Source organism: Scyliorhinus torazame, chromosome 13 (genome assembly GCF_047496885.1).
Source record: "Scyliorhinus torazame isolate Kashiwa2021f chromosome 13, sScyTor2.1, whole genome shotgun sequence".
NCBI lineage: Eukaryota > Metazoa > Chordata > Chondrichthyes > Carcharhiniformes > Scyliorhinidae > Scyliorhinus > Scyliorhinus torazame.
Window position 1 is genome coordinate 80,904,733 of NC_092719.1, and position 142,606 is coordinate 81,047,338.

General features: G+C 45.1%; 1 protein-coding gene across 1 annotated transcript; it reads left to right on the top strand.

Moving 5' to 3' along the window:
* The first annotated feature begins 30,128 nt into the window (after positions 1-30,128).
* Positions 30,129-121,457, top strand: LOC140388146 (diphosphoinositol polyphosphate phosphohydrolase 3-beta-like). Its single transcript, XM_072471865.1, has 5 exons — positions 30,129-30,455; positions 89,998-90,108; positions 99,218-99,262; positions 108,123-108,207; positions 119,345-121,457. The coding sequence occupies exons 1-5, from the start codon at positions 30,357-30,359 to the stop codon at positions 119,548-119,550; spliced, it is 546 nt and encodes a 181-aa protein (XP_072327966.1). The 5' UTR covers positions 30,129-30,356; the 3' UTR covers positions 119,551-121,457.
* Positions 121,458-142,606: the final 21,149 nt, after the last annotated feature.

The window sequence follows — 142,606 nt, forward strand, 5'->3', positions numbered from 1 at the left end:
CTACTCCCCTTCTTGAACAAGGGGACAACATTTGCTATCCTCCAGTCTTCTGGCACTATTCCTGTAGACAAAGATGACTTAAAGCTCAAAGCCAAAGGCTCAGCAATCTCCTCCCTAGCTTCCCAGAGAATCCTAGGATAAATCCCATCCGGCCCAGGGGACTTATTTATTTTCCCACTTTCCAGAATTGCTAACACCTCCTCCTTATGAACCTCAAGCCCTTCTAGTCTAGTAGCCTGAATCTCAGTATTCTCCTCGACAACATTGTCCTTTTCCTGTGTGAATACTGACGAAAAATATTCATTTAGCACCTCTCCTGTCTCCTCGGACTCCAAGCACAACTTCCCACTACTGTCCTTGACTGGCCCTACTCTTACCCTAGTCATTTTTTTCTTCCTGACATATCTATAGAAAGCTTTAGGGTTATCCTTGATCCTACCTGCCAAAGACTTCTCATGTCCCCTCCTGGCTCTTCTTAGCTCTCTCTTTAGGTCCTTCTTAGCTAACTTGTAACTCTCGAGCGCCCTAACTGAACCTTCATGTCTCATCTTTACATAAGCCTCCTTCTTCCTCTTGACAAGTGTTTCGACTGCTTTAGTAAACCACGGTTCCCTTGCTCGACCACTTCCTCCCTGCCTGACAGGTACATACTTATCAAGGACACGCAGTAGCTGTTCCTTGAACAAGCTCCACATTTCCATTGTGCCCATCCCCTGCAGTTTCCCTCTCCATCCGATGCATCCTAAGTCTTGCCTTATCGCATCATAATTGCCTTTCCCCCAGATATAACTCTTGCCCTGCGGTATATACCTATCCCTTTCCATCACTAAAGTAAACTTAATTGAATTGTGGTCACTAACACCAAAGTGCTCACCTACCTCCAAATCTAACACCTGTCCTGGTTCATTACCCAGTACCAAATCCAATATGGCCTCGCCTCTCGTTGGCCTATCTACATACTATGTCAGGAAACCCTCCTGCACACATTGGACAAAAACAGACCCATCTAAAGTACTCAAACTATAGCGTTTCCAGTCAATATTTGGAAAGTTAAAGTCCCCCATAACAACTACCGTTGCTTCGCTCCTATCCAGAATCATCTTTGCAATCCTTTCCTCTACATCTCTGGAACTTTTTGGAAGCCTATAGAAAACCCCTAACAGGGTGACCTCCCCTTTCCTGTTTCTAACCTCAGCCCATACTACCTCAGTAGACGAGTCCTCATCAAATGTCCTTTCTGCCACCGTAATACTGTCCTTGACTAACAATGCCACCCCCCCCCCCCTTTTTTACCACCTTCCATGAGCTTACTGAAATATCTAAACCCCGGCACCTGCAACAACCATTCCTGTCCCTGCTCTATCGATGTCTCCGAAATGGCCACAACATCGAAGACCCAGGTACCAACCCATGCTCGACACGGCATCCCGCTCACGGTTATGTCGGACAATGGCCCCTGCTTCGCCAGCCAAGAATGGTCCAACTTTGCCAAGCGGTACAATTTTGCCCATGTGACGTCCAGTCCCCAGTACCCCCAATCCAACGCCAAAGCAGAGAAGTACATATCGGCAAACGGCTCCTATGCAAGGCTGCCGATGCTGGGTCTGATTTCTACCTTGCCTTGCTAGCCTATCGCTCCGCCCCACTGTCCACTGGCCTGTCGCCAGCCCAGTTACTCATGAGTCGCACCCTGAGGACGACGGTGCCGTCCATCCATGTCCCAGACGTCGACCACGTTCCGGTCCTTCACCGGATGCAGCTGTCTCGTGCACAGCACAAGACGGCTCATGACTCCCGTGCAGCTGATCTCCCTGCTCTGGCTCCAGATGACAACGTCCGCGTCCATCTTCCAGATGGTGGCTGGTCTGCAACCGCTGTGGTTCTTCGGCAGGTGGTCCCCCCGTTCGTTCCTGGTTCGTCTACCAGATGGCTCTATTCTGCGCCGCAATCGACGCGCCCTTCGTCCCGTTCCACGCTCGCCACCTGATCCTCCAGTGTCACCTCGCCCTCCTACTGACCCTGCCACGTACTAGGCAGAGCTCCCTGTCGCTCTGCCTCCCCCTGACTTTGACGCAGTCCAGCCCGCTCCTGAACCGGCGGCTCTCAACCCACCCTTGAGGCGGTCAACCAGAATTCGGCGTCCACCTCAGAGATTAAATTTATGAACTTTTTGAATTTATGGACTCTCTGAACTGTTTTGTTGCTTTGTTTGAACATTTCCCTGGTTTGTATATAGTGTTGATCTCGTTACTCTTGTTGCATACTGCTTCTCTGCACCAGGCACCTTCCCATGTCAATAGCTTAGTTCTCATGTACGTAGTCCTGTAAATATGTCTTCGTACCCCACATGTAGTTAGGAACATTCTCACCACACATTATTTATGGCCACACACATACATTTTTTTTATAAAAGGGGGGGATGTCATAATATACACCAGTAAATCATGGTGCAGACACACACATTGATGGACACACAGCAAGACCAATCAACACACACAACACCGCAGCCAATCACCAGTTAGAGCACACTCACTATATAGACAGAGGGCATCAAGAGTTCCTGCTCATTCAGGATGCAGCCTCTCAGAAGGACAGAGCTTACAGCTTACAGCACAGATCTTCACCATGTGCTGAGTGCATAGACTGGTTAGGACAGGCATAGGTCTTTAGTTTAATCTTTTTTTTTTTTTTTTTAAATTTTTATTAAAGGTTTTCATAAAATATCAATAACAAAATGAGAAAAAAAAAAAGAACCCAACAGGGTTAAGTACAAAACACAATCTAGAAAAGCAACCCCCCATACCCCCCCCCCTGTACATAAATAATAAATTAACATTAACACCCCGACTTAACACAACAGGTATATACACCCCCTCAGTGTAAATAACAAAAACAATAATAAAGTAAACACCCCCCCCCCCCCCCCCCACGAGCTGCTGCTGACTATGACCAATGTCTATCGTTCTGCCAGAAAGTCTAAGAACGGTTGCCACCGCCTAAAGAACCCTTGTACCGACCCTCTCAAGGCGAATTTCACCCTCTCCAATTTAATGAACCCTGCCATATCGCTGATCCAGGATTCCACGCTTGGGGGCCTCGCATCTTTCCACTGAAGGAGAATCCTGCGCCGGGCTACCAGGGACGCAAAGGCCAGAATTCTGGACTCTTTCGCCTCCTGTACTCCCGGCTCCTCTGCCACCCCAAATATTGCGAGCCCCCAGCCCGGTTTGACCCTGGATCCTACCACCCTCGACACCGTCCTCGCTACGCCCTTCCAAAATTCCTCCAGCGCTGGGCATGCCCAGAACATATGTGTGTGATTTGCTGGGCTCCCTGAGCTCCTAACACACCTGTCCTCACCCCCAAAAAACCGGCTCATCCTTGTCCCGGTCATGTGTGCCCTGTGCAGCACCTTAAACTGTATGAGGCTGAGCCTCGCGCACGATGAGGATGAGTTCACCCTCCCTAGGGCATCTGCCCACATCCCTTCCTCAATCTCCTCTCCCAACCCCTCCTCCCACTTACCTTTTACCTCCACCACCGAGGCCTCCTCCTCCTCCTGCATCACCTGGTAAGTTTCCAAGATCTTCCCCACTCCCCCCCCCCCCCCCCCCCCCCCGAGAGCACCCTGTCCTGTACTGTGTGTGGCAGTCGCTGTGGGAATTCCACCACCTGCCGTCTGGCAAACGCCCTTACCTGTAAGTACCTGAATGTGTTCCCCGGGGGGAGCCCATACTTCTCCTCCAGCTCACCCAGGCTCGCGAACTTCCCGTCCACAAACAGGTCCCCCAACTTTCGTATCCCTGCCCTGTGCCACCCCGAAAACCCTCCACCTGTTCTTCCTGGGGCGAACCGGTGGTTCCCCCGTGATGGGGTCCCCACCGAGACCCCAACTTCCCCCCTGTGCCGCCTCCACTGCCCCCAAATTTTGAGGGCAGCCACCACCACCGGGCTCGTGGTATACCTCATTGGAGGGAGCGGAAGCGGCACCGTTGCCAGCGCCCCCAGACTCTTACCCACACAAGACGCCGTCTCCAGCCTCTTCCATGCAGCCCCCTCCCCCTCCATCACCCACTTGCGCACCATCGTCACATTGGCGGTCTTTAGTTTAATCTAACATCGTGTTAACCCACAGTGAAAGTATGTTCAACAGTTTCTAACTTAATAAAATAGTGTTGTACTATTTTAAGTATTGGTGGCCTGTATGTGTTCCACGGATCCACGGATCAGTGGCGAGTTGGGGGGTTTCTTTGTATTTTGTTTGGGTTTTAAGGGGGGACTGGGTGTAAAAGGAAGAGATGGAGGGGTGGTATGGGGAACAGTGGCATTCGTGTATAGTTTGCTGTTGCTATTGTTGTTTGCTTATTTTTGTTCTATATATATTTGAAAATACCTCCAATAAAATATATTTTTTTAAACTTTAGAAGTGTTTTTTGGACATTTTGACACATCCCAAAGTTTTGAAAGGTGTGATTGCATTGTTGGTTGATTGTGTACATAACTGAGAGCACTTCCTCTAAAAACAGGATATCTACTAACCCTCTCCGATTACTTCTGCTGTGGAACTTTTGCAGTTCTGCTTTTCAGACGTAAAGTAGTAGTTTCTCCTCACTAGCGGCAGTCACCATCATTGCCTTAATCCTTCCATTTTGATTGATTTAAGGACTTAAGTTGGGATATGGCTGGATATTGTGTGTTGGATAAAATGAAGGGAAATATCTCGCACAGCTCACCTCTACAGGTAGTCAAATAAACCAGAAATACCACACGTAATATTCCAGACATTTGTTCCAAATTTTGGGAAAATTTGCATGGTGATGTAATCTGAATGTGCACTTGATGTTTATTGTGGCTTCTGCATTGGAATCCTAATTTTCTTTTAATTCATTCACAGGATGCGGGTGTCACTGGTAAGGCCAGCATTTATTGCCCACTCCTAATGGCCCTTGAGAAGGTAGCTGTTATAACCTGCCTGCTTACCACTGGCTGGGGACTAATGGCAGCACCAATTGTACCTGTAATGAAGCCAGATGCCACAGTTCGCTTGTGTGCATAGCCTGGATAGAAAATCGGCAAGGGATTCTCCAGGGGTCCTCTCAGCGGTATTAAACCGGTAACGCTGGACTATCGTGGATGGGGTTGGGTTAAAATGTTGCCCCACTATATTCATAAGTTCATCAAACGTTTTGGTGTCCGGCGCAGCTGGGTACGTAAGGCTCCTAATCACCCCAAACGTATGCGGGCCGCAGGCGGTGAGCAATATGACCACCTGGCGCTCGTTTTCGGTGATATTGTTTGCCCGGAAATAGTAACGCGTCCGTTGTGTGTACTGGTTCCAGCTTTCCAGCGCAGCATCAAAACATCCAAACGTCCGTACAGAGGCATGGTATAATAGAAAACAACTTCCAACCTGTATCCAACAAAAATCCAGGGAGGTGGCTTCAGCAGTGTAGACAGCTATTCACTTTAACCTTCGTCGCCAGTTTTGTAAGGGCCACGAAGAATCCAGCACGAGTTTTAAGGATACAAAGTAATAACATTTATTTACACTAACATATATACATAACAGTAGCAGTAACTTCCCTTGCTACATACTCCTTCCTGCTGGTTCCTGAACTGGCCAGCTTTATTTATACTAGGAGTTTACTAGTGGTTACTCCGCCCCCCTCATTGGGGAAGCTCATACTCCCACAGGATTGTGGGATAGTCATTAGTCCCCAGCCAATGGTAAGTAGGCAGGTTATAACAATGACTTTACAAAGATGAGGTTAAAGGGAGGTTTTTTTCACTCAAATGGTACATGTGTTCTGGAATAAAGCACAGGAAAGGCCTATGAGGTGGAAAGTGGAAACAAAAGATAATGAAATAGTCTCCTGAGGAGAGAAACGGATTGATGGGTACAGTGAGGGAAATACGATTGAAATATTGACGAGGAAAGGCCTCAATGAGCTTTGTGCTCCTTAATGCAGTGGGATTGTGGGAGTGAAGTTTGAGTTTGAGGATTTTATGGAGTTCAGTTCAGATTCAGGAGTAGATGAGTGAGGATTTTGGGGAGAGTTTGGGGAGGGAGTGAAGGAGGCAGGAGGGATGAGGATAAGGATTTTGAGGAGTTGGTGGAGGGAGTGAGGGAGTATTTGGGGGTGGGAGGTTTTTGGGAGATTGGGGTGCGATTCTCCAGCCTCGTTACGCACTCGCTCAAGCGTAACGAGGTCGGTGAATACCGGGAGAGGGCAAAAATGGGAACCGCGTCAAACAGTTTCCGATGCAACTGGCCCGCTGCCCTGGGAGAAATCGGTATTGTGCCGTAGCGTGGCAAGAAACCAATTATCACCACTTAAGCCCTATTTCCATACTATTAACGAGAGCTACCCCACATCCAACGGCCTCCCGTCATTCAACGGCCTCCCCAGCAACTGCTCACACTGGCGTTGATTAGTACTCCTTTTCAAAAACAGGATCCTGGTGGAAGGGGAGCAGAGGAGGTGAGCAGCCATCTTTGTTCACAGACAAAGAGCCCGGGGCACTGGGCTTGCCACCCCAGTGCTCGGTGGGGGGGACCCTCTGCAAGGGGTGGGCCGCCATGGGGGGGGGGGGGGGGGGGGGGGGGGGCGGTGCTGGGGAGATGGGCAAAGGGTCTTGGGGATCATCCTGCTTTGCAGAAGGAAGTGACAGAGGCATCATAATGGTTTTGCAAAAAGGTGTTTAATGTGCTGTACAAACCCCACTCCCGATGGTGCCCCCCCCCCCCCCCCCCCCCCCCCCCCCAACCTCTCTTAGTGGTCCTTCAAGTGCTTGGCCCTCCTAGCTCTACACTGCATCTTGGTGTTGCCTCAGGATGCACATCAGAAGTGGAGGCAGCCAGTTACTTCCCTCATCCTGTGGCCTTTGCTGCCCCTGGCAGGTGTCCTCTGCGGGCTCTGGGACCGGAGGGCCCCGGCTCACTTGTCGGCGGCACATGCACAGCGGTGCCGCCCTGTCCCGTGTGCTGACTGCGAGATGTGACCTCATTATGAGGGGTGCAACTCGGGGGAGCTGGTGGCCACTATTGCCATTCCATGGGATGGATCCAGCTTGGCAACTGGGGTTGTGCCCATAGGGCCCTGGGGTTCACCTAGGGATGGAGGGGCAGCTGGTTCGAGCCCCGGCTGCCCCTGCATCATCTGGCTCTGCCAGCCCTCGCTGCTCCCCAATGTCTGCACCATTGTGTCGACCTCAGCGACTGGGAAAAGCTCCGCAGCGCCTCAGCCATGCCCATCTGAGAGCGGACATGTCCCGCAGAACCTCATCAAGGTTGGCCTGGTACAGCGAGTCAGACATTCTGCCAAGATTCTCAGCCATGGCTGTCACCGAATGCATGACACCTTGGACACCTTCACTCATGGTGCCGACGTCATGCACCAGGCTCTCCACTGCGGTCGCCACCCTAGTGGTGTTGGCCTCGGTGCCACGCATTGCCGGCGATATCTCCTGTGCCTGTTGCCTCTGGGACTCCTCCAAGCGCCCATGGGTCTGCTGGAGTGTCACTGCCATCTCCCTTTGAACGCCCAGGTTGGTCCCTATCGTCTCCATCTGCTCCGGGTAACTCTGTTCCACAGGCTCAGCATCAGTCTGGGACCCAGCTGGGCCCTGGGATCCAGCAGCCCTCCGATTGCTGTCTCACCTGGGGGTTCCTGCCTCCACCTGATGTGCATCATCAGCGGTGTGGTGCTCACCAGATTGTGCCCCAGGAGTCTGTCCACTAACATTTCCCACCAAGGTGTGTGTATCGGCGCTGGTGCGGGATGGGATGACACTGTGCCTCGACTACGGTAGCATCCTCGGAGCTCTCCTCCGATGTGTTCTCCTCAGAGTCAGGAGAGAGCGCTGCCCGGGATGGGCTGGCGTCATCAGCTGGTGGATCTGCAGGAGAATGGACACGTGGTCAGTGGGAAGGAGGGTCAGTCAGTCAGTAAGGCAATAACAACAAATTTGACAGGTCTTCCGGGTGGAGCCGGGTGGTTCCTCACCTCTGCAACGTCCGCCAGCCTCCGCGTGACTGACCGATCTATCCTCGCCACACCAGTCACCTCCAGGGCCCGTTCCTCGAAGGAGGTGAGGAATCTTATGTCTGGCACCGCTCTGCCGGTCTGGAAGAGTTTTTCCTGAGACACATAGAGGACATCATTAGCCACATGAGTGGTTCACAGTGGTGGAAGAGGGGGTGTGAAGGTGGGGTTGAAGGGGGCGGGAGGGGGGGGGGGGGAGGGCTATGGGTTCCATGGGGAGTTGGGGGGGTGCTCCCTTGGGGGGGGGGGGCCTTGCTGTCTACTCACTCGTGCTGCCCGGTGTAGGTCATTCACGTTCTTCCTGCACTGCTGGTCAGTCCTCCTGGTCATACTCCTCGAGCTGGCAGCTGCCATCACCGCTGCCTTGTGGCTCACCCTCCAGGACCCTCGGGGGAACAGGACATCCCTCCTGCCCTCCACCGCGTTTAGCAGCCTCCCCAGGTTAGCGTCCCCGAATCTTGGGGCTGGTCTCCTCGGTGCCATTGTTGCGAGCTGACTGGGGTTGACTGAGCAAGTGCGGCTTAAGTGCTGCTCGTCCGTGTTAGGTGGAGGACTGACAAGCGCAGTCCCGGCAAATAAGCTGGCGAGGTTTCATTTGCGGCGAGAAGCCCATGAGTTCTCAATTAAGTGGACCAATTAACATTGAATTGCAATGCCGGCCGAGCGGGTCCGAGCGCCGGGAAGCTCATGACAATTCCCCCTTGCTCCCACTTAAAAATCTTTCTGGAGAATTGTGCCCTGAGAATATTGAGGAGTTGGGGATGGAGAGACAGGAGGGGAGGGGGAGAAGGAGGAAAGGGTATTGAGGGAGTGAATATTTTGGGTATTTTGAGGAGCTGGGGCGGGGGAGAAGGAGGAGATAGGAAAGTGAGGGGCTTGGGGAGTTTGAGGATTTTGAAGAGTTTGAGAATGTGTGAGGAAAGATGGGGATTTCGGGCGAGGACTTTGATCATATCGAAGAGTTTGGGAGTGGACAATGAAGGAGGGAATTTGGGGGAAATGAGGGTTATGGGAGTTGTGGGACTGAGGATTTTGAGGAGCTGTGTGAGGGAAGAGGGTCAGGACAGTGAGGATGTGGAGGAATTTAGAATCATAGAAGAATCACAGAATCACTACAATGAAGGATGCCATTCAACCCATCGAGTCTGCACCAACCCTCTGAAAGAGCCCCCACACTACCTCCATTACGCAGAAACTCCACCTAACTTTTTGGACACCAGGGGAAATTTAGCACGGCCAATCCACCTAAGAATTGGACAAGGGGTGAGGGAGGGGGGTTGGGGGTTGAGGGTTTTCAGGAGTTGGGAGGGGCTTAAGGGAATACGAATGCTGAGGAGCTGGGGAAGGGAGCGAGATTAGGGGGGGTTGGGGGAGTGAAGATTTTGAGGAGGTGTTTGAGGCGTTGGGGAAGGGTTTAGTTTGGGGGAGTGAGGAATGATTCTGAGAAGCTGGGGTAGAAGTTTGGGGGAAAGAGGAGTTTGAGGATTTGAGGAGCTGCAGGAGGGTTTTGGGTGTGAGGCGTTTGAGGATTTTATGGGGAGGGAGGAGTTTGAGGAGGCCTTTAGGGGAGTGAGGAATTTGAGAATTTTGAGGTACTTATAAGGAGTTTAGGGAAAGTGAGGAATTTGAGGCTTTTGAGGAACTGGGAGGGGTTTGGAGGTGTGATGAGTTTTAGGATTTTATGGGGAGTGAGGAGTTTGAGGATTTTGAGGAGATGTGTGAGGGGTTTGGGGGAATTAGGAGTTTGAGTATTTGAGGTGAGGAATTTGAGGATTTTGAGGCATGTGAGGAGTTTAAAGATTTTGAGGGCTGTGGGGAGCTTGTGGGGTTGGGGAGGGGTTAAGGAGGATTGAGGAGTTTGAGGATTTCGAGGGGTTAAGGATTTTGAGAAGCTTGTGGACTGCTTTTGGGGGGGGAAGAGGAGTTTGAGCAGCGGGGGAGAGGTTTAGATTAGCCGAGTGAGATTTTGAACGGAGTGAGGTGTTCCAGGTTTTGAGAGGAGTGAGGAGTTTGTGGAGATTGAGGAGTTTGAGGGGAGCGAAGAGTATAGGATTTTGAAGTGAGTAAGGAGTTTGAAGAGAGTGATATGTTTGAGGATTTTGAGGGGAGTGAGGAGTTTGAGGGGAGTGAGTTTAAACATTTTGAGGGGAATGAGGATTGTGAAGGGAGTGATGAGCTTCAGGGAGTGAAGGGTTTGGAGCAGTATGATGTTTGAGGAGTTTGGGTGGGGTTTGGGGGAGTGAGGGGTTTGGGGAGAGTGAGGAGTTTGAGGATTATGAGGAGCTGGGGAGGGGTTGGAGGAGTGAAGTGTTTTAGGATGAGGACCTGTGGAGGGGTTTGAGGAGTGAGGATTATGAGCAGAGTGAGGATTTTGAGGGGAGTGTGTAGTTTGAGGTTTTCAGGGGAGTGAGGTGTTTGAGGAACTGGGGTAGGGGTTTAGAGGGATGATGAGTTTGAGGAGTTTGAGGGGAGTAAGGGTTTTGAGGGGAGTGAGGAGTTTGATGGGAGTGAAGAGTTTGATGGGAGTGAGGAGTTTGAGGGGAGTGAGGGTTTTGAGAGGAGTGAAGGTTTTGAGAGGAGTGAGGAGATTGAGGTGAGTGAGGAGTTTGAGGATTTTGAGGGGAGCGAGGGGTTTGACGGAGTGAGAATTTTGAGGGAGGACAGTGATGAGCTTGTGGAGTTTGAGGGGAGTGAGGATTTTGAGGGGAGTGAGGTGTGTGAGGATCTGGGGTTTAGGGAGAGTGTGGAGTATGGGGATTTTAAGGGGTGTGAGGATTTTGAGGACAGTGATGAGGTTGATGAGTTTGAGGGGAGTGAGGAGTTTGAAGGGAGTGAGGAGTTTGAAGGGAGTGAGGAGTTTGAAGGGAGTGAGGAGTTTGAAGGGAGTGAGGAGTTTGAGGGGAGTGAGGAGTTTGAGGGGAGTGAGGATTCTGAGTGGCGTGAGGAGTTTGGAGAGTTTGAGGGGACTGAGGGGAGTGAGGAGTTTGAGGGGAGTGAGGAGTTTGGGGAGTTTGAGAGGAGTGAGGATTTTGAGGGGTGTGAGGAGTTTGGGTAGTTTGAGGGGAGTAAAGATTTTGTGGGAGTGAGGAGTTTGAATGGAGTGAGGAGTTTGAGGGGAGTGAGGAGTTTGAGGGGAGTGAGGAGTTTGAGGGGAGTGAGGAGTTTGAGGGGAGTGAGGAGTTTGAGGGGAGTGAGGAGTTTGGGGGGTTTGAGGGGAGTGAGTATTTTGGGGGGTTTGAGGGGAGTGAGGTGTCTGAGGAGCCGGGGAGGGGAGTGAGGAGTTTGAGGGGAGTGAAGAGTTTGAGGGGAGTGAGGAGTTTGAGGGGAGTGAGAAGTTTGAGGGGAGTGTGGAGTTTGGAAGTTTGAGGGGAGTGAGGATTTTGAAGGGAGTGAGGAGTTTGAGGGGAGTGAGGAGTTTGAGCGGAGTGATGAGTTTGTGGACTTTGAGGGGAGTGAGGATATTAAGGGGAGTGAGAAGTTTGAGGGGAGTGATGAGTGTGGAGTTTGAGGGGAGTGAAGATTTTGTGGAGTTTGAGGGGAGTGAGAAGTTTGAGGGGAGTGAGGAGTTTGAGGGGAGTGAGGAGTTTGAGGGGAGTGAGGAGTTTGAGGAGAGTGAGGAGTTTGAGGAGAGTGAGGAGTTTGAGGAGAGTGAGGAGTTTGAGGAGAGTGAGGAGGTTGAGGGGAGTGAGGAGTTTGAGGGGAGTGAGGAGTTTGAGGGGAGTGAGGAGTTTGAGGGGAGTGAGGGTTTGAGAGGAGTGAAGGTTTTGAGAGGAGTGAGGAGTTTGAGGTGAGTGAGGAGTTTGAGGATTTTGAGGGGAGCGAGGAGTTTGACGGAGTGAAAATTTTAAGGGAGGACAGTGATGAGCTTGAGGAGTTTGAGGGGAGTGAGGATTTTGAGGGGAGTGAGGAGTTTGAGGGGAGTGGAGTGTGGAGTTTGAGGGGAGTGAGGAATTTGAGGGGAGTGAGGAGTTTGAGGGGAGTGGAGTGTGGAGTTTGAGGGGAGTGAGGAGTTTGAGGGGAGTGAGGGTTTTGAGAGTAGTGAAGGTTTTGAGAGGAGTGAGGAGTTTGAGGTGAGTGAGGAGTTTGAGGATTTTGAGGGGAGCGAGGAGTTTGACGGAGTAGAGAATTTTGAGGGAGGACAGTGATGAGCTTGTGGAGTTTGAGGGGAGTGAGGATTTTGAGGGGAGTGAGGTGTGTGAGGATCTGGGGTTTAGGGGGAGTGTGGAGTATGGGGATTTTAAGGGGTGTGAGGATTTTGAGGACAGTGATGAGGTTGATGAGTTTGATGGGAGAGAGGGTTTTGAGGGGAGTGAGGAGTTTGAAGGGAGTGAGGAGTTTGAAGGGAGTGAGGAGTTTGAAGGGAGTGAGGAGTTTGAAGGGAGTGAGGAGTTTGAAGGGAGTGAGGAGTTTGAAGGGAGTGAGGAGTTTGAAGGGAGTGAGGAGTTTGAAGGGAGTGAGGAGTTTGAGGGGAGTGAGGAGTTTGAGGGGAGTGAGGAGTTTGAGGGGAGTGAGGAGTTTGAGGGGAGTGAGGAGTTTGAGGGGAGTGAGGAGTTTGAGGGGAGTGAGGAGTTTGGGGAGTTTGAGGGGACTGAGTATTTTGAGGGGAGTGAGAAGTTTGGGAGTTTGAGGGGAGTGAGGATTTTGTTGGAAGTGGGGAGTTTGAGGGGAGTAAACATTTTGTGGGAGTGAGGAGTTTGAGTGGAGTGAGGAGTTTAAGGGGAGTGAGGAGTTTGAGGGGAGTGTGGAGTTTGGAAGTTTGAGGGGAGTGAGGATTTTGGGGGGTTTGAGGGGAGTGAGGTGGCTGAGGAGCTGGGGAGGGGAGTGAGGAGTTTGAGGGGAGTGAGGAGTTTGAGGGGAGTGAGGAGTATGAGGGGAGTGAGGAGTTTGAGGGGAGTGTGGAGTTTGGAAGTTTGAGGGGAGTGAGGATTTTGAAGGAAGTGAGGAGTTTGAGGGGAGTGAGGAGTTTGAGCGGAGTGATGAGTTTGTGGACTTTGAGGGGAGTGTGGATATTAAGGGGAGTGAGAAGTTTGAGGGAAGTGAGAAGTTTGAGGGGAGTGATGAGTGTGGAGTTTGAGGGGAGTGAAGATTTTGTGGAGTTTGAGGGAAGTTAAGAGTGAAGTTTGAGGGGAGTGAGAAGTTTGAGGGGAGTGAGGAGTTTGAGGGGAGTGAGGAGTTTGAGGGGAGTGAGGAGTTTGAGGGGAGTGAGGAGTTGGAGGGGAGTGAGGAGTTGGAGGGGAGTGAGGAGTTGGAGGGGAGTGAGGAGTTTGAGGGGAGTGAGGAGTTTGAGGGGAGTGAAGGTATTGAGAGGAGTGAGGAGTTTGAGGTGAGTGAGGAGTTTGAGGATTTTGAGGGGAGCGAGGGTTTTGACGGAGTGAGAATTTTGAGGGAGGACAGTGATGAGCTTGAGGAGTTTGAGGGGAGTGAGGATTTTAAGGGGAGTGAGGAGTTTGAGGGGAGTGAGCAGTTTGAGGGGAATGATGAGTTTGGGGAGTTTCAGGGGAGTGAGGAGTTTGAGGGGAGTGAGGAGTTTGAGGGGAGTGTGGAGTTTGGAAGTTTGAGGGGAGTGAGGATTTTGAAGGGAGTGAGGAGTTTGAGGGGAGTGAGGAGTTTGAGCGGAGTGATGAGTGTGGAGTTTGAGGGGAGTGAAGATTTTGTGGAGTTTGAGGGGAGTTAGGAGTGTGAAGTTGGAGGAGAGTGAGGAGTTTGAGGGGAGTGAGGAGTTTGAGGGGAGTGAGGAGTTTGAGGGGAGTGAGGAGTTTGAGGGGAGTGATGAGTGTGGAGTTTGAGGGGAGTGAAGATTTTGTGGTGTTTGAGGGGAGTTAGGAGTGTGAAGTTGGAGGAGAGTAAGGAGTGTGAAGTTGGAGGAGAGTGAGGAGTTTGAGGGGAGTGAGGAGTTTGAGGGGAGTGAGGAGTTTGAGGGGAGTGAGGAGTTTGAGGGGAGTGAGGAGTTTGAGGGGAGTGAGGAGTTTGAGGGGAGTGAGGAGTGTGGAGTTTGAGGGGAGTGAGGAGTTTGAGGGGAGTGAGGATTCTGAGGGACGTGAGGTGTTTGAGGAGTTTGAGGGGAGTGAGGAGTTTGGGGAGTTTGAGGGGACTGAGGATTTTGAGGGGAGTGTGGAGTTTGGGAGTTTGAGGGGAGTGAGGATTTTGTGGGAAGTGGGGAGTTTGAAGGGAGTGAGATGTTTGGGGAGTTTGAGAGGATTGAGGATTTTGAGGCGAGTGAGGAGTTTGAGGGGAGTGTGGAGTTTGGAAGTTTGAGGGGAGTGAGGATTTTGAAGAGAGTGAGGAGTTTGAGGGGAGTGAGGAGTTTGAGCGGAGTGATGAGTGTGGAGTTTGAGGGGAGTGAGGAGTTTGAGGGGAGTGAGGAGTTTGAGGGGAGTGAGGAGTTTGAGGGGAGTGAGGAGTTTGAGGGAGTGAGGAGTTTGAGGGGAGTGGAGTGTGGAGTTTGAGGGGAGTGAGGAGATTGAGGGGAGTAAGGAGTTTGAGGGGAATGATGAGTTTGGGGAGTTTCAGGGGAGTGAGGATTTAGGGGGGTTTGAGGGGAGTGAGGAGTTTGAGGGGAGTGTGGAGTGTGGAAGTTTGAGGGGAGTGAGGATTTTGAAGGGAGTGAGGAGTTTCAGGGGAGTGAGGAGTTTGAGCAGAGTGATGAGTGTGGAGTTTGAGGGGAGTGAAGATTTTGTGGAGTTTGAGGGGAGTGTGGAAGTTTGAGGGGAATGAGGCTTTTGAAGGGAGTGAGGAGTTGGAGGGGAGTGAGGAGATTGAGGGGAGTGAGGAGTTTGAGGGGAGTAATGAGTGTGGAGTTTGAGGGGAGTGAAGATTTTGTGGAGTTTGAGGGGAGTTAGGAGTGTGAAGTTGGAGGAGAGTGAGGTGTTTGAGGGGAGTGAGGAGTTTGAGGGGAGTGAGGAGTTTGAGGGGAGTGAGGAGTTTGAGGGGAGTGAGGAGTGGGGAGTTTGAGGGGAGTGGGGAGTTTGAGGGGAGTGAGGAGTTTGAGGGGAGTGAGGAGTTTGAGGATTTTGAGGGGAGCGAGGAGTTTGACGGAGTAGAGAATTTTGAGGGAGGACAGTGATGAGCTTGTGGAGTTTGAGGGGAGTGAGGATTTTGAGGGGAGTGAGGTGTGTGAGGATCTGGGGTTTAGGGGGAGTGTGGAGTATGGGGATTTTAAGGGGTGTGAGGATTTTGAGGACAGTGATGAGGTTGATGAGTTTGATGGGAGAGAGGGTTTTGAGGGGAGTGAGGAGTTTGAAGGGAGTGAGGAGTTTGAAGGGAGTGAGGAGTTTGAAGGGAGTGAGGAGTTTGAAGGGAGTGAGGAGTTTGAAGGGAGTGAGGAGTTTGAAGGGAGTGAGGAGTTTGAAGGGAGTGAGGAGTTTGAAGGGAGTGAGGAGTTTGAAGGGAGTGAGGAGTTTGAAGGGAGTGAGGAGTTTGAGGGGAGTGAGGAGTTTGAGGGGAGTGAGGAGTTTGAGGGGAGTGAGGAGTTTGAGGGGAGTGAGGAGTTTGGGGAGTTTGAGGGGACTGAGTATTTTGAGGGGAGTGAGAAGTTTGGGAGTTTGAGGGGAGTGAGGATTTTGTGGGAAGTGGGGAGTTTGAGGGGAGTAAACATTTTGTGGGAGTGAGGAGTTTGAGTGGAGTGAGTAGTTTAAGGGGAGTGAGGAGTTTGAGGGGAGTGTGGAGTTTGGAAGTTTGAGGGGAGTGTGGATTTTGGGGGGTTTGAGGGGAGTGAGGTGGCTGAGGAGCTGGGGAGGGGAGTGAGGAGTTTGAGGGGAGTGAGGAGTTTGAGGGGAGTGAGGAGTTTGAGGGGAGTGAGGAGTATGAGGGGAGTGAGGAGTTTGAGGGGAGTGTGGAGTTTGGAAGTTTGAGGGGAGTGAGGATTTTGAAGGGAGTGAGGAGTTTGAGGGGAGTGAGGAGTTTGAGCGGAGTGATGAGTTTGTGGACTTTGAGGGGAGTGTGGATATTAAGGGGAGTGAGAAGTTTGAGGGAAGTGAGAAGTTTGAGGGAAGTGAGAAGTTTGAGGGGAGTGAGGAGTTTGAGGGGAGTGAGGAGTTGGAGGGGAGTGAGGAGTTGGAGGGGAGTGAGGAGTTTGAGGGGAGTGAGGAGTTTGAGGGGAGTGAAGGTATTGAGAGGAGTGAGGAGTTTGAGGTGAGTGAGGAGTTTGAGGATTTTGAGGGGAGCGAGGATTTTGACGGAGTGAGAATTTTGAGGGAGGACAGTGATGAGCTTGAGGAGATTGAGGGGAGTGAGGATTTTAAGGGGAGTGAGGAGTTTGAGGGGAGTGGAGTGTGGAGTTTGAGGGGAGTGAGGAGTTTGAGGGGAGTGAGCAGTTTGAGGGGAATGATGAGTTTGGGGAGTTTCAGGGGAGTGAGGAGTTTGAGGGGAGTGAGGAGTTTGAGGGGAGTGTGGAGTTTGGAAGTTTGAGGGGAGTGAGGATTTTGAAGGGAGTGAGGAGTTTGAGGGGAGTGAGGAGTTTGAGCGGAGTGATGAGTGTGGAGTTTGAGGGGAGTGAAGATTTTGTGGAGTTTGAGGGGAGTTAGGAGTGTGAAGTTGGAGGAGAGTGAGGAGTTTGAGGGGAGTGAGGAGTTTGAGGGGAGTGAGGAGTTTGAGGGGAGTGATGAGTGTGGAGTTTGAGGGGAGTGAAGATTTTGTGGTGTTTGAGGGGAGTTAGGAGTGAGGAGTTTGAGGGGAGTGAGGAGTTTGAGGGGAGTGAGGAGTTTGAGGGGAGTGAGGAGTTTGAGGGGAGTGAGGAGTTTGAGGGGAGTGAGGAGTTTGAGGGGAGTGAGGAGTTTGAGGGAGTGAGGAGTTTGAGGGGAGTGGAGTGTGGAGTTTGAGGGGAGTGAAGGTATTGAGAGGAGTGAGGAGTTTGAGGTGAGTGAGGAGTTTGAGGATTTTGAGGGGAGCGAGGGTTTTGACGGAGTGAGAATTTTGAGGGAGGACAGTGATGAGCTTGAGGAGTTTGAGGGGAGTGAGGATTTTAAGGGGAGTGAGGAGTTTGAGGGGAGTGAGCAGTTTGAGGGGAATGATGAGTTTGGGGAGTTTCAGGGGAGTGAGGAGTTTGAGGGGAGTGAGGAGTTTGAGGGGAGTGTGGAGTTTGGAAGTTTGAGGGGAGTGAGGATTTTGAAGGGAGTGAGGAGTTTGAGGGGAGTGAGGAGTTTGAGCGGAGTGAAGATTTTGTGGAGTTTGAGGGGAGTTAGGAGTGTGAAGTTGGAGGAGAGTGAGGAGTTTGAGGGGAGTGAGGAGTTTGAGGGGAGTGAGGAGTTTGAGGGGAGTGAGGAGTTTGAGGGGAGTGAGGAGTTTGAGGGGAGTGATGAGTGTGGAGTTTGAGGGGAGTGAAGATTTTGTGGTGTTTGAGGGGAGTTAGGAGTGTGAAGTTGGAGGAGAGTAAGGAGTGTGAAGTTGGAGGAGAGTGAGGAGTTTGAGGGGAGTGAGGAGTTTGAGGGGAGTGAGGAGTTTGAGGGGAGTGAGGAGTTTGAGGGGAGTGAGGAGTTTGAGGGGAGTGAGGAGTGTGGAGTTTGAGGGGAGTGAGGAGTTTGAGGGGAGTGAGGATTCTGAGGGACGTGAGGTGTTTGAGGAGTTTGAGGGGAGTGAGGAGTTTGGGGAGTTTGAGGGGACTGAGGATTTTGAGGGGAGTGTGGAGTTTGGGAGTTTGAGGGGAGTGAGGATTTTGTGGGAAGTGGGGAGTTTGAAGGGAGTGAGATGTTTGGGGAGTTTGAGAGGATTGAGGATTTTGAGGCGAGTGAGGAGTTTGAGGGGAGTGTGGAGTTTGGAAGTTTGAGGGGAGTGAGGATTTTGAAGAGAGTGAGGAGTTTGAGGGGAGTGAGGAGTTTGAGCGGAGTGATGAGTGTGGAGTTTGAGGGGAGTGAGGAGTTTGAGGGGAGTGAGGAGTTTGAGGGGAGTGAGGAGTTTGAGGGGAGTGAGGAGTTTGAGGGAGTGAGGAGTTTGAGGGGAGTGGAGTGTGGAGTTTGAGGGGAGTGAGGAGATTGAGGGGAGTAAGGAGTTTGAGGGGAATGATGAGTTTGGGGAGTTTCAGGGGAGTGAGGATTTAGGGGGGTTTGAGGGGAGTGAGGAGTTTGAGGGGAGTGTGGAGTGTGGAAGTTTGAGGGGAGTGAGGATTTTGAAGGGAGTGAGGAGTTTCAGGGGAGTGAGGAGTTTGAGCAGAGTGATGAGTGTGGAGTTTGAGGGGAGTGAAGATTTTGTGGAGTTTGAGGGGAGTGTGGAAGTTTGAGGGGAATGAGGCTTTTGAAGGGAGTGAGGAGTTGGAGGGGAGTGAGGAGATTGAGGGGAGTGAGGAGTTTGAGGGGAGTAATGAGTGTGGAGTTTGAGGGGAGTGAAGATTTTGTGGAGTTTGAGGGGAGTTAGGAGTGTGAAGTTGGAGGAGAGTGAGGTGTTTGAGGGGAGTGAGGAGTTTGAGGGGAGTGAGGAGTTTGAGGGGAGTGAGGAGTTTGAGGGGAGTGAGGAGTGGGGAGTTTGAGGGGAGTGGGGAGTTTGAGGGGAGTGAGGAGTTTGAGGGGAGTGAGGAGTTTGAGGATTTTGAGGGGAGCGAGGAGTTTGACGGAGTAGAGAATTTTGAGGGAGGACAGTGATGAGCTTGTGGAGTTTGAGGGGAGTGAGGATTTTGAGGGGAGTGAGGTGTGTGAGGATCTGGGGTTTAGGGGGAGTGTGGAGTATGGGGATTTTAAGGGGTGTGAGGATTTTGAGGACAGTGATGAGGTTGATGAGTTTGATGGGAGAGAGGGTTTTGAGGGGAGTGAGGAGTTTGAAGGGAGTGAGGAGTTTGAAGGGAGTGAGGAGTTTGAAGGGAGTGAGGAGTTTGAAGGGAGTGAGGAGTTTGAAGGGAGTGAGGAGTTTGAAGGGAGTGAGGAGTTTGAAGGGAGTGAGGAGTTTGAAGGGAGTGAGGAGTTTGAAGGGAGTGAGGAGTTTGAAGGGAGTGAGGAGTTTGAAGGGAGTGAGGAGTTTGAAGGGAGTGAGGAGTTTGAGGGGAGTGAGGAGTTTGAGGGGAGTGAGGAGTTTGAGGGGAGTGAGGAGTTTGAGGGGAGTGAGGAGTTTGGGGAGTTTGAGGGGACTGAGTATTTTGAGGGGAGTGAGAAGTTTGGGAGTTTGAGGGGAGTGAGGATTTTGTGGGAAGTGGGGAGTTTGAGGGGAGTAAACATTTTGTGGGAGTGAGGAGTTTGAGTGGAGTGAGTAGTTTAAGGGGAGTGAGGAGTTTGAGGGGAGTGTGGAGTTTGGAAGTTTGAGGGGAGTGTGGATTTTGGGGGGTTTGAGGGGAGTGAGGTGGCTGAGGAGCTGGGGAGGGGAGTGAGGAGTTTGAGGGGAGTGAGGAGTTTGAGGGGAGTGAGGAGTTTGAGGGGAGTGAGGAGTATGAGGGGAGTGAGGAGTTTGAGGGGAGTGTGGAGTTTGGAAGTTTGAGGGGAGTGAGGATTTTGAAGGGAGTGAGGAGTTTGAGGGGAGTGAGGAGTTTGAGCGGAGTGATGAGTTTGTGGACTTTGAGGGGAGTGTGGATATTAAGGGGAGTGAGAAGTTTGAGGGAAGTGAGAAGTTTGAGGGAAGTGAGAAGTTTGAGGGGAGTGAGGAGTTTGAGGGGAGTGAGGAGTTGGAGGGGAGTGAGGAGTTGGAGGGGAGTGAGGAGTTTGAGGGGAGTGAGGAGTTTGAGGGGAGTGAAGGTATTGAGAGGAGTGAGGAGTTTGAGGTGAGTGAGGAGTTTGAGGATTTTGAGGGGAGCGAGGATTTTGACGGAGTGAGAATTTTGAGGGAGGACAGTGATGAGCTTGAGGAGATTGAGGGGAGTGAGGATTTTAAGGGGAGTGAGGAGTTTGAGGGGAGTGGAGTGTGGAGTTTGAGGGGAGTGAGGAGTTTGAGGGGAGTGAGCAGTTTGAGGGGAATGATGAGTTTGGGGAGTTTCAGGGGAGTGAGGAGTTTGAGGGGAGTGAGGAGTTTGAGGGGAGTGTGGAGTTTGGAAGTTTGAGGGGAGTGAGGATTTTGAAGGGAGTGAGGAGTTTGAGGGGAGTGAGGAGTTTGAGCGGAGTGATGAGTGTGGAGTTTGAGGGGAGTGAAGATTTTGTGGAGTTTGAGGGGAGTTAGGAGTGTGAAGTTGGAGGAGAGTGAGGAGTTTGAGGGGAGTGAGGAGTTTGAGGGGAGTGAGGAGTTTGAGGGGAGTGATGAGTGTGGAGTTTGAGGGGAGTGAAGATTTTGTGGTGTTTGAGGGGAGTTAGGAGTGAGGAGTTTGAGGGGAGTGAGGAGTTTGAGGGGAGTGAGGAGTTTGAGGGGAGTGAGGAGTTTGAGGGGAGTGAGGAGTTTGAGGGGAGTGAGGAGTTTGAGGGGAGTGAGGAGTGAGGCGTTTGAGGGGAGTGAGGCGTTTGAGGGGAGTGAGGAGTTTGAGGGGAGTGAGGATTCTGAGGGACGTGAGGTGTTTGGAGAGTTTGTGAGGAGTTTGAGGGGAGTGAGGAGTTTGAGGGGAGTGAGGAGTTTGAGGGGAGTGAGGAGTTTGGGGAGTTTGAGGGGACTGAGGATTTTGAGGGGAGTGTGGAGTTTGGGAGTTTGAGGGGAGTGAGGATTTTGTGGGAAGTGGGGAGTTTGAAGGGAGTGAGATGTTTGGGGAGTTTGAGAGGATTGAGGATTTTGAGGCGAGTGAGGAGTTTGAGGGGAGTGTGGAGTTTGGAAGTTTGAGGGGAGTGAGGATTTTGAAGAGAGTGAGGAGTTTGAGGGGAGTGAGGAGTTTGAGCGGAGTGATGAGTGTGGAGTTTGAGGGGAGTGAGGAGTTTGAGGGGAGTGAGGAGTTTGAGGGGAGTGAGGAGTTTGAGGGAGTGAGGAGTTTGAGGGGAGTGGAGTGTGGAGTTTGAGGGGAGTGAGGAGATTGAGGAGAGTGAGGAGTTTGAGGGGAATGATGAGTTTGGGGAGTTTCAGGGGAGTGAGGATTTAGGGGGGTTTGAGGGGAGTGTGGAGTTTGGAAGTTTGAGGGGAGTGAGGATTTTGAAGGGAGTGAGGAGTTTCAGGGGAGTGAGGAGTTTGAGCAGAGTGATGAGTGTGGAGTTTGAGGGGAGTGAAGATTTTGTGGAGTTTGAGGGGAGTGTGGAAGTTTGAGGGGAATGAGGCTTTTGAAGGGAGTGAGGAGTTGGAGGGGAGTGAGGAGATTGAGGGGAGTGAGGAGTTTGAGGGGAGTAATGAGTGTGGAGTTTGAGGGGAGTGAAGATTTTGTGGAGTTTGAGGGGAGTTAGGAGTGTGAAGTTGGAGGAGAGTGAGGTGTTTGAGGGGAGCGAGGAGTTTGAGGGGAGTGAGGAGTTTGAGGGGAGTGAGGAGTTTGAGGGGAGTGAGGAGTTTGAGGGGAGTGAGGAGTTTGAGGGGAGTGAGGAATGTGGAGTTTGAGGGGAGTGGGGAGTTTGAGGGGAGTGGGGAGTTTGAGGGGAGTGAGGAGTTTGAGGGGAGTGAGGATTCTGAGGGACGTGAGTAGTTTGGAGAGTTTGAGGGGACTGAGGGGAGTGACGAGTTTGAGGGGAATGAGGAGTTTGGGGAGTTGGAGGCGACTGAGGATTTTGAGGGGAGTGTGGAGTTTGGGAGTTTGAGGCGAGTGAGGAGTTTGAGGGGAGTGTGGAGTTTGGAAGTTTGAGGGGAGTGAGGAGTTTGAGGGGAGTGAGGAGTTTGAGGGGAGTGAGGAGTTTGAGGGGAGTGAGGAGTTTGAGCGGAGTGATGAGATTGTGGAGTTTGAGGGGAGTGAGGATATTAAGGGGAGTGAGAAGTGTGAGGGGATGAGAAGTTTGCGGGGAGTGATGAGTGTGGAGTTTGAGGGGAGTGTGGAGTTTGAGGGGAGTGGGGAGTTTGAGGGGAGTGAGCAGTTTGAGGGGAGTGAGGAGTTGGAGGGGAGTGAGGAGTTGGAGGGGAGTGAGGAGTTGGAGGGGAGTGAGGAGTTGGAGGGGAGTGAGGAGTTGGAGGGGAGTGAGGAGTTTGAGGGGAGTGAGGAGTTTGAGGGGAGTGAGGAGTTTGAGGGGAGTGAGGAGTTTGAGGGGAGTGAGGGTTTGAGAGGAGTGAAGGTTTTGAGAGGAGTGAGGAGTTTGAGGTGAGTGAGGAGTTTGAGGATTTTGAGGGGAGCGAGGAGTTTGGGTAGTTTGAGGGGAGTAAAGATTTTGTGGGAGTGAGGAGTTTGAGGGGAGTGAGGAGTTTGAGGGGAGTGAGGAGTTTGTGGGGAGTGAGGAGTTTGAGGGGAGTGAGGAGTTTGAGGGGAGTGAGGAGTTTGGGGGGATTGAGGGGAGTGTAAATTTTGGGGGGTTTGAGGGGAGTGAGGTGTCTGAGGAGCTGGGGAGGGGAGTGAGGAGTTTGAGGGGAGTGAGGAGTTTGAGGGGAGTGAGGAGTTTGAGGGGAGTGTGGAGTTTGTAAGTTTGAGGGGAGTGAGGATTTTGAAGGGAGTGAGGAGTTTGAGGGGAGTGAGGATTTTGAGGTGAGTGAGGAGTTTGAGGGGAGTATGGATTTTGAGGGGTGTGAGGAGTTTGGGTAGTTTGAAGGGAGTAAAGATTTTGTGGGAGTGAGGAGTTTGAGTGGAGTGAGGAGTTTGAGGGGAATGAGGAGTTTGAGGGGAGTGAGGAGTTTGGGGGCTTTGAGGGGAGTGAGAATTTTGGGGGGTTTGAGGGGAGTGAGGTGGCTGAGGAGCTGGGGAGGGGAGTGAGGAGTTTGAGGGGAGTGAGGAGTTTGAGGGGAGTGAGGAGTTTGAGGGGAGTGTGGAGTTTGGAAGTTTGAGGGGAGTGAGGATTTTGAAGGGAGTGAGGAGTTTGAGGGGAGTGAGGAGTTTGAGGGGAGTGAGGAGTTTGAGCGGAGTGATGAGTTTGAGCAGAGTGATGAGTTTGTGGACTTTGAGGGCAGTGAGGATATTAAGGCGAGTGAGAAGTTTGAGGGGCGTGAAGATTTTGTGGAGTTTGAGGGGAGTTAAGAGTGTGAAGTTTGAGGGGAGTGAGAAGTTTGAGGGGAGTGAGAAGTTTGAGGGGAGTGAGGAGTTTGAGGGGAGTGAGGAGTTTGAGGGGAGTGAGGAGTTTGAGGGGAGTGAGGAGTTTGAGGGGAGTGAGGAGTTTGAGGGGAGTGAGGAGTTGGAGGGGAGTGAGGAGTTGGAGGGGAGTGAGGAGTTTGAGGGGAGTGAGGGATTGAGAGGAGTGAAGGTTTTAAGAGGAGTGAGGAGTTTGAGGTGAGTGAGGAGTTTAAGGATTTTGAGGGGAGCGAGGAGTTTGACGGAGTGAGAATTTTGAGGGAGGACAGTGATGAGCTTGAGGAGTTTGAGGGGAGTGAGGATTTTGAGTGGAGTGAGGAGTTTGAGGGGAGTGGAGTGTGGAGTTTGAGGGGAGTGAGGAGATTGAGGGGAGTGAGGAGTATGAGGGGAATGATGAGTTTGGGGAGTTTCAGGGGAGTGAGGAGTTTGAGGGGAGTGAGGAGTTTGAGGGGAGTCGAGTGTGGAGTTTGAGGGGAGTGAGGAGATTGAGGGGAGTGAGGAGTTTGAGGGGAATGATGAGTTTGGGGAGTTTCAGTGGAGTGAGGATTTAGGGGGGTTTGAGGGGAGTGTGGAGCTTGGGAGTTTGAGGGGAGTGAGGATTTTGTGGGAAGTGGGGAGTTTGAAGGGAGTGAGGTGTTTGGGGAGTTTGAGAGGAGTGACGATTTTGAGGGGAGTGAGGAGTTTGAGCGGAGTGATGAGTGTGGAGTTTGAGGGGAGTGAAGATTTTGTGGAGTTTGAGGGGAGTTAGGAGTGTGAAGTTGGAGGAGAGTGAGGAGTTTGAGGGGAGTGAGGAGTTTGAGGGGAGTGAGGAGTTTGAGGGGAGTGAGGAGTTTGGGGAGTTTCAGGGGACTGAGGAGTTTGAGGGGAGTGAGGAGTTTGTGCGGAGTGATGAGTTTGTGGACTTTGAGGGGAGTGAGGATATTAAGGGGAGTGAGAAGTTTGAGGGGAGTGAGAAGTTTGAGGGGAGTGATGAGTGTGTAGTTTGAGGGGAGTGAAGATTTTGTGGAGTTTGAGGGGAGTTAAGAGTGTGAAGTTTGAGGGGAGTGAGAAGTTTGAGGGGAGTGAGGAGTTTGAGGGGAGTGAGAAGTTTGAGGAGAGTGAGGAGTTTGAGGTGAGTGAGGAGTTTGAGGATTTTGAGGGGAGCGAGGAGTTTGACGGAGTGAAAATTTTGAGGGAGGACAGTGATGAGCTTGAGGAGTTTGAGGGGAGTGATGATTTTGAGGGGAGTGAGGAGTTTGAGGGGAGTGGAGTGTGCAGTTTGAGGAGAGTGAGGAGTTTGAGGGGAGTGAGGAGTTTGAGGGGAATAATGAGTTTGGAGAGTTTCAGGGGAGTGAGGAGTTTGAGGGGAGTGAGGAGTTTGAGGGGAGTGGAGTGTGGAGTTTGAGGGAAGTGAGGAGTTTGAGGGGAGTGAGGGTTTTGAGAGGAGTGAAGGTTTTGAGAGGAGTGAGGAGTTTGAGGTGAGTGAGGATTTTGAGGATTTTGAGGGGAGCGAGGAGTTTGACGGAGTGAGAATATTGAGGGAGGACAGTGATGAGCTTGTGGAGTTTGAGTGGAGTGAGGATTTTGAGGGGAGTGAGGTGCGTGAGGATCTGGGGTTTAGGGGGAGTGTGGAGTATGGGAATTTTAAGGGGTGTGAGGATTTTGAGGACAGTGATGAGGTTGATGAGTTTGAGGGGAGTGAGGAGTTTGAGGGGAGTGAGGAGTTTGAGGGGAGTGAGGAGTTTGAGGGGAGTGAGGAGTGTGGAGTTTGAGGGGAGTGGGGAGTTTGAGGGGAGTGAGGATTCTGAGGGACGTGAGGAGTTTGGAGAGTTTGAGGGGACTGAGGAGTTTGAGGGGAGTGAGGAGTTTGGGGAGTTTGAGGGGAGTGAGGATTTTGTGGGAAGTGGAGAGTTTGAAGGGAGTGAGGTGTTTGGGGAGTTTGAGAGGAGTGAGGATTTTGAGGGGAGTGAGGAGTTTGAGGGGAGTGTGGAGTATGGAAGTTTGAGGGGAGTGAGGATTTTGAGGTGAGTGAGGGGTTTGAGGATTTTGAGGGGCGCGAGGAGTTTGGAGTGAGAATTTTGAGGGAGGACAGTGATGAGCTTGAGGAGTTTGAGGGGAGTGAGGATATTGAGGGGAGTGAGGTGTGTGTGGATCTGGGGAGGGGTTTAGCTGGAGTGTGGAGTGGGGATTTTAAGGGGAGTGAGGATTTTGAGGACAGTGATGAGGTTGAGGAGTTTGAGGGGAGTGAGGATTTTGAGGGGAGTGAGGAGTTTGAAGGGAGTGAGGAGTTTGAGGGGAGTGAAGATTTTAAGGGAAGTGAGGAGTTTGAGGGGAGTGAGGATTTTGAGGGGAGTGAGGAGTGTAGAGGGTTTGAGGGGACTGAGGAGTTTGAGGGGAGTGAGGATATTGAGGGGAGTGCGGAGTGTGAGGAGTTGTGGAGTTTGAGGGGAGTGCGGAGTGTGAGGTGTTGTGGAGTTTGAGGGGAGTGCGGAGTGTGAGGAGTTGTGGAGTTTGAGGGGAGTGCGGAGTGTGAGGAGTTGTGAAGTTTGGGGGGAGTGCGGAGTGTGAGGAGTTGTGGAGTTTGACGGGAGTGCGGAGTGTGAGGAGTTGTGGAGTTTGAGGGGAGTGCGGAGTGTGAGGAGTTGTGGAGTTTGAGGGGAGTGCGGAGTGTGAGGAGTTGTGGAGTTTGAGGGGAGTGCGGAGTGTGAGGAGTTGTGGAATTTGACGGGAGTGCGGAGTGTGAGGAGTTGTGGAGTTTGAGGGGAGTGCGGAGTGTGAGGAGTTGTGGAGTTTGAGGAGTGTGAGGAGTTGTGGAGTTTGAGGGGAGTGCGGAGTGAGGAGTTGTGAAGTTTGGGGGAGTGCAGAGTGAGGAGTTTGAGGGGAGTGAGGAGTTGTGAAGTTTGGGGGAGTGCGGAGTGTGAGGAGTGAGGAGTTTGAGGGGAGGGCGGAGTGTGAGGAGTTGTGGAGTTTGAGGGGAGTGCGGAGAGTGAGGAGTTGTGGAGTTTGAGGGGAGTGCGGAGTGTGAGGAATTGTGGAGTTTGAGGGGAGTGCGGAGTGAGGAGTTGTGAAGTTTGGGGGGAGTGCGGAGTGTGAGGAGTGAGGAGTTTGAGGGGAGGGCGGAGTGTGAGGAGTTGTGGAGTTTGAGGGGAGTGCGGAGAGTGAGGAGTTGTGGAGTTTGAGGGGAGTGCGGAGTGTGAGGAGTTGTGGAGTTTGAGGGGAGTGCGGAGTGTGAGGAGTTGTGGAGTTTGAGGGGAGTGCGGAGTGTGAGGAGTTGTGGAGTTTGAGGGGAGTGCGGAGTGTGGAATTTGAAGGGAGCGCGGAGTGTGAGGAGTTGTGGAGTTTGAGGGGAGTGCGGGGTGTGGAGTTTGAAGGGAGTGCGTAGTGTGAGGAGTTGTGGAGTTTGAGGGGAGTTCGGAGTGTGAGGAGTTGTGGAGTTTGAGGGGAGTGCGGAGTGTGAGGAGTTGTAGAGTTTGAGGGGAGTGCGGAGTGTGAGGAGTTGTGGAGTTTGAGTGGAGTGCGGAGTGTGGAGTTTGAGGGGAGTGCGGAGTGCGGAGTGTGAGGAGTTGTGGAGTTTGAGGGGAGAGCGGAGTGTGAGGAGTTGTGGAGTTTGAGGGGAGTGCGGAGTGTGGAGTTTGAGGGGAGTGCGGAGTGCGGAGTGTGAGGAGTTGTGGAGTTTGAGGGGAGTGCGGAGTGTGAGGAGTTTGAGGGGAGTGCGGAGTGTGAGGAGTTTGAGGGGAGTGCGGAGTGTGAGGAGTTGTGGAGTTTGAGGGGAGTGCGGAGTGTGAGGAGTTGTGGAGTTTGAGGGGAGTGCGGAGAGTGAGGAGTTTGAGGGGAGTGATGATTTTGAGGGGAGTGAGGAGTTTGAGGGGAGTGGAGTGTGCAGTTTGAGGAGAGTGAGGAGTTTGAGGGGAGTGAGGAGTTTGAGGGGAATAATGAGTTTGGAGAGTTTCAGGGGAGTGAGGAGTTTGAGGGGAGTGAGGAGTTTGAGGGGAGTGGAGTGTGGAGTTTGAGGGAAGTGAGGAGTTTGAGGGGAGTGAGGGTTTTGAGAGGAGTGAAGGTTTTGAGAGGAGTGAGGAGTTTGAGGTGAGTGAGGATTTTGAGGATTTTGAGGGGAGCGAGGAGTTTGACGGAGTGAGAATATTGAGGGAGGACAGTGATGAGCTTGTGGAGTTTGAGTGGAGTGAGGATTTTGAGGGGAGTGAGGTGCGTGAGGATCTGGGGTTTAGGGGGAGTGTGGAGTATGGGAATTTTAAGGGGTGTGAGGATTTTGAGGACAGTGATGAGGTTGATGAGTTTGAGGGGAGTGAGGAGTTTGAGGGGAGTGAGGAGTTTGAGGGGAGTGAGGAGTTTGAGGGGAGTGAGGAGTGTGGAGTTTGAGGGGAGTGGGGAGTTTGAGGGGAGTGAGGATTCTGAGGGACGTGAGGAGTTTGGAGAGTTTGAGGGGACTGAGGAGTTTGAGGGGAGTGAGGAGTTTGGGGAGTTTGAGGGGAGTGAGGATTTTGTGGGAAGTGGAGAGTTTGAAGGGAGTGAGGTGTTTGGGGAGTTTGAGAGGAGTGAGGATTTTGAGGGGAGTGAGGAGTTTGAGGGGAGTGTGGAGTATGGAAGTTTGAGGGGAGTGAGGATTTTGAGGTGAGTGAGTGGTTTGAGGATTTTGAGGGGCGCGAGGAGTTTGGAGTGAGAATTTTGAGGGAGGACAGTGATGAGCTTGAGGAGTTTGAGGGGAGTGAGGATATTGAGGGGAGTGAGGTGTGTGTGGATCTGGGGAGGGGTTTAGCTGGAGTGTGGAGTGGGGATTTTAAGGGGAGTGAGGATTTTGAGGACAGTGATGAGGTTGAGGAGTTTGAGGGGAGTGAGGATTTTGAGGGGAGTGAGGAGTTTGAAGGGAGTGAGGAGTTTGAGGGGAGTGAAGATTTTAAGGGAAGTGAGGAGTTTGAGGGGAGTGAGGATTTTGAGGGGAGTGAGGAGTGTAGAGGGTTTGAGGGGACTGAGGAGTTTGAGGGGAGTGAGGATATTGAGGGGAGTGCGGAGTGTGAGGAGTTGTGGAGTTTGAGGGGAGTGCGGAGTGTGAGGTGTTGTGGAGTTTGAGGGGAGTGCGGAGTGTGAGGAGTTGTGGAGTTTGAGGGGAGTGCGGAGTGTGAGGAGTTGTGAAGTTTGGGGGGAGTGCGGAGTGTGAGGAGTTGTGGAGTTTGACGGGAGTGCGGAGTGTGAGGAGTTGTGGAGTTTGAGGGGAGTGCGGAGTGTGAGGAGTTGTGGAGTTTGAGGGGAGTGCGGAGTGTGAGGAGTTGTGGAGTTTGAGGGGAGTGCGGAGTGTGAGGAGTTGTGGAGTTTGACGGGAGTGCGGAGTGTGAGGAGTTGTGGAGTTTGAGGGGAGTGCGGAGTGTGAGGAGTTGTGGAGTTTGAGGAGTGTGAGGAGTTGTGGAGTTTGAGGGGAGTGCGGAGTGAGGAGTTGTGAAGTTTGGGGGAGTGCAGAGTGAGGAGTTTGAGGGGAGTGAGGAGTTGTGAAGTTTGGGGGAGTGCGGAGTGTGAGGAGTGAGGAGTTTGAGGGGAGGGCGGAGTGTGAGGAGTTGTGGAGTTTGAGGGGAGTGCGGAGAGTGAGGAGTTGTGGAGTTTGAGGGGAGTGCGGAGTGTGAGGAATTGTGGAGTTTGAGGGGAGTGCGGAGTGAGGAGTTGTGAAGTTTGGGGGGAGTGCGGAGTGTGAGGAGTGAGGAGTTTGAGGGGAGGGCGGAGTGTGAGGAGTTGTGGAGTTTGAGGGGAGTGCGGAGAGTGAGGAGTTGTGGAGTTTGAGGGGAGTGCGGAGTGTGAGGAGTTGTGGAGTTTGAGGGGAGTGCGGAGTGTGAGGAGTTGTGGAGTTTGAGGGGAGTGCGGAGTGTGAGGAGTTGTGGAGTTTGAGGGGAGTGCGGAGTGTGGAGTTTGAAGGGAGCGCGGAGTGTGAGGAGTTGTGGAGTTTGAGGGGAGTGCGGGGTGTGGAGTTTGAAGGGAGTGCGTAGTGTGAGGAGTTGTGGAGTTTGAGGGGAGTTCGGAGTGTGAGGAGTTGTGGAGTTTGAGGGGAGTGCGGAGTGTGAGGAGTTGTAGAGTTTGAGGGGAGTGCGGAGTGTGAGGAGTTGTGGAGTTTGAGGGGAGTGCGGAGTGTGGAGTTTGAGGGGAGTGCGGAGTGCGGAGTGTGAGGAGTTGTGGAGTTTGAGGGGAGTGCGGAGTGTGAGGAGTTTGAGGGGAGTGCGGAGTGTGAGGAGTTTGAGGGGAGTGCGGAGTGTGAGGAGTTGTGGAGTTTGAGGGGAGTGCGGAGTGTGAGGAGTTGTGGAGTTTGAGGGGAGTGCGGAGAGTGAGGAGTTTGAGGGGAGTGCGGAGTGTGAGGAGTTGTGAAGTTTGAGGGGAGTGCGGAGAGTGAGGAGTTGTGGAGTTTGAGGGGAATGCGGAGTGTGAGGAGTTGTGGAGTTTGAGGGGAGTGCAGAGTGAGGAGTTGTGAAGTTTGGGGGAGTGCAGAGTGAGGAGTTTGAGGGGAGTAAGGAGTTGTGAAGTTTGGGGGAGTGCGGAGTGTGAGGAGTTTGAGGGGAGTGCGGAGTGTGAGGAGTGAGGAGTTTGAGGGGAGTGCGGAGTGTGAGGAGTTGTGGAGTTTGAGGGGAGTGCGGAGTGTGGAGTTTGAAGGGAGTGCGGAGTGTGAGGAGTTGTGGAGTTTGAGGGGAGTGCGGAGTGTGAAGGGAGTGCGGAGTGTGAGGAGTTGTGGAGTTTGAGGGGAGTGCGGAGTGTGAAGGGAGTGCGGAGTGTGAGGAGTGAGGAGTTTGAGGGGAGTGCGGAGTGTGAGGAGTTGTGGAGTTTGAGGGGAGTGCGGAGTGTGGAGTTTGAAGGGAGTGCGGAGTGTGAGGAGTTGTGGAGTTTGAGGGGAGTGCGGAGTGTGAAGGGAGTGCGGAGTGTGAGGAGTTGGGGAGTTCGGAGTGTGAGGAGTTGTGGAGTTTGAGGGGAGTGCGGAGTGTGAGGAGTTGTGGAGTTTGAGGGGAGTGCGGAGTTTGAGGGGAGTGCGGAGTGCGGAGTTTGAGGGGAGTGCGGAGTTTGAGGGGAGTGCGGAGTGTGGAGTTTGAGGGGAGTGCGGAGTTTGAGGGGAGTGAGGTGTCTGAGGAGCAGGGGGAGGGGAAGAACTCAATTTCCCAGAGGGCGCCGCGCATGCGCCCTCCGGCCCCGGCGTTCAAGATGGCGGCAGCGTGCGGACTGAATGCGGCTCCATTTAAATAGGAGAAGCCGGCGGAGCAGCAGAGGAGGGTGCGAGAGAGTGGATGGAAAGCACTGACCGCCTCTGCTGAGAAATATATTAGTTATATATATTTTATCGGCCCGGCTTTTCTCTCTTCCCCCCGCGGTTTGTTGGCGGCGGTGGCCCGCCCGCCCCGAGCCAGATGATGAAGATTAAGCACAACCAGACACGCACCTACGATGGCGAGGGCTACAAGAAGCGGGCGGCGTGTCTCTGCTTCAAGACCGAGTGTGAGGAGGAGGTGAGCGTTTCCCGCCTTGTTGAGTCGCTTCACCGGCCGTTTGAGGTGGGGGTGGACCCCGTCCGCCACTCTTCTCCACCCCCCCCTTCCCTCTGAGCCGCTCGGTGGTTCCCCCTTTACCCGACCCCCTCTTGTTTACTTCCTCCATTCCCACCCTCTCCCTTCCCCATCCCTTCCTTCCCCAGTCACTCTCCAATTCAGCCTGGTAGCCAGCCATTTGCTTAAAGAGCGTCTTTAATACAAAGTACAGAAGCCAACCCGTTCTCCTCTGGCCTGCCTCTGATCTCTCGCTCTTTTCTCACACTTGTTACAAGCAATTTAAGTTAGACTTGGATCTTTAGTCTTCAGCAGCATCTCTTCTCTCTCCCCCACCACTGAATGGTACTTTTTGATGCCTCTCTCTGCTCCTCCCCTGCCCTATTCTGACAGCCTGTTGCCCTCTGAACAATGGGTTCCTACTGATAGACCCGCCAGTCACTGGAGCTGAGGATTCTCTTGTTGTAAATTGACTACGTCTGGTTAAATGGTTCATAGAACATCCAGAGACTAGTCTGTTATTCATGTGTGAAAAGATCTTCAGGTTGGAGGATAGTGCACTCGTTATTTTTTAGTAAATTTCTTTTGGGAAGCAGCATCCGAGCGACGTTGCTGTCTTGAGTGGCATCCGACGTGTACCGTGTGTATAAGCGCTCCAAGTGGCTGCCATCGATAATGTTGGTTTGTCAGAAAGCATCGGCGACAGTAACGTGTGTGAAGCTATTATAATAGGCAAGTTGATTCTCCTAACTGCGTCATTTAAAGAGAACTGCCACGGTCAGGTTATTTCACCGCAGGTGCTTCTTGGATACTGGGGTAGGAGCAAGGAACAAATAATCATTTTTCTTCGCCCGCCCAATGAAAGTAGTATGATTGAAAATGAGACGAAAGGAGACTTGTCAGTTTGTGTGTCTCTGATCTTTGAGACACCTAGAAAATGAGAAATCTCCTTCTTGCGAATACTGACTCTGGTACTTATCAAGATTTCGCACCATTGGATTCCAGTCTTAGCTGGTACCAAGCCTTTAACTTGGCTGGGAGTGCTGGACTTGGACTTCAGAAGCTAGGTGATTGATTTCCCCATTGATGTCAGCAGATTAAATCTGTCTTGAGGTCGACATTCGGGGAAGGTGACAGTTTGTGAAGTAAAACTATATCAATGTGAACTTTACTTGGAAATAATCATACATGGCATTTCTTGTGTTCTGTGCATGTCGTCATGTTTTCTAAACAATTATGGTTCGTTATTGATAGCTGGTTGTTAATTGAAGCTTATTGAGCACATGATCCAAGTAATCACTTTGCCTTATTTTTGAATGTCAAAAGGCAGTAACTGTGGGTAGCGCACTTTTGAGTGCAAGAGTTCATGTTAAAGCATTATTGGTAAGTTACGCAGTGACCCTTGTGGCTGGCTCATTTATCTTGGCAGGGGGTTGGGTGGGATCTGGCTCCCATATGGTTTTGAGGTGTTGTGCCTAAAGTCAATGTGTCAGCTTCAAAACCGTTGGATACATATTTCCCCTGGAGGTGCATATATGTTGGAGACTGAGGTGCCTGCAAACGTGTGAGCAGTTGGACTCTGAAGAATTGCTGGAAAGAGTCACTGCTGTTTTACATGAATGGCAGCACCTAGTGGTGTGTATTTTATGCATGGGTGTTCGAGGAGTACAAAGTGTATTGTCTGTTTAGTAAAACTTCCTGTCAGTTGACCTCGTTGCCATCAGGTTAGTTTAATCATGTAAAGTTATGAAGTTTCACAATGTTTGCTCTGTAATAGTAAAATATAAGATTTTGGGACATGTTCCTTGGGCATTTTATAAATCATAGAATCATAGAAGTTTACAGCATGGAAACAGGCCCTTCTGCCCAACCAGTCCATGCCGCCCAGTTTTTACCATTAAGCTAGTCCCAGTTGCCCGCACTTGGCCCATAACCCATAAAATGGTGTATAAACCTTTAGTTGTGACTCACCCAGGAAAGCTTCTAGCTCTTCTGAAGGAGTAATATTGAAGCTGGAATTAAGGAGATATGGAAACATGGATTATTACTGTAATAAACAGATTCCTGTAAAACACAGCTTTTAAAAAAATATTTTATTAAGGTATTTGAAAACTTTTATAACAGTAACATAAACAATGACATCAACATGGTCAAATAAACATCCCCCCCCCCCCCCCCCCCCCCAAACCCAACTCTCTCTCTCGCACCTCAGCCATACAACAACAATCCCCCCCCCCCCTTTTGGAATACTGCATCTGCTATCATTTTAATTTTCCCTGAAAAAGTCGACAAATGGCTGCCACCTCCGGGAGAACCCTAACATTGACCCTCTTAAGGCAAACTTTATTTTCTTGAGACTGAGAAACCAGCCATGTCACTAATCCAGGTCTCTACACTCGGTCGGTGGGGGGGCGGGCTTCGAGTCTTTCGCCCCCTGAACTCCCGGATCTTCTGACACTCCAAAGATCGCTACCTCCCGACTCGGCACCACCCGTGATTTTAGTACCGTGGACATTGCCTTAGCAAAATCCTGCCAAAACCCTCTAAGCTTCGGGCATGCCCAAAACATGTGGACATGATTTGCTGGGCTTCCCGTGCACCTCGTACACCTATCCTCAACCCCGAAGAACTTACTCATCCTGGCCACTGTCATGTGTGCCCGGTGGACTACCGGCTAAGCCTGGCGCATGATGAGGAGGTATTAACCCTGCTTGGGGCATCCGCCCAAAGACCAGCCTCTATCTCTCCTCCTAGCTCGTCCTCCCACTTGCCCTTAAGCTCCTCCACCGGAGATTCCTCCGCCTCCGAAAGCTCCTGGTAAATATCCGATACCTTCCCCTCTTCCACCCAGGTACTGGAAACTACTCTCCTGTATCCCCCGAGGCGGCAGCAGCGGAAAGGCCGGCACCTGTTTTCTCAGGAAGTCTCGCACCTGCAAATACCTAAAACCATTCCCTGCTGGCAATTTTAATTTATCCTCCAAAGCTTTCAAACTGGGAAAGCTCCCATCTATAAATAGATCCCCCATCCTTCCAATTCCTGCCCTCTCCCAACTCAAACTTCTTACAGAATTCCACCGGGTGGCCGTCAGGCTCCAGGGCCTTGCCCGACTGCATGCCCTCCAGCCCCTTGATTATTTCCTCAAATTCAATTGGGGCTCCCAGCCCCTCCACCAGGTCCTCCTCCACCCTCTGGAACCTCAACTGATCCAGAAATTGCCTCATCCCCTCCACCCCCGCCAGGGGTTCCGACTCATATAATTTACTGTAAATGTCCTGAAACACCTCGTTCACCCCCGCTGGTTCCAGAACAGTATTCCCGTCTCTACTCTTTACTTTATTTATCTCCCTGGCCGCCTCTCTTTTCCTGAGCTGGTGCGCCAACATTAGAACATAGAACGATACAGCGCAGTACAGACCCTTCGGCCCACGATGTTGCACCGACATGGGAAGTCAAAAAACAAAAGCCATCTAACCTACACTATGCCATTATCATCCATATGCTTATCCAATAAACTTTTAAATGCCCTTTATGTTGGCAAGTTCACTACTGTTGCAGGGAGGGCATTCCATGGCCTCACCACTCTTTGCGTAAAGAACCTACCTCTGACCTCTGTCTTATATCTATTACCCCTCAGTTTAAAGCTATGTCCCCTCGTGCCAGCCATTTCCATCCGCGGGAGAAGGCTCTCACTGTCCACCCTATCTAACCCCCTGATCATTTTGTATGCCTCTATTAAGTCTCCTCTTAACCTTCTTCTCTCCAACGAAAACAACCTCAAGTCCATCAGCCTTTCCTCATAAGATTTTCCCTCCATACCAGGCAACATCCTGGTAACTCTCCTCTGCACCCGCTCCAAAGCTTCCACGTCCTTCCTATAATGCGTTGACCAGAACAGTACGCAATACTCCAAATGCGGCCGTACCAGAGTTTTGTACAGCTGCAACATGACCTCATGACTCCGGAACTCAATCCCTCTACCAATAAAGGCCAACACTCCATAGGCCTTCTTCACAACCCTATCAACCTGGGTGGCAACTTTCAGGGATCTATGTACGTGGACACCTAGATCCCTCTGCTCATCCACACTTCCAAGAACTTTACCATTAGCCAAATATTCCGCATTCCTGTTATTCCTTCCAAAGTGAATCACCTCACACTTCTCTACATTAAACTCCATTTACCACCTCTCAGCCCAGCTCTGCAGCTTATCTATGTCCCTCTGTAACCTGCTACATCCTTCCGCACTGTCGACAACACCACCGACTTTAGTGCCGTCTGCAAATTTACTCACCCACCCTTCTGCGCCCTCCCCTAGGTCATAGATAAAAATGACAAACAGCAACCGCCCCAGAACAGATCCTTGTGGTACGCCACTTGTAACTGAACTCTATTCTGAACATTTCCCATCAACCACCACCCTCTGTCTTCTTTCAGCTAGCCAATTTCTGATCCACATCTCTAAATCACCCTCAATCCCCAGCCTCCGTATTTTCTGCAATAGCCTACCGTGGGGAACCTTATCAAACGCTTTACTGAAATCCATATACACCACATCAACTGCTCTACCCTCGTCTACCTGTTCAGTCACCTTCTCAAAGAACTCTATAAGGTTTGTGAGGCATGACCTACCCTTCACAAAGCCATGCTGACTATCCCTAATCATATTATTCCTATCTAGATGATTATAAATCTTGTCTCTTATAATCCCCTCCAAGATTTTACCCACAACAGACGTGAGGCTCACCGGTCTATAGTTGCCGGGGTTGTCTCTACTCCCCTTCTTGAACAAAGGGACCACATTTGCTATCCTCCAGTCCTCTGGCACTATTCCTGTAGCCAATGATGACATAAAAATCAAAGCCAAAGGCCCAGCAATCTCTTCCCTGGCTTCCCAGAGAATCCTAGGATAAATCCCATCAGGCCCTGGGGACTTATCTATTTTCAGCCTGTCCAGAATTGCCAACACCTCTTCCCTACGTACCTCAATGCCATCTATTCTAATAGCCTGGGTCTCAGCGTTCTCCTCCACAACATTATCTTTTTCCTGAGTGAATACTGACGAAAAATATTCATTTAGTATCTCGCCTATCTCTTCAGACTCCACACACAACTTCCCATCCCTGTCCTTGACTGGCCCTACTCTTACCCTAGTCATTCTTTTATTCCTGACATACCTATAGAAAGCTTTTGGGTTTTCCTTGATCCTACCTGCCAAATACTTCTCATGTCCCCTCCTTGCTCGTCTTAGCTCGCCTTTTCCCGTACTCGTAGATGCCCACCCCCTCCTCCTTGCCCTTCCCAACTGTTATACTGCTTTCCCTGTGGTCAACAGCCCAAACTTCACCTGTAACCTCCGCGGCTCCCTCAGTAGCCCCCGCGTCCGGGGCCTCCGAGTATCCCCTGTCCACCTGGAGTATCCCCTCCACTAATTTATCCCACTCAGCCCGTTCCACCTTTTCTCTGTGGGCCCGTATGGAGATTAATTCCCCTCTGATCGCAGGTGAGAGTGATGCCCACTGTGGTTGATAAGCCAGTGGAAAATCAGACAACTGATGTTGAAGGACGAATATCCTGGGATTTTTCCGGATTGTGCAGTAACAAGGTCGCAAAGTCACAGGTTAAGATGAGGAGAAATCAAAGAGTGAAGATGATGTTGAAGTGCAATTATCATAAACGATTTTTGATCAGATGGTTGAACAAGAACAGGTGGAGGATGAGGCGGATATTTTTAGTTCGGGAAAATTGGCTGAGTTACAACAGAAAGATAAAGGAATAAAACGCATGTATCAGGAAGCAAATACGGAAGGGGGATCTGAGTGTATACCAGAGTGTTATTACCGTGAAAGTGATGTCTTGATAAGAAAATGGAGACCTTTACATATGCAGGTGGATGAAAAGTGGGCAGAAGTTCATCAAGTAGTATTGCCGGTAGGGTATAGAAAGGAGGTGTTGTGAGTTGCACATGAGGTACCAGTGCGACGTCATTTGGGAATAAGGAAAACTCAAGCTAAAATACAAAAACATTTTTATTGGCCTGGACTACATAAAGATGTAGTTAAATTTTGTCAATCATGTCACACATGTCAAGTGATAGGGAAACCTCCAGCAGCAATAAAACAAGCGCCTTTAATACCCATTCCAGCATTTGAGGAACCTTTTTTACAAGGGTCCTAATTGATGGCGTAGGACCGTTTCTGAAAACGAAAAGTGGGAATCAATGTCTTTTGACGATAATGGATGTGTCTCCTAGGTTTCCAGAGGCCATTCCTGTACGTAATATTACAGCTAAAAAGATTGTGGAGGAGTTACTTAAATTCTATACTCGATATGGACTACCCACAGAAATAGAATCTGATCAAGGATCAAATTTTACCTCTAGGTTATTCAAAGAAGTTATGGATAGCTTGTGAATAAAACAATTCAAATCAACTGCATACCATCCAGAATCGCAGGGAGAGTTAGAAAGGTGGCATCAGACATTAAAGACAATGTTGAGGGCTTATTGTCAAGATTATCCAGAGGATTGGGATAAAGGAATTCCATTTGTACTGTTTGCAATTACGGATGCACCTGATGAGTCAACCAAATTTAGTCCTTTTGAACTAATTTTTGGTCATGAGGTAAGAGGACCACTTAAATTGATGAAGTAAAAATTGGTGAGTGAGAAATCGAAAATTTCATTATTGGATTACGTGTCAAATTTTAGGGAACGATTAAATAGAGCAGGTGAATTGGCGAGACAACATTTAAAAGTTGCACAAAATGTGGTGAAATGGGTCGCGGACAAGAAATCCAAAGTTCGTAGTTTTGCCAGTGGAGATAAAGTTTTAGTGTTGTTACCAGTGGTAGGTGAGCCTTTAAAAGTTAGATTTTGTGGACCTTATCAGATTGAAAGGAAAGTAAGTGAGGTGAATTATGTGGTAAAAACACCAGATAGAAGGAAGACTCACTGAGTGTGTCATGTGAATATGCTTAAAAGGTACTTTGAAAGGGAAGGAGAGAAAAAGGAGGCGGTTTTAATGATTCTAACTCAAAGTGACGAAGCAAATCCAGATGACTGTGAATTTGACATACCTCAAGTTAAATTGGGAAAACGAGATTGTTCTTTAAAAATTAGGATAAATTGTTGAGTTACCTTCCAGGGAAAAAACAAACTGACCTGAAAGAGTTATTGATATCACATGGGCATGTTTGTGGAAATAAATTGGGAAGTACTAAAATGGCTATACATGATGTAGATGTGGGAAATGCTGTTCCAATCAAACAACATCCATATAGACTTAACCCTTTACAATTGGCACAGGTTAACAAAGAGATTGAGAGTATGCTTAAAAATGGCATTATTGAAGTGGGTTGCAGCCAATGGAGCTCACCCATAGTGATGGTACCTAAACCAGACGGTACCCAACGGTTGTGTGTGGACTATAGAAAGGTTAATGTAGTTACAAGAACGGACTCTTATCCTATCCCACCTTTTGGAGGATTGCATTGAGAAAGTGGGACAATCCGCTTTTATTTCCAAACAGGATTTACTTAGTGGTTACTGGCAGGTACCTTTTATCCAAAAGGGCGAAGGAAATTTCAGCTTTTGTAACTCCAGATGGTATATACAATTCAAAGTTATGCCATCTGGCATGAAAAATACCCCAGCCGCATTTCAACTGTTAACTAACAAAGTTGTTTCAGGATTACCCAATTGTGCGGTATATATCGACGATCTGGTAATTTTCAGCCAGACATGGAAAGAACATTTAAAACATCTGATGGAGTTATTCGATCGCCTTCAGGAGGTGGGTATGGTGGTAAACCTGGCCAAAAATGAATTTTGAAAAGCCCAAATCACTTTCCTTGGCCATACAATCGGACAGGATCGAATGGTCACACGGCATGTGAAACCCAACAGTTATTGAGGAGTTTCCGATACACTCAAGACGAAGGGAAATGATGCGATTTCTTGGCATGAGTGGATTTGATCAAGCATTTGTGCAAGGGTTTTGTTCCATGATTGCTCCACTGACGGACTTGCTCAAGAAGCGTAACAAATTCCAGTGGACAGCGGAGTTTCAACAGGCATTTGACGGCCTGAAAGCTGTGATAACCAATGCTCCTGTGTTGGAGAATTACAAGGGACGATGATCAGATTGAACTGAAGTATCTGACTTTAAAGAGAAATGCCGAGGCATAGAGAAATGGATGGATTGTGCAGAGACCTTCTTGTTCAAAGAGACTGTCAATCGAGAAGGATTTCAGTTGGAGGAAGAAGAACGAAAATGGACTATATTATTATATCTGATTGCGTGTGTTGCTTTTTGAAATGAAAAAGTACATTTACTGTGTGCATTTCTTAAAGGATAGTGAAAAATGAAACCATCTTGAAGTTGATGGTTTATTTTTTTTTCTTGGGGGGGGGGGGGGGGGGGGGGGGGTGGCGTCCTTCTCCCTGACCAACTTCTCAAACATCTTTGCCAAGTATTTTAAGAAATGGGTGTTTAAGAAATGTGTGTTTATCAGTGATGTCAGAGTGGGTGAAGCTGGGCTGTCTGTCAGCTTTTTTACTTTTGTTTTAGGCTGTTTGCTGCAGGGTGTGTTTAGTTTTGTTTTCCGTGTTGGAGCTGAAGCCAGACAGCAGGTGTACTGTTGATCTCTCTGCCATGAAAAGACTATCTCTTGATCATTTGGTGAATTCAGAATTATAAATGTTTTCAGTAGTGAATGTAAATCTAATGTGCTTCTGGTAAAAGTTGTTTTAAGTCTTTGGATGTTAAAAGGAAAGCTTAAAGGATTACTTAGTGTTGTATTTTTGGGGGGTTGTATTTGAATTAATGGTTGCTAAGATGTTCACTGTATATTTCAAAAAGGTTACCTTGAGTTCATAGAATAAACATTGTTTTGCTTTTAAAAATACTTTTCCATTTCTGTTATACAACACTGTAGAGTGGGCCGTGTGCTCCCCATCCCACAATCTATTAAAAGTTGTGGGTCAGATGAACTCCAGACACACTTTGGGGTTCTCTAACCCTGGCCCATAACAAATAACACCAAAACTGTACACCAACCCATTCTTTCTCAAAGTCGGTCGCCTCCCCTGGTGTATTGAAATCTTCTTTGTTCTTGAACGTGACCCATAGTTTTGCTGGGTACAGCATCCCGAATCGAACTTTGCTCCTAAAAATTGCCACCTTTGCCTTGTTAAAGCCCGTTCGACACTTGGCCAAGTCGGCCCCAATGTCCTGGTAATATGCATGCGGGGTGACCCTCCCAGCTACAGTCTCGCATGGACTTCGCCCACCTCAGAATCCGCTCCTTCTCCAAGTACTTGTGCAATGGAATGATTACCACTGGTGGTTGATCCTCGGCTTCTGCCGCAGCAACTGGCAGGCCCAATCCACCTCCTGGGGCTTTTCGAAGATCCTCCTCCCTGACCAGCTTCCCAAACATCTTTGCCAAGTATTCAGTGGCGCTCATACCTTCGACTCCCTCCGACAGTCCAACTATCAGTCACCTGGATCAATTCTCCTGGTCGTCCACCCTGGCCTCAACTTTGTGTGCCTCCTCCTCCAAAATTGATATGGAGATGCTGGCGTTGGACTGGGGTGAGCACAGTGAGAAGTCTTACAGCACCAGGTTAAAGTCCAAGAGGTTAGACCTGTTGGACTTTAACCTGGTGTTGTAAGACTTTTCACTGTCTTCCAACATTGTTATCTCTGCTTCCAGAGACATGATCTTGTCGCTGTAAGAAGAGAGCTAGCGTTTTGAGTCTCGATGACTTAATGTTGCCTGTGTCTTCACTCAGCACCCCTGTGTTCATGGAGCTACACCAATCAACGGCGCAAGTTTAAAAATTCTCAGGAGGGGTTCAGGTGTGAGGTGCTCTGGAGGGTGATCGCCTCCACCTCGTGTGCGAGGTTGGGGCTGAGACAGCTGAAGGTGGTATATAGAGCACACCTTACAAGGGCGAGGATGAGCCTGCTCTTTGAGTGGGTAGAAGATGTGTGTGAACGTTGCGGGGGGGAGGGGGGGTGCAAACCTCATTCATATGTTTTGGTCCTGTCCAAAGCTGGAGGATTACTGGAAGAAGGTTTTTAGGGTTATCTCTAAAGTGGTGCACATGAAATTCGACCCGGACGGCCATATTCAGGGTGTCGGACCAGCCGGGGTTGGAAAAAGGGTGCAGAGGCAGATGTAGCCTTCGCCTCATGGATCGCACAAAGGCGGATCCTGTTAGGGTGGAGAGGTGTCCACCCTGTGCGCTGGTGTGGCAGGAGAACTGCTGGAATTCTTGACTCTTGAGAAGGTCAAATTTGAACTGAGGGGAAGGATGGAGGGGATCTACAATTCATGGGCGTTATTCATTATGCACTTTCGAGAATTGGATTACATCGAACGTTAGTGGGGCTGGGAGGGTTGGGTGGAGAAGGACTGTATGTGTTCATAGTGACTACGGGTGATTCCTGATTACTTTTTGTCATTTTTTTTTTATGTTAACATGCGGATTAATATTTGGGGGGTTTGGTGGGAGGATGGGATCGTTGTTATTGATATGGGGATTAACATTGCATTTGTTACTGATTGTTGTTTATCGTTGGGTGTATTGTTCATTGTTGGGTGTAAATTTGGGAAAAAATGTGAAAAAGGAGAATAAAAATATTTTTTAATAAGTTTAAAATTCTCATTTTTGATTTCAAATCTCTGTGGACTCTTCTCACCCCACCTCTTGTCTCCTCCAACCCCACAATCCTTTGTGCTCATCAAGTTGTGGTGTTAAGGATCCTCAATTTTAATTATTCCACCATTAGTGCTTGTCTTCAGCCACCGTCCGCCTCCTTCCTCAACTCAAAAAGTTTCTAATTTTGTTTTATTGCACTGTCAAGCGTCTTGCTCAGAAGTACTATGTAAATAAATTGCAGTTGACGTAAATATATCTGCAGCCATATTTCCAGCTAAATTAAAATCCACCAAGTGTCCATTTTTGTTGAGAGCCAGATTCAAAGTTATAACATTGGGAAAAGATGGCAAATTAATAACAAATAAGCCAACCTAATTCCACTGCCGAACACCATCACTGCATGAAAATCACGATTTGTCACACTGATGCCACTCAAATTTCTTTCCCAGAACATCAAAACTGGAGCTCTATCTCCCATTGGCTTTTAAAAGCTATGCACAATTGTGACTTGATCATTTCTTTTTTTTAAAATTTAAAATACCCAATTATTTATTTTTTTTCCAATTAAGGGGCAATTTAGTGTGGCCAATCCACTTAACCTGCACATCTTTGGGTTGTGGGGGTGAAACCCACGCAGACATGGGGAGAATATGCAAACTCCACACGGACAGTGACCCAGGGCCGGGATTCGAACCTGGGTCCTCAGCGCCGCAGTCCCAGTTCTACCCACTGTGCCACATGCCGCCCTGACTTGATCATTTCTTGTTCACTTATCTATTCTACATCAGCTCCAAAGTACCCTATTATGCACCTTTTTCCTTCTCGCTTTGCATCAGTAGAAGATGCCGGAGACAAAACATGGAATTGCTGCTTCTCACGCCGGCATATTTTGATGCAAAATGATCCAGCCAAGTGCCAGAATAAAGGGCCTGGAATGCAAAACCAACCAATGCTCACTAGAAATTGAAGTTGATTACTTAAACTATCTGGAAGAAAGATAGCAATCTGTTAACTGCAACACCCTGTATTAGATTTCAATGACAAATAAAACATTGGATTACTGCAGGCCATTAAGACATAACCAACAGTCTACGTTTTTCCAGAAAACTTGACTAAATTCAATATTACTAAAGCAAGAGAACTGCAGTGTTTCTCAAGGGCATGTATTTATGCAGGTGACTCTAATAGCAGCGTTTGGCTACCTCAAATAAAAACAACATGCTAATAGGCCAGAATTTACTGTTTGTTACACTTGCCCTTGCCTGTTTAATTTCCATCAGCTCTTGTCCAGCAAGTTACTGTTGATGAGCTATTTAAACAGTGCAGGACCCTTTACAGGATATCTGGCACCTGTGCAAGTAGGCCAAGCAATTGTGACTCCCCTTTAATTAGATCAAAGAATTGGAAAAAACTGAACCAAGTCAACATGAAAATAAGGCATGTAATGGTTAATCAAGTACAGAAAGCAAAATGATGAAGGAAAGAGAAAGTGAAAATATTTACACTTCAAGCTTCAACAATTGTGAGCAAAAGAACAAGATTCCACATTTGTTTAAAAAAAAAGCAAGTGTTGGAGGTTTTCTGGCAGTAATTACAACATAAATGTTTGTGGTTTCTATCGTGCAAGTATAGGAGAACTTCGCAATGTTCAATAGATTTGAGTGGGGAATCCGAAAGCAAGTAGCCTATAGAGAGGCAGACCTTCGACTACAACTTCCGGTTTTTCATGCTGATTTCGCCTGAATTTGCTGTCCATTTGGTGCATACAAGCAAGCTGTTAGTCTCATTGTCCACTGCAGCAGGGTCACCATCATGCCCAAGGACATCCTGGCTTGGTGCATCTGGGGAGAGTGGGCCTGAGCACTGGCCCTGCTCTGCTAAAGCTAAAAAATATTCCAAGAGTGCATTCTGGCCTCTGGTGAGCAGAGGGCAGAAGGCAAGCTGAAAGAACCATCTTATTGCACAAACAGCAATATACAGCAAATCACAACTCCATCTTGGATTTACCACTCATTAATCCGATATCATGCTATACCCACTGTGATAGCCCTCATGGAGAATCACTTCTTCCCATGAGGCTCGTGGAGTAAAAGCTCCCATGGTAACGGGTGGCGGCAACAGAGTTTTGTGGAGTCAGAAACATTAGCTCTCCTCTCCACCGATTCTGTCAGACCTGCTGAGATTGTCCAATATTTTCTGTTTTCGTTTCAGATTCCAGCATCTGCAGTAATTTGCAGAGTTTTGTATGACCAGTTTACAAAAATGTAGAATGTGGGCCAGGAATGTGTTGGAATTGTTAAGTCTAGCGATTAACAAAGGAATGAAGGTTTCAGCTGCAGCAAAGTGGAGGTAGGGGTAAAGTGGGGTGACATATTTGAGATTGTAATGTGTGGTCTTCTCATCATGGTAGGAATATGATGTTGGAAGCTCATCTCTGTCAAATATGACAAAATATTTTATATAGCACTTTTCAAGAGCACTGGACACCTCTTGTGCTCTACAGTCATTGAACTAGTTTTGAAATGCAGTTACTGTTGTAGGCAAAGTGGCAATAATTTGTGCACAGTAAGCTCCCACAAAGAAGCCCGAATAATGTGTTTTTTGTGTTGATTCAGGGATAATATATGCCAGGTCACTGGAAGTAACTCCTCTGCTCTTTGAAATATTGCCATGGGACCTTTCGCATCCACCTGAGCTGGCAAATGAGGTCTCGGCATCTCATCCAAAAGAATTGGAATTTTTCATATCATACTCGTAATTTTGACAGTGTAGCGCGCTCTCTACTGCAAATGGAATGTTGGCTTTTAAGTTTCTTGTGCTGAACACAACTGATGCTGATGTGTCAGTAATACAACACCAAGGTTTCGAGCTGTCTGATTCAGTCTTGAACAATTGCCAAGGAAAGGGATGGAGCTGGAGCTAGAGTTATGGAGTTTAGAGCAGGAACCAACTTTCTGTTTTTAATTGGAGGAAATTTCTGCTTATTCAGTACTAAATGTTGGTGAAGCAGTTTGATTTGAACAAAAAAAAAGTACAGCACAGGAACAGGCCCTTCGGCCCTCCAAGCCTGTGCCGACCATGCTGCCCGCCTAAACTAAAATCTTCTACATTTCCGGGGTCCGTATCCCTCTATTCCCATCCTATTCATGTATTTGTCAAGATGCCCCTTAAATGTCACTATCATCCCTACTTCCACCACCTCCTCCGGCAGTGTAAAAAAATTTTTTTTTTAAACTTGCCTCGTACATCGACTCTAAATCTATGCCCTCTAGTAATTGACCCCTCTACCCTGGGAAAAAGTCTCTGACTATCCACCCTATCTATGCCCCTCATAATTATGTAGACCTCTATCAGGTCGCCTCTCAACCTCTTGTTCCAGTGAGAACAAACCGAGTTTATTCAACCTCTCCTCATAGCTAGTGCCCTCCATACCAGGCAACATTCTGGCAAATGTTTTCTGCACCCTATCTAAAGCCTCCACATCCTTCTGATAGTGTGGCAACCAGAATTTGGTTACAGTGCAGTAGAGTGCTGCACATGTGCTCTAGGAATGGTGGAGGAGAGGCGGGTGAATTATGCAGTAAAGGTGTACAGTTTGCCTAGCGACTCCCCAGACAGAAAGGTGTGACTTATGAACATTTGGTTGGGGAACACTCTTATTTACGTCACTTTTTATTACGTATTGTACATTGCTGAAGAGTGTCCTGTGTAGAGTATGTTGGTATCTGATAAATGAAATAAGGTTAATACCAACTTGGAATTTTTCATGTCATAGCCTATACCACTTGTTGATGCAGAAGGAAGGTTCTAGAATAATACAGAGAAGATGGTCCGAGAAGAAATGTGTTTTGTACTAAAGAATTTAAAATTCAAGACTACCATTTAAACCATGAGCTTAACTGATTAATTCTGTAATAATGACACAGCACTTTTGCCCAGATCATTGGAAGATTTTCACAGTCCTGTTATAATGTGCATCATTGGAAGATTTTCACAGTTCTGTTATATAATGTGCAAAAAATCAAACGTGTGAGTGAGAAGTCATTACTCTTGTTTGGCAAGTGCAGAATGCTCAGCTGACAAAAATTAAGTCAGTTGAAAGGGTCACCATAACCCAAAGATGAAGGGGCTGCACTGTAGTTACTCGTTGTTTCTCCTCCTTATGGTGTATTTTGTTCCCACCTCCAATCAATGAGTTTTCCAGTTGGTGTGCATAATTCATTATCTCCATGCTGTTGGACTGACTACCAGATTTCTCTCCCAGTAATGATGCTCAATTATGGGGGGAAAAAAGTAAAACTCGCTGCGGGGACTGAAGGGGACTGGATTTCCCACCATCTCATGGGGGCAATGTAGAAGGAGATTAAAAACATGCTATGAAAAGGGAGAGGTTCTCATTTCCCTTATATTGTTGTGTACTTAGCTGAACAGGTGTCTATGTGTAGTACTAACTTTGAACGCTGCATGCCCAGTTGCCACCATTAATTTGAAAAATGAGAGGAGATAGTATTCTGGAATCTCCATTGATGGGAACCAAGGGATACAGCCCCCGGATGCACAGCCGGTTTTAGTTTAGACCAACATCATTATTGGCACAGGCTTGAAGGGCCTGCTCCTGTGCTCTACTGTTCTTTGTTCTTTACAATCACAATGGGTGGACCAAAGGAGTGGGAAGATGTTATTTATAGGCCACCTGGGAAAGCTAGATGGGCCTAAATGTTGGGGGCGGGGGGCAATTGAAACTTGCAAAGAAACTAGAAACACTTGTTTCATTGGCTTCAGTCCTTTGGAAAAGTCTGTGTAGTGAATTATTTCTGATATCTACATGTAAATTGCCACATACAGTTTGTGACAGATTATTTCAAGAATAACTTTGCATAAATGAAAGCTGGCTTTTAAACTATGGTTGCTCCAAGTAAAATTACATTGGGTGTGTATTTGATGCTTAGTGGAGCAATGACCACAGTAGAAGGGGGCAAAATGTTGAGATGCTGAATGGAGATTTTGAAAAAGTAAGTATTGGGTTGGGCAGTGATGTCAGGATTCCTACCGCTATCTTGAACTAGGTGAATTGGTCATAAATGTGCTTCATATAATGATACATGGGTGTAGGTGAAGACCGAGGAGTTGGTTTGAAATTACATGGCGAGCCTTCACCTTAAATGAACTGGTGCCGTTTGAAATTACATGGCGAGCCTTCACCTTAAATGAACTGGTGCCAATGTTCTCAGATTAAATTGAGCAGTAGAGGAGAATATAAACTATATGGAGTTCAAGAATTTAAAAACAATATAGGGTGGAGAAAATTGAGCATTCCGAGAGAAGTTTAATGATAAAATTGAAACTAGGAGATTGAGCGGGTTAGTGAAATGGGAAGGGATAGCATTCTGGAGATCTCTATAATAAATCCAAATGCGTGAAACAAAGGAGTTGGGAAGATGTCATTTATAAGGATCAAAATGGGGGGGGTCCAATTGCAACCTGCAAAGCACTTGTGAAGCAAATTGCTACTCGCTAAAAATGTATTCCAGATAATTTTCCTAAAGAAAACATGGAACAGTTGATATATCAATGGGCTGTAAGCTCCGAAATAGTGTCCTGGTAGAATGGGGCATCCTGGGAATAGTAGCCATTTTTTGGAATTTGTTACTGGAGCAACAAAAGATTGAGTTGTACAAGGCCAATTATAGAGCAATAAGTAATGAATTAATCAACAGTGGGAAAGATTTATGGTCAATCTGTTCAAAAAGTTAATCGAAAGGGTAGCATGTGGTGCAGTGGTTAGCACTGGGACTGCAGCGCTGAGGACCCGGGTTCGAATCCCAGCCCTGGGTTACTGTCCGTGTTGAGTTTGCACATTCTCCCAGTGTCTGCGTGGGTTTCACCCCCACAACAAAGATGTGCAGGTTTGGCGGATTGGCCATGCTAAATTGCCCCTTAATTGGAAAAAAAATAATAATTGGATACTCTAAATTTATTTTTAAAAACGTTAATAGTATATGGGGTGTTGTGGTAAGGGCTTATATTTGATGTCCGAGCTTAAAATGGAGACATGGGATCATACAACAGATGGAGACTAGGTATTGGTGGGATGGGGCAGGGACTTATCGCTGGAGTAATATTTTATGTACATCAGGAAAATGAATTGAAGGAATAGATGGGTCTTTTTTTAACATTGTTTGTGGGGTGAGTGAGACCGGCAAGGCTAGCATTTGTTGCTTATCCCATGGGCGGCACAGTGGTTAGCACTGCTGCCTCACAACGCCAGGGTCCCAGGTTCAATTCTGCCCTTTGGTAACTGTCTGTGTGGAGTTTGCATGTTCTCCATGTCTGCGTCGGTTTCCTCCGGGTGCTCCAGTTTCCTCCCACAGTCCGAAGATGTGCAGTTCAGGTGGATTGGCCATGATTTTAAAAATTGTCCCTTCGTGTCCAAAGATGTGTGGGTGGGGTTACGGGGATAGGATGGGTAAGTGGGCTTGGCAGGGTGGTCTTTCAGAGGGTCAGTGCAGATTTGGTGGGCTGAATGGCCTCCTACACTGTATGGATTCTGGATTCTATAATTCTATCACTCCTAATTGTCCTTGAGAAAATGAAGAGCCATATTTGACTTTTGCAGTCCATCTCGTGTAGGCTCTACAGTGCTATGACTTTTCTGTAGCAAATTAGCACAACTGAATGGCTTCCAATGCCATGTCAGAATGCAGTAAGAGTCAACCGGATTGCTTTGGACCTGGAGTCACATGTGGGCCAGACCAGGGTAAGCACGGCAGATTTATTTCCCCAAAGAACATTAGTGAGCCAGATGGGTTTTTACAACGATCTGATAGTTCCATGCCATCAGTCCCGACACTAGCTTCTTTAGTTCTGAATTTATCAATTTATTATTACCACTCTCCCACCATTCCCCAGGTAGAGAGCACCTTTTTGTTTTGCTATTGTAAGATGAGCGATGCAGGGGAGAAAATATACCAGGAAGAGAGATTAGTGAAAGGGCAAAATTTCTAGGGCTTGGTATAACATGCAGAATTTGTGATGAGTGGCCACATACCATTGTGTCCAGAGACCTATTTAGGCCCAGTATTTATAAAAAATAAATAAGTACGGACAGGGTGCATTGCTTAAAATCCCAGATTGTTGGATTACAGAGCTAATACGTCAGTGCCGTCCCAACGGTCTATTGAATATCGGTGGGGAAAACTGTTGGCCATCGGAGGCAGAATAGGTGAGCATTTGAAAAAGCGTGATGGTCGGCAAGGGTCATCTTAGTTTGAGCGATTGATCATGTGTAACTTATTAAAATGGTCAGCAACACGAGAATGTGCAGCAGGACGAACCTGGCATTTAAACACTGGGTAATTGAGAGTTTAGAGTGAATTTAAAAGAACTCCAAGCACCATCTGAAGAACAGGGAAATGGACAATGACTTAGTAAATGTGCAGACCTTGAGAAATGGTGGGGGATGTTTGTGGCCGTGTTTGAGGAGCTGTTCGTCGCAGGGGGAGGGGGGGGAATGAAAACGGAAAAAATCTGTACAGACTGTACAGTTGAATGTTGGGAAGTATTGTTTCCTGGGGTGTTTATTTGCTGTAACCTGTTTTGATACATGTTTGTAATAAAATACATTTTTTTAAAAACAAGGTAAATGTGCAGATCAGGTTTTTATAATTCTAGTTCTCCGGTTTGTTTCCTCATAGTCTGAGTCTGTGGTTTTTAATAACTGAATGCTATTGGAGCTGATTCTCTGCATTGACTGAATAGTCTGTTTTATAGTTTTCTGTGATTTTTGTGATTTGATTTTAATTTATCAAACTTGGTGTCTATTGAACACAATCACCGATTTTTATAGAATCCCTACAGTGCAGAAGGAAGCCATTCAGTCCATCTGTTCTGCACTGGTCCCTGTTCCGATAAGGTACCGTACCTAGGCCCTATCCCTGCAACCCACCTAACCTGGACACAAAGGGGCAATTTAGCATTGCCAATTCACCTAACATGCACATCTTTGCATTTTCTTATCAATGTACTTTGTTTTCATGTTGGCCTACAACACACCAGATGTACCAGGTTGAAGATTAGAACTTATTTATTCACATTTGGGATAGTAACAGAAAAGCAGATGGGTGTCTTGGATTTTATTTGAGTTTGGCAGCAGTGTGGTGGGGGATCGGAGGTTCACAACACCATGAATTCCACTTGAGTTGAGGGGTACTGTGACCTGTCAGGACTAGAGAGCGAGTTTCTGGGTAGGACACTTGCTGGGGTTTAGAGCACTGCAATGATTGGAGGGACTTCATGTTAGTAGGGGAGGGCAACCTTGAGTGGTTGGATTGTAAGAAGTACCAGGGTATACTTTTGCCGAGGGGCACTGGAGGAAAGGATAGTCTCTTGCATGCAAAGATCCTTGGGTATAGGACCATGAAGGGATGGATAAAGAAAAGGCCCTTGGGAGCAGTTGTGTGGGAAATAGTGGAGTAACTTATGCTAATTTCACAAACCGCATTGGTAGGGAGCAAGAAACAACAGACTTGAGAAGTTATAGCTCGTGAAATAAAAGGAACAGTAGCAATGTGGATGAAAATTTGGCATAATAAAAAGCAGAGAGCAATGGTCAATGGATGTTTTTTGGGTTGCTGAATGGTTTGTTGTGGTGTTCTCCTGCTGTCGGCATTGGGACCCTTGCGTTTAGAAACCTAGAAAATAGGAGCAGGCCATTTGGCCCTTCAAGCCTGCTCTGCCATTCATTATGCTCATGGCAGCTGTTCCTGCCTCTCCTTACACCCCCACCCCCCACCGCCAAACAACCTTTGATCCCTTTAGCCCCAAGGGTTATATCTAACCCCTTCTTGAAAACATACAATGTTTAGGCCTCAACTACTTTGGGGTCGAGAATTCTATAGACTCGCCACTCTTCGGTGAAGAAATGTTTCCTCATCTCAGCCCTAAATAGTCTACCCCATATCCTCAGACGGACCCATGATTCTGGACTCCTTTTGATGTATATTAATGATCTAGATCTTGGTGTGCAGGAGGCAGTTTCACAAGTTTGCAGATGATACAGAACTTGGAAGTATTGTAAACTGAAGAGCATGGTGTAAAACCTCAGAAGGACATGAACAAGTTGGTGGAGTGGGCAGATAGGTGGCAGATGATGTTCAATGCTGAGAAGTGTGAGGTGGTGCATTTTTGTAGGAAGAACATAGAGAGACGATATAAAATGAGGTGTAAAAGTCTTTGGGTGCAGGAGCAGAGAGACCTGGGTGAATATGTGCACAGAGCATTGAAAGTGGCAGTTAATAAAGCATAGAGCATTCTTGAGCTTGGGGGCATGGAATACAGGAGCAAGGAGGTTATGCTGAACTTGTACAAGACGCTAGTTTGACTTCAGCCGGATTATTGTGTCTCGGTCTGGGTGTTACACTATAGGAAGGATGTGAACACATTTGAAGATAGTGCAGAAGAGATTTGCAAGATAGTTCCAGGAATGAGAAACTTCAGTTATGAAGAGAAATTGGCGAGGTTGGATCTGTTCTGAGAGTAGATTTGATAGATGTTCAAAATCTTAGGGGGCTGGACAGATGGGGAGAAATTGTTCCCCCCAGAACAAGATGGGGGCAGCACAATAGCATTGTGGATAGCATAATTGCTTCACAGCTCCAGGGTCCCAGGTTCGATTCCGGCTTGGGTCACTGTGCGGAGTCTGCACATCCCGTGTGTGCGTGGGTTTCCTCCGGGTGCTCCGGTTTCCTCCCACAGCCCAAAGATGTGCAGGTTAGGTGGATTGGCCATGATAAATTGCCCTGAGTGTCCAAAATTGCCCTTCGTGTTGGGTGGGGTTACTGGGTTATGGGGATAGGGTGGAGGTGTTGACCTTGGGTAGGGTGCTCTTTCCAAGAGCCAGTGCAGACTCGATGGGCTGAATGGCCTCCTTCTGCACTGTAAATTCTATGATAATCTATGAAAGAGGGCACCGTTTTTGTTTTGAGGTAATTTGCAAAAAAAGCAAATACGATGAGGGGAAAAAATATTTTCTTACGACAAGAGTGATTTGGGTCTGGAATGCACTGCCTGGTAGTGTGGTGCAGGCAAGATCAATTGAGGCATTCAGGAAGATATAGGTGGATATTTGAGTAGAAACAATAGGAGTATGGGGGTTAAAGTAGGAGAATGGCACTAAGTTATAGTGTTCATTTGGTGAGCTGATGCAGACCCAAAAGGCCAAATGGTCTCCTGCACCATAATTCTATGAGCAGCTCAAATAATCTCTTTCAGCTGCTCCTAGTCTAATTCTTGATTTTCCACAACCCTTTGTGTGAGGAAATGCATTTTGCTTCTGTGTTTTAAAATGATGTCGCCCTGTTTTGAGGAAATAGCTTCTCTGTAGCTATTGAACCTATTTATTTTAAACACCTTGATTTGATTGCCCTTGTCCCTCCCAAGCCCCAGACTAATCTTTTGTATTCAAAGGAATATGAGCCAAGTTTAATGTCTTGATATTCTGGCAAAACTGCTTGTGCCCTGTTCAAAATCCTTTTAAACTGTGCAGAAGGCAACTATTAGACTCAGTGACTACTCTAGACCAACCAAAGCGGTTCCACATCACTGCTGCACAATGTTTGTAGTTCGGCTGCAATTGTTGCCAAGCCATGAGGTTTTTGGACTTCTAAAGCTGAATGAATTTGAGGCACTGTGGAAACAGTGGGTGTTGGTTGCCTATCAATGACTTGACCAAGCACAGGGTTAAACCAGTCAAACCGCTTGCTGGGTCTGATTTGCATTGTTCTGAAACGGTTGCTAGTTGTAAATGGCCAATATGTTTAACAAGGGACTGATCTAAGCGTAGAAAAATGAGCAGGTGTCAGCCATTCGGCCCTTTGAACCTGCTCTGCCATTCATTATGATCATTGCTGGTCATGCAAAGTAACCTGTTCCCACTTTTCTCCCATATTCTTTGATTCCTTTAGCCCCAAGAGCTATATCTAACTCCTTCTTGAAAACATACAATGTTTTGGCTTCAACTTCTTTCTGTGGTAGCAAATTTCACAGGCTCACCACTCTCTCTGGGGGAAGAAATTTCTCATCTCAGACCTAAATGGTTTACCTTGTATCATTAGTTGGTGACCTCTGGTTCTGGACTCCCCTGCCATTGGGAACTTCCTTCCTGCATCTATCCTGTCTAGTCATTGAGAGGTTAGAACTTGAGGTTTCTATTGAGACCCCCCCCCCCCCCTCATTCTTCTGAACTCCAGTGAATACTATCCTAACCTAACCGATTCAATCTCTCCTCGTATGTTAGCCCTGCCATCCCAGGAATCAGTCTGGTAAACGTTTGCTACACTGCCTCTATAGCAAGAACATCTCATAAGGAGACCAAAACTACACTAATTTCAGATGTGGTCTTAGCAAGGCCCTGTATAATTGCAGTAAGCCATCCCTGCTTCTGTACTCTAAACCTCTCGCTATGAAGTCCAAAATATCACAATCATCGAGTCTGCACTGGCACATTAAAAACACCTGACCTGCCTACCTAATCCCATTTGCCAGCATTTGGCCCATAACCTTGAATATCATGACATGCCAAGTACTCATCTAGGTACTTTTTAAAGGATATGAAGCAACCTGCCTCTACCACCCTCCCAGACAGTGCATTCCAGACTGTCACCACCCTCTGGGTAAAAAGGGTTTTCCTCTCATCCTCCCTAAACTTCCTGCCCCTCACCTTGAACGTGTGCCCCCTCGTGACTGACCCTTCAACTAAGGGTACAGGGCTAAATCGCTGACTTTGAAAGCAGGCCAGCAGCACGGTTCAATTCTCGTACCAGCCTCCCCGAACAGGCGCTGGGATGTGGCGACTAGGGGCTTTTCATAGTACTTCATTTGAAGCCTACTTGTGACGATAAGCGATTTTCTTTTCTTTTCATTTCATTTTCAACTGCTCCCTATCCCTGTCCATGCTCCTCATAATCTTGTTCACCTCGATCAGGTCACCCCTCGGTTGTTCGCTGGAGCCTATCCAACCTCTTCATGTTCCATCCCAGACAACATCTTAGTGAATCGCCTCTGCACCCCCTCCAGTGCAATCACATCCTTCCTATAATGTGACGACCAGAATTGCACACAGTACTCCAGCTGTGGCCTCACCAAAATTCTATACAACTCCAACATGATCTCCCTGCTTTTGTAATCTATGCCTCGATTAATAAAGGCAAATGTCCCATATGGCTTTTTCACCACCCTATTAACCTGCCCTATTGCCTTCAGAGATCTATGGACAAACACTCCAAGGTTCCTTGGAACTTCCCAGTGCCATGCCATTCATTGAATACTTACTTGTCAAATTACTCCTTCTAAGTGTATCATCTCTCACTTTTCAGGGCTAAATTCTATCTGCCCATTTGATCATCATTTTTTAAAAATAAATTTGGAGTGCCCAATTCATTTTTTCCAATTAAGGGATAATTTAGCGTGGCCAATCCACCTACCCTGCGCATCTTTCGGTTGTGGGGTAAAACCCATGCAAACACGGGAAGAATGTGGGCAGCACGGTAGCCTAGTGGTTAGCACAATTGCTTCACCGCTTCAGTGTCCCAGGTTCGATTCCTGGCCTGTGCAGTGTCTGCACGTTCTCCCCGTGTGTGTGTGGGTTTCCTCCGGGCGCTTCCTCCCACAGTCCAAAGATGTGCAGGTTATGTGGATTGGCCATGCTAAATTGCCCTTAGTGTTGGGTGGGGTTACTGGGTTATGGGGATAGGGTAGAGGTGTGGGCTTGGGTAGGATGGTCTTTCCAAGAGCTGGTGCAGACTCTATGGGCCGAATGGCCTCCACTGTAAAGTCTATGATTCTAATGTGCAAACTCCACATGAACAGTGACCCAGAGCCGGGATCGAACCTGGGACCTCGGTGCTGTGAGACAGCAGTGCTAACTACTGTGCCACCATGCTGCCCCCATTTGACCATCCTATCTATATCTTCTGTAACCTAAGGCACTCAGCCTCACTGTTAACCACCCGGCCAATCTGTGTTATCCGCAAACTTACTGATCCTACCCCTCCACACTGTCATCTATGTTGTTTTATATAAATGACAAATAATAGGGGACACAACACCGATCCCTGTGGTATGCCACTGGACACTGGCTTCCAGTCACTAAAGCAGCCGCCTGTCATCGCCCTCTGTCCTCTACAGCTAAGCCAATTTTGAATCAACCACATCAAATTGCCCTGTATCCCACATGCATTTGTCTTCTTTATAAATTTCCCATATGAGACCTTGTTAAAGGCTTTATTGAAACCCATATAAACTACAGGAACTTCGCAACACACCTGGTCATACCCTTAAATTCAATCAAATCTGTTGGTCATGATTGGATTGGATTGGATTTGTTTATTGCCACGTGTACCGAGGTACAGTGAAAAGTATTTTTTTGCGAGCAGCTCAACAGATCATTAAATACATGGGAAGAAAAGGGAATAAAAGAAAATACATAATAGGGCAACACAACATATACAATGTAACTACATAAGCACTGGCATCGGTTGAAGCATACAGGGTGTAGTGTTAATGAGGTCAGTCCATAAGAGGGTCATTTAGGAGTCTGGTGACAGTGGGGAAGAGCTGTTTTTGAGTCTGTTCGTGCGTGTTCTCAGACTTCTGTATCTCCTGCCCGATGGAAGAAGTTGGAAGAGTGAGTAAGTGATCTCCCTCTGACAAAGCCATGCTGACAGTCTCCGGTCAAACCGTGCTTTACCAAGTGTAGATAGATCCTCTCCTTCAAAATTTTCTCCCAATAGTTTCCTTATCACTGACTCACTGGTCTGTAGTTCCCTGGCTTATCTCTACAACCTTTCTTAAATAGTGGGACCACATTAGCTGGCACCTCCCCGGTTGTCAGAGAGTAATTTAAAAGATTTTGGTCAGAGCCCCTGCAATCTCCTCCCTCGCCTCCCACAGGAGCCTAAGAGACGATTCATCCGGACCTGGAAATTTTTCACTTTTAAGCCTACTATTACATCCAATACCTTGTCATTGCCATTCCCTGTGTCAATTTGCTCAAGAACCTCAGTCTCTCTCCCCGAGTTCCATAGCTACCACCTCATTCTCTTGGGTGAAGATAGATGTGACTTATTAGTTCACCCTATCAGTGTCCTCTGGCTCCACCCACGGATTGCCCCCTTGGTCCCTAATGGGCCCTACTCTTTCCCTGGTTACCCTCTTCCCATTGATATATTTATAGAATTTCTTGGAATTTTCTCTACTTTTACCAGCCAGTGTTTTCTCGTATCCCCTCTGTTCTCTCCTAATTGTGTTCTTAAGCTTCAACCAGCACTTTCTGTGTTCCGCTAATGCCTCTGCTGATTTGCTCCCTGTACTTGCTAAAAGCCCTCTTTTCCTTCTCCTTGTACCTTGAATATCTCTGGTCACCCATGGTTCTCTGGGCTTGTTCCCTCTAGGATAATAGGAAGGACTGACATGTTTGGCCTGTAGCCTCTCCATTTCTTTTTCGAATGCCCCCACTGCTCTTCGGTAGATTTCCCCACAAGTACCTCTTTGCAGTCTTCCTTGGCCTTTACTAAAATCCGCCCCCCCCCCCCCCCACCATGATATACTGGTGTATATTGTGACACTAATATAACTACCCTATTTTTATTTTTGCATACCTATTTGCTCCTCTATTTCCTGGAGTTTATAATAAACACCTAGCAATGTGTCTGTCCCTTTTTTATTCCTAAACTCTCCCACAAAGCTTAATATGATGCTCCCTCCAAGATATCATCTCTCCTTACTGCAGTAACTGACTCCTTAACTAATGCAATGCCTCCTCCTCCTTTTTACCCCCTCCTTTGTCTTGCTTGAAGGACACCCAGGTCTCATTGCACATTTATCTCTCTCAATCTATAGCCATTCAGAAAATGGCTGATATTCCAAATATTCTCCAAACGATGCTCTTGTTATATGGCATTTTGCTGAGATTTCCTGTACCAGAACCAAAATTACTGCAATGTTGTTACTGCAGGCTTGATCTCGACAGTATTGATGCAAAACTCCTTTTGGAGGTTGTCCATATTGCAAGCCTTCTCCAGGTACCGCAGCTACTGAGAGGCCCTTTCTTGATCTGTCCATTTAAAGTTCGCTGGTATCAGAGATCCCTTCCAGTTGCTGGTGGGAAAGATTGCACAATAATTATTATATGCATGATAAATTATTGTGCATGGGTTTGAGGGTACATTGAGCTGAGCTATCCTGCTCCATGGTGGTGCAGTGAGTGTACAAGATAACTTTTGTGATTGCTAATAATCGGTATTACATTTTATGCTTGCATTCGACAATTGTAATTCAGTTTTATTTCTGATCCTTTCCAACTCAGCACTGTTTGGATGCTTGTTTTCTGTAACACTACTCTAAATATAATTGATTTTTAAGAAACTAATTGAAGCTTGAACAACAGCAATTACACATTTAACACTTGCAATATTAAATGGAGCAGGTGGTGCAAGCCTGTGTGTGCTTGTACTATGTTACAGGTTCCCACATTGCTTGTATGGAAAGCAAACGGGTCAGCATACCTGCACGAGCCATGCTAAATGCAATCTTTTTGTGGTTGCTAATTACAAAATACCCCTTATCTAAATATGATGTTGAGAGTTCATAAAATCTAGTCATAAAGGAGTAACTATTAGAGTGGGAAGCTTAAGAAATCCAGTTACACCCAGAATGTGCTGTCTGAAAAATACCTTGGAAACAATCAGCCCCAAGGAGATGTCAACATTGAGTGACACCTAGGACTTTGACATTCTAACTTTTATTGGTCTCCGTGCTCACTGGGTTTGGGTGTGGCCGAAGAGAGTTCTTTGGCCCCTGAAAGCACATACACAGGCATTCTTAATGTATATGCCAAAATATTGCGCACAAACTGGTAGATAAAGGTGCATGACGCACCTAATGAGTTAACTGTCCTTTCCTCCACTTGAGCAATTGTGAATAGGCTACAATTCTCTGGGGTGAGGAGGTGGTGTGTTCTTTTGGTCATAAATTGGCACATGACAACAGTGATTCAAAATATTGGAATTTGGGTAACTTTTTTTATATTGTACCCTATTCCATTCATGTAAATTGTACCCAATTCCAGTCATTTAAACGTACTGACTTGCTTGTGGTATTGGTATAGTGGATCTATTTAAATAAAACAATTTGAGCTTTCGGTCCCAAATTAATTAATTTACTTCATGTTTCACCTCCAATTATGTTTCACCTCAAAACAGCAAGACACAATCAACATTCAAGCTTGGGCTGATGTGCAGCTCTGAACTCGTACACCAGCTTGAAATATTAACTGTTTCTCCACAGATGCTGCCAGACCTGAGTCTTTCCAGCGTTTTTTGTTTTTATTCCAGTGATGTAAATGTTAACTTTAGTTTGCTTCAGAGACTTGTGTACCAGATTCAAATTACAGGTTAAGAATATATTTCAACTGTTCGCAGAGTATTCTTTAAATAGGATATTTGATCTGGAGCCATTGGATGATTCACTTGCCACAAGTGATTTCTGGTCAGTGCCTTGATTTTGGGGTAGAGCTCATTCCATCAATTGTACCCTAGATAGTGTTTACAATATAAACTATTTCCAGTGATTTCACAGTGAAGCTCACCATGGCTCCCAGCCATGCCATGCATTCTCAATTACAATGTCCTCTTTAAGTGCTTGTCATGTCATATAATTTGAAATTTTGGAGGCCCTTTTATTTAGCTTGCTTTCATAATCTAAACCATAAACCACTTGATCTGCAACTTTAAATAACACCGAATAACCAATATTTCTGCTGAAATCTGTACCGCTAATCAAAACTCCCTGTGCCCTCTGTTTTAATTACAAAGTTTAATTCTATGACTAACGCTATGTATGATATTTTCTTTTGAAATGTGAGGGGTTTATGGTTGCGCTAACATCAGTTGCAAACTTTAGTTAAATGTTCAAATGCTCAATGCACTAAAGTTGAAATGAGTAGCTTACATCTCCAATTTGGTATAATCTGGGCAGCTTCTAAACCTATACCTGGCTTATTTTGCTTGTGGTATTGGTTTTATAGGGTATCGTGAACAAAATGGGGTTTTGGTCCCAAATTAATAGTTTACTTGAATGCTTCACCTCAAAGTAGCAAGACCTGAGCAACATTCAAGTTTGGGCTTGTATGGGACATGAAAGTTATTTGCCAGTGTTAGCCAATGACCATCTTGAACATGAATAGAACCACTTTCCCCTTGTCATTCAACAACATTGCAATTGCTTCTGATCTTGAAACATTAACTCTTTTGCTCTGCACAGATACTCCATGACCTGAGTGTTTCCACCATTTTCTATTTGTATTTCTGACTTCTGTCATTTGTTTTTGTAAAATTATAGCATGTGATGATGGTTTGAGATTCACTCTTTGCTTAGTTTTCAATTTAGATTGCTGTGGCGATTGAAGTAGAGGCAAAATGCATAATTCCAAATCATTTAAAAGGTCTGCATTTTTTTGATTTGGTACCTTGAACTATATATTCTATTGGAAGGGTTAAGTAACAGCAATAATGCCATGCACAATACCTACTTGAGTCAGCAGTGGTGACATGCATTGAACTTTATACCCATGATGCTACAAATTGATGCAGTTCAGCCAATGGCTTGAAGTCCATTCTGCACCACAAGTGAGGTTGCAATGGCTGATCTCCTGTATCTGTGATCTCCTGTATCTGAATTGATGTCAACTTGTATTTGATATAATTCAGTGTAGATCTGAATTGAATTAACATTTACAGCTCAGATAGTGTTTTATTTCTTCTGGCATGTATTAAGAAATGCTCCACTTTCTCAGACTATTTCTAAGTTGACCAGTTCAGGACACAGCTCTTGTGTATGTGCTTGTGAGCATGTTTCTGAAGAATCTGGCACCCAAATGTGTGATTCATAGCCTGCAGAATAACTAAAAGTGTTTCCTGATGTGATTTGCACTCTGTGGAGCTATTGATTCCTGACCCATTCTACAGCTGATGTCAACGCTTACTGTTTTCATGTTTGTTGTTGAATATTGTGCATTTATTGCTCTTCTCTCATCATTCTGTCACTGCGATGGTTGGCTGTCTCACTGAGCCAATGTTGCCCCTGGAATGATGGTCTTTCCACAATGGTGTTAGGTAGGAAATTGAATATTAACTAGGAACAATGAGGGAATGTCTACATACAGCCAAGTTTGTGACTTGGATGTGACCGTGCCCATATAAAAAGAGTTGGTATTTGTCTTTTTGTGTCAGGGCATCATTGCTTCTTCATACCCTTTTGAAGTGCAGTTAACCAGTATACAGAGACACTCCATAAACAGACTAGATTTTATTTGATAATTAAGGGGCAATACTATCTCTCTTCAGGGCATTCAATATAGAATCTAGATATTCAAATAGTGGCCAAGTATTAAACATATTTTTTAAACCAAATTAAATTTTCAAGTTTATTAGATCAACTCGTGGATCTTTCACTCTAAACTAAATGCATATATGTGTCTGAAGTGTTCCCATTTCAACAAACACTGGGATAGAGTTTTCTGTGACATGACCGTGAATTAATTTATGGGTAACAATTCCATACATTCCTATACTTTAATGGCCAATTTTAATATTTTTGTACTAATGTAAACAATTATCAAAGTAACAGCCACAAAATTGGAAGAGTAAAAGCTTGCATTTATCTGGTACCTTTCACAACTATAGGATGTTCCAAAGTACATTATTGGTTGTAAAGCACTTTTGACGAGCCATTACTATTGTTATCTGGGAAATTTCAACCGCTAATTGCCGCACATCTAGCTCCCACAAACAAGACCAGACCGGATAATATATGTTTGTGATTTCATTTTTAAAAATAAATTTAAATTCATTTTTTCCAGTTGAGGGCAATCTAGTGTGGCCAATCCACCTACCCTGCAGATCTTTGGGTTGTGGGGGCAAAACCCATGCAAACACTGGGAGAATGTGCCAACTGCACACGGACAGTGACCCAGAACCAGGATCGAATCTGGGACCTCAGCTCCATGAGGCAGCAATGCTAACCACGGTGCCATTTTTCTCTCTCTCTCTCTCTCTCTCTCTCTCTCTCTCTCTCTCTCTCTCTCTCTCTCTCTCTCTCTCTCTCTCTCTCTCTCTCTCTCTCTCTCTCTCTCTCTCTCTCTCTCTCTCTCTCTCTTTCTCCCCCCCCCCCCCCCCCGTGATTTATTTTTTCATTGAACGATAAATATTTGCAAAGGCTCCAGTGAGAACTCGCCTGCTCTTTGGAACAGCAATGCTGAAGGTACCATTGGAGCCTTGCTTTAATGTCCCAGTCAAAAGACAGCATCTAGGACTGCAGCACCCCCTCAGTACCAACGGTCAGCCCAGTTATGGGTTTTGAACACAACCTTCAACTGAAGAGAGTGCCACCAACAGTCGAGACAGGGTGGCTTTTGATATTTATTTTGATGTTTGCATGTGATTGTCTGTCTAGAGCTTTTTAACTCAACTAGGTTCTACATCATTAAACTGCAACAATTACTTGCATTTATATAGCACCTTTTTATTATAGTAAAGCATACCAAGCAGCTTTTCAGGAACATTATCAAATTGTTTAGAATGATGGAAATGTTTTGTGTGAGCACGTGTGTGTCCCCCGGCTAAAGGAAATATGCCGTCATTTGTGTTTCTCCTCTTACAGACAGAACTGACTAGAGTTTAGAAAGTAAATGGCTTCAGGCAGAATGTTGGTTTATTTTCTAAAGAGTACCATAGAATCCCTACAGTGAAGGATCAACTCAGCACCGACCCTCTAAAAGACCGCCCTACCTTACCTACACATTCCTGGACACTAAGGGGCAATTTAGCATTGTCAATCCACCTAACCTGCACATCTTTGAACCCAATAGTAATGGCACTTATCCTTCTGGCCCTTTTTTACTTATGGCACCTCTGGTATTTGAGCATTGGATACAGGGTAACTGTTCAGTCTTCGTGTTTAATGTGTTAGATTAAGATGTGGGTTTCCAACTGCTGTCTCCATTGCTGAAACTCCAGAGGTTAGGAGTTGGCCTCTTGAGGTCGCCGGATTTGTTGGCTCTGACTGCGATGCTGCTATTTGTTGTCTTGCTAGAATGTTACCTTTTGTAAACTAATACACGTTGGTGGGAAAAAAAGTTCAGAAAACACCAGGTGAGGAGGAGGGTAAATGGTATTTGCTTCGCTTCAAATCAAATTAACCAAGTGAAATGCTTCAGTCCACCACTCCCATGTGTCATTTCATACATGGATGAACTCGAGTGTGTGGTCCCTTCCTAATTGTGCCCCACACTCATTCTCAAACTCCTGTTTGTGCTACTTGTCAGGTCTGCTATGGCACATGGATCCTGTGGGTAGTAGGCTTATCATGTGAAAGTGTGTTATTTTGCGTGACGTGCGTTGAATTTGGAATTTTCTATTGTTATGGGCCAGGGTTCAGAGAACCCCAAAGTGCATCATGGAGTTCACCTGACCCACAACTTTTAATAGATTGTGGTATGGGGAGCACACGGCCCACTCTGCAGGTGTGGTACAGCAGAAATGGAAGAGTGTTTTTGCTTTCAAAAATAATGTTTATTCTATTCCCTCAAGTTAACCTTTTTAAAACATACAGTGAACATCTTAGCAACCATTAATTCAAATACAACCCCCAAAGAATGCAAAACTAAGTAATCCTTTAAGCTTTCCTTTTAATATCCATAAGACTTAAAACACCTTTTACCAGAAGCACATCAAGTTAAAGTCACTGCTGTTATTAGTTTTAAATCTGCCAGTAACCATTAAGTAAATCCAGTTTGGAAATAAAAGCTGATTGTCCCACTTTCTCAATGCAATCCTCCAAACGTGGGACAGGATAAGAGAACGTTCTTGTAACTACATTAACCTTTCTATAGTCCACACACCACCGTTGGGTACCGTCTGGTTTTGGTACCATCACTTGGGTGAGCTCCATTGGCTGCAACCCACTTCAATTATGCCATTTTAAAGCATACTCTCAAACTCTTTGTTAACCTGTGCCAATTTTAAAGGGTTAAGTCTGTATGGATGTTATTTGATTGGAACAGCATTTCCCACATCTACATCATGTATAGCCATTTTAGTACTTCCCAATTTAGCTCTACAAACTTGCCCAAGTGATATCAATAACTCTTTCAGGTCAGTTTGTTTTTCCTCTGGAAGGTAACTCAACAATTTATCCCTATTTTTTAAGAATATCCACATTTTCCAATTCAATTTGGGGTATGTCAAATTCACAGTCATCTGGATTTGCTTCGTCACTTTGAGTTAGAATCATTAAAACCTCCTTTTTTTTCTCCTTCCCTTTCAAAGTGCCTTTTAAGCATATTCACATGACACACTCGGTGAGTCTTCCTTCTATCTGGTGTTTTTAACCACATAATTCGCCTCACTTAATTTCCTTTCAATCTGATGAGGTCCACAAAACCTAGCTTTTAAAGGCACACCTACCACTGGTAACAACACTAAATTATCTCCACTGGCAAAACTATGAACTTTGGATTTCTTGTCCGCTACCCGTTTCATCACATTTTGTGCAACTTTTAAATGTTGTCTAGCCAATTAACCTGCTCTATTTAATCGTTCCCTGAAATTTGACACGTAATCCAATAACGTAATTTCTGATTTCTCACTTACCAATTTTTCCTTAATCAATTTAAGTGGTCCTCTTACCTCATGACCAAAAATTAGTTCAAAAGGACTAAATTTGGTTGACTCATTAGGTGCATCCGTAATTGCAAACAGTACAAATGGAATTCCTTTATCCCAATCCTCTGGATAATCTTGACAATAAGCCCTCAATATTGTCTTTAATGTCTGATGCCACCTTTCTAACCTTGCCACCTGCGATTCTGGATGGTACGCAGTTGAATTAACTTGTTTTATTCCTAAGTTATCCATAACTTCTTTGAATAACCTCGAGGTAAAATTTGATCCTTGATCCGATTGTATTTCTGTGGGTGGTCCATATCTAGTAAAGAATTTAAGTAATTCCTCCACAATCTTTTTAGCTGTAATATTACATACTGGAATGGCCTCTGGATACCTAGTAGACACATCCATTATCATCAAAATATATTGATTCCCACTTTGTTTCAGGAAGCGGTCCTACGCAATCAATTAGGACCCTTGTAAAAGGTTCCTCAAATGTTGGAATGGGTATTCAGGGTGCTGGTTTTATCACTGCTTGAGGTTTCCCTATCACTTGACATGTGTGACATGATTGACAAAATTTGATTGACAAAATTTAACTACATCTTTATGTAGTCCAGGCCAATAAAAATGTTTTTGGACTTTAGCTCGAGTTTTTTTAAAATTCCCAAATGACCTCCCACTGGTAGCTCATGTGCAACTCGCAACACCTCCTTTCTCTACCCTACCGGCAATACTACTTGATGAACTTCTGCCCGCTTTTCATCCGCCTGCATATGTAAAGGTCTCCACTTTCTCATCAAGACATTACTTTTATGGCAATAACACTCTGGTATCCACTCAGATTCCTCTTCTGTGTATGCTTTCTGATGCATCAGTTTTATTTCTACATCTTTCTGTTGTAACTCCGCCAATTTTCCTTAACTAAAAATATCCACCTCATCCTCCACCTGCTCTTGTTCTTTTTCAACCATCTGACCAAAAATCGTTTCTTATAATTGCACTTCAACTTCATCTTCACTCTTTGATTTCTCCTCTTGTCTTAACCTGTGAATTTGGGACCTTGCTACTACACATTCTGGAAAAATCCTGGGATATTCGTCCTTCAACACTTCTGTTGTCTGATTCTCCACTGGTGTATCAAAACAGTAGGCATCACTCCCAGCTGTATCATTACCCAAGATAAACTGTATTCCTGGACAAGATAGTTTCTCTATTACTCCTACTCCAACCTTACCGTATATAATTGAACATTACTCCTCTCACCCTGAATTCCACATATTAACACCTTTTCTGGCAACATTCTTTCCAAACTACATAACTCCTCATCTCTTACCATTAAAGATTGACTAGCTCCCGTATCTCTTAAAATTGTGACTTCTTTACCTGCTCGTCCTGATACACATGAGTAAACTTTACCCACACAAGTAAATTCTTGAGATCTGGCACCTTATTAATCACCTCTTGTTCAGGCTGTACAATCTTTTGCACCTCCCATCGCTTCACTTGGGCTTTCCTTTACCACTTTAACAAACCCCACTGTCTTATCCTGTTTTACCACATCAGCCTTCCCAGTGCTTTTCTTCAACCACCAATACTGTGATTTTACATGGCCTAGTTTATTACAGTGAAAACATTTGAATTTTTTCATTTCTTTTCCACCCTCCTGAATTTCTTTTTTAATCTGAGGTACACTCTCCTTATTACCTCCCATCAGATCACCTTTACCTTTTACTATTTGAGTATTTCTCATGTCCCCAGCTTCTATCCCTCACAGGCTGAAACTGATGTCGGAAACCAAGCTTTGATTTATGAACTAATTTATAATCATCTGCCATTTCTGCTGCTAACCTCTCAGTTTTAACCCTCTGCTCTTCCACATGAATTCTCACCCCATCAGGAATTGAATTTTTAAACTCCTAAAAGTATAATTTCTGAGAGCTTCATAAGTTTGATCTATTTTCAAGCCCTATCAAAATTAGTCTGTTTGATCCTTTCAAACTCCATGTATGTTTGACAAAATTCTTTCCTTAAATTTCTAAACCTTTGTCTGTAGGCTTCAGGCACTAGTTCATATGCACCTAAGTTGGATTTTTTTCAACTCCTCAGAAGTCCCAGATACCTCCTCGGTAGTGATGCAAACACTTCACAAGCCCTACCTACCAGCTTTGTTTGAATCAGTAATACCCGCATGTCCTGTGGCCATTTCATTTGTTCAGCCAACTTCTCAAATGAGATGAAAAAGGCTTCTACCTCTTTCTCATCAAATCTTGGCAATGCTTGGACATATTTAAATAGATTCCCACCAAACCTTCGACTTTGACGCTCTTTCTCACTATCCTCATCACTATCATCCAAATGTACATTTCCCTTTACGTCTGCCAATTTGAACTGACTGTCATGTTTCATGGCCATTTTCTGAAGTTCAAACTCTCTCTCTTTATCTTTTTCCCTGATCTGTACCTCCCTTTCTCTTTCTTTTTGTTCTGCTCGGGCTATTCTTTCTGTTTTTCTTTCTTTTCTCTCTTTTTCCTCTCTCTCTCTTTCGTATTCAAGCTGCTTTAATTCTTTCTCATGTTTCATTTGTTTAATTTGTAACTGAATTTTTGCCATTTCCAATGAGTCAAACTGTATCTCAGGCAACTTTAAATGCTTAGCCACCCCCATAATTACCTCATCTTTTTGCATTTTGTCAGGTAATGTTAACTGCAATGGTTTTGCCAAATCTAACTGTCTGCTTTTAGTCTCTGTCCGCAAGGTACTGCATGTGAACGTTTCCACCCCGAAAAATATCAGAGCCTCTGAAAGAGCCATTGTCCATAACACACTCCTTACTATACCGAAATACCACACCTGAAAAGCAACCACAATATGCTCACCCCTCACTGTCTTCAAGTTCTCAAAGCCAATCCAATAGATAGATTTTATTCCCCTCGAGCCCCCAATTTGTTATGGGCCAGTGTTTAGAGAACCCCAAAGTGTGTCTGGAGTTCACCTGACCCACAACTTTTAATAGATTGTGGAATGGGGAGCACACTGCCCACTCTACAGGTGTGGTGGAGCAGAAATGGAAAACTATTTTTTAAAGGAAAACAATGTTTATTCTATGAACAAGTTAACCTTTTTAAAACATAGTGAACATCTTGGCAACCATTAATTCAAATATAACCCGCAAAGAATACAACACCTAAGTAATCCTTTAAGCTTTCCTTTTAACATCCATAAGACTTAAAACACCTTTTACCAGAAGCACATCAGGTTAAAGTCACTACTGTTATTAGTTTTAAATCACCAAAGGATCGATTTACAGTCTTTAGTTTACAGGGAGAGAGAGACCCGTACACCTTCTGGCTGTGACTGCAGCTATCCAGCTCTGATAACTAAACTATAAAACACCCTGCAGCAAACAGCCTAAAACGAAAGTAAAAAGCTGACCGATAACCCAGCTCCACCCACTCTGACATCACTGCAGTAATAAACACCCATTTCTTAAAAGTACTCTCACTACAGATAATTATATTCACACCCATTTATAAACACCGATTTCTTAAAGCTGCTCTCACATGACACTATAGTCCACACAGCTGTTCGTGCAGACATAGTAAATGACCTTATCAACTCTGGACTTCCTGGGTAAGAAGCAGCGCAAGGTTCTGTTCTTGAATTTCTTGTTTTTGTTTCCTAAAATGCGGTTGTGAGTTTTAGATATAGATAGAAACCGGTTTGGTGCATTTGCTCAGATTTCACTGGAGGGTAGCCATTTGGACGAGGTTGGGACATGACTGCCAATCCCTTTAAAACCATAAACCAGAATGAGTCAGTGTTCAGAAGAGGAAATAATTGTGGGGGCGCTGCATAGCAGATGGTTCAATAAAACTATAAGTCTTTATCTGGATGTTTTGTTGATTGGATCATAAGGGCTGTATCATAAGGGCAGAACCTATGACTCACCAAGCATATTGCATTTTATCAAAGGCTGTCTCACCTGGGTGGTGATTCTAGTGCAACTTTGAACAGGCGGGCCATACTATTCTATGATGTGGAGATGCCGGCGTTGGACTGGGGTGAGCACAGTACGAAGTCTTACAACACCAGGTTAAAGTCTAACAGGTTTGTTTCGATGTCACTAGCTTTCGGAGCGCTGCTCCTTCCTCAGGTGAATGAAGAGGTCTGTTCCAGAAACACATATATAGACAAATTCAAAGATGCCAAACAATGCTAGGAATGCGAGCATTAGCAGGTGATTAAATCTTTACAGATCCAGTGATGGGGTAACCCCAGGTTAAAGAGGTGTGAATTGTCTCAAGCCAGGACAGTTGGTAGGATTTCGCAGGCCAGATGGTGGGGGGTGAATGTAATGTGACATGAATCCCAAGTCCCGGTTGAGGCCGCACTCGTGTGCGGAACTTGGCTATAAGTTTCTGCTCGGCGATTCTGCGTTGTCGCGGGTCCTGAAGGCCGCCTTGGAGAACGCTTACCCGGAGATCAGAGGCTGAATGCCTGTGCGGCCTCAACCGGGACCTGGGATTCATGTCGCATTACATTCATCCCCCACCATCTGGCCTGGGAAATCCTACCAACTGTCCTGGCTTGGTACAATTCACACCTCTTTAACCTGGGGTTACCCCATCACTGGATCTGTAGAGATTTAATCACCTGCTAATGGTCGCATTCCTAGCATTGTTTGGCATCTTTGAATTTGTCTATATATGTGTTTCTGGAACAGACCTCTTCATTCACCTGAGGAAGGAGCAGCGCTCCGAAAGCTAGTGACATCGAAACAAACCTGTTGGACTTTATCCTGGTGTTGTAAGACTTCGTACTATACTATTCTATGTAACACAACCACCAACAGAAAGTTTGATATGGCATGTGTATCAGTGACATGAGTGGCAGGCAGGTCTGTGTAGATAGTTGTCATGGACAACTCAACTAGTTCAATTATATCCTCATTTTAAGAGGCTATTGAACATGTTGAATGTATATACACGGGTGTCAGTGCTTATACGGATTGAAGGTTTGTTGCCATTGATGCGTAACCAGAAACTGGTCCTTTATGGTTTGACTGGTTTTGAAGCTGCAGTATGCTGTGTATACAATGCTTATTAACTATGCTACTCCGTGGTTTCAATACCTGCAAGGATTGTTAGTTCTAGTTGGTGTTCTTTTATTCATTTACAGGATGTTGACATCACTAACTAGGCCAGCATTTATTGTCTATCCCTAATTGCCTTTGTGATGGTGATGGTGAGCTGCCGCCTTGAACTGCTGCAAGCCCATGAGGTGTAGGTACGCCCATACGCCCGCAGTGCTGTTAGGAAGAGAGTTCCAGGATTTGGACCAGCAACAGTGAAGGAACGGCGATATATTTCCAAGACACAATAGTGAATGACTTGGAGGGGAACTTTGCAGGTGGTGGTGTTTCCATGTATCTACTGTGCTGATCCTTTTCTAGATGGTGGTGGTTGTGGGTTTGGAAGGTGCATCCTGAGGAGCCTTGGAGAGTTCCTGCAGTGCAACTTGTAGATGGTGCATACTGCTGTCACTGTTTGTTTGGTGGTGGAGGGAGTGAATGTTTGTGGAAGAGATGCCAATCAAGTGGGTGTCTTTGCCCTGGATCGTGTCAAACATCAAACTGCACTCATCCAGGAAAGTGGGGAGTATTCCATTACCCCCGCCTTCCCTTACTACATGGACCCTAACCTCTTGAGCTGCTTGTGAAGCCACAGTATTTATATAGCTAGGTCCAGTTCAGTTCCTGGTCAATGGTAACCCCCCAGGATGTTGGGATTCAGTGGTTAATGGGGGATTCAGTGATGGTAATGCCATTGAATGTGAAGGGATTGTTAAAATCTTGTTGGGGATCTCATTGCCTGGCACTTGTGTTGCGCCGCGAATATTACTTGTCATGTGTTCAATCCAAGCCTGGAGATTGCTGCATTTGGACATCCAATGCCTCGGTCGGTATCTGAGGAATCGTAAATGGTGCTGAACATTGGCAATCATCAGTGAACATCCCCATTTCTGAACTTGTGATGGAAGGAAGCTAATTTATGAAGCAGCTGAAGGTGGTTGGGCCTAGGTCACTACCCTGAGGAGCTCCTGCAGTGATGTCCTGGAACTGAGATGATTGACCTCCAACAACCACAGCCGATCATGGCTCCAAGCTGTGGAATGTTTTCCACCAGATTCCCATGACTCCTGTTTTGCTAGGGCTTCCTGATGCCATCTCCGTCAACTACCGCTTTAATGTCCAGGGCAGTCATTCTCTCTCCTCACCTCCAGAATTCATCTATTTTCTCCATGTTTGAATAAAAGCTGTAAGGAGGTCAGGAGCAGAGTTACCTGGTGGAACTCAAACTAAGTGCCTATGAACAGCTTATTACTGAGCGAATACTGCTTGATAGCACTGTTGATGATGTTTCAACACCCTTGGCTACTGCACTGTCAATTCCAGCCCCACGTGCCCTGCAATTAACCAATAATTCTGATTAAAAATACCCAAAGTCTTTGGCCCTTGGCTGCCCAATAATTACAGTCACCGAGTTTGTACTGATTATTTATACTAAGAAGTATCATGAAATATGCAGTAAATAAAACTGATTAATGACATGACTTCCAACTGCCTCCACCCTGTACCCACAGACAAGCACATAGCAGTGGAAAGGGGTTTAAAAAAAAAAAATGAGGGTGAAGGTTAGTATTTGCTTCTGATGGTGATTTTTCTGCCACACTTTTTCTTCACAACAAGCTTGCAGATTAAGTCAAAAGCAAATGACTGTGGGTGCTTGAATCTGAAACAAAAACAAAATACTGGATAATCTCAGCTGGCCTGACGGCATATGTAGAGAGAAAAGAGAGCTAATGTTTCGAGCCTGGATGACTTTGTTGAAGCTAGAGAACTGGGAATGGGGTCACATTTGTACTGTAGTGGGGGGTGTGGAGGAATGGGGCTAGATGGGGAGCCAGCGATAGCCAACCGCTCCACGTCCCCACCACAGTATAAATCTGACCCCATTTCCAGTTCTCTATAGCTTTGACGAAGAGTCATCCAGACTTGAAATGTTGCTCCCTTTTTCTTTCCACTGATGTCAGATCTGCTGAGAGAGTCTGGTATTTTCTGTTTTCGGTGCAGATTCAAGTCCTGATTTTGCAGCTTGGAATGATCCTCTTTGTAGATTCATTCAGAATCTCTGTTTAGGAAAATGCAGTACTTCCAGGTAGCAGGACTTCTGATGGGACACCTGACTACTGTTCAACCTTTGCTTTTGAGGTTTGCATCCAGGCCTCTATCTTTCTGTAGAGAGAGTTGGTGGGTTCTGGACTCTGCCTGTACATAGATTCATCCAGGCTCTCTGCCAGTTCATAAACACAGCCATTCTGGAGAAAAAAATAGGGGACAGCAGTCTTTCTCCAGGGCTGCCAGGAGTCAAACTGAAACAAAACTCAACCCTGGAGCTCTGAAAAACATTCCAGTGCAATCCAATCCAATCACCACCTGTTATTGGGCACAGCACAGCCTTTTGGGCCCATTCATTGGATACCCCTGCCAGAAGTATGGTACTGTTGACTGAATTAGCTTGAATGTGATATTAATCTGCACAAGAGTTTTAAAATTTCCAATTTATTTGTTTCCTGGTGCAGACTTTTCCAACCATTTTAGTTAGTGGTATTGAGGTTTTGGCCAGGAAAAAGAAGGCGGCATGGTTCATGTACAAACAGTTGGAATCAAAGGATTCCCTGGAGGTATACAGGGGTTACAGGAGTCTACTCAAGAAAGAAACTAGGAGGGCAAAAAGGGGGCATGAGGTAGCTTTGGCTGAGAGGATTAAGGTGAATCCAAAGGAATTCTTCCAAGTATATTAAAAGAAAACTAATAACTACGAGTGAGAATAGGACCCCTCCAGAACCGAAAGTGGACACGTGTGTAACCGCAGGAGATGGGCGTGGTTCTCAATGAATATTTCTCCTGTGTTTACTGTGGAGAAAGCCATGAACACTTGGGAACCTGGGATTGTTAGTGGAGATGTATTGGGGACAGTTCACATTACAATAGAGGAGGTAATGGACATATTAAAATGTACAAAGGTGAATAAATCTCCTTACCTGACCAGGTATATCCAAGAACACTGCGTGAGGCTAGAGAAGAAATTGCGGGAGCCCTGGCTGAGATATTTGCATCATTGTTAGCCAGGGGTGAGGTACCAGAATACTGGAGAGTAGCAAATGTTGTGCCTTTATTTAAGAAGGGCTGAAAAGAAAATTTGGGAATTATAGACCGGTAAGCCTAACATCTGTGGTGGGTAAGTTTACTAGAGAGGATTCTGAGGGATAAGATATACAAGCATTTGGAAAGAGTAGTTTTGATTAGGAGTAGTCAGCATGGGAGTTGTGCGTGGGAGATCATGCATTACAAATTTGTTGGGAGTTCTTTGAGAAGTGACCATGAAGGTTGATGAGGGCAGTAAACATAGTCTTTATGGACTTCAGTAAGGCCTTTGATAAAGTTCCACATGGTGGGCAGCTCTGGAAGGTTAGATCACATGGAATCCAGGCACAGTTGGCAAACTGGATATACAATTGGCTTGTCTGACTGAGGCCTGTGACTAGTACTATATCAACGATTTGGATGAGAATATATGAGGCATGATCAGTAGGTTTGCAGATGTCACTAAAATAGGTGGTGTTGTAGACGTTGAGGAAGGTTATCAAAAATTGCAGCAGGATCTTGATCAGCTGGGGAAGTTGGGCGAGAAATGGCAAATAGAGTTCAATACAGGTAAGTGTGAAGTGCTGCATTTTGGAAAGACAAATCCAGGTCGGACTTTCACTGAATGGTGGGACCTTGGGAGTTCAGGTGCACGGTTCTGTAAAGGTAGAGTCACAGGTAGATAGGGCAGTGAAGAAGGCTTTTGGCATGCTGGCCTTCATCAGTCAAGGCATTGAGTATAGAAATTGGGAGGTTATGTTGCAGTTGTACAGGATGTTGATGAGGCTGCACCTGGAGTATTGTTCAGTTTTGGTGGCCTTGCTATAGGAAAGATGTTATTAACCTGGAGAGTGTGCAGAAAAGATTTATCAGGATGTTGCCAGGACTCAAGGGTTTTGCTAGGACTCCAGGGACTGAGTTATAGGGAGAGATTGAACAGGCTTTTTATTCTTTGGAGCTTGGGAGACTGAGGTATGATCTTGTAGAGGTGTATAAGATCATGAGGCATGGATAGGGTGAATGCACTCAGTCTTTTTCCCAGGGTTGGGGAATTGAGAACTAGAGGGCATACATAAGTTTAAGTTAAGAGAGGAAAGAATTAATGGGAAGCTGAGGAGCAACTTGTTTACACAGAGGGCGGTACGTATGTGGATTGAGCTGCCGGAGGAAGTGGTTGAGGCATGGACATTGACGACATTTAAAAGGCATTTGGACGGATGCATGGTTAGGAGATGTTTAGAGGCAAATGGGCCAAATGCAGGCAAATGGGGTTAGCTTAGATGGGGTTTTTGGTTGGCATGGACCGGTTTGGGTTGAAAGGCCTGTCTCTGTGCTGTAGATTCTGTGATCTAAGAAGGGTGGTACTCTTCTGTAGATGAGCTGACTATCCAGACAAAGTGACTGCTAGTTTCCTCTGGAAAGTCTACCTCTTGAAGTAATTTTCCATCCTGCTGGATTCACTGGTGGCACCGACAGGAGTGTTGTAAACTAAGTACACTTGCCATTCTCTCGTATTGGCAATTTAAATTCCTGTAGGCTGAAATATTGTGAAATATCCAGTTATTTTGTAGACAGTCCCTTCATATTCTGCAGCACAGATTCTCACTAACAACATCAGGATTTAGTGCCCTTTGGGCTAGGGAGGGTGAGATTTGGCAGGGCTCTTTTACTACTTATTGGGCCTGTTAGGTTATGGAGCATGACTTGTGTCACTAGAGGCTTGCCCATGACTATATTCAAAGATAACCACGTGTAGATCTACACTATGGGAGTTGAGTAAGCATTGCTCATTTAATCATGTTACAAACCCTTTATTAAAGGTTTGTCTCTGTCTAAACGCTGATTTATGCACACTTGAACTACATTGAAAGTTATGTTCCACTAAAGGATTGCCTGCTTTTCTACCATAATGTATTGTTAGAACTATTACAACATGACTACTGTCATTTGCCCTAAACCTGGGCAGGAAATAGTTTTCTGTCTTGTCTTGTGCCTGAATAGAGTAGAGCACTTTTTTTTGTTGTGCACTCGCATACTAGCTTCCAAAAATATCTTGCTTTTGAAGAGAGTATTAAGTGAAGTAGGAAATAAACTTCAATGTTTTGACAAGATTTCCATTGTGTTTTTACTATATATTATATATCTAAATGTACATGTTGATATTTATTCAACGCAAACTCATTGCCAACAGTTCATTAGTCACCACACCTGAGTTTTCTACTTCTCCGCCTGCATTTCCCTGTGAACTTTTGATGATCAGCATTGTTCCAGGAGATGTCTAAGCACCTATCCAGCTACTTCCATTTACTTGTATACTTAATTTTTTTGAGATTCCATTAAAGTTCCAGTGGAGACCTTCATAATTACTGCTGTCAGCTTGCGATGAACAAGCCATCTACTTCAGTTTCCAAAAGGGCGCAACACATCTCTATATAGTGGATCCTTGGCCTATTCCCAAAGTCAGATCTTTTCAGCATGCACCATTTTGGCCTAGCCTCCATACAGAGTATTTTTTGGGGAAAAGTACCTTTTTCTGCTGTCAAATCACATTTCAGGATACAAAATCTTATCTTGTATTATTTAGGTAATAGAGGTCATTGAAACTCAAACAGAGATACTGTCAGCACAGCCAGAGGCTGTGAGATTCAGTCCGTTTTTATTTATGACTGACTGACCAGTCTAGTCACAAATCTACTGTGGGATCTTTAAGATCCTGATTTTAGGCAGCCCAGCAGGGAATTTTGTTTGCATTTCTCTGGGATCACTTGTCCTTGATGACGTGAAGGGCTGTGAATAGTTGTAATGCCGCAGTGATTGTAGTTAGCAGAAGCCCCTCACCCCTCCTGCTTGGATGGCAGGTTGGATATCTCCCATCAAGTGGATAGTTGGGAAGCAAAAGGATCCAAAGCCAATTGTGTTGAATAAGAATCTAACATTTACAACACCCTCTGCCCCAAAACTCTTACCTGCAGAAGAGAGCCTGACTTGCTTACTGTCTAATCTATTAATGTTGGAATGTCCATGAATAAAACACTGGCTATGAACTTTAATCCATCCGTGCCTGTAAAAGGGGTGGCGTTTCTCTCAAAATTGCTAATACCTGTACAGAATAAATTCAGAGTGTGAGTTATTTGTGCTCTGAGACTGGAGTACCACTGAATAACATGGCATTTGCAACTGCTAAATATGTGGGTGTTTTACCACCACCTCCCAAGTCCAGAGATGCCAATTGTGCACTAACCCTGGGTGAGAAACCAATAATTCAGCACAGGTGGGAAATGGTACAGTCGTGGGAGATCATCCTGCACATCCTACTCTTGCTGCTAATTAAAAGTAGGGCCCTGTGTGTTCTAATGTAGAACCAGAAAGTAACATGTTGTTGCCATGCATGACTTCCATTGATAATCCGCTCCCTGCCTCTCCTTAGAAAAGCTGTTATGTGAAATAGTCACTTTCCTGTTTGAAATCTAATTTGTAGAAGTTTCGGAAACTGGCGTAGGTCACTTGAGGTCAGAATGGTGAAACTTATCCTGATATTCTTCCCTTGTCGTCTAATTTTATTTTTGATCATCTACAACAATAATTCTTAACACTAATGTAGCAGTTTTAACAATTTTCATGGGTGAAGAAAGCCATTTCTGGACATCTGGCTATAATTGGGCAAATAAGTGTAGAACCAAGAGAAGTATCCCCACTCTGTTGGACACTGGAGGAGTGATATTTGGATGAGGATGTTGGTGGCATAGGTTGAGGACAAAGTGGATACCATGTGCCATTGTAATTTTGGCTAGGGTCATTTCAGTGTAGTAATGGGCAGAAACTTGTTTTGAGCAAAGCTGACAGAAAAAATGAATGTCAACTTGTGAGGCGGCAGTACAGAGGCCCTGGAGGAGGAAAGTAAGATTGATTGGCATCTTGTTTTAAGAAAACCGTTCATTTTCGTACGAAAACGAGATGTATTCCAGTCAAATGTTACTTGTTTTAATATCCGCTTAAATCTGAAAAACAAATTGTTAGAATTCTTTTGTGTTATGCTTTATGTAAAGTGTTTCAGTGTAACGCATGACATTCCTCGGGCACATGTGGATTGAAGAGCTGACTGCTGCCTATAAACAGTGATACTATTTTCGTGCATCTTCTGACGCATACAGTACAGTGGCACAGCTGGTGCAATTAATACTGTCTTGCCATAGGTTGCATTCTATTTCTGTGTTAAACATTGCTGACTTGGTTTTCAAGTTTGGCAAATAAGCAGTGGAAAGCTGACAATTGTTCATGAGAATTTTCTTGTGGATTGTTCGCCAATTGTAAAGGGTCCAATTTATGAAATAGTCTTAGTTTCAGAGGGTTAGGGTTATAGCCATTAGTTAGTCATAGTTTCCAGCTCTTGTCTCCCTCCAGCTTGCCTTGTGATTAGTCCCCTTCCTTTATTTTTAATTTATACTACCAGTAGCTGTGGTTGAAGAAATTGTTAATGACACTTCCTACAAGCAAGAGGAGATGTAACAAATGAAGGATCTCCTGATAACGATGAAACCCATCTCAACATTTGATTTTACATTTCACTAACCGCTTGCCTTTATAAAAATGGAACAATCAAAAGGCATTGTCCGAGTCAAACTTTTATAGGGGATATGTTTTGTTGGTGTTCCCTTTTCCAGTATCAGACTTGTAATTGGGCATTTTCTGTGACCTTGAATTATGTTCCAACTCTTTGATCAGATTCCAGTCTTGGAAATCTCTAAATTTAACATTAGCATAGGAAAAGACTAAACAAAATTATAATTGTGTAATAGGAAACTATATTCCATTGTAAGTATTTATTTGAGTGTCAAATGTTTGCATCCTGCAGGGCTGGTGTGGAAGCAATACTGTTTAAAGACATCAATAATATCTAAACTTATCAGTTGCTCCAGTTCGCAGCTCTGTTACCCTGACAAGATGTGCCAGGTAATGTACCCTGGCAAGATGTGCCAGGTAATGTTCCCCAAGAATACACAAATGTTGACCCGTTGATTTCTCCTGGTTAGTCTTTGGAATTATGAAGATAGCCCTACCTAATGAGCTATATATTTGCTTCAGCTAGGTTAAAACCAAATGGTATTTCCTCCAGTATCCGATTCTTCTATTCAATCAATGTAGTCTGTCTGTGACTTGGAAACCCTCTTGACAATGCACCAGAGACATACACACAGGGAAACCAATGGTCACCTATGGTGTTTAGATGTGGTATTTGTGTTCAGGCTATCCCAATTGTTGGTTGCTAACTCCACGGTGCATGTTGATTGATCTAGCACGCTCCCAAGTGCTAGAAATAATGTCCAGGTGTATATCTGCCGGTGATAGGATTTTGACTGGCCTTTTTCCTTGTGTATGTTTTATGCAGCTGCCCATGAGCATTTTAAATATAGGATATTTTAACATAGAATGATTTAATTTAAGATTAAAAATTCTATGCAAAACTCAAGCCCAGGATAAAATCTCCTGTACAGGACTGGAACACGATAGAGGGCTTTGGGATGGTGATGGCAGCAGAAGTCTGATGCAAGCCTAGAATCTGATTTCCAATGTATCAACATCTAATAACCATTGCATGTTGGACATAGCTTCTCCACAGTTCATGATGATTGATGATCCAGATTCATTTTTCACACTAACGTACATGCATCTCTTCATTAGAGAAGAGGCTGCAATTACCAATTATTACGATCCCAGGCCGGACCCCAATATTTGCTAGGCTACCGGACAAACCTCATGTTTAATTTGTAAGACTGCGAGGGAGGAACACTTTGTTCCAGGAGTGATTTCACGCACCAATAGGGATATGGTATAGTAAACCAAACTTTATTATTAACATAGTATTAAACAAATAAAATAGCTTACATTTACTAGTTTTTAAAAAAATAATTTTTATTCAAGGTTTTCATAAAATATCAATAACAAAATGAGAAAGAAAAAAGAACCCAACAGGGTTAAGTACAAAACACAATCTAAAAAAGCAACCCCCCAAACCCTTCTTTCCCCCCCCACCCCCCGTACCTTAATAATAAATTAACATTAACACCCCGACTTAAGACCACAGGTGTATACACCCCCTCAGACCCTTCCAGTGTAAATAACATAAACAAAAATAAAGTAAACCCCCCACCCCCCCAAGCTGCTGCTGCCATTGACCAATGTCTATCGTTCTGCCAGAAAGTCTAAGAACGGTTGCCACCGCCTAAAGAACCCTTCTACCGACCCTCTCAAGGCGAATTTCACCCTCTCCAATTTAATGAACCCTGCCATATCGCTGATCCAGGATTCCACGCTTGGGGGCCTCGTATCTTTCCACTGAAGGAGAATCCTTCGCCGGGCTACCAGGGACGCAAAGGCCAGAATTCCGGCCCCTTTCGCCTCCTGCACTCCCGGCTCCTCTGCCACCCCAAATATTGCGAGCCCCCAGCCCGGTTTGACCCTGGGTCCTACCACCCTCGACACCGTCCTCGCTACGCCCTTCCAAAATTCCTCCAACGCTGGGCGTGCCCAGAACATATGGGTGTGATTTGCTGGGCTCCCTGAGCACCTAACACACCTGTCCTCATCCCCAAAGAACCTGCTCATCCTTGTCCCGGTCATGTGTGCCCTGTGCAGCACCTTAAACTGAATGAGGCTTAGCCACGCGCATGAAGAGGAAGAGTTCACCCTCCCCGAGGGCATCTGCCCACGTCCCCTCTTCAATCTCCTCTCCCAACTCCTCCTCCCACTTACCTTTCAACTGCACCACCGAGGCCTCCTCCTCCTCCTGCATCACCTGGTAAGTTTCCGAGATCTTCCCCACTCCCACCCACCCCCCGAGAGCACCCTGTCCTGTACTGTGTGTGGCAGTAGCTGTGGGAATTCCACCACCTGCCGTCTGGCAAACGCCCTTACCTGTAAGTACCTGAAGGTGTTCCCCGGGGGGAGCCCGTACTTCTCCTCCAGCTCACCCAAGCTCGCGAACTTCCCGTCCACAAACAGGTCCCCCCAACGTTCGTATCCCTGCCCTGTGCCACCCCGAAAACCCTCCACCTGTTCTTCCTGGGGCGAACCGGTGGTTTCCCCCGTAATGTGGTCCACGCCGAGGCCCTAACTTCCCCCGTATGCCGCCTCCACTGCCCCCAAATTTTGAGGGCCGCCACCACCACCGGGCTCGTGGTATACCTCCTTGGAGGGAGCGGCAGCGGCGCCGTTGCCAGCGCCCCCAGACTCTTACCCACACAGGACGCCGTCTCCAGCCTCTTCCATGCAGCCCCCTCCCCCTCCATCACCCACTAGCGCACCATTGTCGCATTGGCGGCCCAGTAGTACCTACATTTACTAGTTAAACAATGCTTAACAATAGCACTAACCCTAGCTTCTATCTTTTTATCCCCAATCAAGCAAAACTCATATTTGGACAAAATCTGCTTTTGAATACAGTTAGCAAACACAGGAATGATTGCTGTATAGCGGTATCTTGGTGAAAGAGAGCGATCCTACAGATTCTTGCCTGTGTCAAACTACTGTTTAACTTCCCAACATTTGGCAAAAGATCCTATTCTGTTCACGCAAAATCTAAACTGAAACTCAACATCTGACTACTTCAGCCCCTGGCTATTCCCATTAACTACATCTCTATACCACTAACTGGATGATGACCATCTTACTAACGTGAACCACTACTCGATTATCTAAGCACCAGAGAACAAACGTTTTTCCTATTGTCATGTGAGAGTACCTTTAAGAAATGGGTGTTTATAAATCGGTGTGTATAGAAGTACCTATAGTGAGAGTACTTTAAGAAATGGGTGTTTATTACAGCAGTGATGTCGGAGTGGGTGGAGCTGGGCTGTCTCAGCTTTTTACTTTTGATTTGGGCTGTTTGCTGCAGGGTGTGTTTTAGTTTCGTTTTCAGAGCTGGATAGCTGCAGTCACAGCCAGAAGGTGTATTAGAGTCCCTCTCCGTAATCTAAAGACTGTAAATCGATCCTGGTGATTTAAAACTAATAACAGTAGTGACTTTAACCTGATGGGCTTCTGATAAAAGGTGTTTTAAGTCTTATGGATGTTAAAAGGAAAGCTTAAAGGATTACTTGGTGTTGTATTCTTTGGGGGTTGTATTTGAATTAATGGTTGCTAAGATGTTCACTATGTTTTAAAAAGGTTAACTTGAGTTCATAGAATAAACATTGTTTTGCTTTAAAAAATACTTTTCCATTTCTGATGTACCATACCTGTAGAGTGGGCTGTGTTCTCCCCATTCCACAATCTATTTAAAGTTGTGGGTCAGGTGGACTCCATGATACACTTTGGGGTTCTCTAAACCCTGGCCCATAAGAAATTGGGGGCTCGTCCGGGATAAAAGTCTATCTATTGGATTGGCTTTGTGAACTTAAAGACAGTGAGGGGTGAGCATTTTGTGGGTGCTTTTCAGGTGTGGTATTTCGGTATAGTAAGGAGTGTGTTGTGGACAATAGCTCTTTCAGAGGCTCAGAAGTTTTTGGGGGTGGAGACGGTCACATGCAGTTACTTGCGGACAGAGGCTAAAAGCAGACTGTTAGATTTGGCAAAAACATTGCAGTTAACATTACCTGACAAAATGCGAAAAGATGAGGTAATTATGGCGGTGGCTAAGCATTTAAAGTTGCCTGAGATACAGTTTGACTCATTTGGAAATAGCAAAACTTTTGTTACAGATTAAACAACTGGAACATGAGAAAGAATTACAGCAGCTTGAATAAGCAATGAGGGGAAAAGAAAAAGAGAGAGAAAGAGATAGAGGAAAAAGAAAAAGAGCGAGAATGAGAGAAGAAAGGGAAAGAGATAGAGAGGAAAGGGAAAAAGAGAGAATTTGAACTTTGGAAAATGGGCATGAAACATGACAGTCAATTAAAATTGGCAGATGTAAAGGGAAACGTACAGTTTGAGGATAGTGATGAGGGTAATGAGCTTGAGCGTCATAACCGAAGGCTTGGTGGGGATCTATTTAAATATGTCAACGCATTGCCAAGGTTTGAGAAGGAGGTAGAAGCTTTTTTCATTTCATTTGAGAAGGTAGCTAAACAAATGAAATGGCCACAGGACATGTGGGTATTACTGATTCAAACAAAGTTGGTAGATAGAGCTAGTGAAGTGTTTGCATCACTACCAGAGGAGGTATCTGAGACGTATGAAGAGGTGAAAAAAATCCATCTTGGGTGCATGTGAACTAGTGCCTGAAGCCTACAGACAAAGGTTTCAAAAGTTAAGGAAAGAACCTGGTCAAACATACATGGAGTTTTAGAGTCATTTTGATAGGTGGATAAGGTCTTTGAAAATAGCCCAAACATATGAAGCTCTCTGAGAAATTATACTTTTGGAGGAGTTTAAAAATTCAATTCCTGATGTAATGAGAACTCGTGTAGAAGAGCAGAGGGTTAAAACTGCGAGATTAGCAGCCGAAATGGCAGATGTTTATGAATTAGTTCATAAATCAAAACTTGGTTTCTGACATCAGTTTCAGCCTGTGAGGGATAGAAACTGGGGAAAAGAGAAATACCCAAGTGGTAGAGGTCAAGATTATCTGATGGGAGTTAATAAGGAGAGTGTACCTCAGATTAAAAAAGAAATCCAGGAGGGTGGAAGACAAATGAAAAGTTTCAAATGTTTTCACTGTAATAAACTAGGCCATGTAAAGTCACAGTGGTTGAAGAAAAGCACTGGGAAGGCTGATGTGGTAAAATAGGATAAGACAGTGGGGTTTGTTAAAGTGGTAAAGGAAAGCCCAAGTGAAGCGAAATAGGTGCAAAAGATTGTACAGCCTGATCAAGAGGTGATTGATAAGAAGGTGCCAGATCTCTTTAAAGAATTTACTTGTGCGGGTAAAGTTTACTCGTGTATCAGGAGGAGCAGGTAAAGACGTCAGAATTTTAAGAGATACGGGAACTAGTCAACCTTTGATGATAAGAGATGAGGAATTATGTAGTTCGGGGAGAATATTGCCAGAAAAGGTGGTAATATGTGGAATTCAGAGTGAGAAGAGTAATGTTCCATTGTATAAGGTAAGGTTGGGAAGTCCAGTGAAGAATGGTGAAGTGGTAGTAGGAGTAATAGAGAAACTATCTGGTCTCCAGGAATACAGTTTATCTTGGGTAATGTTATAACTGGATTGCAGGTAGGAGTGATGCCTACTGTGGTCGATAAGCCAGTGGAAAATCAGACCACAGGAGTGTTGAAGGACGAATATCCTGGGATTTTTCCGGATTGTGTAGTAACAAGGTCGCAAAGTCACAGGTTAAGACAAGAGGAGAAATCAAAGAGTGAAGATGACGTTGAAGTGCAATTGTCAGAAACGATTTTGATCAGGTGGTTGGAAAATAACAGGTAGAGGATGAGGCGGATATTTTTAGTTCAGGAAAATTGGGGGAATTACAACAAATAAATATCAGAAAGCATACACGGAAGAGGAATCTGAGAGTATACCAGAGTGTTATTAATGTAATAATGATGTCTTGATGAGAAAATGGAGACCTGTACATATGCAGGCGGATGAAAAGTGGGCAGAAGTTCATCAAGCAGTATTGCCGGTAGGGTATAGAAGGGAGCTGTTGCGAGTTGCACATGAGCTACCAGTGGGAGGTCATTTGGGAATAAAAAAAACTCGAGCTAAAATCCAAAAACATTTTTATTGGCCTGGACTACATAAAGATGTAGTTTAAATTTTGTCAATCCTGTCACACATGTCAAGTGATAGGAAACCTCAAGCAGTGATAAAACCAGTGCCCTTAATATCCATTCCAGCATTTGAGAAACCTTTCACAACGGTCCTAATTGATTGCGTAGGACCTAAAACGAAAAGTGGGAATCAATATCTTTTGACTATAATGGATGTGTCTTCTAGATTTCCAGAGGCCATTCTTTACTAGATATGGACTACCCACAGAAATACAATCGGATTTTACTTCCAGGTTATTCAAAGAAGTTATGGATAGCTTAGGAATAAAACAATTTAAATCAACTGCGTGTCATCCAGAATCGCAGGGAGCGTTAGAAAGGTGGCATCAGACATTAAAGACAATATTGAGGGCTTATTGTCACGATTATCCAGAGGATTGGGATAAAGGAATTCCATTTGTACTGTTTGCAATTAGGGATGCACCTAATGAGTCAACCAAATTCAGTCCTTTTGAACTAATTTTTGGTCATGAGGTAAGAGGACCACTTAAATTAATTAAGGAAAAATTGGTGAGTGAGGAATCGGAAATTACATTATTGGATTACGTGTCAAATTTCAGTGAACGATTAAATAGAGCAGGTGAATTGGCTAGACAACATTTAAAAGTTGCACAAAATGTGATGAAACGGGTATAGGACAGGAAATCCAAAGTTTGTAGTTTTGCCAGTGGAGATAAAGTTTTGGTGTTGTTACCAGTGGTAAGTGAGCCTTTAAAAGCTAGGTTTTGTGGACCTTGCCAGATTGAAAGGAAATTAAGTGAGGTGAATTATGTGGTAACAACGCCAGATAGAAGGAAGACTCACCGAGTATGTCATGTGAATATGCTTAAAAGGTACTTTGAAAGGGAAGGAGAGAAAAAGGAGGCGGTTTTAATGATTTCTAACTCAAAGTGACAAACCAAATCCAGATGACTGTGAATTTGACATACCTCAAATTAAATTGGAAAATGAGGATGTTCTTGACAATTGGGATGAATTGTTGAGTTACCTTCCAGAGAAAAAACGGACTGACCTGAAAGAGTTATTGATATCACATGGGCACGTTTGTAGAGCTAAATTGGGAAGTACTAAAATGGCTATACATGATGTAGATGTGGGAAATGCTGTTCCAATCAAACAACGTCCATACAGACTTTAAACCAGACGGTACCCAACGATGTGTGTGGACTATAGAAAGGTTAATGCAGTTACAAGAACGGACTCTTTTCCTATCCCACGTTTGAAGGATTGCATTGAGAAAGTGGGACAATCCGCTTTTATTTCCAAACTGGATTTACTTAGTGGTTACTGGCAGGTACCTTTATCCGAAAGGGCGAAGGAGATTTCAGCTTTTGTGACTCCAGATGGTATATACCAATTCAAAGTTAAGCCATTTTGCATGAAAAACACACCAGCCACATTTCAACGGTTAACTAACAGTTGTTTCAGGATTACCCAATTGGGCGGTATACATCGACGATCTGGTAATTTTCAACCAGACATGGAAAGAACATTTAAAACATCTGATGGAGTTATTCGATCGACTTCAGGAGGCGGATTTGGTGATAAACCTAACCAAAAGGGAATTTGGAAAAGCCCAAGTCCTTTTCCTTGGCCATACAATCGGACAGGGTCGAATGGTCACACGGGATGTGAAACCAACAGTTATTGAGGACTTTCCGATAAGCTCAATACGAAGGGAAATAATGCGATTTCTTGGCATGAGTGGATTTGATCGAACATTTGTGCAAAGGTTTTGTAGCGTGGTTGCTCCACTGATGGACTTGCTGAAGAAACGTCGAAAATGTTAGTGGACAGCAGACTTTCAACAGGCGTTTGACTGCCTGAAAGCTGTGATAACCAATGCTCCTGCGTTGGAGAATTACAAGGGACTGTGATCAGATTGAACTGAAGTATCTGACTTTAAAGAGAAATGCCGAGACATAGAGGAACGGATGGATCATGCAGAGACCTTGTTCAAAGAGACTGTCAATCGAGAAGGATTTCCGTTGGAGAAAGAAAAAAAAGAAAAAATGGACTATATTATTATACCTGTTTGTGTGTGCTTTTTGAAACGAAAAAGTATATTTACTGTGTGCATTTCTTAAAGGATAGTGAAAAGGTGAAAAATGAAACTATCTTGAAGTTGATGGGGCTTTTTTTCTTGGGGGGAGGTGTCATGTGAGAGTACCTTTTTAAAAAATGGTGTTTATAAATGGGTGTGTATATAAATGTCACTGTGATACACATGCCATATCAAACTTTCCCTAAACAACCTGTTGGTGGTTGTGTTACATAGAATAGTATGGCCCGCCTGTTCAAAGTATCACTAGAATCACCACCCAGGTGAGGCAGCCTTTGATAAAATGCAATATGCTTGGTGAGTCATAGGTTCTGCCCTTATGATCCAGCCCTTATGATCCAATCAACAAAACATCCAGATAAAGACTTATAGTTTTATTGAACCATCTGCTTTGCAGCACCCGCACAATTATTTCCTCTTCTGAACACTGACTCATTCTGGTTTATGGTCTTAAAGGGATTGGCAGTCAAGTCCCAACCTTGCCCAAATGGTTACCCTCCAGTGAAATCTGAGCAAATGCACCAAACCAGTTCCTATCCACATCTAAAACTCACAACCACATTTTAAGGAAGAAACAAAGAAAAAAAAAATCAAGAACAGAACCTTGTGCTGCTTCTTACCCAGGAAATCCAGAGTTGATAAGGTCAATTACTATGTCTGCACTACAGCTGTGTGAACTAGAGTGTCACGTGAGAGTACGTTTAAGAAATGGGTGTTTATTACTGCAGTGATGTCAGAGAGTGGGTGGAGCTGGGCTGTCTTGTCAGCTTTTTACTTTCGTTTTAGGCTGTTTGCTGCAGAGTGTTTTATAGTTTTGTTTTCAGAGCTGGATAGCTGCAGTCACAGCCAGAAGGTGTATTAGAGTCTCTCTCTGTAATCTAAAGACTGTAAATTGATCCTGGTTATTTAAAACTAATAACAGTAGTGACTTTAATCTGATGTGCTTCTGGTAAAAGGTGTTTTTAATTAATGGTTGCTAAGATGTTCACTATATTTTAAAAAGGTTAACTTGAGGTAATAGAATAAACATTGTTTTGTTTTTAAAAATACTTTTCCGTTTCTGCTGTACCACACCTGTAGAGTGGGCCGTGTGCACCCCATTCCCCAATCTATTAAAAGTTGTGGGTCAGGTGAACTCCATGATACACTTTGGGGTTCTCTAAACCCTGGCCCATAACACTATAAACAAAATTCCATTAGCCCTATTTAGGTAAGCACTACATATGGTAGGAATGAAGGATCTTTCTTTTCCAATGCTTTAATTATCCCTTCTGTAGCCCCAATGTCTGCCTGTCCTTTAAACCAGCGATTTTTGAAAACCTTACTGCAGTAGATGCATACACTAACCCATGCTTTTGACCATTACTGCGCTAGATACATGAAATACAGTATACATCTAAAATCCCTGCCTTCATCGCATAAAGGAAGTAGAAATAATATTGGACAAGACAAAAATGTAGATGTACTTAAGGTTGGCAGTTTTCAAAGTTGGAAAAGCTGTCCAGTCTGGGTGGTACACCTCTTGGGATACTGAGTGGAGTGAGGTTGGAAATTGCACAGAGGCTTGGACCACAGTTTTCAAATCATCTTTGGTTGTGTCAGAGGGGTGGAACATTTACAATCCTCGGTTTGCCTAATAAAAAGAGCAGAATAAACCCTGGGATACATTAATTGGTATTTGAGAATTAGGAGTCCAGCATGGATTTGTTAAAGGCATCATGTTTGACTAACTTCTAAGTGTTGAGGAAGGTAATGTGTTTTTCTCTGTGAGCATGTTTCAAAAGGCGCGTGATAAAGCGTCATGTTTTTCAGACTGGAGGATAGTCTTCCACAGGGGTTGGTGTTAGGAAATGTTAACCGATATTAATGGCCTGCACTTTGGTATCATTGGCACCATTTCAAAGTTTGCAGATGATGTAAAGCTTGGGAATGTAGAAAATAGTGAAGGAACTATGAAGGTTTCAAGAGGACATACTGATATGGCCAACATAACAGCAAATCAAATTTAATGTAGAGCAGTGTTTTGGTAGGAAGAATGAGGAACGGCAAGGTGGTGCAGGGATAAGAGACCTGGGAAGTTTTATGTTCACAAATCATTGAAGGCGGCAGGAGATGCTGAGAAAGCTGTTTAAAGCACATGAAATTTGGGGCATTATTAATAAAGGAATAGAGTACAGAAGCAAGAACTGTATGTTGAACGTCTATAAATCACTCATTAGGCCTGAGCTCTTCTACATACCATGTTTTAGGAAGGATATCCTCGAATTGGAGAGGGTTCCGAAGATATTTACGATATTTACCACCAGCGTACCAGGGGCGAGGAAATTCATTATAAAAGAAAAAGCTTCCATTTATGTGGTGCTTTTCCCACTCACCAGATATCTCGCGTGCTTTACAGTTAATGAGTGACTTTACCAGTGACTGCACGGCAAATGTAGGAAGCAAGGCAGCAACTCACCAAGGCTCCTTCAACAGCACTTCCCACATCCCTGACCAAGAAGGGCAAGAGCACCAAATGCAAGGAGCATCTCCACTTGGAAGTTTTCCTCCAAATCGTATACCATCCTGACTTGGAAATATGACACCGTTACTTCACTGTAGCTGGGTGAAAATCCTGGAGCTCCCTCCCTAACAGCAGTCTGGGTGTACACATGGGAACCACATGACTGCAGTGATTCAAGAAGGCAGCTCACCGCTAATTGTCGAGGGCAATTGGGGATGGACAATAAATACTGGAGTGCCAGTGGCCCCTGCATCATGTGAAAGAATATCTTTTTAAAAAGCAAATTTGTATACAGCAAGATCCCACTACCAGAAATGTGATACTGAGTAGATAATTTTTGTGATGTTGATTTGAGGGAAAACACCCATTCTCCACTTTAAATAGTAACATGGGATCTTGTGCAGCCATCTGAGCAAGGCATTGATTTACCCCTCTGAAAGACAGTGCCTCTGACAGTGCAATGTTCCCCAAGCACTGCATCAAAGTGCCAGTCTATATTCTTGTGCCCAAGCCCTGGAATGGGACTTGATTCCAAGGTGACTTTATGCTACCAACTAAACAATGGCTGACAGCGCAGCTTGTGTGGAGAGACTGGAAAAGCTGGAGTTGAGACTGGAAAAGCTGGAGTTCTTCAGAGAAGGTTAAAAGGAAATGTTGATGGTTTTCGTATGATTGTGATAGACTAAACCAGTGAAACTTTCCGTGATGGAGAATTGTACTGAGAGGAAGAATCTAGGTAATCTAAGAACCGGGTAGGATATGTGGGAAACATTTTTCTTATTCAGGAAGTTGTGATCTGGAATGCACTGCCTGAAAACCTGTTGGAAGCAGTTTCAGTAGTGCATTCAAAAGGGAATTGCATGAATACTTGAAGGGGAATCATTTACAGGGTATTGAGGACAGAGCAGGAAGTGGGGGGGGGAAGATGAGCTGGCACAAGTGGTATAGACCTCAGTCTGAGGAGTACGAAAGGGCAGTCACTTTTTGTAGTGCCCTGATATTCGACTGATTATTTATCACTATCTGCTTTGACCTGAGCTTCACCTCGATTGTGGGTTCAAATTACTCTGTTCGTATATGCCTATGAAACATGTATGCCTTCAACACATTTGCTATCATGAGCTATTAAATGAGTTAAAGTAACTTGCATTGCAAGATCCTGAGGGGACTTGACAGGGTGGATGTTTCCTCTTGTGGCAGACAAAACTCAAGAGTCAATGTTTAAAAATAAGAGATCGCTCATTAGGACAGAGATGTGGAAAAACATTTTGAGGATTTGTGAAACTTCAGAATTCTGTTCTCCGAAGGTGATTGAGGTAGAGTCTTTGAACATCTTTAAACAAGGGAGGGAGTTAAAGGTTATCGGGCTTAGGCAGAAAGGTTAAATTAGATCGGCCACAATCTTGAATGGCAGAGCAGGCTCGAATGGCCGGGCGGCCTGCTCCTCATTGTATGTTAATATGCTGACTTTCATTTTGGAATATTCCATTTCACTTTCCTGCTAAGAAAATATCCTCCTAAGGTCTCCCTGCTGCTGCATCCCCACCCACTCCCATCATTTCAACCACAGAGATATCCTAAAATGTTGCATAATTAATGGTTGTAAAGTTCACTGAGATCAATATTGTTTCCAATTTGAATCCAGTCACTACAAGTTTGATTGTAGAGAATTGGTTAGTGTTAGCGTAACAAAGACTTGCAGGCATTTGACATCATGGAGCTGCAATGCAAGGTCTTGTTTCAGACTTGATAATTAGCACAAAAATCTCTCTTTCATCCATCGAACAGTCACTTCCTGAATTCCTTCATCCAGGACCAAGTCTTGCTCACGATCTTGAGCCTGTCTTCACTGACCATTCATTTCAAAATCTTGCCGCAGGTTCCTATATCCCTCCTATGTATTTCCTGAAACCTTGCATCCAGCTTTCAGAGTCAATATTTTTGTGCCAGCCACCTCGTTTACCAGACAACCTACGATTGCAATATCATACCACTGTATTTTAGAATTCTCTTCCAGGACACATCTACAAACACACTCTCAAACTCCACTTGAGTGTTGTATTCAGCCCTTCTTTCCTAACTCTCCTGTGACCATTTTCACACTCTTTGCAAAGCACCATGGGATATTATTTCAGTGTTAGAAGTGCCGTGTAAGTTACTACAGAGTAAGTAATGGGGGTTAGGTTGTCACTGCAATTGTAACAGTGGATTCAAATTATTATTTATTCATTGCTGTCAGCACGTCTGCCAGCTTCGTGCTTTCATTTGAAGAAAAAAGGGGCAGTTCTGCAAGGTTTTCCAGTAGTGTCTTAAATGGGTTTAAGGAGAAGACTTATCAAGTGGCTTCCTGTCTTGCTTGTGTATTTTTCTACCTCCCAGGGCTGTTGACTGTGGGTGGTGTCAAAACTCGCTGATGGGCTCATAACAATATTATTAATGCTGCAGTTGAAAGTCTTCTCAGCACTGTGATATGAACCTAAAGCCAATAATTGCTTGTAAAGGTGTACTTAATCTCTGATGGAACTGAGGATTTTGTGTTCTGTATCTTGTAGCGACATTAAGCCTTCCAGTGGTTAGCTATACAAAGATCCCTATGTTCTTGCAACATGCTCTGTCTCAACTCCACAAGAGCTTTGTGTACCAGTGCATCACGTATGCTTTTCATGCCTGCTACCCTTGTGCCTTCTCCAGAGCTGGAATTTGGTTAAAAAATGTAAAGCCCATCTTGCCCCCTCTTTTTTTCCCTGGCATTCCTCCATCTACCAATGATGATGGACATGCAGCAAAAACATCTATTTCAGGTGTGGTGTCTTCATGCACTGCACCACTGCTGAAGATTGAAGAAGACTAACCTTGAGAGGCAGGTTTTGCCACAAGTGCCACACATGAAGCCACCAATTGACTGGGTGGTTGTTTGCACTGGATGTCAGTTGCTTAGCTGCTGTAGCCACTTCATTGTGGAGGTGCACACCAGCCCACAGGAGGTATTGGTGTTTTCCTCTGTCAGCTAGTGACTCCCAGGTGTGTTAATCGATGTCTAGAGCCTTCATGTCACACTTACATCCTTGACATGGAGCTTTGGGTGTCCAACCAGACAACTTGTCCTGGCTACTTCACCATCCAGAAAGTCTTTTGTTTTCCATCCTGCAGACATGTCTGAATTAACAGAACTACTTTTGAGTGCTAACAGGGCTCTGCTTTTGAGAATTGCTGCATTCATGATTTTTGTCTTAGCAGGACGCACCTATAATGCCCCACAGCGCAAACGGGAATTGAGCTTGATGGCTGTGAGTCATCCATATTTCACAACCAATACAGCAAGGTGATGACCATACAGGCCTTCTAAACCAACTTTCATTTTGACCCTCTTGGTTTACTATTGGTTAATTCCAATTTTAAGCTATCTGCACTAGACTATACATGTAACCAATCTGGACTGAACTGAACCAGATTTAAACTTTTGGTTTCCTGAAATTTAAAGTGCTGGATAACTTGACTTGCAGATTGTAAAGTATGTGTTTATACGCTGCATTTTGTTTTGCGTACCCAGGAATCGGCAAAGCAGCTCAGGAGTGTTATAATTTGTAATTGAGCATAAGTGGTAAAATTGTTATTTTCCTCCTCCTCCCAGGTGCTTCTAGTCAGTAGTAGTCGTCATCCTGACCAATGGATTGTGCCAGGTGGAGGAATGGAGCCCGATGAGGAGCCAGGTAGTGCAGCAGTGAGGGAAGTTTATGAAGAGGTTGGTACATAATCCCTTAAACTTTTCTGCCTCATGTTGCCACTTTATCTTTGGTAAACTTTGCTTTTTTAAAAAATCTACCCTTTGAAAACATGGGAATATCTATAATGCTAGCACTTGTATTGCAACCTGCCTTTTTGATATGTGGTCTAAAAAGATTTGTTTTGTCTTGCTACATGCTAAGATGTACAGCAATAATCCACCCATTTATTTTTAAATGACATGGCCTGTAAATTGGCAATGATATATTTTGTAGATTTATTCCCCTGTTCCATCTATCTGATTAGTGGCTGTGATGGGTTTATGTTGTATTTCACTACCCACTAGATAAGCCTCGCCAGCCAGTTATTTCTGTGTCTTTGTCTGATTACTTTGACGAGTACTTGACAACTGTCAAAATGGGTGCCATGGCTGAGTTAAGCTTTTGCTTAATCCTGTGATTAACTCATTGAATAATTCAAAAGCCAGTGCCAAACTTGATGGAGAGTTTTAAATCTGCTGCTGGTATGCTTCAGACTGGGTCTTTAAAAGTGCTCTGTCCACTGAAATCTGTCAGCTGTTCATCCTGCCTGCCACGCGGAGCAATCTCGAAATCCTACCTTTCAGCAAACTCCATTCTGAGGGTTACAGGATTACATGTCATTTGATTGCTGAAATCATGCTCCTGAATTTCTCCAGCTGGGCATTCCACCCAAACTGTTGACACCAATTTATTTTGTATTAACCCCAACACATTCAGTATGTTAGCTTCTCTTTGTGTGAAGGTAACTGGTAGTGTTATCGTATATCAGGTTGAATTATTTCTGTGGGTAAGTTTGTTGAGCTAGGTGTTCTTGCCTTCCCTACGGTGGCAGAGTTTTGGGATCCTGATGAGAAAATGGCCATTTAAGCAGAATTCCTATCTTTGGATTTCTTGATGTGAGCAACCGTGATGTGATGCAGCAATGTCCTGGTGTTCTTTCAACTCCAGGCACTTTTTCTTCTTAGAATTCTAAACTTATAGGCTTGATTGAGAGGCCTACTGTAGAATTTCTGCTCCTTTTTTTCCCCCAGAAAATTGGACAACTGTGTAAATTATCTTTTACAACTTGCTGTTTTTTAAGAGGCTACAAATTTCCCGGGGAGAATTCACACTCCATTGGAGCAGCGTCAGTTTTTAAATTTTAAATGTACAAAATTCCGAAGCAAATAATTTTTGATGCACCATGGTTGAAAGGAGTGAGAAAGATAAGTTAATAACACACTACTAATTCAAGATTGCACAAGTTTCAAAAGCCTGAGACAATAAGGTTGAAAAACTGAGGGAGGCAAGAACTCTCTCGGCTGGGGATGGTACAAGTCTTGATATCCGTATTGGGAGGAAAATGTGCACTTGCAAACTTGAAGCATCAATTGTGGCAGGAGCAATGATCATTGTTTGTTAGTATTTTATACTGTAATGGCTGTTAGAGATGTTTTGCAGTGGAAGAGACTTGGAGATACACTGACAAATTGTGAAAAAGTACTTCTATTCTTTAGACTTTGCAACAGCGAAACTGACCATTCAATCCAATTGCTCTCCTGTTGCTCCATATGAACCTCTGCCCTATTTATTTCATGACTTCATCTTGGCCTATTAGCATATCATTATTCCTCCCTTCAGTACATGTCTAACTCTCCTTTTAAATGCTATTCTGTTGTAGAGTTCCGCTCTGAGTAAAGAAGGTAGAATTGCTACCAACCAGTCCCAAATAAAAGTGCATAGTTTCCTGGTGTTATTACCATCTAATTAGTCTGCGTTTTGTGGGGGGCGGGGGGGGAGCGCTATTTTTACTTAGATTGAAAATCCAGTAATCTTCAATCCGTGACAATTGAATTGCCTCAGTAACTGAAATGCGGAGTGTAACTTCGAAAAATGTGGTTGTTCCTTTGATCTGTGTTTTGTGCCGACAAATGGTACTTATTTGCCAGCTCTGTTTGTTTTGTCCGAGTTATAGTTGGATATAAGGAAGCTTTTAAGGTGTGGATCTGTATTTGCCAGTAGGGTTACAAACCTCACACTGTCCTGATCTGGAACTACATCGCTGTTCCTTCACTCCGTTGCTGGATCAAAATCCTGGAATTTCCTTCCTAATAGCACTGTTGGTGTGCCTACACCACATGGACTGCAGTGGTTCAATAAGGTGTCTCACCACCACCTTCTCGAGGGCAATAAATGCTGGTCCAGCCAGTAACTCCAAGATCACATACCTTAATGGTAAAATAGTCCTGGAATTGTGTTCAGATGTCCTAAATGAAGTCCAATTTTAGTCCATAAGGTAGAAAGAATAAAGATTCACTTGTATATTACCTTTCGCAACTTCGTATCACAAAGCATCCGGCCTAGGAAATGTAGCAAGGTTCCACAAACATCAGTGTGATTGTGACTAGATATGCCTTTAGCCAGGACACCAGGGAGAATTTCTTCAATAGTGCAATGGCATCTCTTGTGACCATGGAAGGGGGCAAATGGGGTTTCTGTTTAACATTTCATCTGAAGGAAATGGGAATCATTGCTGCTCTTCAGTAAAATAGAAGGAAAGGTACTTGAAGCCACCCAGAATGGTGATTTTAATAAACTTAACCGGGGGAGGGGGGGGGGGGAGAAAGAGAGCGAGATGAACGGGGTGGGGGGGGGGGGAGAGAAAGAGAGAACGGGGTGGGGGGGAGAAAGGGAGAACGGTGTGGGGGGGGGAGAAAGAGAGAGAGATGAATGGGGGGTGGGAGAAAGAGAGAGGGCAAGTGAGAGAGAGAGAGAGAAATCAAGCGTGACACCAGACGACTGGAGATGGAAATGAATATAACCAAGTTTTGAAGCGAAACACAGCATGTTAGCAGAGAATAGGAGCAACAAATTACACAACTCTGGCTTGAGTGTCCTACTACATTGTAAATCATTGTGAAGTGCTATCCAGTGATAAAGAGCAGAGTAATAAATGGTAAAAGGCTGCCGTTACAATGTTTGAGATGATGGCAGATTCCATGTAGTGTGCCAGGTAAAGCTTGGATCTCCTGGACAAAGTGACATGATGAAGATGTCTATCCAATACCACAAGGGAAATGCTACAATGCTGGCGTATTCACATGATGGTACAGCTTTGAAGCAAAGTGATACCTATAAATTCTTGGTCCCTCAAGATCAGACTGTAAAACGAATTGGACTGCAGGTCCCCTGCAAGAGGCACAGTTCTAACCTCCTGAGCAGAAGTGGAGCAAAAGGATATGTGGGATGGGTAGTGGAGATAAAATATTCACAATTGCAAGTGATGTTGATTTTGAGCAAGATGTTTTTTGAACAAATGATGGTACTCACTGGCATAAAAACATCACTCTGATTTTGTCAATTATGGCAAGGTAGAATACTATTGTATTGCAGAATCACTTTCTTTGTTTTGCTCTTTACCATCTTCCTGTCTGGGTGCTGGCTGACAGTTTATCAGACTGATTACTTGTAGAACTAGATTCCTGGTTACACAATCTTTTTAAAAATTCATTTCCAAGATGTGGGTGTCGCTAGTTAGGCCAGCATTTATTGCCCATCCCTAGTTATCCTTCAGAAGGTGGTGGTGAGCTGTCTTCTTGATCCCCTGCAGTCCCTGAGGTGTAGATACACCCACGGTGCTGTTAGGGAGGGAGTTCTAGGATTTTGACCCAGTGACAATGACAGAACGGTGATATTTCTTAAGTCGGGGTGGTGAGTGATTTTCTAGGTATCTGCTGCTCTTGTCCTTCTAGATGGTCATGAGTTTGGAAGGTGCTGTCTAAGGGACCTTAGCGAGTTACTGCAGTGCATCTTGTAGATGGCATACACAGTTGCCACTGTTCGTCAGTGGTGGAGGGTTTGAGTGTTTGTGGCAGAGGGAGCAATCAAGTGGGCTGCTTTGTCCTGGATGCTGTTGAGCTTCTTGTGTTGTTGGAGCTGCACTCATCCAGGCAAGTGGCGAGTATTCCATTACGTTCCTGACTTGTGCCATGTAGATGGTGGAGAGGCTTTTGGGGGTCAGGAGATGAGTTACTCGCCATAGGTTCCTAGCCTTTGATCTGCTCTGGTACCCACAGATCTATGGTTAGCAAGGTTAAGTTTCTGATCAATGGTAACCCCCCAGTGTGTTGATTTGTGGGAGATTCAACAATGGTAATGCCTTGGATGTCAAGGGGCGATGGTTAGATCTTCCCTTATAGGAGATCGCTATTGCTTGGCACTCGTGTGGTGTGAAGGTAACTTGCCACTTGTCAGTCCAAGGCTCGATATTATCCAGGTCTTACTGCATTTGGACATGGACTGCTTCATTATCTGAGGAGTCACAAATGTGCTGAACAGTGTGCAGTCATCTGCAAACATCCCCACTTCTGACCTTGTGAAGGAAGGAAGGTCATTGATGAAGCAGCTAAAGATGGTTGGGCCTAGGACACTATCCTGAGGAGCTCCTGCAGTGATGCCCTGGAGCTGAGATGATTAATCTCCAACCACCAGAACCATCTTCCTTTTGTGCCAGGTATGACTCCAACCAGTGGAGAGTTTTCCCCCCTGTCCCATTGATTCCAGTTTAGCGAGGGCTGCTTGATGTCAGACTCTGTTTAAAGTTGCCTTGATGTCAAGAGCAGTCACTCTCTCCTCGCCCGTGACATTCTTTTGTCCATGTTTGAGCAATGCTGTAATGAGGTCAGGAGCAGAGTGACCCTGGCAGAACCCAAACTGAGCAGATTAAGTGCTGTTTGATGGCACTGATGACCCATGCCACCCCTGATGATGGAGTGTAGGCTGATAGGGCATTAATTGGCTGGTTGCAATTGTCCTGCTTGTGTACAGGACACACCTGGGCAATTTTCCACTTGCCGGGTAGATGCCAATGTTGTGGCTGTACTCTTAACAGCTTGGCTAGGGTTGCAACAAGTTCTGGAGCACAAGTCTTTTGTCGGGGCCCATAGCCTTTGCAGTATCCAATGACTTCAACAATTTCTTGATATCATGTGGAGTGAGTCGTATTGGCTGAAGACTGACATCTGTGATGCTGGGGACCTCCGCAGGACACTGAGATGGATCATCCACTCGGCACTTCTGGCCATGCCTCAACCCTGTCCTTGTACATATGTGCTGGACTTCTCCATCATTTGAGGATTGATATATTTATGGAGCCTTCTCATCCAGTGAGTTGTGTAATTGTCCACCACCATTCACAGCTGGACGTGGTCGGACTGCAGAGCTTCTATCTAATGTGTTCATTGTGGAATTGCTCAGCCCTGTCTATTTGCTGCTTATGCTGTTTGGCACACAAATAGACCTGTGTTGTAGCGTCACCAGGTTGACACTTTTTTTTGGTATGCCTGGTGTTGCTCCTGGCATGTTCTCCTGCACTCTTCTTTGAACCAGGGTTGATACCTGCTTGGTGTAATGGCAGAGTGGGGGATATGCCAGGCCATGAGTTTGCAGATTGTGGTTGAATACAATTCTGCTGCTGATGCCCCACAGCGCCTCCTGGATGTCCTGTCTTGTTGTTCGAGGTCTATCCCATTTATCACTGTGATAGTGCCACACACCATGATGGAGAGTATCCTCAATGTGAAGACGGGAATTTGTCTCCACAAGGACTGTGTGGTGGTCACTTCCATGGATACTGTCATGGACAGATGCATCTGCAGCAAGCAAGTTGGTGAGTATGCTTTTCCCTCATGTTGGTTCCCTCTCCACCTGCTGCAGTCCCAGTCTAGCAACGATGTCCTTTTGCACTCAGCCAGTTCTGTCTGTGGTGGTACTACCGAGCCATTCGTGGTGGTGGACACTGAAGTCCCCCATCCGGAGTACTGATTCATCAGCTGATAGTGGCAGGTATGTGGTAATCGGCAGGAGGTTTCCTTGCCCATGTTTAACCTGAAGCTATGAGACTTCATAAGTTGATGTTGAGGACTCGGGGCAACTCTCCTGGCTGTATACCACTGTGCCGTCACCTCTGCTGGGTCTGTCCAGTGAAATAGGACATACCTAGGAGTGGACATTGTCTGTAAGGTACGATTCCTGTGAGTATATGACTGTCAGGCTGTTGCTTGACTAGTCAGTGAGACCGCTCTCCCAACTTTGGCACAAGCCCCCAGAAGTTAGTAAGGAGAACTTTGCAGGGTCGACTGGGCTGAGTTTGCCATTGTTGTTTCCGGTGCCTAGGTCGATGCCAGATAGTCCGTACGGTTTTATTATTTTTATAACAGTTGAATACAACTTAGTGGCTTACTAGGCCATTCTGGTGGGCATTTACGAGTCAACCACAACACGTTGCTGTGGGTCTGTCCCATGTAGACCAGACCAGGTAAGGATGACCGATTTCCAGATGTTTTTTACGACAATCGAGAATGGTTTCATGGTTATCATAAGACTTTTAATTCCAGATATTTTATTGAATTTAAATTCCACCACCTGCCATGATGGGATTCAAACCCAGGTCCCTAGATCATTACCCTGGATCTCTGGATTACTAGTCCAGCGACAATACCACTACGTCACCGCCTCCCCATTCTGTATAGTGCAGAGTAGTTTCAGCAACAAGAGGGCGATGATGGCAATGTAAGCATGGCCGCCACCACCCTCTTAATGAGTCACTCTGGTCCATGGGTGGCAACTTCACATGTAAAATCCAGACCCCCTTTCTCACACCTGGGATGCATTGGCCCAAGATGGTGGTCATGCATTTCTGCTATGTACAGAAGTCAGAATTAAAACTTTATAGTTACAAAAAATAAGAGGAGCTCCAAATTATCACTAAAATCAAACATTCAGCTCCTACTATTTTCAATGTGTGTGTGTACTCTAGCTCAGCATTCTCTTGATTCCACTCTCACTGATCCTTCCCATTAAGACTGAGAAAATTTATGCTGTGGTTTTGGAATTAGCTTTTGTCTAATTTCATCTGGATAGTGCTACGGATTAACACTGGTGCAAAGCAGTTCATGCATGTTTGGCTTAATCGACAGTAGGGCACCAAGGATGGGTGTAAAGCAAACCGGAAAAGTGGCTGGATTGGTACAGTATAGTCGAATGTAACCCTGAATTCTGGGAAGGTTATGATGAAATGAAAACGAGGGATGTAGGAAAGCCTTTGGTATACCCTGGATAGTTACTTATCAAAACAAAATGTAATGCAGCAAAAATATAAACCTCCATATATATGGCAAACATGTTTACACAATAGTGTGTGTGTTTTGATAATCGGCTGCTCAGTTGTCACAACATTTGAGCTGCATAAGAAACCGTTCTGTAATCTTGCTGGGGCAGCAAATCCGAGAGGACTATTCTGGTAGTAGCTGATTGTGTTCACAGCATGCAGCACTTGCCTGGACCTGACACCATGTTTACAGGATTTCGCTGATATGTATTCAAGCTATTTGAAAGGGTCGTAGAAAATATTTCTTGGGTTATGGATAATGCACAAATTGCTTTGCATGAATTTTTTTAAGTTGAGGACTACGAGATGTGTATATTTTAGTCTGAATCAAAATAGTAAGGATAACCATTTTTCTCTTGCTCTGACAAATGAGGTACCGCATTTTCCTGGCTGCCTTATTGCTTGAAATATGTTCCTTTCTCTAGTCATTATTGACATGGGTTGTGCTGGCATTTATTGGCTGTCTCTGGAGTTGTTGGTGGGCCGCTGCCTTGAACCACTGTAGTTCTGCAGGTGCTCCCACAGTGCTGTTAGGTGGGGAGTGCTAGGATTTCGACCCAACGTTGTGGCGATGAGTGATTGTGTTCTCTTCCTGTTAGTAGGAGTTGTGAAGTTGGAAGATGTTAAAGAAGCCGTGGCAAGTTTCTTGAGTACACCCTGTAGATAGTAAATAACTTGTAGTCCGTGTGCCATTGGTGGAGTGAATGGCTATCTGTCAGTGGATGCAGTGGTGACTTAAGGTGGGTGAAACACTTGGTGCCAAACAATTTTTGCATATGGGCCATTTCTTGTGACTTGATGCGTAAAGTTCTCATTCACTGGTTTGGTTTGTTTGGGGGGGGGGGAATTGGCCAGTTGTATGTTCCCTTGTCTTTCACACCAGCTATCGATCTGTACGGAATGTTTGGGTGTTTAGCAACTAATTCTAGAACTACTTAATGGTTAATTGGCTGAAATGGTTTCCTCTCCTATGATTGGGGGAATGTAAGCATCTATAATTTTGTGATTTTTCTTGTTTGAAATTGATTGAACTCTTTAAATGTATAAAACCTTGCTGTAGAATTGTCACTGCTCCCTCACCAACCACTTGCAATGATATAATGCCTTTAAACATAGTAGATTGGTGCAATATCATAATTGCCGGCTCAAGTGATGTTGGTCTTGAATTGATTTGTATGTACTATGTATATTTAATTTGTGAATGTTCATGGAGACTAGAAAAGTCACCAGTATTAAATAAAATGGGTTCGTCCAGTTTTTTGAAGAGGGAGGAAAAAATTGCCCTGGAATGAAGGCTTTGGAGTTGTTGGCTATGGAATACCTATGCCTCATAGTGGAAGGAAGAAGTTCTACTGTACTCTCACCAGACAATGGTTAGCGTCAGAAAGCTACAAAAGCCAAATTAGAATTTGCTGGTAGTATAATTCTGAGGTACACTCACCACTGTTTCCTTCCTACATGAAAATGAGCTATTTTGATGAGTAGGATATTTGAGATGGCCCCGAAGAGCCCAGCAGTGCTGATTGATGCTCTACAGTGTTGGCACTTCAAGATTTGTTCCCTCGTCTGATTGACTAAAATCGGTGGTGACGAATATTCCCTGTCCTTGTCCAATGTCACACACATGCATGTCCAGCAAGCATATGGATCATGAAGACTGCTGCCTGTTCCCCACCATAACTGAAATACTAGGACTAGTTTTTAGTATATCCACTGCCACCTGACCTGAAGTCCGCTAAATGAATGCCAGCAGATAATTTAATGTAGTTATACTGGCTGAGCTTCAGGTGGAGACTGAAATATTCCACCCAAATAACAAACTGTTCTGGACCTACACTCCCAATTTGACCATCTTAGATTTTCTTTCCTTTTCAAGAATCTTAATTTCTTTTTTTTTGAGAAATCTATGATATGGATTATTCAATTTTTTTCTTATGCAGGCTGGTGTGAAAGGAAAGCTGGGAAGATTACTGGGGATATTTGAGGTGAGTTTGTCGCTTTTGAGTGTCGTTTTAAACATTTCTAAATGTTGTTTAATTTTTACCTGACTATTGATCACTACATAAAATAAACCACGCTTTCATAATTTTAAGACAGACCATTTCATCTAACCTTTGCTTTTCATGTATCTACTGCTATCCTAAGAGCATGGTCTTGTGCCTTCTCCACTAGTAAGAAATTCAATATTTACCCCTCTGACTTTGAACAGTTTTATCAAGTCTCTCCACAATTTTCAGTTTGAGAGCACAACAGCCTTTCTACCTCACGCAGCTCATTCTTGGAATTATCTTTCTGAATGACTTTCACCAGGGTGAAGAACCAGAAACTGCACACTGTTCTCGATGTAACTTAACCATTGTTTTTACATCTGAGTTTTTACATCTGAGTATGTTTCTCTTCAAGAATTCCAAAGAGTAGGAATTAATGGTTCCTTTTCAAATTGGCAGGCATTAACTAGTGGGATGCCACAGGGATCGGTGCTGGGACCCCAGCTATTCGCAATATATATTAATGATTTGGATGAGGGAACTAAATGTATCATAAAGTTTGCAGATGATACCAAGTTGGGGTGGGAGGGTGAACTGTGACGAGGATGCAGGGATCCTACAGCATGATCTGGACAGGTTGGGCTAGTGGGGAAAAACAGGAAGACAGACTACTACCTGAATGGGTGTAAATTGAGAGAGAGGGGAGTGTGTAGCGAGACCTGGCTGTCCTTGTGCACCAGTTGCTGAAGGTAAGCATACAGGTGCAGCAGGCGTAAAGAAGGCTAATGGTATGTATGTTGGCCTGCACTGCGAGAGGTTTTGAGTACAGAAGCAGGGATGTATTGCTGCAATTATACAGGGCCTTGGTGAGGCCACACTGAGAATATTGTGTGCAGTTTTGGTCTCCTTTTCTGAGGAAGAATGTTCTTGCTCTAGAGGAGTACAGCAAAGGTTTTGCCAGACTGATTCCAGGGATGGCGGGACTGTCATATGAGGAGAGATTGACTAGGTTAAGATTGTTCTCGCTGGAGTTCCGAAGAATGAGGGGGATCTCATAGAGACTTATAAAATTCTAACAGGATTAGACAGGGTAGATGCAGGGAAGATGTTACCAATGATGGGTGTCCAGAACAAGGGGTCACAGATTGAGGATTCAGGGTAAATCATTTCGGACAGAGATGAGGAGACATTTCTTCACCCAAAGAGTGGTGAGCCTGTGGAATTCATTACCACAGGAAGTAGTTGATGCTAAAACATTGAATATATTCAAGAGGCCGCTAGATATAGCACTTGGGGAGAATGGGATCAAAAGCTATGGGGGGAAAGTAGGATTAGGCTATTGAGTTGGATGATCAGCCATGGACGTGATAAATGGCGGAGCAGGCTCGAAGGGCCAAAAGGCCTCCTCCTGCTCATATCTACTATGTATATATGTCCATTTTCTTTTCTTTTTTTTAATATCTGGGTTAAATCATATTTGCCCATTCTCCTAACCATCCTTCTGTGATCAACTTTAATGGGTCTAAGGCTAGGCAGGATACTTTAAAAATTAAGTCCATATTGATTTGTGAAACAGAAATTGTTTAACTAATTTTTAGTGTTTTTGAGGCAGTAAGGTGGATAAAAGGGAACCTGTAGATGTACTGTACGTGGATTTCCCAAAGGCATTTGATAAGGTCCCACATCAAAAGTTACTACACCAAATAAGATTTGGGTGAGGAGGTGGGATAACCATATTAGCTAATCAATCCCTTTATCCTACTAACAGGAAACAGTAGGGCTAAATGTGTCTTTTTTTTCCCAGGTTGGTAAGCTGTAACAAGTGGAGTGCCACAAGGACCAATACTCTGGCCTCCACTATTTACAATTAGGATCCAAAGCTAAATTGCCTGATTATGCTGTCAGGAGGAGGTAGCGGGTGCAAAGGAATATGGTCAAGTTAAATAAATGGGTAGAAATTTGGCAGATGGAGTATAATGTTGGAAAATCTGAACTTGTCCACTTTGGCAAGAATAGAAAAGTAGTATACTATTTAAATGGTGACAGATTGCAAACCTCAGTGCGACAGTGGGATCTATACATTCTGGTACGTGAATCACAAAACGTTAGTGTGCAGGAAGGCAAATGGAATGCTGACATTTATTGCGAGGGGAATGGAATATAAAAGTCTTATGTTTCAGCTGCAACTGTACAAGGCTTTGGTGAGACCAGATCTGGGCATACTGTATAGTTTTAGTCATCCTATTACAGTTTAGGTCAATAATTGTATTAGAAAAAGTTCAGAAGATTTCACTTGACTCATTCCTGGGATCTTGTGAAGAAAGGTTGAATAGGTTGGGCCTAGTGACATTGGAGTTTAGAAGAATGGGAGGTGATCTGATGAAAACATACAAGGTCCTGGGGGGACTTGATAGATACTGGGAGGATGGATGTTTACCCTTGCAGGAAAGATGAGACCTAGGAGGACACAGTTTGACTGAGGGGTCCACCGTTTTTTGAAATTAGATTTTTTTTGAGGGTCATTAGTCTGGAATTTTCTTCCCCAGAAAACAGTGGAGGCTGAGTCATAAAATCACTACAGTGTGGAAGGAGGCCATTCAGCTCATCGAGTCTGCACCGATCTATGTCCGTCCTGTCCCTGCAACCCCATAACCTAACCTGCACATCCCTCTCACTGAGGGGCAATTTAGCATGGTCAGTCCACCTACCCTGTACATCTTTTGGCCTGTGGGAGAAAATGAGGCAGCAGTACTAACCACTGCTACCGTGCCATCAAGAATTTCTTCAAGGTTAAGTTGGAAAGATTTTTGATCGAGGGAGTGGAGGGTTTATGGGGAGTAGTTGACAAAGTGGAGTGAGACCACAGCCATATCAACCATGATCTTATTGATTAGGGAGCAGGCTCGAAGGCCTGAATGGTCTATTCCTCCAAAGACCTCTATTCCTGTTGGTTTGCTACAGTGCCCTGTTTGGTATTTGTAAACTTGGATTTTCATCCTTTCTACCAAATTTTAAATTGTATATTTCTGTTGGTTGGACCCATGTGGCACCCATTAGCCAGCTAGACTGAGAAATATTTGTTCATTGTCACCACATCTGACCGTCTGCCGTTCTCTATGTCCTGGACCTTTGAATTTTGCCAGCTAGCTTCTTCTGTGACACTGTAAACTATATCTACCACATTCCACATAGAGTTGTCATTGTATTTTTTTAAATTACTAAATTAGTCACAAGTACTTCATTTTAAATTCAGTTTGAATTTCTCTGGTCCACACATTATTAAAGTTCTTTTCTTTCTTAGTTATGGACTTTCATGATTTGATATTTTTTATTCTTCCCTGGGATGTGGATATTTGTTGCCCATCGCTAATTGCCCTTGAATTAAGTGGCTTGCTAGGTCATTTCAGAGGACAGTAGAGTCAACCATATTGCTGTGGGATGGAGTCACATGTAGGTCAGACCGGGTAAAGATGGCAGGTTTCCAGGTGGGATTTTACAACAATCCGTGAACATTTTGTGGTCACCGTTACTGAGATTTATTAATTAAATTTAAATTTCATCAACTACTGTTAATGGATTTGAACCCTTGTCCCCGGAGTATTAACCTGGGCCTCTGGATTACTAGTCCAGTGAATGATAGCTGAACATCCTCCACATGTAGTCTACCACATCCCAAATTCACAGGAGAGGGGCTGTTGCATTGAAGTGCCAGCACGGAGTGCCGGAGAAAATATGGATGAAAAGAACAGTGGCAAATGGAATTTAACCACGAATGGTGTATTTTGGGAGGACTAACAAGGTATGGGTATATATCTGAGTAATTACAGAGGAGCAGAGGGACTTTAGTGTGCACAATCATAGATCCCTGAAGACAGCAGGACAGATAGATAAGAAGGCAAGAATGGGATACTTCTTAACAGGTGGTTCAGAAGACAAATGGGATACTTGCCTTTATTAGCCGAGGCATAGAATATATGAGCATGGAGGTTGTGATGGAGCTGTATAAAATGCTGGTTAGGCCACAGCTGGATTACTGTGTTCACAGACTATATAAGAAGGAAGTGATTGCACTGGCGAGGGTGCAGAAGGGACTTGCCAGGATCGTGCCTAGGCTTGAGCGTTTCCGCTATCCAGAGAGACTAGTATGCTGGCGTTGTTTTCCTTTGAGCGCGAAGGCCGAGGAGGGACCTTATTGGTGGTCACGAAGTTGAAGGGCGGGGTAGGATGGATAGATGGGAAGGAACTTGTAGAGGGGTCAATAACCAGGGGGCAGCGAGATTTAGAGAAGATGTGAGAGAACTTTTCACTCGAGGGTGGTTGGAAGCTGGAACTCACTGCCTGAAAGGGTGGTAGAAGCAGGAACCCTCCACATTTAAGTAGTATTTAGATGAGCACTTGAGATGCCATAGTATATAAGGCTACGGGCCAAGTGCTGGAAAATAGGATGAGTAAATGGGTGTTTAATGGCCAAAGCAGACAGGATGGGCTGAAGGTCCTCTTGCCATGCTGTAAAAGCTCTCGACTCTTGACATTACTACTAGGCCACTGTCTCCCCCATGTGGTTGTTACCGGCTTTTACTACTCTTTTCCTCCTACTGTTCAGAATATGTCCTGTCAAATTTATTATTTTCTTTTACTAATTGCATTCCATCCTCATCCTCTTGTTTGTGGCCACTCCTAGTAGGAGATCTGCTGTCATGGTACATCACATTCGTCCATCTTGGGACATCCTCCTATGTCCACTTTAGTTTGTCTGCAACTATGATGTCTGGCATCCAACTACCCCTCGGTCAACCCCTCTTTCTGCTGCCCTCTTTACTCTCTAGAAGAGATTAGGGCAGCACGGTAGCACAATGGTTAGCACAGTTGCCTCACAGCTACAGGATCCCAGGTTCGATTCCCGGCTTGGGTCACTGTCTGTGCGGAGTCTGCACGTTCTCCCCGTGTCTGCGTGGGTTTCCTCCGGGTGCTTCGATTTCCTCCCACACTCCAAAGATGTGCGGGTTAGGTGGATTGGCCATGCTAAGTTGCCCTTGGTATCCAAAAAGGTTAAGTGGGGTGACTGGGTTACAGGGATAGGGTGGAGGCGTGGGCTTGAGTAAGGTTCTCTTTCCAAGGGCCGGTGCAGACTCGATGGGCCAAATGGCCTCCTTCAGCACTGTAAATTCTATGATTTCTTAGCTTTTCAGCTCGGAGCAAATGACCAAAATACAGACTTTTAATTTTTTTTTGGACGTAACCTCTTTAGTGTTCTTTTTGCACTTGCAATTTCAAGACCCTTTTCATTTGTGTAATGGTACGCACTTGGAATTCTTAGTATACGTCTTGACATCCACACTGGCCTCTATTCCACAGATCTTTATTGCCCAGGTTTCTGAGGCATCCGGGAAAGTGGGTAGAATGTTGTATCCCAAGTGTTTTGGTTTTCTTGTTAACACACAACTTCATCTTCACAAAATGACATGATCATTATCCTTTTTCTGTCTTCAGCCCACCCATCTTCAGCTACTTCAACAATGACATATCATAAGATCAGAAGTTTGTTATTTACAGCACAGGAAAGGCGATTCGGCTTATCATTTCTGCATAAGCTCCTAAAAGAACAACCTAGCTAGTCCCATTCCCCAGCCTTATCTCGTAGTCCTTTAATTTTCAATACTTTTCAATATATATCCAGCTCTCTTTTGAAACCTCCTATTCCCTCCACCACTCTCCCAGGCAGCGCATTCCAAACCCCAACAACTGAGTAAAGAAGTTTCTCCTCATTTCACTTCCAGTTCTCTTGCTGACCATCTTGGAAATTGTGACCCCTAGTCACTGACATACCACCTAGTGGAAACTGAATATCCTTCTGTACCCTGTCAAATTTTTGAACACCTCAGTAAGGTCTCTTAATCTTCTCTGCTCCAAGGAGAACCAAGCCAATTTCTCCAATCTTTCCTTGTATCTAAAACTCCTCCTCAATCCTGGTAGTAAATCTCCTCTGCGCACTCTCGAAGGCTTTAACATCCTTTGTTAAATAAAGTGCCCAGAACTGAGCACGCTACTCCTGTGGTCTGACCAATGATTTATAGAGGTGTAGCATCACTTCCATGCTTTTTTACTCTATGCCGCTCTTTATAAACCTCTCTTTATAAACCCAAGGATGCTATAAGCATTCTTAACAACTGTTTCAACTTGCCTGGCCACCTTCAGAGAAATATGCATTTGAACTCTGAGATCCCTCTGCTCCTGTACTCTCAAAGTTGTACCACTGAGCCTATATTGTCTCCCCATGTTTCTCCTACCAAAATGCATTACCTCACATTTTTGCTGCATTGAAGTTCATTTGCCAGGTGTCTGCCCATTTGGCCAACATGTCAATGTCCCTCCTGAAGTCGTTCAGCGTCATCTGCACAATTCACTATTCTCCTGCGTATCATCTGCAAATTTAGAGATTTTGTCCTCAAAACCACTTTTTAAAAATAAATTTAGAATACCCAATTCATTTTTTCTAATTAAGGGGCAATTTTGCACGGCCAATCCACCTACCCTGCACATCTTTGGGTTGTGGGGGCGAAAGCCATGCAAACACTGGGAGAATCCACTTCTAAATCATTTATATAAATCAGAAAAAACAACAGAGCCCTGGGGAACATCACTTTCAACTCGTCTCCAGTCTGAGAAATGCCCATCTATACCTACCCTCTGTTTCCTATCTCTTAGCCAACTTCTAATCCTTCTAATCCATGCTAACAAGGACCCATCAATCCCAAACCTTTTTTAATTTGCTATCCAACCTGTCATGTAGCACTATATCGAATGCGTTCTGGAAGTCCAAATATGCAATATCCCCAGCACTACTCTTATCTATTGTCTGTGACACCTCGTCAAAGAACTCAATTAAATTTGTCAGACATGACCTGCCCTTGACAAAGCTATGTTGATTGTCCAGTATTAACTTATTTTTCTCTCCGTGTATATTTATCTCATCCCGTATTATGGCCTCCCATCAGTTTTCCCACTATTGATGTCAAGCTGACGGGTCTGTAGTTTCCTACGTTTTCCTTCGTCCCTTTCTTAAATAACGGCGTCATATTGGCAATCATCCAGTCCCCGGGGACTAATCCTGTGTTCAGAGAGGCCTGGAAAATTCCTGTCAACGGCTCCGCAATATGCTCCCTTATCTCTCTCAGCAATCTAGGATGCATCCCATCCGGGCCGAAAGAGAAAATGCTGGAAAATCTCAGCAAGTCTGGCAGCATCTGTAGGGAGAGAAAAGAGCGAACGTTTCGAGTCCGATGACTACATCTGGGCCTGGTGACTTCTCTACCTGGAGTGCTGCCAACCTTCCAAAACCTTTTCTTTATATGTCACTATACTGCTCAGTTCCTCAGGTTTTCAACTGGGTGATTGTCGACGTCTTCTAATTTGGTAAAGACCGAAGCAAAGTGCTCATTTAGTACCATTGCCATTCGCTCTGCTTCAGTTAGAAGTTTACTCTGCTTGTCCCTTATGGGCCCCACTCTCTCCTTCACTAATCTTTTACCGTTAATATGCTTGAACATTTTGTTACTTGTTTTGGCACAGTCTGCAATCCATTCCTCATGGTTCCTCTTGGCCTTCCTTATTCCAGCCTGACAGTTGGCAAGTAACATTTTTTCCACTAGTGCCAGGCAATCAATATCTCCAACATGAGAGAATCTAACCATCACCCCTTGATATTCAGTGGCATTACCATCCTGAATCCCCTCTATCGACATCCTGGGGGTTACCATTGACCAGGAACTCAATTGGACTAGCCATATAAATACTATGGATACAAGAGCAGATCAGGGGCTAGGAGTCCTGCGACAAGTCCCTCTCCTCCTGCAGCCTGTCCACAATCTGCAAGATGCAAGTCAGGAGTGTGATGGAACACACTCTTACCTGGATGAGTGCAGCTCCATCAACGCCAGAAACTCAACACCATCCAGGAAACAGCCTGCTTGATTAACATCCTTTCCATAAACATTCACTCCCTCCATCACCGTTGCACAGTAGCAGCCGTGTGTACCACCTGCATGATACCCTGCTGGAACTAACTCAACCAAGGCTCCTTAAACAGCACCTTCCAATCTATAACCATTACCATCTAGAAGAACAAGATCAGCAGATATATGGGAACACCACCACTCGGACGTTCCTCTCCAAGCCACTCACCGGACCTGGAAATCTATCACTGCTCCTTCACTGTCACTGGGTCAAAATACTGGAACTCTGTCCTTAACAGCAACGTGGGTGTACCTACACCACAAGGACTGCAGCGGTTGAAGAAGGCAATTCATCACCTTCTGAAGGATAAATGGGGGTGGGCAATGAATGCTGTCCTAACCAGTGCAACCCAAATCCCATAAATGAATTTTTTTTTAAAAGCACTGCATCTACAATTTTCTGTTATCATTTGACCCAAGTTTATCTACTTTCTCCAGTGTCATGCAGTCCACGTCAACCTCCACTCTAATTTTGTCTAATGTATTCCTTCTGACCAACATTGTTTTTGTCTTCTAAGCTTCTTCTTGATGGGCCTCTTCTGATTCTGTAGGGTGTGTTGAGCTGTCTGCATCCACATGTTTGATCTTGCCTCCAATTTTTACGTGAAACACCTCTGATTCTCTGCAATATGCCCTCACGCTCTTCCTTAATCTTTGATAGCCGTAGACCTGAGCATTGTTCTGATCGAGCACCATTCTTGTGATGCAGCATAATTTTAGAATGTATACTTGATAACTTCAGATTCCCATGCAGTGAATGTGGATAGATGCATGGCTCTCTGATATAGTTTGCTAATATTCTCCAATCTCCTTTTTGAACACTTTTTCCTTCTTCTTTGCAATAGAATCAAGATCGAAAACACAGAACTTATGTGTATGTTCTCGTAGTGACAGAAATTCTGGAAGATTGGGAGGATTCCGTTAATATTGGTAAGCTCAAAAATATTTTCGCAGTTAATGGATTTACTGCCTGATGCATTATCTTTCATCAATATATCTCCAATAAGGTTAGTATAACATTATAAAACTCAACGAAAACTGCTCCAAGGAAGGCATTAATGGATTTCACAACTGTAAGTACATTTCATTGTGATTTAAGGTAAGTAGCATTTTAAACGTGGATGAAGATCTTTTGCTGTGTTTGCAAAATTAAGTGAAGAACCTTTGGGATGAAAAGTCAAATCCTTATTGAATTAAAACCCAGGTGATCTGATCTCTCTGGGAGAAGGTTTTGGGGGAGGGAAGGAATAATGAAGCCACCGAAACACAAATTTCAGTGCAGCTCTCCATGGGAGTGGAAGGGAGTGAGATGGAGGTTCCTTGTTGGAACTAGCAGAGATATTGAATGCTGAGGGCTAATTTGGATAAATGAAAATGCTATTTATTCAGGAGCTTTCATAAAATCATAGAATTTACAATGCAGAAGGAAGCCATTTGGCCCATTGAGTCTGCACCGGTCCACGCCTCCACCCTATCCCAGTAACCCGACCTAACCTTTTGGACGCCAAGGGGCAATTTAGGCAACACTGGGAACATGGACTATATTTGAGATTATTCTGATGCAAAAGTTAGCTATGTTTGTCCCCAAAGTACAAACAAGCATGTGGTTAAACAAAGCAAACACATGTTTTAGAAACTTATCTTTCTCCTCAACTCTGCTTAACCCTGTCATGTTAACTACCATACTGTTTTCCCTCCCACTTTAGCAGAAAGCTGTCACCTCACACAGGATAATGTTTTGGTTGTTATGAAGGAGAATGAACTGAGCAAATACCATAGGCGATTTTGAATTTGGCTGTGTTAACCCAGCATCACATTTCTCTGACAACCTGCAGCATGTATTTTATCCTTAATTTGACACCAAATGCTAATATCTCAAATTTAAAATCTCTCATTGTTGACAATGTACCAACTGAATTTATTTAATAAAATGAACAAGTAAATGATTTAAAGTGCACATTTTCATCCAAATTCCTATTTGGAAGTTCGAGAGGATTGCAACATTAATAATATCCCTGTGTAAAAGTTTTATATGCACTCTGATTTTCTTGTATTACCAATGTATTACCAAGACTTGAACTATATCGCTTGGAAATTTCCACATGCCATCTTGGACTCAAAACACATACCATTCCTCCTGTATCCCGAAGGAACTTGGATTTTCCTGGATGCAAATAATAGCCACTTCAACTGTCAAGCAGGAAACTGAACCAATCAATCTGTCTGACAAGTGTGATATTTTTCATCTGAACATACAAATTAGGAGTAGGTCCACTCGGCCCCTCAAGCCTGCTGTACCATTCAATACGATCATAGCTCATCTGATTGTAACCTCCATATCCCTGAACCTTTCACCCCTTTGTTAATCAAGAACCTATCTAGCTCTGCCTTTAAAATATTCAAAGACTCTGCATCCACTTCCTTTTGAGGGAGAGAGTTCCAGAGACTCACGACCCTCAGAAAATGTCTTCACATCTCCTGTCTTGAATGAGCAACCCGTTATTTTTAAACTGTGACCCCTGGCTCTAGATTCTCAGACGAGAGGAACATCCACTCTGTCAATACCCCTCAGGATCTTAAAGGTTTTGATCAAAATTCTAGTGGATACAAACTTAACCTCTCCAACCTTTCCACAAGCTTATGGACCATCAACAACTGGCGATCTTTGTTTTGTAGTTTTAGTGAATTCTGACTGTAGCTTTTTAAAAAAAATTTGTGGTTAGTCACTGAATTGAACCGAGCTTCTATGGTGCTAAAACAAGCCAGAGTGGAAAGTTGGCATTTAACTTGCAGAAGAGGCCCCCGAGTTGGAGCGGAGACGAGGTTGTACTTGGTTGAACAGAGCTGTGATCCAACCCCATTTAGAGTGCAAAGTTGCTTTTGGGCACCATGCTTCAAGGAGGCTCCAATGGCCATGGAAGGCGTACAGTGCAGATTCAAGAGAATGAAACTGGACTTGAGGGCAGGCTGCATAAACTTGGCTGGAATTCCCTCGAGTATAGATTTGAGGATTATCTGATCAATGTGTTACCAGGATAGGTACAGAGGAACTATTTTTTTTTTTAATGATCTTTATTGTCACAAGTCGGCTTACATTATCACTGCAATGAAGTTACTGTGAAAAGCTCTTAGTTGCCACACTCCGGCGCCTGTTCGGGTACAAAGAGGGAGATTTCAGATTGTCCAAATTACCTAACAAACACTTCTTTCGGGACTTGTGGGAGAAAACCGGAGCACCCAGAGGAAACCCACGCAGACACGGGGAGAACGTGCAGACTCCACACAGACAGTGACCCAACCTGGGACCCTGGAACTGAAGCAACAGTGCTGACAATTGTGCTATCGTGCCGCCTAACTTGCTCCTAATTTGCCCCTTAGTGTCCAAAAGATTACTTTGAGGAATGAGGGCATAATCTTAATTAGAACAAGGCTAGTCAGGAGCGAAGTTGTGAGGCACTTTGTGCACAGGACAGCGGGAATCTGGAATGTTCCTCCCAAAAGGTTGTGGAGGAATAGGGGTCAGTTGCAACTCTCCGACTGGGAGTTTTGATTTTGGTAAGTGCATCAAGGGCTATGAAACTATGGCAGGTAAATGGAGGCTGTTGAGTTGAGTGATCTTCAGTTCCTATGTAAACTTCATTTTTACCAGACCAATGTAGTCATTCCTTAAATTTAACCTGCATGCAGACTTTCTCAAGTCCATTCATTGTTATGGTTCTGACCTATGGATTAGTGGCTCTATTAATAGTTGGTACTCTCATTAGTTTCCATTCACTGGAAATCTTTTAAGCACTGGACCTTCTCAGCAAAAGATTTGGTTATTCCCTCTATGAAAGTCGCAGTATATTCTATGGTCGAGGAGCAGGGAGATTGTGACCCTCTGTGTACTTTTAAAGGAACTTGGTATATTTTTTTAAATTTCCTCTTTTGGAATCCACTGATCAATTGGCTAAATGACTCTTTGGATGGAAGTTGAATCTACAGATAAAAAGAATGTCATTTCAGTGAATCTTGTAGAAGGCCACAAAATCTGAATCTTCAGTGGGCTTAAGGAAGTTACACAGTGATGAATTGTGATCCGAATCCAGTTAATGTTTCCAGAACAGATACCCATGTAGTGAAAACTATTTATCTTATTCAGTCACTGTTGATGAGGTCGTAGTTATGCACCTTTTTTGTTTTTGGAAGACTAGAATACTTTGCAACCATTATGTTGGGGCACTTTCCACTTCGATATATTGCCAATTGTGGCTTGTGCTATGACTGTGTGATGAAGCTTGGTAGATGTGCATTTTGGGCCTTCTATTCTTGTGTAATTTTTTGGGGCTTAAAAATTTTAAAGATCTATTTGGTTTCTTATGATTCAGCTCATAGAAGAATGTTCCCAATGGTGGGGGAGTCCAGAACCAGGCATCCGAGGATACAGGATAAAACAAATCACTGCGGATGCTGGAATTTTATAATGCTGGAAAATCTCAGCAGGTCTGGCAGCATCTGTAGGGAGAAGAAAAGAGCTAACATTTTGAAAGGGTCATCCACACACACAACATTAGCTCTTTTCTCTCCCTACAGATGCTGCCAGACCTGCTGAGATTTTCCAGCATTTTCCCGTCAGAGGATACAGGGTAGAAAACAGAGATAAGGAGAAACTTCACCCAAAGAGTGGTGAGCCTGTGCAATTCTCTACCACAGAAAGCAGTTGAGGCTAAAACATTGTATGTTTTCAAGAAGGAGTTGGATATGGCACTTGGGGCTAAAGGAATCAACGGGTAATGAATCAGGGGAATTCTTTACTGCATAGAGCTGCAGAGGCTAGATTGTTACGTACGTTCAAGGCTGAGATAAATAGATTTTTGATCAGTAAAGGAATTGAGGGTTATGGGGATATGTCAGGAACATGAGTTGAGGATTATAGCCGAGAAGGCATTGAGCTGAATGACCTACTTCTGCTCTTGCATTTTATGGTCTTTTGGATATGGGGGGAAAAGTGGGAACCAGTTACTGAGTTGGATGGTCAGCTTTGATGATGAATAGCAGAGCAGGCTTGAAGGGCCGAATGGCCTACTCTTGCTCCTATTTCTATGTATGTGTTTCATCGTCTCAGTGACAGCTCTTCCAAAGAGCTATCCAATAAATTGCACTTCCCCATATCTCTAATTTGTCTCTTCAAGCATTTTATCTAGTTTTTGTTTTTTGAAAGGTACTCAATGAATTTACTCTCTGAATTTACTTCCATTGGCCTTTCAGGCAGTGCATTCCAGATCGTAACTCGCTTCTTTAAAAAATTAACTCCCCTCATGTCATCCTTGGTTCTTTTGCGATCATCTGAACTCTATATCCATTGTAACTGACCCTTCTGCATGCCCTCTGCTTTTTATAAAGGCAGCATCCCTTGCACTTTCTCAACTTGTCCTGACACCTCCAAAGATCTGTGTGCATATACCTCCAGGTTTCTCTGTCCCTGCACCCTCTTTAAAATTTAACTATTTAGTTTATGTTGTCTGCTCATTCTTCACTTTGACTATAATTGGCAGCTTCATGGCAGATAAAATTAATAGCAGTCTATTGCTATCATTTTGAAGTTTTTTACGAGCCGGAACAATTTCTCCCCATCTACCCTGTTCAATCCCCTCACGATTTTGAACATTCCTATCAAGTCTTCTCTTGGTCTCCATCTCTCCAATGCCAAAAGTCCTAACCTCTCCAATCTATCCCCATAAACTGAAGTTTCTCATCCCCGTAACCATTCTTGTGAACCTCTTCTGCGCACTCCCAATGCATTCACATCCTTCCTATAGTGTGATGCCCATAACTGTACACCATATTCCAGCTGAAGTCTAACTAGTGTCTTGTGCAAGTTCAGCATAACCTCCTTGCTCTTTTGTACTCTGCCCCTATTAATAAAACCCAAAGTACCATATGCTTCATTATCTGCTCTCTCCATCTGTCTTGTTACCTTCAATGATCAATGCGCATATGCACAGCACGGTAAGGGTGGCACGGTAGCACAGTGGGTAGCACTGTTGCCTCACAGCTCCAGGGTCCCAGGCTTGGGTCACTGTCTGTGCAGAGTCTGCACGTTCTCCCTGTTTGCGTGGGTTTCCTCCAGGTGCTCCGGTTTCCTCCCACAAGTCCCGAAAGACGTGCTGTTTCGTAATTTGGACATTCTGAATTCTCCCTTGGTTTACCCGAACAGGCGCCGGAATGTGGCGATTCGGGGATTTTCACAGTAACTTCATTGCAGTGTTAATGTAAGCCTACTTGTGACAATAAAGATTATTATTATTGTTAGCCGTAGGACACGAGGAAAATCCCCTGTTCGTTGAAGTAGTCCTTTGGGATGTTTTATGTCAACTTGGTTGGATGGACTGGACCTTGGTTAAACATCTCATCTGAAAGACGCCTCTGACTTTCCTCAATACTGCATTGTGTGTCAGCCAAGTCCCTCTGTTCATGCACTAAAATAAAATGTATCACCTCTCGCTTTTCTCTACATTGAACTTCATCTGCCACCTATCTGCCCACTCCGTGGTCTATGTCCTTTTTAAAGTTTTACACCGTCCTCTTCGCAGTTTACAATATTTCCACAAATTTTGACATTCTCCCCTGCACACCGAGACTAGATCATTAATATAATATATATATATTAGGATAAGCAAGGGTCCTTGGAAAACACCACTACAAACCTTACTCCAGCCCCAAAAATATCCATTGACCGTTACTCTGTGCTTCCTATGAATCAAGCAATTTTGTATCCACATTGCTACTGTGCTTTTATTCTGAGCTGTATCGTCTGTGTAGAACATAGAACATTACAGCGCAGTACAGGCCCTTAGGCCCTCAATGTTGCATCGACCTGTGAAACCACTCTAAAGCCCATCTACCCTATTCGCTTATCGTCCATATGTCTATCCAATGACCATTTGAATGCCCTTAGTGTTGGCGAGTCCACTACTGTTGCAGGCAGGGCATTCCATGCCCTTACTACTCTCTGAGTAAAGAACCTACCTCTGACATCTGTCTTATATCTATCTCCCCTCAATTTAAAGCTATGTCCCCTCGTGCTAGACATCACCATCCGAGGAAGAAGGCTCTCACTGTCCACACTATCCAATCCTCAGATCATCTTGTATGCCTCAATTAAGTCACCTCTTAACCTTCTTCTCTCTAACGAAAACAGCCTCAAGTCCCTCAGCCTTTCCTCATAAGATCTTCCCTCCATACCAGGCAACATTCTAGTAAATCTCCTCTGCACCCTTTCCAATGCTTCCACATCCTTCCTATAATGCGGCGACCAGAATTGCACGCAGTACTCCAAATGCGGCCGCACCAGAGTTTTGTACAGCTGCAACATGACCTCATGGCTCCAAAACTCAATCCCTCTCCCAATAAAAGCTAACACACCGTACGCCTTCTTAACAACCCTCTCAACCTGGGTGGCAACTTTCAGGGATCTATGTACATGGACACCGAGATCTCTCTGCTCATCCACACTGCCAAGAATCTTACCATTAGCCCAGTACTCTGTCTTCCTGTTATTCCTTCCAAAATGAATCACCTCACACTTTTCTGCATTAAATTCCATTTGCCACCTCTCAGCCCAGCGCTGCAGCTTATCAATGTCCCTCTGTAACTTGTAACATCCTTCCGCACTGTCCACAACTCCACCGACTTTAGTGTCATCTGCAAATTTACTCACCCATCCTTCTACGCCCTCCTCCAGGTCATTTATAAAAATGACAAACAGCAGTGGCCCCAAAACAGATCCTTGTGATACACCACTAGTAACTGGACTCCAGTCTGAACATTTCCCATCAACCACCACCCTTTGTCTTCTTCCAGCTAGCCAATTTATGATCCAAACAGCTAAATCACCCTGAATCCCATGCCTCTGTATTTTCTGCAGTAGCCTACCGTGGGGAACATTATCAAATGCTTTACTGAAATCCATATACACCACCAACTGCTTTACCCTCATCCACCTGCTTGGTCACCTTCTCAAAGAACTCAATAAGGTTTCTGAGGCACGACCTACCCTTCACAAAACCGTGTTGACTATCTAATCAAATTATTCCTTTCCAGATGATTATACATCCTATCTCTTATAAAGCTTTCCAAGATTTTGCCCATAACAGAAGTAAGGCTCACTGGTCTATAGTTACCGGGGTTGTCTCTACTCCCCTTCTTGAACAAGGGGACAACATTTGCTAGCCTCCAGTCTTCTGGCACTATTCCTGTAGACAAAGATGACTTAAAGATAAAAGCCAAAGGCTCAGCAATCTCCTTCCTAGCTTCCCAGAGAATCCTAGGATAAATCCCATCCGGCCCAGGGGACTTATCTATTTTCACACTTTCCAGAATTGCTAACACCTCCTCCTTATGAACCTCAAGCCCTTCTAGTCTAGTAGCCTGAATCTCAGTATTCTCCTCGACAACATTGTCTTTTTCCTGTGTGAATACTGACGTAAAATATTCATTTAGCACCTCTCCTATCTCCTCGGACTCCAAGCACAACTTCCCACTACTGTCCTTGACTGGCCCTACTCTTGCCCTAGTCATTCTTTTATTCCTGACATATCTATAGAAAGCTTTACGGTTATCCTTGATCTTACCTGCCAAAGACTTCTCATGTCCCCTCCTTAGCTCTCTCTTTAGGTCCTTCCTAGCTAACTTGTAACTCTCGAACCTTCATGTCTCATCTTTACATAAGCCTCCTCCTTCCTCTTGACAAGTGTTTCAACTGCTTTAGTAAGCCACGGTTCCCTTGCTCGACCACTTCCTCCCTGCCTGACAGGTACATACTTATCAAGGACACGTAGCAGCTGTTCCTTGAACAAGCTCCACATTTCCATTGTGCCCATCCCCTGCAGTTTTCCTCTCCAGCCGATGCATCCTAAGTCTTGCCTCATCGCATCATAATTGCCTTTCCCCCAGATATAACTCTTGCCCTGCGGTATATACCTATCCCTTTCCATCACTAAAGTAAACTTAATCGAATTGTGGTCACTATCACCAAAGTGCTCGCCTACCTCCAAATCTAACACCTGTCCTGGTTCATTACCCAGTATCAAATCCAATATGGCCTCTCCTCTCGTTGGCCTATTTACATACTGTCAGGAAACCCTCCTGCACACATTGGACAAAAACAGACCCACCTAAAGTACTCTAACTATAGCGTTTCCAGTCAATATTTAAGTCCCCCATAACAACTACCCTGTTGCTTTCGCTCCTAGAATTTCATAGAATTTACAGTGCAGAAGGAGGCCATTCGGCCCATCGAGTCTGCACCGGCTCTTCGAAAGCGCACCCTATCCCCATAACCCAGTAACCCCACCCAACACTAAGGGCAATTTAGCATGGCCAATCCACCTAACCTGCACATCTTTGGACTGTGGGAGGAAACCGGAGCACCCGGGGGAAACCCACGCACACATTGGGAGAACGTGCAGACTCTGCACAGACAGTGATTCAAGCCGGGAATCGAACCTGGGACCTTGGAGCTGTGAAGCAATTATGCTAACCACCATGTTACCGTGCTGCCCATATCCAGAATCTATTCCTATCCAGAATCAACTTTGCAATCCTTTTCTCTACATCTCTGGAACTTTTCGGAGGCCTATAGAAAACCCCTAACAGGGTGACCTCTCCTTTCCTGTTTCTAACCTCAGCCCATACTACCTCAGTAGACGAGTCCTCATCAAACGTCCTTTCTGCCACCGTAATACTGTCCTTGACTAACAATGCCACCCCTCCCCCTCTTTTACCACCTTCCCTGAGCTTACTGAAATATCTAAACCCTGACACCTGCAACAACCACTGCTGCCCCTGCTCTATCCATGTCTTCGAAATGGCCACAACATCGAAGTCCCAGGTACCAACCCATGCCGCAAGTTCACCCACCTTATTCCGGATGCTCCTGGCATTGAAGAAGGCACACTTTAAACCACCTTCCTGCCTGCCGATACACTCCTGCAACTTTGATAGGTTACTCATGACCTCACTACTCTCGACCTCCTGTATACTGGAGCTACAATTCAGGTTCCCAAGCCCCTGCTGAACTAGTTTAAACCCTCCTGAAGAGCATTAGTAAATTTCCCCCCCAGGATATTGGTACCCCTCTGGTCCAGGTGTAGACCATCCCGTTTGTAGAGGTCCCACCAACCCCAGAATGAGCCCCAATTATCCAGAAATCTGAAACCCTCCCTCCTGCACCATCCCTGTAGCCACGTGTTCAACTCCTCTCTCTCCCTATTCCTTGTCTCGCTATCACGTGGCACGGGTAACAACCCAGAGATAATAACTGTTTGTCCTAGATCTAAGTTTCCACCCTAGCTCTCTGAATTCCTGCCTTACATCCCTATCCCTTTTTCCTACCTATGTCGTTGGTACCTATGTGGACCACGACTTGGGGCTGCTCCCCCTCCCCTTAAGGATCCCGAAAATACGATCCGAGACATCACGGACCCTGGCACCTGGGAGGCACCACACCAACCGTGAGTCCCTCTCGTTCCCACAGAATCTCCTATCTATTCACCTAACTATGGAGTCTCCAATGACTAATGCTCTGCTCCTCTCCCCCCTTCCCTTCTGAGCAACAGGGACAGACTCTGTGCCAGAGGCCTGTACTCCATGGCTTACCCCTGGTAAGTCATCCCCCCAACAGTATCTAAAGCGGTATACTTGTTACTAAGTGGAATGGCCACAGTGGATCCCTGTACTGACTGCTTCCTCCCAGACCCTCTCACCGTCACCCATCTATCTTTATTCTTCGGAGTAACTACATCCCTGAAGCTTCTATCTATGACCACCTCTGCCTCCCGAATGATCCGAAGTTCATCCAGCTCCAGCTCCAGTTCCCTAACGTGGTTTCTGAGGAGCTGGAGCTGGGTGCACTTCCCACAGATGAAATCAGTAGGGATACTGACTGCATCCCTCACCTCAAACATTCTGCAGGAGGAACATTGCACTACCTTCCCTGCCATCCCCTCTAGATTAAAAAAAAAGAAAGAGCTTACCTGTTATTCACTCCCCTTCTCAGCAAGCACTCACTCAGCACCCTCTGCGCCCCACACAATAACACCTGAGGGAAAAGAAAAGAAAAACTACTTACCAGTCACCAGCCAATCCCTTACCTGCAGGCTGTGACGTCACGGTTCACCTTCTTTCTACTTCTACCTGCCCTCGAGCCTTCCTCTTAATCTTTACAGCAGTTGTTTTTTTTTTTGGTTAGAGGAGGGGGTAGGGAGGGAAACACTGAAGAAGTGTTTCAGGTTTAAGTGTCACTTGACAACGGCTCCTCCACAAAGCATCTTAAAGTTCCCCCGCAACAGCCAATCAGCAGCTCTGCTCTACTGCCCTCTGCTGGATGCTTGTCTTCACTTGAACAGCTGGGGTCTTTTGCTCAGGTACACTTTCAAGTTAGGGTGAGCACAACGGCGTATGCAGATTTCCCCCGCAACAGCCAATCAGCAGCTCCGCTCTACAGCCCTCTGCTGGATCAAATGCTTTCGACACAGTGGCACTGTATCGAATGCTTTCTGAAAGTCTATGTACACCACATCAAACAGCATTGCCCTCGTCAACCTTTTCTGTTACCACCTCAAAACTCAAGTTAGTTAAGCACAATTTGTCCTTTAGAAATCCATGCTGGTGCTTCCTAATTGTATTTTAATTTATTCTATTATGCTCTATCTACCAAAGTCCAGGTCATTATTAAATACCAAAAAGAGCAGTGATCCTAATATCAAGCCCTTGGAAACAACACTTTAAACCCCTTGACACATGTGATGATGTGAGCTAGTGCCCTATTTCTCTCTGCTTAAGAGGTGTGGGCTATTCAATGTGCATTCCCTCACACTTCCCTCCAGAATTTTAAAAAAACGAGCATTCACTGTTGTGCCCTTGTTCAGTTTTGTATCTGCGCTGTTTTAATCCTGTGGACACTAATTTTGCTGACCAGTCTCATTTTGTGGTACCTTTAGAAAATGCCTTTTGGAAGTCCTATGATCAATATCATTAGCAAAAGAAGTTGATTTTTTTTTTTCTCTTTTAAATCTTGCTTCCACAGGAAGGAAAAGGCAGTGGTTTAAAGTTGAAGATGCAATTGGAGTTTTGCAGTGTCACAAACCGGTACACGCCGAGTACTTGCGAAAGCTGAAACTGGGCAATTCAAACACGAATGGAAACTCTCTGGTCTCCACAAATTCAGTTGGCACAGCCACTGTGTACGTGACCTCTTCCCAAACTTCAGGGATGTCATCTGACCTCAGATGAAATGGACATTCACATGTGGCCTTTCTGCTCATGTGCAGTCAATTAGGAAATTGCATTCTGCTTTGGAAAGCAGAATGGTCTAGGTTAGACTGTATATGCATAAATACTTTGCATGAATACTTGCAGTGTTGATATGAAACTTTTTATGATGTAAAATAGTGTTGAAAACCAAAGCCATACACTGATTTATGTTAGCATTATTTTGTTAGACATGCCTTGCAGGCCACTAACTGTTTTAAGATTACATTATACAACAGGATATATTTAATCCTGTTTCAATTTTACCATGCATAGCATGCCACAGATGTGAAAATGACTTTCTATATTGGTGTTTTACAATGGTGATGTGGTATCTGATGAATGTTTTCCACATCAAAATTAAATTCTGAGAAATACTTAGAATGAACTATTAGAAAGTCTTTGATTGTTCCACACGATTTGAAAATTTAAATCTTGAGAAATGAATTGCCCCTTTTGAATTGTTTGGGTAACCGGTTTAGAAGCTTTTTTTTTCAAAATTGATCATTTTATGTGCTGTTAATTAAAATGTGCGTATATTCCTGATTTCAAATGTCCTTTCATCTCATTTTGCTGATCAGTAGTTAAACATGAATATTTCCTACCTGCCCAACACTATGTTCAATAACTTAAAATTCTTAGAATTCCGTTATCAATTAAAAGTTGCCAATTTTGTTTTTGTACTGTTATTGTTTGTCCACATCCTGCACCAATTTGATCTTTTTCTTCCTAGCTGATTTGCCCTTTTCAATTTTTCTCTTGAATTCATTTTTTCTTTTGTTCGTGCTCTCTTTCAATCTCAAACCAGTAACCCCGTACCCAAGTTGCTCTCCGATGTTTGGAAAATGCCTCTTATTCTGCAGTTGAAGTACTGCTGGAGTTTGCAAATATACTAGACTCCCAGTCCCAATAAAACAAATTCTGTCCTACAGTCTAGAGGGTACTTCTCAAAGCTGAATGGTATCTATTTAATATTATTGCCTGTGCCAAATTCAACTTGTTTCCTCAATTTTGGTATTTGAAGTCGTTAAAAATCGATTAACTTTCACATGTCGGTTGCCTGGATCTGTTTTGTTTCCAAGTTTCTATTTCTATATGTTTATACCTTGCTGATTGGAAGAGGTGATGGTCTGTTTTAAATGAAGTAACACTCCAGGGTCTCTAGTTTGTGATTGCCCCTTAGATGGAAATGATATAAGGCAATTTACAGGATTTTGATTTTGGGGCAGTTTTTTCTTTTCGTTTTAAGATTGCAATTATAAAGATTGTTTAGCCTTTTAAACTTTTGCGGGCACGAATTGGATGGCAAGATGGGTTCATGTTCACCTATTGTGGGTTGTTCAGAATCAGAATCAGCGACACCGTTCGCCCATAGCCAGTATGAAGCCTGCCATACTTCACCCTGCTGTATTTGGAGGTGTTCCTCAAAGCTTAAAGGATTTGAGGGTTTGTAGATCTCCATGTAATTGGAACACTTTTTTTTAACCTGAAGAATGGAAGTGTGCTCCATTTCTATCTTTTTGAACTCCTGCTCAGTGGCCTCTAACCCTACCTTGTTAAATAATTTTTGTTAGATGTGTGGTTAAATTGCAATATTGAGTTTGAAGACAGTAGCTTAAAGTCTCTCACGAATGAACCTGCCTTATACAGTCACAATCTGATACAATCACAACCTGTTGCATTTAACAATTCACTATTGCTTCATTTAATTAGTGCCCTCATTATCTATTGGTTTCTAGCTCCATTTATAGAGACTTGTCACCTTCCTTTAAAAGCTTTCTGTACAGTCCTAAAGACACCATTCGAGAGAGTCTACTGTATTTGATTTTAAAAAAATCATTTTCTTAATGAGACTAATAGTCTTGAATAAAACTGAATTTTGAACAAAATGTGCTTGCACTTATTTCTACTAATGATTTGTTCTTTTATCCCAGTATGGACAGCAGACACAAGGGGACGCAACCACCTGCAAGTTTCCCTCCAAGCCGCACACCATCCTGACTTGGAAATATTTAATAATCTTTATTGTCACAAGTAGACTTACATTAACACTGCAATGAAGTTACTGTGAAAAGCCTTGTAGTCGCCACATTCCGGCGCCTGTTCGGGTACACAGAGGGAGAATTCAGAATGTCCAAATTACCTAACAGCACATCTTTTGGGACTTGTGGGAGGAAACCGGAGCACCCGGAGGAAACCCACGCAGACACTGGGAGAACGTACAGACAGTGACCCAAGTGAGAATTGAACCTGGGACCCTGGCTCTGTGAAGCAACAGTGCTAACCACTGTGCTACCATGCCGCTGTGCTATATGACCATTGCTTCATTGTCACTGGGGTCAAAATCCTAGAACTGCTCCTAACAACATTGTTGGTGTACCTATAGTATACTGGCTGCAACAGCTCCACCAGCTAGACCGCATTTGGGAATGGGGAATAAATGCTGTCCTTGCCAGTGGTATCCATTTCCCACAAAAAAAATATTTTTTTAAACTTGGTCATGAAGGTGTGAAATATTTATGAAGTATGGAATGTTTGGTTAGTTAAACATAGAGGAAGGAAAACTCTTGGACAGAGCTTGGTGCAGATACAAATGGTACCTTTTTTATTAGCGCAATTGTCGTCACTTTGCTTCAACATCCATGCTGCAAAACTGGCATTTTCTCTTTGAAGGTCACGGCTTATAATTCACAATGAGCAAATGAACTAGCTTATGGTATATAGGTTTGTCAATGGCTCTCCATTTTGTTCTGAAGATAGCACCGTATAATTTCTTTCTACCTTGTGTTCTGAAATAAAAGTTGAATAGCTCAAATAGCTCATCCCTTGGGGCACAGTATAGCTGTGTTCTGCTAGCGCTGTTGTTCTGTACTTGGTGGCTATTCTCAGTACAGCTTATCTTTTTCCCCTTGCTACTGCCATGCAACGTGATGTGATCCTTAAATTAGAAGATTGCTGGTGTTGCCAGGACACTAACTGCTTTTTAAAGCTTCTCTGGAAAAGATTTCGCTCTTAAGCGGAGCTTTAACTGATGAGAAACTATATTCTACCTTTTAAATATTGATCATTGAGTCGTCTTTGCAGCCAGTGAAGTAATTAGTGTTGTCACTGTTGTAGAAAAAGGGGCAGCCATTTTATGCACAGCAAGCTCCCGTAAAAAGCAATGTGCTGACCAGATAATGGGGATAAATATTGGCCTGGACATCAGGGGGAAAGCTTCATTGCCACTCTTTACAATGCTGCAATGGGATCTTTAGAGTTCACTTGAAAAGGCAGGGAGAGGGCCCTTTTGTTTAACATGTCAGTCTGGATAATGTTTCTGATGAGGATTGTCAGTCTGAGTGTCAATCCCAGACCCGGTGAATCCCGCACCGTTTCTCATTGGATTGATTGTGTTTCCGCGTGGTGCCGGTGCAAGCCCCTTAACAGTCATTGAATCGTTCCAGGTGTGGCGCCAGTTTTGCTGTCATAGAACTCTGCAAATCCTGCCCCAATGTCCGCACTTAGTCTCAGGAACGGCGAATCCGGCCGGTGGTTTTTGCTTTCTAGGAATTTGCAGCTGCTGCTTTCTCTGCCTGCGCCACCAAGTATAGGGCACAGATTAGTTTTAAAGCAGTGATGTTTTTTTTTCACGCTCTGTCTGGACTGCTCTCTAGCTTCCAGGCAGGGGTGTCTGGGGGCGGGGGGTGGGGGCTTCCAGACAGGAGTCACTAACAGGTGGCTTCGACAGGGGGTCTCTGTTATGGGTGGGGTTTTCTGGTAGGATAAGGTGGGCATGATTTAAATAATGGGAGGAGTGGGCACTCTGATCGGCTTTAGGGGCGCTCACCTTGAAGACTTGCCCCACCGCACCACGGTCACACTGGGAAACACCGCCAATTCAGGCCAACATGAATCCCAGCTCAGAGGACCGGAGATTCATGGAGATGTGGAGAATCCAGTGCCCAGCCCGTTAATAAGATGCAAATGGGTCAATTTGACCTATTTTAATCCTGCTGGCATCAGTGGGGGAGCACAGCATCAGAGGGTGCCAATCCTGGGTTTCTTCCCCCAATGCTGGATTCTCTGCCACATCGCCATTTAAAAAAAAATTTTTTTTTATTTATTCTCCTTTTTCACGTTTTCTCCCAAACTTACACCCACCAACAATAAACAATAATCAGTAACAAATATGTCAATCCCCATATCAATAACAACAATCCCCTCCTCCCACCAAACCTCAAACATTCGCCCGCATATTAACATAAACAAATGACAAAAAGGAATCAGGAATCACCCATAGTCACCATTAACACACACAGCCCCGTCCCCTCCCCCCTCAAACTAATGTTCGATGTTATTCAGTTGAAAATACATAATTAATAATGCCCATGAATTGTAGAAGAACCCCTCTGTCCTTCCCCTCAGTTCAAACTTAACCTTCTCAAGAGTCAAGAATTCCAACAGGTCCCCCCGCCACGCCAGGGCACAGGGTGGGGAGGCTGCCCTCCAACCCAACAGGATCCGCCTTCGGGCGATCAACGAGGCGATGGCGACGATATCTGCCTCCGCATCCGTTTCCAACCCTGGTTGGTCCGACACCCGAATATGGCCTCCTGGGGGCCTGGGTCCAGTTTCACGTGCACCACTTTAGAAATTACCCTAAAAACCTCCTTCCAGTAATCCTCCACCTTCAGTATCAGCCCCAACCTCGCGCACGAAGTGGAGGCATTCACTCTCCGGAGCACCTCACACCAGAACCCCTCCTCCATATTCTCTCCCAACTCTTCCTCCCACTTTGCTTTGATCCCTTGCAGTGGTGTCTTCTCTTCCAAAATAGCTCCATAAATCGCTGACACTACCCCCTTCTCCAGTCCCCCTGTCATCAGCACCTCCTCCAGCAATGTGGAGGCCGGCTCCTCCGGGAAGTTCTGTATCTCCTTTCTGGCAAAATCTCGAACATGCATGTATCTAAATGTTTCCCCCTGCTCCAGCCCATACTTCGCTTCCAGCTCCTTCAATCCTGCAAACCGACCCCTAAGAAACAAATATTTCAGTGTCTTAATCCCCTTCTCCCATTTCCGAAAATTTCCATCCCTTCCTGGCTCAAATCTGTGGTACCCCCGAATCGGCATTTCCCTTGACCCTGCCCCCAACCCGAAGTGTTGGCGAAACTGCCTCCAAATTCACATCGCCATTTATATAAATGACATAGATGACTATGGGGGGGGGGGGGGGGGATAGGATCAGTAAGTTTGAGGAGCACACAAAGATTGGCCGGGTGGTTAACAGTGAGGCTGAATTTCTAGGGTTACAGGAGGATATAGACTGGATGGTCAAATAGGCAGATAATTGACAGATGGAATTTTAACTCAAAGTGAGAGATGCACTTTGGAAGGAGAAATTTGACACGGAAATATTCTATGATCAGCATGATACTGGGAATTTCCATGGGATAAAGGGACCTTGGCGTGTTTGTCCATAGATCTCTGAAGGCAGGAGGGCAGGTTAATAGGCTGGTGAAAAGGCATATAGAATCCCTGCCGTACAGAAAGAGGCCATTTGGCCCATCAAGTCTGCACTGACCCTTTTGAAAGACCATATGGGACACTTGCCTTTATCAATTGAGACATAGGGAGGTCATGTTTGAGTTGTATAGAACTTTGATGAGGCCACAGCTGGAGTACTAGTTGCAGCAGTTCTGGTCACCTTATACATAGGAAATATGTCATTCCAATGGACTGGATGCAGAGGCAATTCACCAGGATGTTGCCTGGGATGGAACATTTAAGCTATGAAGAGAGGTTTGATAGGGGTGTTTTTGCTGGAGCAGAGAAGACTGAGGGATAACCCAATCGAGGTATACTAGATTGAGGGACATGGACAGGGTGGCTAGGGAGCAGCTGTTCCCCTTAGTTGATGGGTCAGTTACGAGGGAACACCAGTTCAAGGTGAGGGGCAGGAGATTTAGGGCGGATTTGAGGAAAAACATTTTTACCCAGAGGGTGTTGACTAAAGTGGGTATGCGCACTTGGAAAAAGGAGCATTTCCCTGATGCCGACGAGGGTGGATGAGGGTGGAACTGGGTCACCCTTATGCCAGCATGCTGAGGGGGGGAGGCTACTCCTTCGGGATAGATGGTTGCCCTTGTCTGTGCGGGATTATGATGGTGGGGTGTGTGGCAGATTTTCAACTTATCTGGGAACTCTTTAAGAAGGTCATCCCATTCTCTGAGGAGCTGTTTTTGCCAGTGTCTTTAGGTCCCCACTCAAAGTGTGCGATTCTTCAGGGAAAATTAAGTTCCAAAAAAATGACAATGTTGGGTGAATTGTGATCTGGATCGCCCCCATACAGGTGGTGGGAATCACCCTGCGATTCCTGCTGAAAATGACACATTTTTAGGAGAATTGTGCCCAATGACTTCTACTCCCCAGAAGTCACAGCAAAAACCATTTGGCTTTCCTTTCAAACATAAACATGGTTTGAAGTGACTATGATCTCACTTTTACAACATCTTAATTGCACCTTCTGCAAGTGCAATGGGCGGGATTCTCCATTATCGCGGCAGAGTGTTGACGCTGTTGTAAACGGCAGAGAGTTTTACCACGGCGTCAGCGGGCAGCTAGGAGCAGCGATCCTGCGGTGCACAAGGGGCCAGAATGGGTGCCGCGAAAAGTGCGGGTGGAGCGGCCCCAGACTCCCATCGGATACGCAGGCCACGTCATTGACGTGGCGACGTGTCACAAGATGCGAGCGGCGCTCACTGCCAAAGCTCGCAATATGGCCGCCGCCCGCCATGCTGTTGAGGTTTAGCGACCATGACCTCGACACGCTCCTGGACACAGTGGAGCACAGGAGGGTGGTCCTGTACCCCAGACCTGCCCACCACAACCCACGCAGCACCGTCCGGCTTATGTGGAGGGAGGTGGGCATGGCCGTCAGCGCCGTGGGGCACACCCCAAGGGCCGGCGAACAGTACCGCAAAAAGCTGCACGACCTAACGAGGGCAGCCAGGGTGAATACACAGCAACGTGCCCCTGGCGCCACCACCCCCACTCCACCCCCTCACCCCCGACCGCCTGTCAACGATATATGCTGTCTTGTGTCTTACAGGTCCAGCCGCCGGTCGTCCTGAGCTGTCTGTCGTACCACAGCCAGTGCCAGGTCCAGTGATCCCCAGGGAAGCCGGCCACGGCGGGGAGGGCAACCGTCACAGAAGCCCTGCCACTGACACACAGACCCAGGACACGGACACCCAGAGGACGGACAGACCCGACACTGACACACAGACGGACTGACACACAGACGGGACGACACAGGGACCACCGGGCCAAGGGTCGTCGCAGGAGACCCCGGACTTTGGCTACGATGACGTCATGGACTTTTCGTCACTGCTGACTCCCGCACCCTCCACCATCGCAGAGACTCTCACCATGGCTGGGCACTTTAGTGATGAGGCTTCTGGGACACTAGTTGGTGCGCACCACACAGCCATACCGGTACAGCAGGTGGAGGTAGCAGCAGCCGAGGGGCCGGACGGTTGGAGGGCAGACCGGCCCCCAGCTGCCGCCCAGACGGATACCGGGTTCCTGGACTTATCGGACCCCGCCCCCCCCAACCTCCCCATTCACCCGATGCAGTTAGACACCCAGGAACTAGACAACGGGATGGCGGCCGGCTTCCAGCAGCTGCAGACGCATCTGCGTTCAGGAGCAGGGAGTGGTGCCAGATATGGCTGCCACCCAGACGGACACCGCACGGGTGGCGTCTGCAATGGAGGCAATGGGGGCAACCGTGTCGGTCGTGGGTCAGGTTATGCAAGGCATAGGGCTTCATCTGCATGCATCGTCCATGGCCCAGGATATGGCTGCCTGTGAGAATTGCAGCCATGTGCCAGAGCCAGCTGGAGAGTTCAGCGGCGCTCCACAGTGTGGCCGAGTCTCAGCAGGCCATCGCTGAGAGCATCGGCAGCATTGCCCAGGTGCTGGATGACATCGCACAGGCCCAGAGGGAGGCAGTCCCAGACAGGATGGCCCACCCCTTGAGCTCCATCGCTGCTAACGTTCAGAACCTGCTCGATACCACAGCGGGCCTCCAGGACCGGCAGCGCCAAGTGACAGTGGTGCCTTGGGGCTTGTCTCCACTCGCACCCCCCTCCCATGGAGAGGCCCGGGGGCCATCGGGCACCCCGAGGGAGGCGGAGGTGCTGGGGCCCATGCGGTGACTCCTGTAGGGGAGGTCCTGGAGCACCTCGGGCTCCCCCCATTCCATCCCTGGTACATCTGGTGGACAGCGGGCAGAACAAGGTGGCACCACGCCATCCAGAAAGCTCGAGGAGCAGCCTGGCCCATCCAGGTCGGGCTGCCCCAGGAAACTAGCGGCAACGGGGACCCAGGTCGCAGGGCAGGAGTCTCAGCAGTCCGCCTCCACTGTGCTGTACCGTCTGGGGAACCACAAAGACTTAATCATAGGGCCCGTAAGGCCAAGGGTGCAGGGCACAGCTTAGTTATAGGGGCTAGAGCATATCTATGTAACCTTTCTAATTAAACTCACTGTTACACCACAGGGCCATGCGATTTAATGTCCAGCACGCATACAGGAACTTCCAAGGTAGACCCCTGGTAGTCCAGCACCCATCCGCGTGGCCGGGAGACTTGCGCTCAGCCAGCGCCCTGGGTCAGTGCCCATCAGCCTGGTCGCCGTAATGGTGTCCGTGGCTTTGGCACCGCCCTACCATGGCGGGCCGTTCCCGGCCGGCGGGACTGTCCTCCCCACGCCCGTACCTGGAGGGCCTCCTCCCCACCCCCCCCCTCCCCACCCAACACGCTAACCCGTACCTCCTGCTGCCGCATCGTCAGCTAGCACGACTGGCTGAAGATTTTTATAATCACATTTGAACCGCGCCGGCGTGACTTCGGCCCATCTGGGCCGCAGTATCGTCAGGAGCCTGGAGAATCGCTGATCGGACTACCGCGGGCGATTCTCCGGGCCACGCAGCGTCTTTCACTACCACGCTGAGTTTGCTTGTGCGGAGAATAGCAAAACGGCGTCGGACCAGTCTCGCATGACTTTCCGTCATGAACGGCGATTCTCCGACCCGCCGTGGGCTCGGATAATCCCACCTAATGTCTTTCTTTTAAACCAGGATTTTAAAAAATATTACTGCAGCATATAGACTAACCCAGGATTTTAAAGACATTGCTGCACCAGATGCATTTGATACAATATATATCTATCAATTTCTTACATTCATCACACTTCCCTCCTTATAAAAATGAGCCACCAATATGAAAAGATGGCTTTGTTTTCCAAAGTCTTTCAACTTCAAACATTACTCATTACTAAACACCACTAATACTCTAAGTTACATTTAGGCATGCAGATTTAAACATAGTATAGTCTATTTCGGTCTGTATTTTTCAATTTCAAACATTCCAGCCTTCTCCCACCTCGATGTTATGATAAACTATCTGCAATCCTGTTTTCTCTTCTTGCTACATGTATAATTTGCAAGTTAAATAGTTGTAGCAATAAGCTCCAGCTAGACAGTCAGAGATCGTAGAATTTACAGTGCAGAAGGAGGTCCGTCTTGCATTTTGATCCTTAAACTTCACCACAGACTTTAATGGGTTATGGTCTGCATACACAATTGTCTCTGATGAATTGTTAGCAACATAAACGTCAAAATGTTGCAATGCTAATACCAAACTTAATATCTCCTTCTTAATGGTTGACTATTTCTTTTAATGAATATTTAGTTTCCTGAAAAAAAACAACCAACAGTCCATTCTATTTTTTCGGCATCTTCATATAGGGGTTGGTTTAGCACAGTGGGCTAAACAGCTGGCTTTTAATGCAGAACAAGGTCAGCAGTGCGGGTTCATTTCCTGTACCGGCCTCCCCGAGCAGGCGCCGGAATTGGTGACTAGGGGCTTTTCACAACTTCATTGAAGCCTACTTGTGACAATAAGTGATTATTATTATATTATAACAGTACAGCACCAATACCCAAATCACTTGCAACATTTGCTGCCTTAAATTGCTTGCCTTAATTTAATGTCACCAACATTGGTGCGGTGGTTAACACAGTTTTCAGAATGCCTCCTGACGTTCTGAAATCAAATGACATTTACAATGGTTTTACAGAAGTTCAGTCAGTGGAGCAACCGCACTGCTAAAATTAAGCTTGAATTTCTGGTCAAAACCATTTTTTGTTTTTAAATTTAGAGTAAGGGGGCAGTTTAGCGTGGCCAATCACTGATCCTCCACATTTCTGGGCTGTGGGGGTGAGACGCACGCAGACACTGGGAGAATGTTCAAACTCCACACAGGCAGTGACCCGGCACCGGGATCGAACCCGGGTGCTCTGAGATGCAGTGCTAACCACTGTGCCACCATGTTGCCCGGAACCACTCATACCTAGAAATCTCAACACCTTTGTCCTCGTTAATGGTTTTTGGAACCACGCAATAGCTTTTGTCTTCATATGCTGTAAAGCTACCTGACCTGAGTAAAATTGTATAGCCTAAAAATATGACTTGAGCTTTCACAGATTCACTTTTAGCCAAGTTTGCCACCAAACTAGCCACCTGTAGCCCATCAAACAATTCCTTTAAATGTTCCGAAATGCTCCGTCTGCGTTTGACTGAACACCACCAGATCGCAAATTGTCATGTGAGAGTACATTTAAGAAATGGGTGTTTAGGAAAGGTACCTTTAAGAAATGTTTGGCTGCTCATGTTACTGCAGTGATGTCAGTGTGGGTGGAGCTGAGCTCTGGTTCTGCTTTTTAGTTTCACTTTGAAAAAGGCTTGGGTGTGTCTGTCTTTTTGGTTTCGTTTTGCCGTGTGTTGCAGCTGAAGTCGGCCAAACAGCTGTACTGTTGATCTCTCTGCCATGAAGGACTATCTCTTGATCGTTTGGTGAATTCAGAAATTTAAATGTTTTCAGTATCGAATGTAAACCCTGATGTGCTTCTGGTTAAAGGTTTGTTAAGTCTTTTGGATGTTAAAAGGCCAGCTTAAAGGATTACTCAGTGTTGTATTCTTTGGGGTTTATCTTTGAATTAATGGTTGCTAAGATATTCACTGTTTGTTTTATAAAGGTTCACTTGAGTTCATAGAATAAACATTGTTTTGTTTAAAAAAAAAAAAAAAAAAATACTTTTCCATTTCTGCTGTACCACACCTGTAGAGTGGGCCGTGTGCTCCCCATACCACTCTGTTAAAAGTTGTGGGTCAGGTGAACTCCACGATACACTTTGGAGTTCTCCTAAACCCTGACCATAACAATTGGGGGCTCAAGGGGGATAAAAGCCTATCTATTGGATTGGCTTAGTGAACTTAAAGACAGTGAGTGGTGAGCATATTGTGGCTGCTTTTCAGGTGTGGTATTTTAGTTTAAGTGGGGAGTGTGTTGTGGACAATGGCACTTTCAGGGGCTCAGAAGTTTTTGGGGGTGGAGACCGTCACATGCAGTACCTTACAGACCGAGACTAAAAACAGACTGTTAGATTTGGCAAAAACATTGCAGTGAACATTACCTGACAAATGTGAAAAGATGAGGTAATTATGGCGGTGGCTAAGTATTTAAAGTTGCCTGAGATACAGTCTGACTCATTAGAAATGGCAAAGATCTGGTTGCAGATGAAGCAACTTGAACATGCAAAAGAATTAAAGCAGCTTGAATATGCAGTGAGAGAAAAAGAAAAGGAGAGAGAAGAAAGAAACAAAGAAAGAATAGCCCTAGCAGAACAAAAAGAAAAAGAAAGGGAGATACAGATCAGGGCAAAAGATAAAGAGTGAGAGTTTCAACTTCAGAAAATGTCCATGAAACATGACAGTCAGTTAAAATTGGCAGACGTAAAGGGAAACGTACAGTTGGATGATACTGATGAGGACAGTGAGAAAGAGCATCATAGTCGAAGGCGTGGTGGGGATCTATTTAAATATGTCCAAGCATTGCCAAGGTTTGACGAGAAGGAGGTAGAAGCCTTTTTCATTTCATTTGATAAGGTAACTAAATAAATGAAATGGCCACAGGACATGTGGGTATTACTGATTCAAACAAAGCTGATAGATAGGGCTAGTGAAGTGTTTGCATCACTACTGGAGGAGGTATCTGGGATGTATGAGGAGGTGAAAAATCCTTCTTCGGTGCATATGAGCTAGTGCCTGAAGCCTACAGACAAAGGTTTAGAAATTTAAGGAAAGAATTTGATCGAACATACATGGAGTTTGAAAGGCTCAAACAGAGTAATTTTGATAGGTGGATAAGGGCTTTAAAAATAGACCAAACGTATGAAGCTCTCGGAGAAATTATACTTTTGGAGGAGTTTAAAAATTCAATTCCTGATGTAGTGAGAACTCATGTAGAAGAACAGTGGGTTAAAACTGCGAGATTAGCAGCCGAAATGGCAGATGATTATGAATTAGTTCATGAATCAAATCTTGGTTTCCGACATCAGTTTCAGCCTGTGAGGGATAGGAACCGGGGACATGAGAAATACTCAAGTGGTAAAGGTAAAGGTGATCTGATGGGAGATAATAAGGAGGGTGTACCTCAGATTTAAAAAGAAATCCAGGAGGGCGGAGGAGACATGAAAAGTTTCAAATGTTTTCACTGTAATAAACTAGGCCATGTAAAGTCACAGTGTTGGTGGTTGAAGAAAAGCACTGGGAAGACTGATGTGGTAAAACAGGATAAGACAGTGGGGTTTGTTAAAGTGGTAAAGGAAAGCCCAAGTGAAGCGATGGAGGTGCAAAAGATTGTACAGCCTGAGAAAGAGGTGATTAATAAGTGCCAGATCTCTTTAAAGAATTTACTTGTGTGGGTAAAGTTTACTCGTGTATCAGAAGGAGTAGGTAAAGAAGTCACAATTTTAAAAGATACGGGAGCTAGTCAATATTTAATGGTAAGAGATGAGGAGTTATGTAGTTTGGGAAGAATATTGCCAGAAAAGGTGGTAATATGTGGAATTCAGGGTGAGAGGAGTAGTGTTCCATTATATAAGGTAAGGTTGGAAAGTCCAGTGAAGAGTGGTGAAGTGGTAGTATGAGTAATAGACAAACTATCTTGTCCAGGAATACAGTTTATCTTGGGTAATGATATAGCTGGATCGCAAGTGGGAGTGATGCCTACTGTGGTTGATAAGCCAGTGGAAAATCAGACAACTGAACTGTTGAAGGACGAATATCCTGGGATTTTTCCGGATTGTGTAGTAACAAGGTCGCAAAGGCACAGGTTAAGACAAGAGGAGAAATCAAAGAGTGAAGGTGAAGTTGAAGTACAATTATCAGAAACGATTTTTGATAAGATGGTTGAACAAGAAGAGGTGGAGGATGAGGCGGATATTTTTAGTTCAGGAAAATTGGCGGAGTTACAACAAAAAGATATAGAAATACAACGGATGTATCAGAAAGCATACACTGAAGAGGAACCTGCGTGTATACCAGAATGTTATTACCGTAAAAGTAATGTCTTGATGAGAAAATGGAGACCTTTACATATGCAGGCGGTTGAAAAGTTGGCAGAAGTTTATCAAGTAGTATTGCTGGTAGGGTATAGAAAGGAGGTGTCATGTGAGGGTACCTTTAAGACATGGATGTTTAAGCAATGTACATTTAAGAAAACAGTGATGTCGGAGAGTGTGTGGAGCTGAGGTCAGCCATTTTGGCAGGTTTTTAGTTTCAGTTTAAAAACAGCTTGTGTGTGTTTGTGTGTTTCCAGAGAGCTGCAAGTTTGAAAAGAGCTTGGGAGTGTCTCTGTTTGCAGGTAGCTGGATCTCTGACATAAAAGACCATCTCTGGATCATTTGGGTGATTTTAAACTTATAATAGTGAAGCCTTTAACCTGATGTGATTTTGTTTAAAGGTGTTAAGTCTCTTGGAAGTTTGAAGGAACATTTTAAGGAATTATTTACTGTTGCAATATTTTCTGAGTTATCTTTGAAGTAAGGCGTGTTACAAGATCCAATGTTTATTTAAGATGTTAAGTTGAGTCCATGGAATAAACAGTGTTATGTGTTTAAAAACCCATGTGTCCATAATTGTAATACCACACCTAGGGAAAAAGCCTTGTGAAAGGAAAAGCAACAAATCATTAAAGGGAGAGGTTGATTGAACTCCATGATACATTTTGGGGTTCTGAAAACTCCTCGCCCATAACAATTGGGGGCTCGAGGGGGATAAAAGTCTATCTATTGGATTGGCTTTTGTGAACTTAAAGACAGTGAAGGATTGTTGCTTTTCCAGTGTGGTATTTTAGTTTAATTGGGGAGAGTGTTGTGAACAATGGCTCTTTCAGAGGCTCAGACGTTTTTGGGGTTGGAGAATGTTACACGTAGTACTTTACGGACAGAAACGAAAAGCAGACTGTTAGATTTGGCAAGAACATTGCAATTAACATTACCTGACAAAATGCGAAAAGGTGAGGTAATTATGGCGGTGGTTAAGCATTTAAAGTTGCCTGAGATAGAGTCTGACTCATTGGAAATCGCAAAAATTCAGTTGCAAATTAAACAAATGGAACATGAAAAAGAAAAAGAAAGAGAAAGAGAAAAGGAGAGCGAAGAAAGGGGAAAAAGAATAGCCCCAGCAGAACAAAAAGAAAAAGAAAGGGAGATACAGATCAGAGAAAAAGATAGAGACGGAGTTTAAACTTCAGAAAATGGCCATGAAACATGACAATCGGTTAAAATTGGCAGATGTAAAGGGAAACGTACAGTTGGATGATAGTGATGAGGATAGTGAGAAAGAGCATCATAGGCGAAGACGTGGTGAGGATCTATTTAAATATGTCCAAGCATTGCCAAGGTTTGACGAGAAAGAGGTAGAAGCCTTTTTCATTTAATTTGAGAAGGTAGCTAAACAAATGAAATGGCCACAGGACATGTGGTGTTACTGATTCAAACAAAGCTGGTAGGTAGAGCTAGTGTGTTTGCATCACTACCGGAGGAGGTATCTGGAACGTATGAGGAGGTGAAAAAATCCATCTTGGGTGCATATGAGCTAGTGCCTGAAGCTTACAGACAAAGGTTTAGAAATTTAAGGAAAGAATTTGATCAAACATACATGGAGTTTGAAAGGCTCAAACAGAGTAATTTTGATAGGTGGATAAGGGCTTTGAAAATAGACCAAACGTATGAAACTCTCAGAGAAATTATACTTCTGGAGGAGTTTAAAAATTCAATTCCTGATGTAGTGAGAACTCGTGTGGAAGAACAGAGGGTTAAAACTGCGAGATTAGCAGCGGAAATGGCAGATGATTATGAATTAGTTCATAAATCAAAGTTTGGTTTCCGACATCAGTTTCAGCCGGTGAGGGATAGAAACTGGGGACATGAGAAATACTCAAATAGTAAAGGTAAAGGTGATCTGATGGCAGACAACAAAGAGAGTGTACCCCAGGTTAAAAAAGAAATCCAGGAGGGTGGAAAAGAAATGAAAAGTTTCAGATGTTTTCACTGTAATAAACTAGGCCATGTAAACTCACCGTGTTGGTGGTTGAAGAAAAGCACTGGGAAGGCTGATGTGGTAAAACGGGATAAGACGGTGGGGTTTGTTAGAGTGGTAAAGGAAATCCCAAGTGAAGCGAAGGAGGTGCAAACGATTGTACAGCCTGTTCAAGAAGTAATTGTTAAGAAGGTACCAGATGTCTTTAAAGAATTTACTTGTGTGGGTAAAAAGTTTACTCGTGTAGCAGGAGGAGCAGGTAAAGAAGTCACAATTTTAAGAGATACAGGGGCTAGTCAATATTTAATGGTAAGAGATGAGGAATTATGTAGTTTGGGAAGAATGTTGCCAGAAAAGGTGGTGATATGTGGAATTCAGGGTGAGAGGGGTAGCATTCCATTATATAAGGTAAGGTTGGAAAGTCGAGTGAAGAATGGTGAAGTGGTAGTAGGAGTAATAGATAAACTGTATTCCTGGAAAAGATAGTTTATCTTGGGTAATGATACAGCTGGATTGCAGATGGGAGTGATGCCTACTGTGGTTGATAAGCCAGTGGAAAATCAGACAACTGAAGTGTTGAAGGACGAATATCCTGAGATTTTTCCGGATTGTGTAGTAGTCACAGGTTAATACAAGAGGAGAAATCAAAGAGTGAAGATGAAGTTGAAGTGAAATTATCAGAAACGATTTTTGATCAGGTGGTTGAAAAAGAACAAGAACAGGTGGAAGAGATGAGGCTTATATTTTTAGTTCAAGAAAATTGGCGGAGTTACAACAGAAAGATGTAGAAATAAAACGGATATACCAGAAAGCATATACGGAAGAGGAATCTGAGAGTATACCAGAGTGTTATTAATGTAATAATGATGTCTTGATGAGAAAATGGAGACCTGTACATATGCAAGCGGATGAAAAGTAGGCAGAAGTTCATCAAGTAGTATTGCCGGTAGGGTACAGAAAGGTGGTGTTGCACATGAGGTACCAGTGGGAGGTCATTTGGGAATAAAGAAAACTCAAGCTAAAATCCAGAAACCTTTTTATTGGCCTGGACTACATAAAGATGTGGTTACATTTTGTCAATCATGTCACACATGTCAAGTGATAGGGAAACCTCAAGCAGTGATAAAACCAGCACCCTTAATACCCATTCCAGCATTTGAGGAACCTTTTACAAGGGACCTAATTGATTGCGTGGGACCGCTCCCTAAAACAAAAAGTGGGAATCAATATCTTTTGACTATAATGGATGTGTACTAGGTTTCCAGAGGCCATTCCAGTATGTCATATTACAGCTAAAAAGATTGTGGAGGAGTTACTTAAATTCTTTACTAGATATGGACTACCCACAGAAATACAGTCGGATCAAGGATCACTTTTTACCTCCGAGTTATTCAAAGAAGTTATGGATAGCTTAGGAATAAAACAATTTAAATCAACTGCGTGTCATCCAGAATCGCAGAGAGCGTTAGAAAGGTGGCATCAGACATTAAAGACAATGTTGAGGGCTTATTGTCAAGATTATCCAGAGGATTGGGATAAAGGAATTCCATTTGTACTGTTTGCAATTAGGGATGCACCTAATGAGTCAACCAAATTTAGTCCTTTTGAATTAATTTTTGGTCATGAGGTAAGGGGACCAATTAAATTGATTAAGGAAAAATTGGTGGGTGAGAAATCGGAAATTACATTATTGGATTAAGTGTCAAATTTCAGGGGATGATTAAATAGAGCAGGTGAATTGGCTAGACAACATTTAAAAGTTGCACAAAATGTGATGAAACAGGTAGCGGACAAGAAATCCAAAGTTTGTAGTTTTGCCAGTGGAGATAAAGCTTTAGTGTTGTTACCAGTGGTAGGTGAACCTTTAAAAGCTAGGTTTTATGGACCTTATCCGATTGAAAGGAAATTAAGTGAGGTGAATTATGTGGTAAAAACACCAGATAGAAGGAAGACTCACCGAGTGTGTCATGTGAATATGCTTAAAAGGTACTTTGAAAGGGAAGGAAAGAAAAAGGAGGAGGTTTTAATGATTCTAACTCAAAGTGACGAACCTAATCCAGATGGCTGTGAATTTGACATACCTCAAATTAAATTGGAAAACGAGGATATTCTTAAAAATTGGGATAAATTGTTGAGTTACTTTCCAGAGGAAAAACAAACTGACCTGAAAGAGTTATTGATATCATATGGGCAAGTTTGTAGAGATAAATTGGGAAGTACTAAAATGGCTATACATGATGTAGATGTGGGAAATGCTGTTCCAATCAAACAACATCCATACAGACTTAAACCAGACAGTACGCAACGATTGTGTGTGGACAATAGAAAGGACAAGAACGGACTCTTATCCTATCCCACGTTTGGAGGATTGCATTGAGAAAGTGGGACAGTCCACTTTTATCTCCAAATTGGATTTACTTAAAGGTTACTGACAGGTACCTTTATCCGAAAGGGCGAGGGAGATTTCAGCTTTTGTGACTCCAGATGGTATATACCAATTCAAAGTTATGCCATTTGGCATGAAAAACGCCCCAGCCACATTTCAACGGTTAACTAACAAAGTTGTTTCAGGATTACCCAATTGTGCGGTATACATCGACGATCTGGTAATTTTCAGCCAGACCTGGACAGAACATTTAAAACATCTGATGGAGTTATTCGATCGACTTCAGGAAGCGGGTTTGGTGATTAAACCTAGCCAAAAGTGAATTTGGAAAAGTCCAAGTCACTTTCCTTGAGAAATTTTCAATACTCTCGAGACAAAGGGAAATAATGCGATTTCTTGGCATGAGTGGATTTGATCGAACATTTGTGCAAAGGTTTTGTAGCGTGATTGCTCCACTGATGGACTGATGGAAAATTTCAATGGACAGCGGACTTTTGACTGGCATTTGACTGCCTGAAAGCTGTGATAACCAATGCTCCTGTGTTGGAGAATTGCAAGGGACTCTGTGATCAGATTGAACTAAAGTATCTGACTTTAAAGAGAAATGCCGAGGCGTAGAGGAATGGATGGATCGTTCAAAGAGACTATCAATCATGAAGAATTTCAGTTGGAGGAAGAGGAACGAGAAAAAAAATGGGCTATTATTATACCTGTTTGAGTGTGTTGTTTTTGCAACGATAAAGTATATTTACTGTGTGCATATCTTAAAGGATGGTGAATAGGTGAAAAATGAAACCATCTTGAAGTTGATGGGGGATTTTTTTTCTTGGGGGGAGGTGTCATGTGAGAGTACCTTTAAGAAATGTTTGGCTGCTCATGTTACTGCAGTGATGTCCGAGTGTGGGAGGAGCTGAGCTCTGGTTCTGCTTTTTAGTTTCACTTTGAGAAAAGCTTGGGTGTGTCTGTCTTTTTGGTTTCGTTTTGCAGCGTGTTGCAGCTGAAGTCAGCCAAAGCAGCTGTCCTGTTGATCTCTCTGCCATGAAGGACTATCTCTTGATCATTTGGTGAATTCAGAAATTAAATGCTTTCAGTCTTGAATGTAAACCCTGATGTGCTTCTGTTTAAAGGTTGTTAAGTCTTTTGGATGTTAAAAGGACAGCTTAAAGGATTACTTAGTGTTGTATTCTTTGGGGGTTATCTTTGAATTAATGGTTGCTAAGATATTCATTGTTTGTTTTATAAAGGTTCACTTGAGTTGATAGAATAAACATTGTTTTGTTTTTTTAAAATACCTTTCCATTTCTGCTGTACCATACCTGTAGAGTGAGCCATGTACTCCCCATACCACTCTGTTAAAAGTTGTGGGTCAGGTGAACTCCATGATACACTTTGGGGTTCTCTAGACCCTGACCCATAACAAAATGCACAATTCTTTAGTCCAGAAATGACCTTGTTGGTTAATCTTTCGAATGTGTGCAGTTGCATTTTTCATTCCAAAACAGTATAACTTTAAACTGATTTGAGACCATTTGGCGTTACAAAGGTCAAAACCTCCTTCACCCTGTCTGATAAAGGTACTTGCCAGTATCCTTTTTAAATAAGTCAAGTTAGGTAGTAAAATTTGATTGTCCCACCCTCTCAATACGGTCTTGGATATGAATCTGACTTTGTAAAATGCATTGACTTTCCTACAGTCCACACAATTGTTGCATTCCCATCTGGTTTTGGTACCATCACAATAGATGAGCTCCATTCACTGCAACTCACTTCAATTATATCATTCTTTTTTTAAAATAAGTTTAGAGTACCCAATTATTTTTTTTTTTCCAATTGAGGGGCAATTTTAATCATGGCCAATCCACCTAACGTGCACATCTTTGGGTTGTGGGGGTGAAACCCACACAGACAATTATATCACTCTTAAGCATGCTTTCAATTTCTTTTTGTACCTGTGACAACTTTAGTGGATTGAGTCTTTATGCATGTTGCTTAATTGGAATATAATTTCCTACATCTACATTATGTAAAAATACGTTTGTATCTTCCTAATTTGTTCCCACATATAACGCTATGTGACAGTACAGTGAGGTCACTTTGATTTTCCCCTCTCTTGTGCTCTCTCTTGTGCTCTTTCTCTTCTATCTCTCGTGCTCTCTCGTGTTATCCCTCCTGTGCTCCCCTCACTCCTGCTTTCTCTTCTCGTGCTCACTCTGTCTCTCATGCTCTCTCACTTGTGCTCTCTCTCACTTCTGCTCTCTTGTCTCTCTTGTGCTCACTCTCTTGTGCTCTCTCTTTTGCTGTCTTTCAGTTGTGCTCTATCTCTTGTGCTCTCTCTCATGCTCTCCCTCTCATGCCCTCTCTGTGGTGTTCTCGCTCTCTCATGCTCTCACTCTTGTGCTCTCTCTCTCCCATGCTCTGTCTCTGGTGCTTTCTCTCTCTTCTGCTCCTTGTTCTCTCTCTCTTTCTTGTGCTCTCTTCTCGCTCTCTTTAAATCTCTCTCTACTATCCCTCTTGTGCTCTCTCGTGTTATCCCCCCTGTGCTCCCTCTCTTATGCTCTCTCTCTCGTTCTCTTTATGTGCTTTCTTTCTCCTGCTCTCTCTCTCTCTCTTTTACTCACTCTCTCTCGTGGCTCTCTCTGTCATGCTTTGTCTCTGGTGCTTTCTCTCTCTTCTCCTTCTCGTTCTCCTCTCTCCTCTCTTTCTTCTGCACTCTCTCTAGTACTCCCTCTCTCATGCTTTCTCTCTTCTGCTCTCTCACTCTCATGCTTTCTTGTGCTGTCTATCTCGTGCTCCCTCTAGTGCTCTCTCTCACTGTCATGCTCTCACTCTTGTGTTCACTCTCCCTTGTGTTCTCTCTCCCTTGTGCTCTCTTCTGTTCTCTCTCTCTTCTGATCTCTCTCTTCTATGATCTCTCTCTGATCTCTCTCTTCTGATCTCTCTCTTCTGATCTCTCTCTTCTGATCTCTCTCTTCTGATCTCTCTCTCTTCTGCTCTCTCTCTTCTGCTCTCTCTCTCTTCTGCTCTCTCTCTCTCTCTCTTCTGCTCTCTCTCTCTCTCTTCTGCTCTCTCTCTCTCTTCTGCTCTCTCTCTCTCTTCTGCTCTCTCTCTTCTCTTCTGCTCTCTCTCTCTCTCTTCTGCTCTCTCTCTCTCTCTCTGCTCTCTCTCTCTCTTCTGCTCTCTCTCTCTCTTCTGCTCTCTCTCTCTCTTCTGCTCTCTCTCTCTCTTCTGCTCGCTTTCTCTCTTCTGCTCGCTCTCTCTCTCTTCTGCTCGCTCTCTCTCTCTCTCTTCTGCCTCTCTCTCTCTCTTCTGCTCTCTCTCTCTCTTCTTGCTCTGCTCTCTCTCTCTCTTCTGCTCTCTCTCTCTCTCGTGCTCTGTCTGCTCTCTCTCTCTCTCTCTTCTGCTCTCTCTCTCTCGTCTCTTCTGCTCTCTCTTCTTCTTCTCTTCCTGCTCTCTTCTCTCCTTTCTCTCTCTTCTCTTCTCTCTCTCTCTTCTGCTCTCTCTCTCTCTTCTGCTTAGGAGAGTGGTCCAAGAAATGGCTGATGAAATTCAACGTGGGCAAGTGCGAGGTCTTGCACTTTGGAAAAAAGAATAGAGGCATGGACTATTTTCTAAACGGTGACAAAATTCATAATGCTGAAGTGCAAAGGGACTTGGGCGTCCTAGTCCAGGATTCTCTAAAGGTAAACTTGCAGGTTGAGTCCGTAATTAAGAAAGCAAATGCAATGTTGTCATTAATCTCCAGAGGCTTGGAATATAAAAGCAGGGATGTACTTCTGAAGCTTTATAAAGCATTAGTTAGGCCCCATTTAGGAATACTGTGAGCAATTTTGGGCCCCACACCTCAGGAAGGACATATTGGCACTGGAGCGGGTCCAGCGGAGATTCACACGGATTATCCCAGGAATGGTAGGCCTAACATACGATGAACGTCTGAGGATCCTGGGATTATATTCATTGGAGTTTAGGAGGTTGAGGGGAGATCTAATAGAAACTTACAAGATAATGAATGGCTTAGATAGGGTGGACGTAGGGAAGTTGTTTCCGTTAACAGGGGAGACTAGGACCCGGGCGCACGAGCCTTAGAATAAAAGGGAGTCACTTTAGAACAGAGATGAGGAGAAATTTCTTCAGCCAGAGAGTGGTGGGTCTGTGGAATTCAATGCCACAGAGGGCGGGACGTTGAGTGTCTTTAAGACAGAAGTTGATAAATTCTTGATTTCTCGAGGAATTAAGGGCTATGGAGAGGAGAGCGGGTAAATGGAGTTGAAATCAGCCATGATTGAATGGTGGAGTGGACTCGATGGGCCCGAATAGCCTTACTTCCGCTCCTATGTCTTATGGTCTTATGCTCTCTCTATCTCTTCTGCTCTCTCTGTCGCTTCTGCTCTCTTTGTCTCCCTCTGTCTCTTTGTCTCCCTCTGTCTCTTTGGCTCCCTCTGTCTCTTTGGCTCCCTCGGTCTCTTTTGCTCCCTCGGTCTCTTCTGCTCCCTCGGTCTCGTTCTGCTCCCTCGGTTCTCTTCTGCTCCCTCGGTCTCTTCTGCTCCCTCGGTCTCTTCTGCTCCCTCTATCTCTTCTGCTCCCTCTATCTCTTCTGCTCCCTCTCTCTCTTCTGCTCTCTCTCTCTCTCTCAGCTCTCTCTCTCTCTCTCCTCTCCTGCTCTCTCTCTCTCTCTCCTGCTCTCTCTCTCTCTCTCTCTCGCTCCTGCTCTCTCTCTCTCTCTCTCCTGCTCTCTCTCTCTCTCTCTCTCCTCTCTCCTGCTCTCTCTCTCCTGCTCTCTCTCTCTCTCTCTCCTCTCTCCTGCACTCTTCTCTCTCTCTCTCGCTCTCTCTCTCCTGCTTTCTCTCGCTCCTGCTCCCTCTCTTGCTCTCTCTCTCTTGCTCTCTCTCTCTTGCTCTCTCTCTCTTGCTCTCTCTCTCTCTCTCTCTCTCTCGCTCTCTCTCTCTCTCTTCTGCTCTCTCACTCTCTCTCTCTTCTCACTCTCTCTCTCTCTCTCTCTTGTGCTCGCACTTTTGTACACTTTCTCATAGTCTTTCTTGTGCTCTCTCTTCTGTCTCTCTCTCGTGCTCTCTCACCCTCTCTCTCTCTCTCTTCTTTCTGGTGCTCACTCTCTCTGGTGCTCTCTCTCTCTCTCTCTCGTGCTCACTCTCGTCTGCTCTGGTGCTCACTCTCTCTCTGGTGCTCACTCTCTCTCTGGTGCTCACTCTCTCTCTGGTGCTCACTC

Coding starts and splice junctions, on each gene's coding strand:
- LOC140388146 (XM_072471865.1), top strand. CDS start 30,357: ATGATGAAGATTAAGCACAACCAGACACGCACCTACGATGGCGAGGGC. Junction 30,456..89,997: donor AGACCGAGTGTGAGGAGGAG/GTGAGCGTTTCC, acceptor TCCTCCTCCCAG/GTGCTTCTAGTCAGTAGTAG. Junction 90,109..99,217: donor TGAGGGAAGTTTATGAAGAG/GTTGGTACATAA, acceptor TTTCTTATGCAG/GCTGGTGTGAAAGGAAAGCT.